This window comes from Hyla sarda, chromosome 3 (genome assembly GCF_029499605.1).
Source record: "Hyla sarda isolate aHylSar1 chromosome 3, aHylSar1.hap1, whole genome shotgun sequence".
In the NCBI taxonomy this organism is placed as follows: domain Eukaryota; kingdom Metazoa; phylum Chordata; class Amphibia; order Anura; family Hylidae; genus Hyla; species Hyla sarda.
The window spans coordinates 170748151-170859731 of record NC_079191.1 but is presented as its reverse complement, the minus strand read 5'-3'; the positions used below and the strand labels follow the sequence as shown (position 1 = coordinate 170859731).

General features: G+C 42.8%; 3 protein-coding genes across 10 annotated transcripts; all 3 read left to right on the top strand.

The window, feature by feature from the left end:
* The first annotated feature begins 202 nt into the window (after positions 1–202).
* Positions 203–42903, top strand: LOC130360673 (programmed cell death protein 1-like). 7 transcript variants are annotated; one of them, XR_008890755.1, is made up of 7 exons: positions 205–322; positions 26248–26780; positions 30660–30989; positions 35217–35384; positions 35609–35757; positions 41722–41756; positions 42714–42817. XR_008890755.1 is itself a non-coding variant. In XM_056563222.1 (7 exons), the coding sequence occupies exons 3-7, from the start codon at positions 26708–26710 to the stop codon at positions 42891–42893; spliced, it is 786 nt and encodes a 261-aa protein (XP_056419197.1). In that variant the 5' UTR covers positions 247–322; positions 21440–21530; positions 26248–26707; the 3' UTR covers positions 42894–42903. The 7 variants fall into 7 exon arrangements, 6 of the variants coding, with proteins under 6 accessions (XP_056419199.1, XP_056419198.1, XP_056419194.1 ...); XM_056563222.1 differs by lacking the exon at positions 35609–35757 and adding an exon at positions 21440–21530 and having other exon boundaries at positions 247–322; positions 42714–42903; XM_056563221.1 differs by lacking the exons at positions 205–322; positions 35609–35757 and adding exons at positions 21183–21298; positions 21440–21530 and having other exon boundaries at positions 42714–42903.
* Positions 42904–42967: 64 nt separating this feature from the next.
* On the top strand, positions 42968–61544 carry LOC130361871 (receptor-transporting protein 3-like). 2 transcript variants are annotated; one of them, XM_056565481.1, is made up of 3 exons: positions 42968–43102; positions 55285–55483; positions 58985–61544. In XM_056565481.1, the coding sequence occupies exons 2-3, from the start codon at positions 55344–55346 to the stop codon at positions 59544–59546; spliced, it is 702 nt and encodes a 233-aa protein (XP_056421456.1). In that variant the 5' UTR covers positions 42968–43102; positions 55285–55343; the 3' UTR covers positions 59547–61544. The 2 variants fall into 2 exon arrangements, with proteins under 2 accessions (XP_056421456.1, XP_056421457.1); XM_056565482.1 differs by lacking the exon at positions 42968–43102 and adding an exon at positions 51030–51082.
* A 21312-nt stretch (positions 61545–82856) lies between these two features.
* LOC130361005 (receptor-transporting protein 3-like) lies at positions 82857–87317 on the top strand. The gene is made up of 2 exons (XM_056563563.1): positions 82857–82996; positions 86807–87317. Exons 1-2 carry the CDS (start codon positions 82857–82859, stop codon positions 87315–87317), a joined length of 651 nt encoding a protein of 216 aa, XP_056419538.1.
* The last annotated feature ends 24264 nt before the right edge of the window (positions 87318–111581 follow it).

Sequence of the window (111581 nt, the reverse complement as noted above, 5' to 3'; positions counted from 1 at the left end):
ATACGACAAACATATTCTTGAATCCCAGGATCACTACATTTGGGTATTTTATGTTTGTCTGCTAAATGGACTTGTACAGATTTCTACATGATTTCCTAAAGCATGATCCTGTAATGCAATGATCTTAAACTGAGGCCCTCCAGACATTACAAAACTTCAACTTCCAGCATGCCCCGACAGCCGTTGGCTGCAGCCAACGGCTGTCCGAGCATGCTGGGAGTTGAAGTTTTGCAACGTCTGAAGGACCACGGATTGAGATCACTGCTGTAATGGATGCCACAAACTGGCATACATCATTTCTGTGCAGTGAAGACATCCATTGGTGAGTCCCATAAGGTTTACCCCCCAAAAGGCACTACAAAAACGAGGTGCAAAAAGAACCTAAACAGTATTATAAAGAGTACATGGTAGGTAGGAGAGGGCCCATACAGATTTTACATTGAGGCCTAGTAGCTTCAAGTTACACCATTGGTGGTATCATTTAATAGTATGCCACCCATAGAAATCTATGGAATCAGGCTGTACCTCTTCATACAGAGGTTTAATGAACGCTGAGATAGAAAAAAAAGTTAAGACATTTAATTGCATACCATTTTATGTCATACTGAGGCATTACACAGCTGCTATAGACTTTGTATGCTGCAGTACACGCAATATTTACATAGCAGAATGGGTATCCCCAAAGTGATAGCAAACCCAATCCACAGTATGCCTTAATGTCTACTAACGTGGTCTCTTTCTTCCTGGTCAGTGAGATAAAATGTAACATTCAGGATACAATACAGAGGTATGATATTATAACTATATAATAGAAAACTTGATTGAGGTAAAAACAATAAATACATCGGAATTTACTCATGCTTTTATCACTTTTATAATTGAGTGCTACTTTTACATAACTTAAAAATGGTGTTAATAGTAAGCTAATATTCAGAACCACAATACCACTGGTAAGTACTGCATTAGGCAGTGACCTACAAAGTATGAACTTTATGCAAATTAAAAAAGTATAACTGGTTTCTGAGAAGAAAAAATAGGTTGAAAACTCCAAGTTATGCTTTTATTTGCTAAAACAGCTAACCATATCCTGCTACATATATTGCACTGTTTCATAGTCTCAATCTAAAAATCTATGTGGATACTTTTTCCAATATATGTAATATATGATTAGTCATCCAGCAAAAGTACTATATAAATGCTCATATTTGCATAGAAAATCCAGACAATTGTCTCATCATTACGCTTTTAAATCTAATGTATCTCCTTATTTCAGGTTTAGATAAAAGAGAGCAGACCACCATATATTTCCTTGATGCAAGTTTTTGTTTTGCGTTGTGAATGGAAATATACAGTGTAATGGGGAGACTCAAAAAGTTAGTAAAGTCATAAAAGCACTACGGCAAGAAAAGGTCAACAATGATTAGTCAGGGGCACAGAAATATTAATGTGTGAAGACCTGACAAACAAAATACCATTTTTTCTAAAAGAAGAATAGACGAGACGGTCATACTATTAAGTGCCACAAAATAAACATGTTCCCTCTTGAAGTGGCCCAAACAGAGTTATTAGCTGCTACATTCGGGCCATTAAAGTGAATAGACCCACTGCTGTCCGCCCTGGTATATGTCAGCATCCCTTTCTTGACGGAATGCTAATGTATATCTATGACTTACTGCAATATTCCTGTGGGAACCCAGTATTAATAGCAATGGGTAATATTTATAGATCACAGGATTTTTTGCAGTAGCGATTTATTATTTAAAGGGGTTATCCACCATAAGGTGATTTTAGTACGCACCTGGCAGACAGTAATGGACATGCTTAGGAAGGATCTGCGCTTGTCTTGGGGCTAAATGTTGTGAGATTACCATAATACTGTGGCTAGCTTTTTGTGAACTGGTATTTCCTGTTTAATTTTTCTTTTTTTGACTACAAATCCCATAATTCCATTTTCCTCCCTCCCACACACCAGCCACCCCACCTATTGAAACATAAATGAGCTGCATCCATTCAAAAAAACTGTGGTTATCAATCAGGGTGCCTACAGCTGTTGCATTAGTTGCAGATTGATCTCTCACCCACCAAGCGATCGCTCCACCCATTGAAGCAGACAGGCTCCCTGTCATCAGCTGACTAGTGAGTCAGGTCTCGGCTGCATTGCAAGCTGGGAAAAATCTGAGACAACAGTAATTTTGTATTCTGTTAAAAATAAATATTGGGGTGAAAATCACATAAGAATTGTGAGAAAACACTCACATACAGGTACAGACACTATATTATGAACTACACGTACTTTACAGCCACTTTAGCATAGTCAAAAAATAAATAAATCCTGGAATACCCCTTTAACTGTAGTAAGTATATAAAGTATCTTACATAACTAATTCCACCCCTTATATTATATATGCATCTCACATAAGTAAGTACAACCCTCACATTTATTTTTGTAAATATTTTTTTTCATGTGACAACGCTAAAGAAATGACCCTCTGCTACAATGTAAAGTAATGAGTGCAGCCTGTATAACAGTGTTTAATGTTTTAATGTCCCCTCAAAATAACTCAACACACAGCCGCTAAACCTTGGCAACAAAAGTGATTACACCCCTAAGTGGAAATGCTAAAATTTGGCTCAGTTAGCCATTTTTCCTCCCCAGTGTCATGTGACTCATTAGCGTTACAAGGTTTCAGCAGTGAATGGGGAGCAGGTGCCTTAAATTTGGTATTATCGCTCTTACACTCTCTAAACTGGTCACTGGAAGTTCATCATGGAACCTCATAGCAAAGAAAAAAGTATTGTTGCTCTACATAAAGATGGCCTAGGCTATAAAAGATTGCAAAGACAATGAAACTAGGTGCAGCAACGTGGGCAAGACCATACTGCGATTTTACAGGACAGGTTCCACTCAGAATAGGCCTCGCCATATGAAGTGTGCTATGCGGGACTGAAAAATTGTAAAACAAAAAGTTAATAAATGTGAATTTACCCCTTTCCTAATAAAACTTTGAATCACCCCCTTTTTTAAATAAAATAATGTAGACAAAAATAAACATAAACATGTTGTATCTCCATGTGCGTAAATGTCCAAACTGTTAAAATGTAATGTTAGTTAAACCACATAGTCAATGGCGTAGATGTAAAAAAAAAAAATACCAAATTTCAAAATTGGGTATTTTTGGTCACTTCATAAATAAATAAAAAGCAATTAAATAGTCCTATCACAACAAAAATGGTACCTATATAAATTGGGTATAATTTTAATCGTATGGACCTACAGAATAAATATAATGTGTCATTTTTACCAAAAAGTGCACTGCGTAGAAAGTTGCAATTTTTTTTATTTTGCCGAACAAATCATTTTTTTTGTTTCACTTTAGATTTTGTCATTTCAAAAATGTTATACTATTTGTGTTATCTCTGCTTCTATCACTGAATTATGTTTACTGCTGCATCCTGAGGAACTGTGTTTGTGTGCCCTTATCTATATGTACTGTCCTGGATGTGTTCTGGTATCTATGAATTCTTAAATGTATTTTATGGTGAACTTAATTAAGGTATATTTTGTACACTTCCTTCTATATGGTTTTTTGTTGGTTACATATTGCAAATTATGCCAAATGTGGTAAAATGCACCATTTTTTACAGCAATTGTGGTCATTCAAGACGAAAACACTTGATAATTAGTTGCGGTACCTCTAGTTAACTGCAGCATGTGAACACAGCCATATGTCATTTAAAGTTAAACTAGACAATTATTACTGGTTAGTTAATGTTTCCAAGGAGGTTTGAGCCACTATTGTGATTGGATACCAATGTATTTCTATGTCGTCACAGCAATAAAACATCTGTACTAATTTAGATCAGAACAGAATGCTCAGAATGTCTGCTCTTCTTGCACAGGTCAAGGAAACCTTAATAACTTTTTATTGGACAAATGATGTGATGTATGTTTCATCTTTTTATCTAGACGTTGGTAATTCACTCCCTCAATCTTATCATCAGGCCACTGAGTGGGTGGACGAATGTTTAACATTCTTCCTGTTTTCCTTTGGTGCCTCATAATTCAAACCAGAGATGTTAGCATACATAAACCAATAGGTTTTCATTGATTTTAACAGTATGCACTTTGATTATTTAGTTCCATGATGTCCAAGTGTTTATTTATATTGTCAGATTCCAGAGAATAGGGTATCGTAGAGGCATGCATTACAGACAGCTAGAGATAACTATTAAAACAGATGCCTGACAGCAAAGTGAAGGCAAACTATTGTCTGTTTCCATCTTTAGTCCTAAATGGAGCAAATCACAAGGTTAAGCAGATATAATAAAAATATATACTCCATAGAGAAGGTGCTCCAGAGAATAGGGTATCGTAGAGGCATGCATTACAGACAGCTAGAGATAACTATTAAAACAGATGCCTGACAGCAAAGTGAAGGCAAACTATTGTCTGTTTCCATCTTTAGTCCTAAATGGAGCAAATCACAAGGTTAAGCAGATATAATAAAAATATATACTCCATAGAGAAGGTGCTAGCAGCATATTATGAGGTATAAATGCTACAAGTAAACACACAAACCTATGCCTGAATCTTGTCAGACATTTATCCCCTTCCTGACATTCATTGTATTTTTTCTTTCAGACATATTGAAAGCAGTGTGGAACTCTAGTACTTCAGCGTTTAAAACTTTAGGGGACACGTGTCTGTTCACGGGGGAGGGCCACCCACTGGATTTATAAGCTCAGTTTGAGCAGAAATGTAAATGAATAAATCACAAGTTATACTAGATCTTTTTTCTTTCTAAAACTGGATATTAGTCTTATCAGCTATTGTTCCTCTATAACATGTTCCACACAGATGGGCCTGAATAGCTCATCTTCCTCTGTAATATATTACACACTTCAGACAGTAATGTGACCGGTTTCCTTTAACGACACAGGACGTATATTTACGTCCTGCGCCGGCTCCCGCGATGTAACGTGGAGTCACACAGAGACCCCGCGTCATATCGCGGCGGTCCAGGCGGCCATCAATGGCCAGGACCTGTGGCTAATACAGGACATCACCAATCACGGTGATGCCCTGTATTAACCCTTCAGACGCGGCGATCAAAGTTGACCGCCGTGTCTGAAGTGAAAGTATCCCGGCAGCTCAGTTGGGCTGTTCAGGACCGCCATGATGAAATCGCGGCATCCAGAACAGCTTAAGGACATCGGGAGGCTTCCTCGGTGTCCGATCAGCGAATGACTGCTCGGTGCTCAGTGCCTGAGATCCAGGCAGGAGCAGTCAAGCGCCAATAACACTGCTCAATGTCATGTTAATACATGCCAGTGATCAATGTAAAAGATCAGTGTGTGGAGTGTTATAGCCCCCTATGGGAGTTATAACACTGTAAAAAAAAGTGAGAAAAAAAAGTGTTATTAAATGTGATTTAACCCCTTCCCTAATAAAAGTTTGAATCACCCCGCTTTTCCCATAAAAAAACCCAAAACTTTGTAAATAAAAATAAACATACGTGGTATTGCCACGTGCGTAAAATGTCCGAACTATAAAAATATATTGTTAATTAAACCGCACAGTCAATGGCGTCCACGTAAAAAAATTCCGAAGTCCAAAATAGTGTATTTTTGGTCACTTTGTATACCATTAAAAAATCTAATAAAAAGCGATCAAAAAGTCCGATCAAAACAATAATGATAGCGATAAAAACTTCAGATCACGGCGCAAAAAACCGCCCCGTACGCTGAAAAAAAATAAAGTTATAGGGGTCAGAAGGACATTTTTAACCGTATACATTTTCCTGCATGTAGTTATGATTTTATTCAGAAGTACGACAAAATCAAACCTAAATAAGTAGGGTATCATTTTAATCATATGGCCCTACAGAATAAAGATAAGGTGTCATTTTTACAGAAAAATGCACTGCGTAGAAACGGGGGCCCCCAAATTTATAAAATTCATTTTTTTCTTAAATTTTGTCGCACGATTATTTTATTTTCCGTTTCGCCGTGGATTTTTGGGTAAAATGACTGTCACTGCAAATTAGAATTGGTGGCTCAAAAAATAAGCCATAATATGGATTTTTAGGTGGAAAATTAAAAGAGTTATTATTTTTAAAAGGTAAGGAGAAAAAAGCGAAAATGCAAAAACTGAAAAACACTGAGTCCTTAAGGGGTTAAAGCGCATGTTACAACCTAAATTAACCCCTATAATGAGGCCCCATAAGCGTACACTTCTTACTGTGCTATTTCCTAACATACCTTTATTTTATATTGCGGTTACAAAAGCTCTTTCTAAGTCTTTTACCAGTGTCCGACACGCCTCTCACCCAGATTTCATCGGCCTTTGATTTACATACATCGGCCAACAGCAGTCCTGTGTATGCAGTCTACACATGTGCCAGTACTGTGGTTTGACCCCTGTCGGCCAGGTTTGGAGGCTGTTCCTGGTGTCTCGGCATCAGTCACTAGAGCAAGCTTTCTACTTCTAGTGACCGCTACAAGCGGTCTGGTTGACAGTGGTCAACACTTCACTGTGCATGCGCCAGAAGCCGCAGTAGAGGCATACATGCAGACTGCACACACAGGGCTGCTGCCAGCCGGGTAGCACCGAGTGTCAAAGGCCAGTAAATCTTGGAGAGAGCCGTGTCAGATTGGCGCAGAGCTGAACCTGCTGGCCCCACCTTCAGGACACTGATGCCACGGCCATCACAATATAAAATAAAGGTATGTTAATACAAAGCACAGTAAGGAGTAAAGGGGACATTTATCATTGGCTTTGGACCACTTTAATGTTCTAAATGTCTCTGCAATTGCATTTTTGGCACAATTTTCGGTAGAGCATCTTTTAAAGTTGTCCACTGTTTGGTGCACTGTACACCACTTTTTGCCGTGGAGCTGTATTTATTATTTGTGCAAAAAAATGTAGAATTTTTTATTTTTTTTGCCAAACCTACACCATCTAATAGGACATGTACAAAAGTGACAGATGCCAGAGCACAAAGCTTAAACCTATTTTTGCAGCTCACTGGTTTCTATAATTTAATCAAATTTTTCAAGTCCCATGTGTCTTATAAATTTTGAGCAACTGTGCAAACAATGCACCAAGCAAACGAGAAAAATGTTTACTACCTTACACCAACATTGATAAATGTTCCCCTATGTGCCTATGGGGCTACATTGCAGGGGTCAGTTTAGGTGACAGATGCTTTTTAAATATAATTTTGTTTGTAAAATAGAGTAACACAAGTTTAAAAAAAAAAAAAGACATGGCCACACTGCAAGTTGTTCTTTTGCTTCTCAATTACAAAAACTAACATTGTGTAGAAAGTATACATTTTGATCAACCTGTTGAAGCCTGGTTCTGGGCCATGTCTCCCCACAGACGGTTCCATGGCAACAAAGGCCACCACACAACCCCACAAGTGTGTGAACAGATCGCTAAGTTCCCCCTACTATTTGCCCCCTGCCAACAAACTAGGAGAAACTAGGAATAAACCTTTAAAGGGGTACTCCGCTCCCCAGCATCTTATCCCCTATTCAAAGGATAGGGGATAAGATGTCAGATCGCTGGGTTCCGCCGCTGGGGACCCCCGGGATCGCTGCTGCAGTGCCCCGCTATCATTACTGCACAGAGCAAACTCGCTCTGTGTGTAATGACCGGCGATACAGGGGCAAAAGTATTGTGACGCTACGGCCCGCCCCAGCAATACAAGTCTATTGGAGGGGGCATTGCGGCCATCACGAGGGGGCGGACCATGACGTCACGAGGGGGCAGAGCCATGATGTCACTATGCTCCGGCCCCTGTATCGCCAGTAATTACGCACAGAGCGAGTTTGCTCTGTACAGTAATGATAGCGGGGTGCTGCAGCGGAGATCCCGGGGGTCCCCAGCAGTGGGACCCCCACGATCTGACATCTTATCCCCTATCCTTTGGATAGGGGATAAGATTCTAGGGGCAGAGTACCCCTTTAAGTTTCTTGTGTAATAAAAATTAGTCAATGTACACTGCTCAAAAAAATGAAGGGAACACTAAGATAACAGATCCTAGATCTGAATTAATGAACTAATCGTATGAAATACTTTCGTATTTACATAGATGAATGTGTTGACAACAAAACCACACAAAAATTATCACTGGAAATCAAATTTATCAACCCATGGAGGTCTGGATAAGGAGTCACACTCAAAATCAAAGTGGAAAACCACATTACAGGCTGATCTAATCTAATGTCCTTAAGGGTGCATTCCCACAGGGCGTATACGCAGCATATTTGACGCTGTGCAAAATGTATGGCAGCAGCTGGAAATACACTGCGTATTCCTCGCTCTCTATACACACAGGGCTTTCCGGCGGCAGCCCTATGTGTGCAGTGAGTTTTGGAGGCGGAGCCGCGCATCACAGACATGCCGGCACACGGCCCCGCCTCCAAAACACACTACACGCATAGGGCTGCCGCCGGAAAGCCCTGTGTGTATAGAGAGCGAGGAATACGCAGCGTATTTCCTTCTGTTGCCATAAATTTTGCGCAGCGTCAACACCCTGTGGGAATGCACCCTTAAACAAGTCAAAATGAGGCTCAGTGGTGTGTGTGGCCTCCACGTGCCCGTATGACCTCCCTACAATGCCTGGGCATGCTCCAGATGGCGGGACAGTCTATGGTGCAACGTGGCGTTAGTGGATGGAGCAAGACATGATGTCCCAGATGTGCTCAATCAGTTTCAGGTCTGGGGAACGGGCGGGCCAGCCCATAGCATCAATGCCTTTCTCTTGCAAGAACTGCTGACACACTCCAGCCACATGAGGTCTAGCATTGTCTTGCATTAGGAGGAACCCAGGGCCAACCGCACCAGCATATGGTCTCACAAGGGGTCTGAGGATCACATCTCGGTAGCTAATGGCAGTCAGGCTACCTCTGGCAAGCACATGGAGGGCTGTGCGGACCCCCAAAGAAATGCCACCACACACCATTATTGACCCACGCCAAACTGGTCATGCTGGAGGATGTTGTAGGCAGCAGAAAATTCTCCATGGCATCTCCAGACTCTGTCACATGTGCTCAGTGTGGACCTGCTTTCATCTGTGAAGAGCACAGGGTGCCAGTGGCGAATTTGCATATCTTGGTGTTTTCTGGCAAGTGCCAAACGTCCTGCACGGTGTTGGGCTGTAAGCACTCCAATCCACACTCCATATGCATTTTAGGACACAGCAAAGTGTTCTGTAACCCTATAGAGGCTGTATGTAGGCTAGAAATAGCCTTTTTTAATATCGATTTGCCGCGAACAAATTCGGATCGAAACAAACTTTTCGGGAAAATTCGGTGAATCTGCCGAATCGAATTTTTGAAAAGTTCGCTCATCTCTAATATCAATGTGCTCTGAACCAAGGGTGTTGAGAAGGTAGTGGACAACGTGTTAGGTGTGGTGTGGTTTCCTCTGTTCTCTGTATGTACCCATGGTTTGTATTATTGTTTTGATATTCGCACATTGACTTGGAAAATTTCTTCTATTTATTTAGCACTTGGTACTTTATTGGTTACATCTGCATGGACACTTTCTATGTAGGATACTTTATGTATACTCAGGTATATATATTTACTTATGTGGATTATATTCTAATATCAATTATGATTATTTTTTCCTGGCTTAATATATTGAGTCAATGTGTGTATGTTAGGGTGATATTTTTATATGTATATAGGGATATGGAAGCCATCTTGAATTATGTGTTATGCTAAGCATTGCTTCAGATTAAGTTGAAAGATATTTCACCGGTTCTTATTATAAATTAGTTTCTGTCACAGGTTTTGGGGAATTTTCATCTGATTTGGAGAATCTGGCTGTCTGACCAGAAATTCCTCTTTTTGCTCTCAGTTTAAGGTCAAACCTCATATAGTGTGAAATAAACTGTTTCATCATAGATTGTTGGTAATTGCATCTTTTGTGTTGTGGTTGATAAACTGACGGATTAGATGAAGGGGGTTTTAAGAGTTTAGCATTTTTCTAACTATTCCAACTCTCTGCTTGTAAAAAATGGACATGTCAAATAAATGATATACTGATTCACATATATAATATGTCTACTTTATGTTGGCATCATAAAGTTGACATGTTTTTACTTTTTGAAGACATTAGAGGGCTTCAAAGTTTAGCAGGAATTGAAAAAAATGTTCATGAAAGTTTCAAAATCTGAATTTTGTACACCAACATGTCCTTGTAGCCCCATTTGTTTTATTTTTATAAGGGGTAAAAGAAGAAAAAGCCGCCCAAAATGTGTAACCTAATTTCTCCCGAGTAAGGAAATACCTCATATGTGAATGTAAAGTGCTCTGCAAGCGCATTACATGGCTCAGGACGAAAGGAGCCAAATTTGGCTTTTGGAGAGAGAATTTTGCTGAAATGGTTTTTGGGGGGCATGTCACATTTAAGAAGCCCCAATTGTGCAAGAACAGCAGAAAAAAACAAAAAAAAGGAATGTAACAAGGGGTATAGTGAGCCTTAACTCTCCACAGGTGTTTGATGAATTTCCCTTACAATTGGACATAAAAATTGAACATTTGATATTTTTCACTAAAATTCAGGTGTTTCCCTCAAATTTTTCATTTTCACAAGGGATAAGAGGAGAGAAGACCCCCGAAATTTATAACATAATTTCTTCTAAGTATGGAAATACCCCATATGTGGACGTAAACTGCTCTGCGGGTGCACAACATGGCTCATAAGAAAGGAGCGCCATTGGGCTTTTGGAAAGAAAATTTGGCTGGAATTGAAGTCAGGGGCCATGTGTGTTTACAAAGCCCCAATGGTGCCAGAACAGTGGACCCCCCCCCCACGTGACCCCATTTTGGAAATTACACCCCTCACGGAACGTAGCAAGGGGTGCAGTGGTCATTTAAACCCCACTGGCATTTGACAGATTTTTGGATCAGTGGGTTATGCAAATTAAAAATTTTATTTTTCATTTTCACTGACCACTGTTCCAAAAATCTGTCAGACACCTGTGGGGTGTAAATGCTCACTGCACCTCTTATTACATTCCTTGAGGAGTGTAGTTTCCAAAATTTGGGATGTTATTTTTGCGTTTATGTCAGAAAAGCTGCAACTGTCAGCCACCCCTGTGTAAACCTCCAGCTTACCATGCTTGGAGTTGTAGTTTTTTTCCACAGTTGGAGGCACACTGGTTAAAAAACACTTATTTAGGTAACATACTAACTCAGTGTTTCCCCACCAGTGTCCCTCCAGTGGTTGAAAAACTACAACTCCCAGCATGCTGTTTATCACTGCTTGCTGGTAGTTGTAGTTTGGCAACATCTGGAGGGGCACAGTTTGGAGACCACTGTGCAATGGTCTCCAAACTGTGCTTCTCCAGATGTTGCAAAACTATAACTCCCAGCATGTCCAGACTGTTCAGGCATGTTGCAGCGAGAAAGATACCATTGCCGTTAACAATGTAGATCAGTGGTGACACCTCAGAAACCTATCTCCCTGGATGTCCTAGGGAAGCTGCAAAAGCAGGCTGGCCCAAAAGTGAGAGACTCCTGGAAGTGAGTAGCCTCGAGGGAGCCGATAGTCTGTGGGGACAAGGTAATAAAAAATGCCTACCAGGTCTCTATTTAATGATGACACAAGTGACTTATGGGGTCACACATCGCTCAAAGACAATGATGATCAATTTGCTATAGCAGCAAGTACGTACTCCCAGGAACGTGATCTCGAATTACCCAAAGTGCAAGAAAAATTGCAAACGTGTTACACAAAAAAAACGTGCACAAAGGATGTGGTCTATCGCAAGCCCTTCTCCGACAGACCTTACCCTTCGCCTCCGGACCAAAAGGTACCTGCGAGGTTCCAGGTTCAATGTCCCTTTCCGACGAAGTTACTAAGGGACCTCAAATGCTCCTGGCATCCCCCTTGGCGTTAGCCAAGGTATCTGCCCACAGAGCCGTTAACGGTTTGTACCCTGCAAATGCAGGAGTACCCGGGGTTTTTTGCAGGGAGGTGCGGAACCTAATGGCCACCCACAGCCACCCTAGACTGCTAGGAGGGACACCCAGAAGGGCTACCGCATCCTAACAATCCTGTGGACATACAACACGCAAAAAGTATGTACTCCCAGGCATACATAGTCTGTGCTAGGAACAATGCAGTTTATACTGCCCCTATGCCTCGTAACCACACTCCTAGGACACTCTACCCGTTTCAGCGATTGCTAATAGACTATATTCAGTTATCTGGATCATGAACCTATGAATATGTCTTGGTGTGCATAGATCTCTTTTAAGGTTGACCTGAAGTCTAGGTATCCAATCTGGGAAGCATCGGTCAAAGCAACTGTAAGCAATCTTGTAAAGGATCAGGTATGTAGATATGGTGTACCTGAAACAATAGAAGGTGATAGAGGGTGAGCTCAGGGAGGACAGGAACCTCCCTCTTCACAGGTAAGGTCATGAAAGAAGTCATGCAGGCTTTAGGGATTGAGTGGTCTTTCCACATCACTTACTGCCCCTAGAACAGAGGGAGAATGGAATGTCTAAAGACTTTGAAGCTGAGAATTATAAGGCAATGAAAGAAACAAGCAAACCCTTGCCTAAATGTCAATAGTATAGCATCCTCCCCTCAGTGACCCTGTCTTTTTTCTGGGTGGAGTCCATTTTTATTGTATGTGTTATGTGTTCTAATAAAATTCTAGAATTTTTGCGGCTGTAGTTTCCATATAGTGTGGTATTTTTATAGGTTGTCATGAAATAAGAACACAAGTAAGACTAAACTATTAAGGGCACACAGAAATCGTAGTTCATATTCTGATAATGGAATTGCCATATGCAGTTCCAGTAAATGCGACATAGTCTTTGCATGGAAGATATTTCCTGCATTTTGTTTTCGCTTTCATAAACGGTTATTTAGCTTTTTAACCACTATAGAACAGTTTCCAGCTGCATTGATAAGGCAGCATGTGGAATATTACTTCTAGATTTGCATTTTCAGCTTTGTGGTGGTTTTTGTTTGTTCTGTGTTATATTTGGTTGATCTTACTGGGGAAGGGAAGTCATTGGTATTGTTCTTCCACCTCTCACTGACAGCAAATTACAAGCACTTTTCTTCCAGTGATGGAAACTGTCTTACGGTCTATAACATGTCTGTATTTTAACTTTAAGAGGGGCTATATGTAATATGAGCTTTGAGTCCTCTACACATCAGGTTAGACTTAGTGCAGGAAAAGTTGACTTTTATTCAACACTTTTTGACGAATACACTGTAGCAGGTAAAACAATCAAAATGCTTTTCATGAGTGCTCCTATTTATAGGCACATTGATTCATAGAAAGCACAAAAAGTCCCATACAAATCACAAATCAATGCTAAAGACCAGAGAAAACTAAAAACGAAAGAATAAGCGTATAACGATTAAGAATAAAGTTATAAGATTTTAATTTAATTAACACATATGCTCAAAAAAGACATCATAAAAAGAAAGATTCCAGCTGCCGAAAAAAATATTGCAAAAAATTAAAAGTCCAAAATGTATTCAGTCCATGTTAAAAACCAAAATCAAAACACCCTGTGTGGATAAAACCCCCACGCCGACGCGTTTCGGAAGATTAGACCTTAGTCATACCACTAATCAGTCCGAAACGTGTCGGCGTGGGGGTTATATCCACACAGGGTGTTTTGATTTTGGTTTTTAACATGGACTAAATACATTTTGGACTTTTAATTTTTTGCAATATTTTTTTCGGGAGCTGGAATCTTTCTTTTTATGGCTTCACACATACCGGGGTAACGGCTCGGCTTCATCCAGGCTTCCAGATCAATATCTACGAGTGCCTAAACAGTGATTACTACAAACAGTGAGCTGGCTATATCTTCTTCTTCTTGACTGCATTCAAAAAAGACATACATTTAAAAACATTTAAAAGAGATTGCATGGTAGCATAGCACTGGAGGAACCGACTAATAGGGGGCTACACACAGAATAGCAGCTGGTAGCTGAGGTAGCTATAATCAAAAGTGCATAGTATATACCAAATGGAAGCTATACTTCAAAGAATTATATATACATTGTCATAGTACAGTTAAAGTGCATGTACCATTGGTTGCTATCCTAAAGTGAGGATAAAGTAACACCATAAAAAGGAGTGTGCAAATGACACAATTAACAGAAGTATTCAAACAAGAAAGCACAATATAGTATGATTTACCACAGTGGGAGAGAATGGATGTGTGTGCCTCCACCACCCAAAGTGTCCCTCAGGGCTTCATCCGGGGTGTGGTCATTAGAAGCTCTGCCCTCACTAATAAATTATATAAGGACCAATGGCTGGCTGACCTGACAGTCATCTGACCAGAGGAGGCCTGTCCAGCTCACATCTTGCAATCAAACACCTGGTGCTGCCAAATATGGAGGCTACCCATTGGTGATTCATGGGATGACGTATATTGAGACCCGCCCCCCTGTTAGGTAAACAGAGCCCACTTACAAAGATTTACACATACAGTCATCAAAATATATTACATATGTAAAGTGCTCAAAACACAACTTCCTTAGTACCCACAAACCTGTCCATCGGCAAGCGCGATCGCCTAGTACAGCCAGAATGCCGCCATCCGGTCCGGAGTTGGACCTGCCCCCCGGTGAAGCGACACGGCAAGCGCGTCACAGGCAGGCGGTTGGGAGGCCAGTGCCCCACGCCGCACCGAGGACGATGTGAATGTCATCACGTACAGAGCAATGGGGGTGCCATAGCAACCCAGCAACGCCAAAGGAAGCCAGCGCTCCGGAGCTCCGTGCGGACGACGTGAACGTTATTACGCACAGAGCGCACAGAGATGCCATGGCAACCTCAGGATGCCATACACGGGAGCAGGACGCCACCCACCCAGCGGCGCTAAATGCTTTGATTCATAGGACATACCGCTGGTATTTGCCAGGATTTTAATACATACACATTTTGTTCTTTAAAAGAGTGATACAGATAGTACATTGGAAAATTTGAAAAAAAATCACCAAAAATTCTTTAAAAAATATGGTTAACATAATAAACTTGATTTAAACAATAAATCACTTTGTGATGACACGTTCCCTGTTGTGTGGCAAATATAAATTCCAAACTAACTCAGATTGTATTCCCTAACTACTCCTAACACCCCCTCCTGTTCTTAAAATGTTTTTCTGAGATTTAAAAAGCTCTGTATCATACCTTTCCCCTTGCTCACATTGCATGGGCTCCCAGCAGGAGAAAGTGGGCGTCACTTCTAGTGCACTGATTCCTAGCCTATATTAAGAAACTAAGCATGCAAGACTTCTGGCACTAGACACATTAGTTGGATATTCTGAGAGGAGTTAAAGGGGTAATCCGGTGGAAAACTATTTATTTTAAATCAACTGGTGCCAGAAAGTTTAACAGATTTGTAAATTACTTCTATTAAAACATCTTAACCCTTCCAGTACTTATCAGCTGCTGTATACTACAGAGAAAGTTATTTTCTTTTTGAATTTATTTTCTGTCTGTCCACAGTGCTCTCTGCTGACACCTCTGTCTATGTCAGAAACTGTCCAGAGCAGGAGCAAATCCCTATAGCAAACCTCTCCTGCTCTTGGCAGTTCCTGACATGGACAGAGGTGTCAGCAGAGAGCACTGTGGACAGACAGAAAGTAAATTCAAAGAGAAATGAACTTTATCTGTAGTATACAGCAGCTGATAAGTACTGGAAGGATTAAGATTTTTTAATAGAAGTAATTTACAAATCTGTATAACTTTCTGGAACCAGTTGATTTAAAATAAATTGTTTTCCACCTGAGTACCCCTTTAAAGGTCCACCAAAGGAAGCTATAATGAGCATTTTTAACAGTCTAAAGGGGCAGTTTATCAAAACTTGTGTAGGGAAAGATCAGTGCTGTTGCTATAGCAACCGATTAGAAGGCATTTTTTTCAGTTTCAGAGGCTTTTTAAAAATTAAAGAAGCAATCTGATTGGTTGCTATGGGCAACTGCACCACTATTGCCCTACACAGGTTTTGATAAATCTCCCCCTAAATATTTATGCCTGGCACAACTGCTTCAATAAGTTAATCAGACCCAAGACCCATGACTAAAAAAATAAGGTGCAGTTAGTGATCATAAAGTAAAAGGGACAGCAAAAGAAAGTCAAGCAAAAGTGTGGTTAAATCAAGCAAAAGAGAAATAAAGAACATTATGGGTAGAGATGAGCGAGCCAAACATGTAGAACCCGGTCTCGGTGAGAACTTTGGCTAATGTGAGGTTTGGCGAACATTAGAACTTTTTCAGGTTTGCTTCGCATGAGCCTGGTGATGATGCAATAGGTCAGTGATGGCGAACCTTTTTGAGCCCGAGTGCCCAAACTGTAATGCACGCCAACGCCAAGTGCCAGCACAGCAATTAAATCAGAATTAGACCCTCCCCAGTAGACAGGTAGTACCCCCAGATTACCCCCCCCCCAGTAGGCAGGTAGTACCCCCAGATTAGACCCCTCCAGTAGTCAGGTAGTACCCCCAGATTAGACCCCCCCCCAGTAGGCAGGTAGTACCCCCAGATTAACCCCCCTGCACAGCTACACTCGTCGGCCGCCCGCTGCATAATGACGCTTGGTCACGTCACACTCTCAGAATACCTGGGGCCTGCATCAGGACGTAGTGACGCCAGCCCTTGAATTCTGGGAGTGTGAAGTGAGGACATGTGTAGCTGTGCTGGCTCTTATTTTGGGGCTGAGCAATTACAGGTGAGCCAGCTAGTGTTAGTGTACAGGGCAGGAAGACGGCCCGGCCCACCAGGCAAATGCCCGGTGTGCCCAATGGCCAGTCCGGCCCTGGATGGGGGGGTGACTCCGTCATGGCACCCCCCTTGTGAGTGGCACCCGGGGCAGGCCCCCCCCGCCCCCCCCCTTGGTATGCCACTGTGGCCGCGTGCCCACAGAGGGGGCTCGGCGTGCCACAGGTTCACCATCACTGCAATAGGTGAAGGAATAAGGAACACATGGAGTTTTAGTGCCTTTTCAGCATAGGTGAGGAAGTAGGAACACTAGGATGATGTCAGGGTAGCTCAGAATACTTTGCAACTAGCAACGAGATCACATGATCACAGGTTAGCCAATTATTGTTTGCATACAGCTCCCAGGCCAATCAGGAGAAAATATAAAGGTGGGTCTAAGAGCCGTTTCACACCTATCAGTGCTTCCTCAGGGGCCTGGTGATCACCAGGGGCTGAGGAAGTGCCAATAGGCATGAAACGGCAGCCATCGTCCAGGTGAGATGTCCCTGCTGTTTGCTGCTCTGCACGCTGCACTTTGGGGATGCCGTTGTATGCACCAGGTCTTTGTATGCACAAGACACTTATGTGAATAAAGAAGTTGCATGAAGATCTACCTGGGTGAGTGCGATTCCTACTTTTTCTTCTATGGATACTATTTGATGGACTGTATTATTGAGACGCACCACTAGGATTCTTCCATTCCCCACATCACAGTGCATGTTTAGCCCAGTTAGGCTGGGTTCACACCACGTTTTGTTAAATACGGCTCCCGTATACGGCTGGGAGGAGAGGGCGGGGCTTAATCGCGGCGCCCGCACTTAAACCGTATTTAATGTATGTCTATGAGCCGACCGGAGTGAACTGCAGCCTCCGGTCGGCTGCTTTTTCGGCCGTATGCAGTTTCCCGACCGCAGGCAAAAACGTGGTCAACCACGTTTTTGCCTGCGGTCGGGAAACCGCATATGGCCGAAAACAAAGCCGACCGGAGGCTGCGGTTCACTCCAGTCGGCTCATAGACTGACAACACTCGGGGGCCCCCGGACCAAAAAAAAGGCAAGGGCCCCTGCTAGGCTCTGCAGCTCGTCAATCTTCTGCCACGCTCCTATTCCACCCAAATCCCACACACAATAAACTAAAATGTATATATGTAAGAAACACTTTAACGTAGGTAAATTTCCATGACCAATAATACTGGTATACAAGGAGTAAATATATACCACCACACAATAACTGGATAATACCGCCATACTGTACTGAATAAAACCACTATATACAGACCACTATACTATAAAGAATCTGTATACAATATAAGTGATTATATACAGGACCATATGGCGGTAGATATCAGCTGTATGCAGGATGTATATACCATATAAGTGATTATATACAGGACCATATGGCGGTAGATATCAGCTGTACACAGGATGTATATACCATATAAGTGATTATATACAGGACCATATGGCGGTAGATATCAGCTGTACACAGGATGTATATACCATATAAGTGATTACAGTTACATTTTGGGACTCACAATTACGTCTTTTCTGATCAGCGGCGTCCTCTTTCCTTTTCTTCTCCGTCCGGATAAGACCGCCATGTGGATCTCTTAACATCTGCAGGAAAAACATGTCAGACTCTGCATATATTCAGTGCCCACAAACTGTAATAATGCCCTCCTTGGTGTCCTGCACAGTAAAAAGGCAGGTAGGTAGGTAGCCCGGTAACCCCCTCTTTACCATACGTATATGCAGAGTTACACCCCCCTCTTTCCCATAGGTATATGCAGAGTTACACCCCCCCTCTCTTTCCCATAGGTATATGCAGAGCTACGCTACACCCCCCCCTCTTTCCCATAGGTATATGCAGAGTTACACCCCCCCTTTCCCATAGGTCTATGCAGAGCTAAACCCCCCACCCCCTCTTACCCATAGGTATATGCAGAGCTACACCCCCCCTCTTTCCCATAGGTATATCGGTTCATACCGAATACCAAATTTTTTTGGCTGCACGATATGAATTTTCCCCCATACCGCAATACCGGTTGGGCCCCTCCCCCATCGGGAATGTATTATCAGCCTAGCACAGCGCTGTCCCCACATCGGGGAACTAATCCTATGTTACCCGCCAGCACTGTTCTGCTCCCCCCCAATTAATGATCAGCCCAGCGGGGTACTACTCACATATGTCAAGCACTGCCCTCCTCCTCTTTGTTGGGGGCCACCGGGTGTTGGAACTCTATACTGTACGCCAGTGGTCTCCAACCTGCAGACCTCCAGATGCTGCAAAACTACAACTCCCAGCATGCCCGGACAGCTGGCGATGGAACTCTCTGTATGCTAGTGGCCAACGGCTGTCCGGGCATGCTGGGAGTTGTAGTTTTGCAACAGCTGGAGGTCCGCAGGTTTGAGACCACTGCTGTACGCTGTATACCTATGCCCGGGCTGCAAAAGATACAGAAAATAAACTTAACTCACCCACGTCGGCCGCACGCTGGGGACGGGAACGCCGGACAGCCGTCAGCCTATCACCGGCCAGAGCGATGCCCCGCCCTGGCCAGTGATAGGCTGAGCCCACTGTCATGTATGAAGCCGGCTTCTTACATGACAGTGGGCTCAGCCTATCACTGGCAGGGGCGGGGCATCGCTCTTGCCGGTGATAGGCTGACGGCTGTCCGGCGTTCCCGTCCCCAGCGTGCGGCCGACGTGGGTGAGTTAAGTTTATTTTCTGTATCTTTTGCAGCCCGGGCATAGGTATACAGCGTACAGCAGTGGTCTCAAACCTGCGGACCTCCAGCTGTTGCAAAACTACAACTCCCAGCCAACGGCTGTCCGGGCATGCTGGGAGTTGTAGTTTTGCAACAACTGGAGGTCCGCAGGTTGGTGACCACTGGCGTACAGTGAGTTCCATTGCCGGCAGCCCCCAACAAAGAGGAGGAGGGCAGTGCTTGACATATGTGAGTAGTGCCCCGCTGGTCTGATCATTAATTGGGGGGAGCAGAACAGTGCTGGCGGGTCACATGATTTTGGGGGGGGGGGGAAGCCCAACACCGCGCGCGGGTCACATGATAGGGGCGGGGGGGGGGGGGGGTCAGTACAGCGCTGGCGGGTCGCATGATTTGGGGGGGGGGAATACCGTTATATACCGTGGAACCGCCGTTAGTTAAAAAAAAATACAGTGATACACATATATGGTCATACCGCCCAGCCCTAGGCATATGCAGAGCACCCCCCCTTCCCTATAGGTATATGCAGAGCACCCCCCCTCCCCCTTCCCTATAGGTAAATGCAGAGCACCCCCTCCCTCTCCTCTCTAGGTAAGTGCAGAGCACCCCCTTCCCTATAGGTAAATGCAGAGCACCCCCCCTTCCCTATAGGTAAATGCAGAGCACCCCCCCTCTCCCCTATAGGTAAATGCAGAGCACCCCCCCTCTCCCCCCTTCCCTATAGGTAAATGCAGAGCACCCCCCCTCTCCCCCCCTTCCCTATAAGTAAATGCAGAGCACCCCCCTCTCCCCTATAGGTAAATGCAGAGCACCCCCCTCTCCCCTATAGGTAAATGCAGAGCACCCCCCCTCTCCCCCCCCTTCCCTATAGGTAAATGCAGAGCACCCCCCCCTCTCCCCCCTTCCCTGTAGGTAAATGCAGAGCACCGCCCTCCCCCCCCTTCCCTATAGGTAAATGCAGAACACCCCCCTCTCCCCTATAGGTAAATGCAGAGCACCCCCCCTCTCCCCCCCCTTCCCTATAGGTAAATGCAGAGCACCCCCCCTCTCCCCCCTTCCCTATAGGTAAATGCAGAGCACCTCCCCTCTCCCCCCCTTCCCTATAGGTAAATGCAGAGCACCCCCCCCTCTCCCCTATAGGTAAATTCAGAGCACCCCCCCTCCCTCTCCCCCCCTTCCCTATAGGTAAATGCAGAGCACCCCCCCTCTCCCCCCTTCCCTATAGGTAAATGCAGAGCACCCCCCCCCTCTCCCCTATAGGTAAATTCAGAGCACCCCCCTCCCTCTCCCCTATAGGTAAATGCAGAGCAAAAAAAAAAAAAAAGGATGCTCACCGGATTTCCCGCGCAGCGATCTCCACAGCTGCAGGGCCGCGTCTTCTCCCCTCCACCGTACAGGCGCCGGATGAGTGACGTCACCGGCGTCTGTACTGCGTGGGGGCGGAGGTCACGTCTCCTCTGTGTAAGCTGCAGATGCGGCTCACACAGAGGAGACACCTTCTCCTGTATGTGCGTGTATCGCGCATACAGGAGAAGGCACCGCTGTCTGCTGGGGATCTGGGACGAGTGTCCCGGACCTCAGCAGCGGCGGCGGCGGCGGGTCAGTCCGTCCCTGGCACCCCCCTTGAGAGTGGTACCCGGGGCGGCCCGCACCCCCCGCCCCCCCCTTGGTACACCACTGTAAGGCATAAGTGTCCTGCTCCAGTTCTCCATGCAATCCTTTTCCTGAGTTGCAGTGTGATGCCTGGGCCCAATGTGTCATACTGCTGCTCCACGAATAGCTGGCTGCAGTGATGTCCATCCCCAGAGGTACCGCAAGAGCGCTGGAGCTAAGTACAGGTTTATTTTTATATATACATATATATATATATGTTTTGCTAAAGTGTAAGTGTTAAATATCTTTTACACAAGCCATTGTTGACAAGCTTTTTTTTTTTTTTTTTACCATAGTTACTACAGCAGGTAATGACAATATATTATGAAGATGCTAAATTTGGTATTTGTTATGACTAGAAGTGAATAGGATCTGTTGGCTGATCAGGTATGACTCAATAAAACATACACACAATTCTCAATTCCTATTGAAAACTATAAGCTTTCAGTGTAGGAGGTTGAGTTGCATTCTTTTTGTTGGAAGTAATGAGTCAGCAGTTTCTTAATTCCACTAGATATGTTCACAAAGTGTCCGTAGGTATAAAGCCTCTTATCTGCATCTTTTTTTAACCTTACTATTAGCATAGCTGTCATGTGTTTTAAAATAAGTACATCATTATATTAAACTTACTGTGAAGGTGTTTGTCTTATTAAATTTGATATTAGTATACCGTATATAGGACAGAAACTTCAAATAAGCCTTCCTACTCAAAAAATAGGTTTGTAACTGGATTTTACAAAATAGGATGGAAAATTAATGAATCATCTCTTATTCTGTTTCCTATGTTTTCATGAAAGGTAAAGATTTTCGATACACTGTCTATTCATTTCAATCCACAGTAAAATTAAACTATTGAAAAAAGAAAAACATATGATAGATTGAGATATTTATGTGCACATTGTAATGCGTTGTTTAATACTTTTAACATATTAGGTTGAATTGGTCAGACTAGGCTGTGGGTCTGCTTTGGCCTACTGACGTGTCTAAATATGTATTAAAGGGGAATTCCACAGAAAAATTTTATTTCTCCTATATGCGCGGGGCTTCTGGAATAAAAATTATAAACTTTAATTTACCTTCTGCCAGATTTCTCCTTTAGGATTTAAATATTATGATATAGCTTAATGCAGTGGTTCTCAACCTTTTTGGTGACTGTACCCCCAAAGGCTGAAAGTATGTCTGCGGGTACCCCTGACGCAGAACTTACACGCGAGAGGTACCCGCGGACAAAAGGCGCGTGCTTACTTTTATATTAATGCGATACTTAATCCCCTTGTGACATTATTCTCCCCTCCATCTTAATCCCCTTGTGCTATTATTAGCACCTCCCTCTAATCCCCTTTTGCCATTATTCCCCCTCCATCTTAATCCCCTTGTGCTATTATTAGCACCTCCCTCTGATCCCCTTTTGCCATTATTCACCCTCCATCTTAATCCCCTTGTGCTATTATTAGCACCTCCCTCTGATCCCCTTGTGCCATTATTATCCCATATGGCAAAAGGGAATCAGAGGGAGGGGGGAATAATTGCATAAGGGGATCAGAGGGAGGGAGTAATTATGGCACAAGGGGATAAAGATAGAGGGGGTAGTGATAATGGCAAAAAGGGATTAGAGGGAGGGGGGAATAATAGCACAAGGGCATTAAGATAGAGTGGGTAGAGATAATGGCAAAAGGGGATCGAAGGGAGGGGGAATGATGGCACAAGGGGATAAAGATGGAGGAGGGGGGATAATCAATAACTCCCCCTCCATCTTAATCCCCCTGTGCCATATGTGCCCCCTCCCTTGATCCCCTTTTGCCATTATACCTCTCTCACCCTCCATCTTAATGCCCTTGTGCCGTTATTTATCTCCCCCCACCCATCCCCTCTCCAATCCCCTTGGGCTAATATATGTGTATCGTCATGGGCGTAAATGTTGGCACTGAAATGAAGTATTTCTCACAGAAATGGAGTGTATTGGAACTAAACCAAAAAAGGGAGGAAAAAAGGGAAATTGAACATAATGGGCCTCATTTACTAAGCTGAAACCGACCAGTTTTTGTCTAGTTATTTTGGCGCAGAGTGTCTGAGACATGTCTGCACCAGTTTGCGACAGTGTGCGTCTGAAAAATCCAACAAACCCGACATTGCACTGTAAAAGCCAAAAATGGGGCATGGTCTGTCACAAAGGGGCGTGGTTGGTCCGAAAAGGGGCGTGGTTTCACAACCCGACCAATTTACTATTGAATTCACAGAAAATCCTGTGGGTAAATGGCTGGAAATATCGATCTAGAAAAAGCGTGTCAGAAAATGTTCCTGACTTTTCCCAATAGTAAATAGAGAGGGATCCAGCAAGTCTGAAACAACTTTTCCTACTAGTAAAAACCCGAAACTCTTAGTAAATGAGGCCCAATGTCACACCAAACTCCAAAAATGGGCTGTACAAAATTATTGGCACCCTTCAAAATTGTGGATAAATAAGATTGTTTCAAGCATGTAATACTCCTTTAAACTCACCTGGGGCAAGTAACAGGTGTGGGCAATATAAAAATCACACCTGAAAGCAGATAAAAAGGAGAGAAGTTCACTTAGTCTTTGCATTGTGTGTCTGTGTGTGCCACACTAAGCATGGACAACATAAAGAGAAGAGAACTGTCTGAGGACTTGAGAACCAAAATTGTGGAAAAAAATCAACAATCTCAAGGTTACAAGTCTGTCTCCAGAGATCTAGATTTGCCTTTGTCCACAGTGCGCAACATTATCAAGAAGTTTGCAACCCATGGCACTGTAGCTAATCTCCCTGGGCATGGAAAGGATAGTCCGGATGGTGGATAAGCAGCCACAAGCAAGTTCCAAAGATATTCAAGCTGTCCTGCAGGCTCAGGGATTATCTCTGTCAGCGCAAACTATCCGTCGACATTTAAATGAAATGTAACGCTATGGCAGGAGACCAAGGAGGACCCCACTGCTGACACAGAGACATAAAAAAGCAAGACATTTTGCCAAAATGAACTTGAGTAAGCCAAAATCCTTCTGGGAAAACGTCTTGTGGACAGATGAGACCAAGGTAGAGCTTTTTGGTGGTAAAGCACATCATCCTACTGTTTACCAACAACAGAAAGAGGCATACATAGAAAAGAACACAGTACCTACAGTAAAATATAGTGGAGGTTCAATGATGTTTTGGGGTTGTTTTGCTGCCTCTAGCACTGGGTGCCTTGAATGTGTGCAAGGCATCATGAAATCTGAGGATTACCAACAGATTTTGGGTCACACAATACAGTCCAGTGACAGAAAGCTGGGTTTGTGTCCAAAATCTTGCATCTTCCAGCAGGACAATGACCCCAAACATACGTCATAAAGCACCCAGAAATGGATGGCAACAAAGGGCTGGAGAGTTCTGAAGTGGCCAGCAATGAGCCCAGATCTAAATCCCATTGAACACCTGTGGAGAGATCTTAAAATTGCTGTTAGGCGCCCTTCCAATAAGAGACACCTGGAGCATTTTGCACAGGAAGAGTGGTCCAACATTCCGGCTGAGAGGTGTAAGAAGCTTATTGATGGTTATAGGAAGCAACTGGTTTCAGTTATTCTTCCCTCCCTCCCATACACTTAGTTTTTACTTTTTTTTTTTTTTTACATTACCGCTACCAGAGTCCCATTCCCGGAGTCCCGTTCGGTAGCGCACAGAAGGGTGATGTCCTCCTGTGCTGTGCGGCACCTCCGCGTGACGTCAGGGGACGTCACACGTCTTTCCAGCAACCATGCGTTTCCTGCAATGCGCTGACAAATACCGGCCATGCATGGAGATGTAATGGAGAAAAATAGGTAAGGATTTCTAATAAATATAGCACTAGAGATTGGTGGGAAAGAGGGAGGTTAAACAGCGATTGTCCATCTTAAAGCTATTGTGTGTTATGTCCAGGACTGAGAGTCGTTGGATAAATTATGAAACCCTTGCATTAGACACAAAGAAAGCTTGTCCTACTACCAGTCTTATCCTTAATAGGTGAGCCCCTGAATATAGCTTTTCTAAGCCAGAGTTATTTCTAGGAGTTCTTTTTGTCTGGGCAAAAATATCTCAAAGTAGCTTGCCGGAACCTTCTTGGAAATCAGCACTTGGGGCACATGCCCCACCAACCTTTTCTTGATACATCCATATGTATATTCTCTTCATTACATGTCAGCTGCTTATACACTGTCACTTTTTTTTTTATGCTGATTTTGCCAATCCTCCTTAAAGTAAATGGGCACAGAAAACAACATTTTCTGCACTATTTCAGAACATCGACCAGTGAAGTCAATTGGAGCTGGGAACCAGTTTTTTTTCACAGCTTCTTTTGGAGGTTCTTTGGAGCTTTTTTTTTACACTCTGTAAACATATCCTTATACTGTGTGAGCATCCATATATTGAGTAAATATAGCTTTATACTGAGGGATTATAGCCATCTTATACCTTGTTGGTTTCACTCCTGGTCTTGGTAAAAAAATAGTGACCAAAACGAGCTCATATTAGGATGTGTGTGAACATAGCCTAATATATTTATATATATATATATATATATATATATATATATATATATATATATATATGAATTATTCAGTTTCTCACAATTGACAAGATTTTTGCTAGCTTGTGAATGAGAATGTTTACACCCACAAAGCTGAAAGTTTTACTTATGCGGATAAATCACAGCAAGCTATAAATGCTGTAAAGTCTGTACAGATGATTTTTAACCCTATGAACATGAATAAGAATGTTTTCATTTGCTGACAGCTGACAGTGATCTTGACAATGGTGAAGAATTGAAGTATATTAGGATGTTTCAAAACATTTATTATACAGTCATTATGCTAAATTTTAATTGAAAATGAAATCCCTCAACATCAGCCTGACAAACATTTCCAAAAGTCAAAGTGCTTCTATAGCAGTGTTCTAACTATTTTCTGGTGTAGATTAGTCAGAGTATGATACAATGTTTCTTCTTTTCCCCGCCTCCAGACAATTGTATAAAAGCAGACACAAGTAGAATACTCCTCCCTCGGTGAGCAAGAGCATTATAAAAGCAGGTGACATGCAGACATTCTGATGGTATCTCGTGCTTTTCTTTTCTTTGCATAGTTTTAGCAGACAAGGCCAGTATCCATGAATGAACATCTTAACCCAGAAGAAAAAAAATGGCATAACACCGCACAAATAACCAAAAATTGTTCAAGGACCCAGAGCTCAGATCAGTGCTGTAAGAGTTGAAGACCTGAAAGAAAGTTGGGACCTTTACTTGTAAACCATTTTTTGTTTGTGGACACTTTTTTTTAAGGAACAGTCTGAAGTCCATATTTCTTCTGTGTCAGGGAAAAGTGAATACAATCACAGCGCATGAGTCAAGGTCAACCACAAGCCACAAAGAGACCACCTATTCTGCACATCACAAGTTCTACTTCTACAACAGTTAACCATCATTATTGGAATGGACTTTTTTTATTTTTTGCCGACACTCTCAATAAGCTCTATACAGGTGCCACTTCAGTTTTAAGTTCAAGTAACCAAGAAAAAGAGAATCAAGACACCCCCGCTCTCTTCCATGAGAATGGTGCGTTTGAGTCTTATCATGCTTGGTATCTGTGTCAGCATTGATCTACGATATGCCACCCCTGGTAAGACTGTAACTTTATACTTTGTATTTTACTGATTACACAGAAATGCACCTCTATATATCTATAAGTATCTGCATATATCTATATTTATAGAGCTATGTATCCACAGGTCTTAACTACTTTTATGAAAAAACATTTATAATATCAGAAGGTCATGATTCAAATTTACTTTAAAAAACCTGCAATTGTTTAGATGTTCTCATATGAGAATACTGACATCTCTGACCCAAATCTGTGATGAGATAAGTGACTTTAAATAGAAAAGTATACAATTTATGAGTCACTGTTATGTGCATTGATGCTATATTTAAAACTTACGGTAGTTAACAAACTATATTATTATGATTGATTGAAGATGTTAGTAATAAAGTACTTTGCTTGTAAATACATATATTTTCATAAGCACAACTTGTACTTAAAACATTTGCACATATACTTCATGGTTTTATACAATGCAATATTATGCTCAAGGGCCAATTATAGGTGATTTTGGCAGTGGACATGAGTTAGCATTATCAATCTGACTGGTCAGCAGCTATGCAACCCTACACCCAGCACCCTTGCTATCATAGCCATTCCTACAGTAGCTCTATTGTGGGATCTTATTAGACAAGTTAACTTATGCTTTGTTAAAGTGCAACTGTCATGAACTTGGGGCTATATTTGACACACCTATCCCTTGTATGTCAGCGCTGGGACCGATGTGTGATTGACAAACAGGTCCTAGCGCATGCGCATCTTAGCTTATCCCCCATGTGCGCCGCAGCGTGTTATCCTGGCAAGCGCTCGCTCCTGCTGCCTGTCTCCTCAGCACGCTCTCTGCCTCTAGCACTGCGCAGGCGCACGGAGGAGGCAGATGCCGGGAGCAAGCGCTTGTCAGGATAACACGCTGCGGCATGTATGGGGATAAGCTAAGATGCGCATGTGCTGGGACCTGTGTGTCAATCACACAGCAGTCCCAGCGCTGATGTATAGGGGATTTGCATGCCGTCGGTGGGGCATAGCGAACCTTGCGCCATGCCTATCCGAATGTGTGCGGCTGCTATCAAAAATGTTTTTTTGGGTGATAAATGCAGAGAGAACTAAGGTAAAAACACTACTGTAGACACAATCTGCACACAGTAAAAAGGCTGTGTGTAGGTTATATAGCCCCAAGTTCATGACCGTTGCACTTTAACCTGTGTCCTTCTTTGGGCCACCTTTGGTAGGTATTGATCACTGAACACTGGGAATACCCCACAAGATTTGCTGTGTTATAAATGCTTTCATAGAATCCTCTAGCCATTCATGATTTCCCTTCTCAGAGGAGCGCAGATGGTTACTGACAGGCGTCATTGTCATGAGATACACAATGTTATTACCAGGTTATTATGTTATGGCAGATTGTCCGCCTTGACACTTGACATAATATACCATATTGTAAAGAACAATACCATGCCATATTATACTATGGCTTACAACAATTAATATACCTTATTTCTTACCACAACTTATATTTTACATCATCATTTTACACTATACCTTACATATTGTAGTATATATTAGCATTTTATTTTATTCTATACCATGTCAAGTACCTATGTTACCTATTTGTGTTCAAAGGCACGTGGAAAGCTATAGAATTAAGAGATATGATGGATACAGTTACATTTCCACCATACCAGATATACAGATCTAGTTTGGCAGCTTTACATACACAGACTAATGTGTGTACCCTTATGAATACACATAAAATAACAATAAATATGTTTATAATTAATTAACACTTTTACCATCACTGTGTAAATAAACGATCTTTTTCACTTAAAACCTTGTATATAAGCATTATAAGAACAAAATATAAGTATATAAACAAAATAGAAATATGTATTTAAAACATTAATCTCAGAATAAAACAAGAAATCATTTAGAATCTAGAAACATGCTTATGTAGCTGTTGATAGATGGACCTGGTATATATATATATATATATATAAATAATATATTTACAATGCACATATATAAAATCTATTATCTTGCTAAAGCTTCACAAAAGCCTAATTTTATTTGTGATGCTCAGTTATGAATGGAAGATGACACTTTTTAGCATCCTGCTATGCGTTTCCTGTTGCTTCTGGGAAATGCTGTAGCCATTTGTATAAAGGGACCAGCGTAGTAATACACAGTAACCTAGAATAGTATATCCATACATTTTTGTACCATTGCTTTAGACACCTGTAGTGGCCAATAACAAGATGCTTGACGTATTGTTTCCAATATTGTTACATGATATGCTGTTTTTCCTGCCAGGATGTATCATGGATCACAATTACAGCTAGTTATAGTGTTTTATGCCATCACACAGATGAGAAGAGAACGCATAGGCAGAACTTATGAAAATAAGGAATTGTTGTAATTTGCATTTATTAATTCAGTTAATTCTGGCCTGTAGACCAGACAGATAGAAACAGTTGAACCTTAAGTTGAACCTTAAGAAAAAACACTAAAACATAACTTTTGAAAGTTAAATTTTTGTGGTCTTTTTTTTCTCTTTTTGATGATGTTTCTCTGTCATTTTAGGCATTAGGTCGTCTTTAGAGACTGGCTTCAGTTACTTATATAGTTATTTAGTTCATTATTAACAATGGTAATATGTTCTGTGTACATCCGGCCATTGCAATAATTTGCACTTATGCGGTTCCGTTATAATGTTTAACCAGTTTAAGGGGAGTAAACATAAAAAAAAGGGGGGGGGGGGGGTTCAGAATTCTGGCCCTCTAGTGTTTGTAAGATGCTTGCATGCACATAAAAAGCCTGATTTGAGGAAAATTACAAGGAAAAAACAAAGATGGAAAATTGGACACAAAAATCTTCTTTTACGTTTGAAGAAATATGTATAAATGTGTGGATACCATTGACAAAAGGTCAAAACTAAATATATTGTTACTTAACCTTTCTTATACTATTTTGGATATTTACAATATATTACGTGCTGGAAATTACCATCAACTAAGGAGCTTTCAGTAGTAATAATAATGTGAGCATGAAACATGGGTTATTTTCTAGGCAAAAAGTTTAATAGTACACAATACCACGTAATAGTGCAATTATGTCTTATGAAAACAAAGAATTATAAAGAATATTTGGCTTGCCTTTCATTACTGAAAAATATAAAAGACAACAACAAAAAATTAAAAACTGAAAAAAGGAAAATAAATGGTATAGATTTTGAAGGTTGCCTGGAATAAAGTGGGTTTCTATCAGTACAGATCAATTTTCTTTACAAAGCTTTTACAGCGCTGATACTATGGAATTCTCTGCCAGTGTATGTTGTTATGATGAATAAGAATTTAAATAATTTTAAAAAAGCAAAAAATGTTAAATATATTTCACGTTATATGTAATAGATTACGGAGATACAGGTGTTTTTTTTAATGATTTCCAGCTTTGGAGCCAGGAGTCATTTTCCCCTTGAGTTGAGAGTTCTGTCTCATGAGGTTTTTACTTTACTCTGGATCAGCATTGTGGGGATATAGGTTAAATACACATATTGCTTTTTCTACACATCACGGTGTTATGGAAACTGTTTTAGAGATTGTTAAGAAATATTCATAATGTCTTTCCGAAACAATTCTTTAAACCAATCCTGATCCATTTATAAATGCAAACTATACTGCCGCATACTGAGTCCTCAATGAGCAGAAGGAGATGATTTATCATAGATCATATACAAAATGTGTTAGATATAGATCAAAGTGTGGATGGTTGTGATATTACCTAATTTTGTTACTGTAAAGGTTTTGTGTATTTTGGTCTTTATTTCTGATAATACAATTTGTGCTATAAACCTTTGCCTTTCTTATATTAAATTTACAAATAATTTTATGTCTTTGGTTTCAGCAGGTGCAAAAAATTTGTTTGTCCATTCTCCCCCAAGGCTCAGTGTACAAACTGGAGCTAATGCGACATTCACTTGCAACATTTCAGCTCTGAACTACAATCCAGATGACTTTAATTGGTATAAAACAGGGGACACATCTACAAAAATTGCAGACCTAAAGAGTCAAACCAATAAACTGCTTATCACTATAAACTGGGATCGGCGTGAAGCTGTATTGCACATATCCAATGTTACATTTAATGACAGTGGAAAATATTATTGCAGTCACCTGAACTTATCTGGGAATGAGCAGATAATTGTCAGTAACACGTCAGAGCTCTTTGTGAACAGTAAGTATCTCATTTACAAAAGTTTACTTGTCTTATATTTTTTGTTTGGTGTTTTTGAACTGTCAAAAATGTTTTATTCGTTTGATAGTTGTATCTTGTACCTGGAAACTCTATCAAGGATCCTGTCCATTCCCTTACTCTATTTTTCCCTTTCCCTTTCCATTAAAGCCCCTACTACATATATTTTCCTTCTTGTCTTGACCTGTCTTAATACATAATTGTGCCAAACAATAAGAACAATATAAGCACACATGGCAACTGTTCTTTGTAGTGTGTACAGTTCTGTGAATATACAGCCACAGCCTGGATTGGAGATAACTCAAGCCTTAGTCTTTTAACCCTGTAGATGCTGTGGTGAATAGTCACTGCAGAATCTAAGTGGTTATATAGAGGGAAGGTGCTCTCACCGCCACCCCCATTGGAACCCCCAGGCCTGCCATGGTTGTATATTTATTAGGCCCTGCCTGATAAGTAACAATGACAGCCATCATCATTTTTGCATGTTGCCATGGGATACCTCCTGTAGGCAGAATCTTCACCCACCAGACACATTTTTTTTTATGAAAAGAGGAGTGGATGAAAGGAAGGTAGAGACAAGGAAATAAGGTCAGGTCTGCATTGTTATTTAGAGGTAGACATTGATTTCCATCCAGCCTAACAAAATATTAAGTTTGTCATGATAAAACACCTTTAACACCTTAAGGACGAACGGCATACCTGTACACCCTTGCCCTGCTCCCCACTTCATAGCGGGGTGGTCCTGATGGCCGCCAGGACCCGTGGCTAATATCGGACATCATCGATCCTGGTGGTATTAACCCCTTAGATGCCACTATCAAAGTTGATTGCGGTGTCTAGAAAAAAACAAAAAGCAGTCCTGGCAGCTCAGCAAAAACCATGGTGTCCTGATCAGCTTAGAGGATGGGGGAGACGGCCCTTACTGGCCTACTCACTGCCCGATCCTTGCTAGGATGCTCCAGGAGGCCTCAGCACCCTGGAGCAATCGAGCACCGATAACACTGATCTATGCTATGCTTTGGCATAGCACTGAACAGTGTATGCAATCCAAGGATTGCATGTAATAGTCCTTTTTAGGGACTATAAAATGCTGTAAAAAAAAGTCCAAAGTTGTGTATTTTTGGTCACTTTGTATACCCTAAAAAAATGTATAAAAAGCGATCAAGAAGTCCCATCAAAACGGTACTAATTAAAACTACAGATCATGGCGCTAAAAATGAGCCCTCACACATTCCCGTATACAGAAAAATAACAAAGTTATAGAGGTCAGAAGAGGACATTTTTAACCCCTTAAGGACTCAGTCCATTAAGGCCAATAACATTTTTAGCATTTTCATTTTTTTTCTCCTCGCCTTCTAAAAATCATAACTCTTTTATATTTTTATCCACAGATGAGTACGAGGGCTTTTTTCTTGCTTGATCACTTTTTTCTTGCGTGACCTTTGTAATGACCACTCATTTTACCATAAAATGTATGGCGCAGCCAAAAAAATACTATTTGTGTGGGGGAATTGAAAAGAAAACAGCAATTTTGCAAATTGCAATTTATAGTAAAACATGTGTTCTTTATTCTGTAGGTCAATACGATTAAAATGATACCCATGATTACATACTGTTCTATTATTGTACCACTTTAAAAAAAAATCTCAAACTTTTTAAACAAATTAGTACGTTTAAAAGCCCTCTATTTTGACTACCTATAATTTTTTCATTTTTCTGTATAAGCAGCAATATGAGGGCTCATTTTTTGCGCCGTGATCTGTACTTTTTATTGATACCACATTTGCATATCTAAAAATTTTAATACATTTTTTATAATTTTTTTTTAATATTATGTGACAAAATAGCAGCAATTTGGGACTTTTTTTTTAAACACTTTTTATGTCCCCATTAGTGATGAGCGGCATTGCCCATATTCTAATTCGCAATATTTTGCGAATATATAGATGAATATTTGTCCTATATTCGCAAATTTTGCATATTCGTTATATTCGTATATGCGAATATTCGCATATTTGCATAAGTGAATATTTGCATATTTGCGTATTCGACAAAGAAAACAGTGAGGGGGTGGGCAACTTTAGTATTGGTTGCTAGGGATGTTGATGATAACCTCTGACAAGTGTATTTGCATCATTCTAATTGTCCCACAAGTGAAAAGAAGGAATATGCAAATATTCACATATGCGAATATGTGCATATGCGGGAAAAAAGTGAATATTCGTAATTTCAAATATATACAGAATATATTCGCAATATTTGTGAATTCGCGAATTTGCGATATTCGCGATAAAGTTACGAAATGCAAATATTCATGCCCAACACTAGTCCCCATAGGAGACTATTTATAGTATACAATGTAGAAATGTCAGCTGGCACTGCTTCCTTCCCGCATACACCCCTCACCTTAATCTTCCTCTGCCCAACGTAGTCGTAAAGGCACAGTCACCTGCTGGCGCTTGAGAAACTGGTGGTGCACAGACTGTACAAAGTTCAAGTGTCCATATGTCGCAAAACAGTGAAGTAGAAAAAGACGGCAGCTCACCATGGAATTCAACGCAATTCCATGGTGAGCTGCCGTCTTTTTCTACTTCACTGTTTTGCGACATAGAGACTATTTATAGCAATCACTTGATTACTAGTACTGTTCAGTGCTATGCATAGGGCATAGCACTGATCAGTGTTATCGGCAACCTTCTGCTCTGGTCTGCTTGATCTCAGACCAGAGCAGAAGACCCCTTGAGACGGACGGAGGCAGGTGAGGGGATCTTTGTCCACCATTATGGATGATCGGATCCCCACGGCAGCGCTGCGGGTGATCCGATCATCCATTCTTCTGACAGCACTGCCACAGATGCTGTGATCTTTATTGATCCTGACATCTGATGGGTTAATGGCAGACATAAGTGCGATCACTTATGTCCCCCATTTCCATCGGGTCCATGACCGCCAGGTCCCTGGGATCTGTGGAGCATGACGCGAGCATGATGGACATAAATGTACATCCTGGGCGTTAAGTGCCACTGCACCAGGACGTACATTTATGTCCTGTGTCGTTAAGTTGTTAAACATACTAAATTTGGTTCAAAAAGTTAAGTTAAACAAAATCAAACCTATATAACATTAATTGTATCTACCTACAGAATAAAGATAAGGTGTCATTTTTACTTAAAAGTGCACTGCGTAGAAACGGAAGCCCCCAAAATTTACAAAATGGCGTTTTATTTTTTTTTCAATTTTACCCCACAAATATATTTTTTCAGATTTTTTTGTAGATTTTGTGGTGTATTGATTGATTGTATTAAAAAGTACAATTGTTGGCACAAAAAACAAGCCCTCATATGGGTCTGTAGGTGGAAAATTTAAAGGATTATACTTTTTAGAAGGTGATGAGGAAAAAACGAAAGGGTTTAGGGATTCACTACATTCACTTGCATGTATTTTTGTAATGCACATTCAAGCAACCTTACTGCCTCTCAGAGGTTTCGGTAACTCAACTGTGAGGACTTTTGCAATTGCAGATACCTCTCCGGGGGTAGAGATTATGGGGGAGATTTATTAAAACCTGTGTAGAGGAAACGTGGTGCAATTGCCATTGCAACCAATCAGATTGCTTCATTTTTTTCATAGGCATTTTTCAAAGGAAAAAAATCTATCTGGTGGCTATGGATAACTGCACCACTTTTCTTCTGCAAAGGTATTGATAAATGTCCCCATATGATGCTATTGTTCTTAATATCAATGGTGGTTCCATAGCTTATTGACTTGTCTGTTTGATATTTTAGAAGGGTCAGATTTATTTCATTTTGGTTACGTATATTTGTAAAAACTTTTATGTACAAGCCGATAACATCTCAGCTATCAAAGTTATTGTATATACAGGATATTGCTATTTAATGCATTTCGTCAAAGCGTTTTTATAAAAAAAAAAAAAAAATAGGGTCAAAACTGAACTAATATTTAGTGTATTCTAATGAAGTGTTGTTTTTACGACGTTTCCCAGTATTTTTTCAATATTCACTCTGAAAGGGTCTGACTTACTTGTTGGTTTATTAGCTGTTGGCTCCACTAAGCCTTTTCCTGATGCTCTCAATGTCTAAGACAATCCCTACAATGGATTCTGATAACTGAATTTTGACTATTTTTGTATAGTAACATAGATTTATTTCTTATCAAATTGTGATATAAGTATATGTATTCTTCCTACAGGTTCTAAAAGCATCCCAATTGCAGTACCCAATGATAATAATAACAGCAGACCTACTGAGAGTAGCCTACAACCACTAAACATGTTTATCATATCTACCTCTGTCATTCTGGTGCTTCTCTTGTTTCTAGCAATTGGTTCAGCCAAGATTTTTATTTGGTACAAACAAAGTAAGTATTAGAATATCTTCTATCCATTTAATAAAATATAAAGTTGATATGAGTGGCTTGTGAAGTGACATAATTCCCAGGTGATTTGTTGAGTGCTGAGTTGTTGTTTTTACGTCCAATATTCTCCGTTAACTTCATAGTATATCTTTACAGAGCTAATAGAGAACTCCAAATCTCCTGCTTCCCTACACAGCCATAATTCACTTTATAACATTTGGCTTTAGATCTAAGTAAGGAATATGCAAAGCAGCTCATCACACCACCTTCTCAGGTAGCATGCTCCAGTTCTGGCTCTGGTTGCAAAGTCTAAGAAACTCAGAAACACCGGAAGCGGTGCTCGTCCCTAAGGAGAATACTTGCCCCTTTGATCTAAGTAAGGACAGATTTATTATTCAGCTTGAGATGTAAATCAAGGTACAAGGTCATAGGCTTCCCTAGTGGTGGCTGCAGGCTTCCAGAAGGTTATCGTTGACTGTATTGCTTAGTGGGGGATTCGGCACACTGTACAAGAAAAATTTAAAATTAAGTCAGTGCCTGAAGTGTATGGTGGCCTCCCGACTCTCTAGTGACAGCTGATGTTTAAAATTTTTACTGTCGAACCCTATTGCTTTGGGAGAGATAAACCATCGCCAGAGCTGTCTGGCTTCTGCTTATCCTACCCCCATATAGGAAACATGAATGTTTAAATGTGCCAAACATTCATGTGTATGGGGAGGTCAGGGGAGCTGAACAAAGATCTGACCGTTATTGAAAGAGTATAGCCAGATTTATAATAGAGTTTTTGTTTGTTTGTTTTAAAGTGAGCTACATAGCTTTTATTTTTATTAAGTTATCAAGAAAGTAATCTTTACCAAAAATAGGCCATTTTTATTTAACCTCTTTTCTTACCCATGACAGTTATACAGACAGTTATGTTGCACCTGATTGGTCTATCAGGTTCCGGACTGACTGCTCTGCAATGCAATCATGGGGAGCAAAACAAAACTCATGGAAACCCAAGGCATTTTCTAGGCGTCCGTGGCTGCTGCGACAGATCGACTGGTACACTCAGGCTGTACTAGTAGATCTCTGATTAATTAGATCAATGCCATATGTATGCATTGGTCTATATAACCAATTTCTTATATAAGTCGAGTAAAAAATGTATATACTGAAGTTAAAAAAAATTAAAATCCTAATAATGAAAATTCAGATCAATCCCCTTTACCCATTATTCAAATAAAAACATCCAAACTGAAAAAAATACGTATTTAGCATAACCACATTTATATTGTCCGTACTATTCAAATCGAATGTTATTGATGCCACACTGTGAATGTCATAAATGAAAATCAAATACCAGAAATGGAATATAAAGCAATCAAAAAGTTATATCAACACCAAGATGGTGTCTATAAAAAGTACAGTTCACAACGCAAAAAGAAGGTCTCTGACAGTTCTGTAGACAAAAAGAATTTAATGTTATTTTTTCAAGTAGCATACAAAAGTATACTATGCACAAACTAGAAACAGCTGCACGCGACACTTCCCACGTCTGATATGTTTTGATGTAGAGCTATAGAGACTCTACACTTACTGCTCGGGGTTCCGGGACCCGTGGTTCTACTCTTTTCAGATAAAGATTAACATGTACTTAGGAAAAACAAAAGACGAGTGCACTCACCGGATTCGGCCAACCTTCTGCTTGCTTTATTTATAAAAGTGCAAACAACAGCTTACAAAGACCAGTGTATCTCCCCGTGCGCACAGTGCAGAGCAGAGTTCGCAGGGACGTCTCACCTGGGGTCCCAGGTGAAACATCTCTGCGAACTCTACTCTGTGCACAGGAAGATACACTGGTCTTTGTAAGCTGTTATTTATACTTTTTTAAATAAAACAAGCAGAAGGTTGGACGAATCCGGTGAGTGCACTCATCTTTTTTTTTTCCTAAATACATATAAAAGTGTACAATTATGATATGATCGCAATCATACTTACTCATAGAATAAAGTTAGCATGTCAGTTTTGCCATACAGTAAACTGAGAAAAAAATTCCCCAACAAAATTGTGCCATTGCATATTTCTTTTTTTGCAATAATACAGTATATGGTACAATAATGGGTGACAATAAAAAGTACAACCTGACAACCTGTTCTTTCAGAAAACGGCCTACATATGGCTCCAAAGATGGAAACATCAAAATGTTATGTGTCATAGAGGATGAGGAAGTGAAAAAATATTAGAAAAAATAAATTCTATCAAAAATATCAACATATCACAGTGCAGCTTTAATTTTTCCACAAAATGAATGTACTGTAGATTTTCCGTCAAGATATGTGGTGGAAAATCCACTGAGGAAAACGTGAAGCTGCAAAGTAGGGGAGGTTTTAACAATGTCTACACAATATACAAATGTAATCTAATTTTTCATGCATAAATTGACCTGTGGTGAGGATTTTTACATCTGCAGTGGTCACATTTGACAATATATAAATGGCAAGTACAATGGATACCAGAGAAAAGTTGCTATGGGAGCTCAGGGCGAAGACCAGTGGATGGATTTTTTAATGTTGTTTTCTACGGTTTAAAATCTGCTTTAAATTTCACACCAATTTTAGCATGTTTCAGAGCCAATTTTATGGTGGATTTCTCTGTATATTATTAGTCAGATTTTCTGGAGACTTATTAAATCTAATCTTTGGAAACAAATGAAAGTTGAGCTCTGATTGGTTGCCTTGGACAACAAAGCCAGTTTTGGTTTATCAAACCCAATATTTTTTTCCAATATTTTTATTTTAACTATTTTTATTTTAACTAATTAATCAGATATAACCAAATGTAACAATAAGAAATTTGTGTAAGTAGGGGAAAAATTATTGTTAACAAGCACTATAAGTCTGAGAGCAACTTACCAAATGTGGTTAAAAGCAAGAAAAAAATCTATTCTTATGTCTATGGTCAAAGTGTATCTGTCATTTCTAAAGATTTAAAAAAACATGCACGTTTTTGTTATATTAACCCTTTACTGTGGTGACAAGGTAATTTTAGTGCTCTCATTACTGTTATTAACCTCTTAAGGACCCATGACGTATGCATACGTCATCACACCCTGGGTCTTAAGGACATAGACGTCATGGTCTTTTCCTGGTCTCCGCCGCTCACCCGGCGGAGATCGGAAGCGGATCCCTGCTGAAATCCTTCAGCAGGGATCCAGGGCATACGCCGAGGGGGGCCATGTAGGGCCAAATCGCAAGGGAAATCGCCCCTGCGATCTGCGGCGATACCGGGCTGATCGGGTCTCTGGGACCCGACCGCCCGGTAATTTTGCATGATCCCGGCTGTCACAGACAGCCAGGACCATGCTGAAGTATAGGAGCGAGGTGGCAAGCCTGCCACCTCCTCCGATCCCCTGCGATCCGTCGGTTAACTAACCGACCAATCGCAGGGGGGTGGGGCGGTTACTTCCTCCCGTCCTGCCCGGCCCCTGGAAGTCCGGAGAGGACGGGAGGAAGACTGGAGGACGTGGCGGGGGACGGGGGAGTGCTGGGGCCCGACCCCGGTACTTACCTCGTCCCTGAAGACCCGGATCCCGGCGAGGAAGATGGCGGCGGCGGCGACAGGTGAGTGGATCTTCAGCCACGGTCGGGCCCTTTACAGCAATGCACGTCGCCGTAAAGCGACATGCATTGCTGTATTGGGACCCTATATACTACAACTCTATGTACAGAACCATAGGGGCTTCCTAAATGCGACATGCCCCCCGAGCAAAATTTGCTCTCAAAAAGCCAAATATGACTCCTTCTCTTCTGAGCATTGTAGTTCGTCCGTAGTGCGCTTCAGGTCAACTTATGGGGTACCTCCATACTCAGAAGAGATGGGGTTACAAATTTTGGGGGGTATTTTCTGCTATTAACCCTTGCAAAAATGTGAAATTTGGGGGGGGAAACACACATTTTAGTGAAATTTTTTATTTTTTTTTACGTATGCAAAAGTCGTGAAACCCCTGTGGGGTATTAAGGCTCACTTTATTCCTTGTTATGTTCCTCAAGGGGTCTAGTTTCCAAAATGGTATGGCATGTGGGTATTTTTTGCTGTCCTGGCACCATAGGGGCTTCCTAAATGCGACATGCCCCCGAGCAAAATTTGCTCTCAAAAAGCCAAATATGACTCCTTCTCTTCTGAGCATTGTAGTTCGCCCAAAGTGCAGTTCAGGTCAATTTATGGGGTACCTCCATACTCAGAAGAGATGGGGTTACAAATTTTGGGGGGTATTTTCTGCTATTAACCCTTGCAAAAATGTGAAATTTGGGGGGAAAATTTTTTTACATATGCAAAAGTCGTGAAACACCTGTGAGGTACTAAGGCTCCCTTTATTCCTTGTTACGTTCCTCAAGGGGTATAGTTTCCAAAATGGTATGCCATGTGTTTTTTTTTTTCCTGTTCTGGCACCATAGGGGCTTCCTAAATGCAACATGCCCCCCAAAAACCATTTCAGAAAAACGTACGCTCCAAAATCCCCTTGTCGCTCCTTCGCTTCTGAGCCCTCTACTGTGCCCGCCAAACACTTTACATAGACATATGAGGTATGTCCTTACTCGAGAGCAATTGGGCTACAAATATAAGTATACATTTTCTCCTTTTACCCCTTGTAAAAATTCAAAAATTGAGTCTACAAGAACATGTGAGTGTAAAAAATGAAGATTGGGAATTTTCTCCTTCACTTTGCTGCTATTCCTGTGAAACACCTAAAGGGTTAAAATGCTGACTGAATGTCATTTTGAATACTTTGGGGGGTGCAGTTTTTATAATGGGGTAATTTGTGGGGTATTTCTAAGATGAAGACCCTTCAAATCCACTTCAAACCTGAACTGGTCCCTGAAAAAGTGTGATTTTGGAAATTTTGTGAAAAATTGGAAAATTGCTGCTGAACTTTGAAGCCCTCTGGTGTCTTCCAAAAGTAAAATCCCATTAATTTTATGATGCAAATATAAAGTAGACATATTGTATATGTGAATAAAAAAAATAATATTTGGAATATCCATTTTCATTACAGCAGAGAGCTTCAAAGTTAGAAAAATGCAAAGTTTTCAAATTTTTCATCAAATTTGGGGATTTTTCACCAAGAAAGGATGCAAGTTACCAAAAATTTTTACCACCAAGTTAAAGTAGAATATCTCATGAAAAAACTGTCTCGGAATCAGAATGATAACTAAAAGCATTCCAGAGTTATTAATGTTTAAAGTGACAGTGGTCAGATGTGCGAAAAATGGCCGGGTCCTAAGGTGTAAAATGGCTAGGTCCTTAAGGGGTTAAAGGGGTACTCTGGCACTAGACACCTTATCCCCTATCCACAGGAGAGGGAATAAGATGTCTGATCGCGGGGGTCCCGTCACTGGGGACCCCTGCAATCTACCCTGCAGCACCCACTTGTCATCAGCCTCACCGAGCGAAGATAGGGCTGGAGTACCCCCTTAAACCCCAAAGAGTCCCCTCCATGGGGCTCAGCTATTTTTCATTCTAAGCATTTCAGGGGCTGGTACCAGAGTTGGGCTCTTTTTCACTAGTACATACACAAAGATTTCATATCCTTTACTTCTTTGACCAATCAGAGGACATCTCTACATACTCATCTATGCTATCCCATGATATAGTGCTGGTGAAAGTGCACTTAACTGAACAGGCTGGCATTGTGCTGGTGGAAAGAGGGTTATTGATGCACTGTCTACATACACAAGCAACAAGTGCCCAGAACATTATCATTTGTGCAATCAGTTGGATGGCCCTGTCTGCGCTATGTCCGAGCTGTGGAACAGACTTTTTAAACAAACAATGATCTACTAGATCCTTGATTGTTTAGTGCACACATTGGCCTGTCTAAAAGGGTCTTGACCTGATAGATCATATCAATAATTGCAGAGAACTTATAAATGCATAAAGTTCTTACTAATAAAGGTATTGCATAGCTAATATTTCTAATGAAAGGGTAGTCCTTTGATACAACAAGATATTTTCTTAGATGTTGTACTTTTAGAAAAGGCCACATTTCTGTATTTGACATATTTATTTATTTATGTTTTTAATTAATTTCATTATCATAAATGTTATAATCATAATATGTTTGTTTTAAATTATAATGGTTTTATTTATATACTGTCAACACATTCCGCAGCACTTTACAAAGCTTGTCATCATCACTCACTTTCCCCAACAGGGTATATTTTGGAGTGTGGGAGGGCAAACCGAGGCTGCACATGCCAACAAATAATGCACTTGTCAGATATTTATGTAAAATATTATTTGATCTTTTTGTTTTCTTCTTGTTTTTTTTATTTTTTTTTTATTTTTTTTTACATTTTAGGAAATAATATTCCAGAGCCTCAGCAACAGCACCTGGTGAGTAGTATCCATATTTCTCATATCGTATTTTATTTTGTGTTTTAGGGTACGTTAATAGGTAACAAAATCAGCTGCACAAAATATGCATCAAAAATATGCTTCATATCCTGTATGTGTGAATGTACCCTTAATGGGAATAAATATTTCCCGCTGAAACCTTGTAAAAAAAGATAAAATATAACACCTGATGACAGTCTGAAAAAGCTGCACAGGTACACCATGAATACCTAAATAGTATATTTTTAAAAACTGTTTTTTGGCATTGCACATTTCATGATTGTCTTAAATGATTTCCCAGATAAATCAAGGTAAAATAAAGAAAGATTATTTGCACTTGATTTTTAGAACCTAAACTATCCTGTGCATATTGTGCAAAAAAATTTCATCTTAAAAATTCCACCTAATAACAAAGATACATTTGATTTTAGATTGCCCCACAATATTCTTGTCTGTTGGCTTAGGCTGGTATGAAAAAAAAGAAAGAAGTACTCATCAGCCCTGATCTCCCGCCATGTCTGACAACAACAACACTTATCACCTAACCATAGAATAGATGATGAAAGTTCAATGAGTGGGGTGTCTGACCACTGGGACTTCTTCTGATCCCAAGAACAGGGATTCCTTGTCGGCCATGTTGAATCGAGTGGTGGTAAGACGTATGCTGGACCTGATGAAGCTAACCGAGTACAGTGCTCTACTATTTTTGTCAGGAACAGAGTTGAAAAGGGCAGCATGTCTGACCACCACTTCATTCAGCAAGGGAAGCATGGGACCACAGTTTTTATGATCACTGGGTGTTTTAGCAGTAAGGACCTGCAAACAGGTGATAAGAGTTGGTAAAAAAAAAACTTTACTACAAGAATAAGATATTTATTGGGGGAATGTACTTGCACACTTTGTAGCCCACTTGTAACCTCCATTCTGTTAAATAAACCTTTCTTGTTGTAATAATAGGGAAAACTCCCGCAGGATCACTCAGTTTACACTGTAGACTATGGGATCTTAGAATTTGGAGCCAGTCAGCCCTACAGAAAGTCACAAGACCTGAGTCAACTGGACCAAGTGGAATATGCAACAATCATGTTTCCACAACAGACCCCATCATTGGGAGAGAAAAGGGGAAAATCACTATGACTTGGAAAAAATTGACTGATAAAAATCCAATTTTGAATGTATACTAAGGAACATTGGCTGTTTTGGCAGTAGTGCCTATCTCTGTCATGTTGAAGACAACTATTCTGTTCCACCTAACTGAAAACTGATAGAATTACTACTTTTCTATAACATAGTGATTCATTCTATGTGACATTTACCATGCCATGCACCTAATAACCAGGAACAAGGTAAAGCAAATATTGATCTTATGGAATAAGATGTAATGCCAAAAATGGAATATGATGCACTGGGATTGATGTAAATAATGTTTTTTGTGTATATAAAAGGTGCTAGTGTGCATCTAAAACAGCGAAGAGATTTACTAAAACTATCCAGTAAACATTTTCATATGATTTCTGTATATTTATTAAACTATTTGTAGAATTTTAAATAAACATTTTTTAAATATAAATATTCTTTCTTGTCCTTCAGTGGCTCAGCCAGAGCCCTCATTTGAGCCCAATCGAATATCTCTGGAGAGAGATGGCCACCGTCGGTCCCGATCCAATTTGACAATGCTTTAGAGGATCTGTAGAGAGGGATAGCAGAAAATCCTCAAGTCCAGGTGTGCAGACCCTGTGGCATCTTAGGGTATGTTCACACTATGGAATCTCCGTGCTGAGTTCCAATCAGGGTTCATGCTCGGGGATGCCGCTGCACTAATCTAGCAATGGTTTGAACGGGTCTTCCGCTGATTTATTCACACCACGCTGTGGAATTTTAGCGAGCTGCAGAAATTCACGTGCTGACAGAATTAACATGTTCATTCCTACCTGTCTGTGACAGGTTAGTGTGGGTGACACTGATAACAGATTTCCTTTAAGGCCCACTTTGTGCACCTCAAAATAATATCACATAGTAATATGGCCCATTGTGTCCCTACAGTACTATTTCTTCATTTGTGCCCCCACACTGTAATTAGACCTCTATTTAGTTCTCCATACTATAGTTAGCACCTATTGTGCCTCCAAACAAAAGTTAGCCACCTTTGCTGTGGAATATGGCACCCTCCACACCATAGTTAGCCTATGTGTGCCCCCACACAGTAGTTAGCCCTCCTGTAGCCATTAATAAAATAACTTCCCCAGTAATAATGCCCCCTTGTAGTAAATAAAGTTGTCTTTTTCTCCAGTAATAAAATACCAGTAGCCATTAAAAATGTCCCTTTCGACCAGTAATAATGCCCCACTGTAGCCATTAATACCCCTACCTCAAGTAATAATGGGGGAGAGTTATCATAACCTCTGCAGAGGAAAAATTGACCAGTTGCCCATAGCAACCAATCAGATTGCTTCTTTCATTTATAAAGAGGCCTCTGAAAAAATAAACAATATGATTTGTTGTTATGGGCAACTGTTTTACTGTTCCTCTGGACAGGTTTTGATGAACCCCCCTCCCCCAATGTATCTGTGTAGCCCATGTCTCTCTATTGTGCCCCCAGACACAAGTTAGCCCCCGTAGCCATTTTTAAGGTCCTCTTTGTGCTAACAAAAATAAACTCCAGTGGAAAGCAGCAGTGTCTAGATCCAATTGACAGGCCATGGGCCCCATAGCAGTTGCCCTTCTGGTCCAATGCAACAGAAGATTTTTTTTTTTTTTGTATAGTAGCACGAATGGTAGAAAAAGGTAAAGCTGTCTGTGATAGAAGGGTGTCAGAGTGTATGCCAGCTTGCTGTATAAAGTGCTGCCTAGACAGAGACTGGTCAGATACCTATACTAATTCCTCTCCAGCAAAAGCCCCTAGAATGGGCACATAGGCATCAGAACTGGACCATGGAGCAAAAGAACATGGTGGCCTGGTCTGATGAATCACATTTTCTGTTACATCATGGAATGGCTGGACAACCGAGTACATGTGTTGCCTACTTGGGGAAGACACTAGGATATGCTATGAGAAGAGGAAAAGCCAGCTGAGTTAGTATAACGCTCTGAGAAATGTTGGGAGACCTTGGGTCCTGGAATTTATGTGGATGTTACTTTGACTTATACCGCCTGCTTTCATATTGTTCCAGACCAAGTACACCCCTTCATGACAACAGTATTCCCTAATGGCAGTAGATTATTTCAACAACATAACATGTATATTCCGAACATATATCGTCTTGTAGTACTTATACTCCTGTTTTAGGCCTTTTTTTAAAACAATATTCAAAGTGTAGATTACAAATGTCTTTGTGTATTATTCACAACTGAATGTCCATGTTAAGCTTGTATAACAATTTAACATACGGTATTTTTAAATGGCACCATTATAATCAACAATAGAGTACACAGTTAACCACAGTTCATTAAACAGTACCCACTCGATGCATGTAACGTCCTATGATATCTACATCCCGCATATAGTGGAAACATTGAGTAGGGGAAACGGCAGCCTCTCACGTTTGTCGTATATATTACAGGAAAGTGAAAATCAGTAATTTGCTGACATGCTTTAAAATTTCACTGAACATTCATAATAGGAACACTAGTAGTAGATTTAGGTGTTGAGGTTTTGAGTAACTTTTTGATTATTGAATATTTTCCATTTTTCGTTTTTCCGAATAATTTAACAAACATATTTATTGGCTGTTTTGTCTGGACATTAAAAGAACATGGAGTTTTCTGGTCTTTGCTGTATGTTTTATATAAAATGTCCCATATAGGGCTACATTTATTATGTGACCTTTACATCTATGAGTATCAGATGGGGTCAGGAAGAACACTGGAAATAAGTTATTAATATTATATCTTTTATAATATCATGTCCAAAATTGCCACATTTTTCATAGAAAAACACAAGAAGGACAGCTTTTTCGTGCTTATAATTCATTATTTGTTCTGGATTGCTTTCTTATATTTTTCCTTTTTTTTTAAATGAACTGGTGCCAGAAAGTTAAACAGATTTGCATATTACTTCTATTAAAAAATCTTAATCCTTCCAGTACTTTTTAGCAGCTGTATACTACAGAGGAAATTCTTTACTTTTTGAATTTCTTTTTTGTGTTGACCACAGTGCTCTCTGCTGACACCTTTGTCCGTGTCAGGAACTGTCCAGAGCAGCATAGGTTTGCTATAGGGATTTTCTCCTGCTCTGGACAGTTCTTGATACGGGCATCAGGTGTCAGCAGAGAGCACTGTGGACAACATAAATTTTTTTTTTTTTAATAAAGATTTTCCTCTGTAGCAAACAGCTGCTAAAAGTACTGAATTTTTTTTTAATAGAAGTAATTTACAAATCTGTTTAACTTTCTGGCACCAGTTCTGGCACCCTTTAGTTGTGGAGTATTCCAGAAGTAAAAATTTAATATTTTTATAATAGATAGGCAACCCAGTATCTTAAAGGGGTACTCCCACCCTAGACATCTTATTCCCTATCCAAAGGATAGGGGATAAGATGTCTGATCTCGGGGTCCCGGCTGTCACGCCCCCTCCAATAGACTTGCATTGAGGGGATGGGCGTGACGTCACACGGGGGCGGAGTCCTGATGTCACAGACTTCCGTTCCCATAGTCGCGACTAAGACCCTCCAGCTCTTCCGCACAAAAAACAGGTGGGTGCCGCATGCAATACTGCGGGGGTCCCCAGCGGCGGGATAGGGGATAAGATGTCTAGGGTGGGAGTATCCCTTTAAGTAAAAAAAAAACGCCCCCTCCCATTGACTTGCATTGAGGGGGCGGGGCGTGACATCATAAGGGGGGCGGGGGCTCTGAGGTCACAAGCTCCTGGCGCCGCTCCAGCGTTTGGAACAGTTTGTTCCAAACGCTGAGCAGCAAAGTACCCCTTTAATTTTATAGCCATTACAATTAATATGTGGTAACATTAATATGTGTGCACAGTTTTGACCATTATGTTCACCTGAACTGATATTCCACTCTCTTATGTGCAATGGGGTTTCTGAACTCACTGGCAAATGTTAGAGGAAAGAAGAACAAAGCATGTACAACATGTCCAATCTATTGTTCTCACAGTAAATATGCCATTGACAGAAGTGTCTGGCAGTAGCATGTATGCATATGGGGGATCAGGAGGAATAGCTCTCAGCTAAATGAATGTTTGTAAAGGTGTATATCTCCAACGTCTTAGATGTACAGTTCATATATTGCTGCTCTGGAGAAGCAGCCACACAGCAATAGAATTAAAAGGTTATATTATCTCCTGCATCTGCCAGAGGATTATTACAACTAGTTTTAAGTTCATGGGAAACAGTACAGTATAACTCTATATGCTGTGAGCTCCCTCTAGTGGCTGTATAAAGAATAGCTATAGATTTGAAATTTTGTAACAGAGAAGAGGATTTCAACCAGTCTAAAGGCATCATAATAATACCATTAACCCCATTCATATCCTTGCCTTGACCGAGAGTTAACTTGAAGCCCCTGGGACTCAATGCATGCCCAAGGATCACAATAGAATGCAACCTATAAATATAGACACATACCATAAGGACATGATAGTAAAGAAAAAAGGTTTAAACAAATTAGTAGTATATTATATTAAACAAATATCTAAGTGATATCATCAAAATCACACAGTGCCCTGACATCTTTACAAAAAGAGCAAGGGCAGACAAACCACCAATGCCGCACTCTAGCTGAGTTCAAAGGAACCAAGCGTCATATATGAGCCTTGTGACGTCGTGGCCACAGCCCCTCAATGCAAGTCTATGGGAGGGGGCCTGACGGCCGTACCACCCCCTCCCATAGACTTGCATTGAGGGGGCATGGCTGTGATGTCACTAGCCTCTACCCCCCTTTGCCAGTCATTCGGCAGGGAGCGAAGTTCACTCCATGCACCGGATGTCTGGGGTGCAACAGCCGAGATTGCGGGGGTTCCAAGCGGTGGCACCCCCGCGATCAGACATCTTATGCCCAATCCTTTGGATGGGGATATGATGTCTAGGGTTGGAGTACCCCTTTAAGGGCTAGTCCATGTTTCTCCCCCTCTTAATATAGGTAATTTCTACCCTCCTCTATATGGGCAGTTTCCCCCCCTTTCTCCCCGCATCTATATAGGCATACCCTCCTCCCTTCACTCTATGTATATAGGCAGACCCTTCCCTTCCTCTTATACTCACCACTCATCTTGCTTCTTCTTTCTCGCTGGGTGTAAGCATTGGCCTCCTGTATCTGAGGCCTTCAAGAACACGCGGTAGGTGAAGTCTCTGGCTCTGTAAAGCGTTGAGCTCATTTGCAGTTCATAAGTGCCTTGTCCACTCTGTCTATTATGCGAGCTGCATGACTGTACAGGTCGCACAGCCCAAAGGCCGGTCCTGTGTATCAAAGCAGAGCAGCATCCCTCCTCATATTCTGCCCCCATGTGTTATAGTACACAACATGTTCCACCACACCACATATAATACAACTCTTCTACAAATAGGAGCACAAAATAGCAGGAGAATATAAAGTATCATCCCATTTCCCCATTTCTCGCATCCTCTCCACTATATGGAGCTGCCAGAAAATAAAGATGTGGGATTTTGTCTGCAGTGGAGCCTGGAAGTAAAGAGGACTGTAAGCTAAAGGAGCAAGGAGAGAAGTGGTTGGAAAGAGGAGGAGGGCTCCCCCTATCTTTGTCTGTGACATGGTCATTGGGGAAACTGGGGCCTCATGGAGACCCCCAGATCACTAATACAACACCTTATCAGGGGCACTAGGTACGCCTCTGATCAGTGCAGGCTGAGGGTCTCTGGCCCATCTAAACCATCTGTACAGAATTACACAGAAATACATAACATGAAGAATATCCCCGACTTGTATTGCAAAGAGCTACTGAATAGGTTGGCGCTTTATAAACAGAGATTATTATTATGATACGAAACGATACAGTATCGGTATATAGGTTCTTACATGAGCTGAAGTTTCTAGAAGAAAAATCGCTAGAAGATCCGCAGATCTGATAGAAGAGTTAGCCCAGTAATAAATAAGGTTCCTCATTGTGTTACATTGGGATGAGCAAGAGTTAGATTCCAGCTGAACAAATCTGTAATATTCTTAAATGTCTCTTGACAAGGATGTCAATCTGAACAAATAGAGCTGCAGTGTAGTATGGGGTGAGAAGAGCAGTAGAGGTTTTTTTTTTTTTTTTTTTGAGCAGCTGATGATACAATATGTATTATATGGGATTTTAAATGATACACAGCCAATCTCTGTTTCAAAAAAATATATAAAAATAAAATAAAATAATGTAACCTTACTGTGCTTACCTTATACTGTGCTGACAATTGTGTTTCCAATAATAAATGAGTGCAAAGTTGAACCTTTTATCATCACATGACCTTTGAAACACAATTATCAGTTTGCACCAGCAAACTGTGCAATACAGGGAAAAAATTCTGTCACATATTTTACTTGCCCTTGGATTCAGTGAACATGTCAGCCAAATTGGTGCCTCTCAGTAAATCCAACGCATCTGAGGCTACCCATGCACCGTCAAAATCTAAGCCATTGCAGGCTGCCTCTGTGCCCCCAAATAGTGCAGACTGCCTCTATGCCCCCATATAGTGCAGGCTACAGTACCTCTGTGCCTCCATTTAGTGCAGGCTGCCTCTGTGCCCCCAAATAGTGCAGACTGCCTCTATGCCCCCATATAGTATAGTCACTGGGTGTAACTGTAATCACTGGTATCTACGACTATATTGGCACTGTATGATGGGTGCACATTTTTAAGTTAACCCAATGCTGCATTTCTGTGCAGGAACATCCCCCCTCCAGTAGGCAGGCAGTCCCTCGTTTTTTCTCTGATTTAGACCACCATGAAGACTTTTTACAGTTATGCCAGACAGACATCTTAGATGCTGCACTTTTTCAGCACATTCCCCATCTTCTCCCCACCTACAGTTCCCCAAATAATGCTTCCCATGGTGCCCTGCATATTATTAGTAAGTGTGTAAGAAGGTTGGGGGAGAGGTAGGTGAAGTGGGTGGGTTCACAGTAGGTAAATTGTCCCCTCCATGAGGTAGGTGCCTCTTGTAGGTAACCTGCCCATCAGGTAGATGTCCCCAATAGGCATAAAATCCACCTCATTAGGTAGATGGTCCCAATAGGTATAAAATCCCCCCCCCCCCTATTAGGTAGTTGCCTCTAGTAACAAGTTAATTTTCTCCATCAGACAGATCCCCTTTTAATGTAGTAACATTTTCTCTGGATAACCCCTTTATGATAGACAGACAGTGATTGAAATAAAGATAATAAATTGGGGAAAGCTATCAATGTTAAAGAAACACTCCATTTTTTTCTTTTCTTTTTCCCATATAATGCATAATCACCATCACTAGACCTACAACGCCAATCTATTCCAGCACAATTGCATTCATCTGTTTCATTGCTTTAACTGGATTATGTGATCACCAGCCTGACCCACAGAAAGTCACAGTCTTAAATATGTCAGAGAAAGTGGTTTGTCCTGGGTCCTGCAGGATGACATCATCACCTATCAAATCACTCCTAGAATCTCACAGACCCCTCCGCTTCCAGCTCCATCTGTATACTGCTGCTGCTAGTTCCCTGGGTTTAGGATATAAAGCAGTTATACACCTCCCCTGTGGCTGTTTAGGATGCTGGCTGCTGGAGTACACCCAGGTCATTAGAAAACCAGGTGCAATGATGAAAGTTCCACTCCTATTTCTGCAAAGCCAGAGGATTCATAGGAAACAATTTTAGTGATAAAATAGGGATCAATATGGTTGAAATCCTATGTGTCATGTTGAGCAGGGAACAGTGAAGCCCTAACTCACCCACAGCCACTGTCCCTACCTATTGCCTATCTGCCCTAAGTGATGGATCTACAACCACAATGACATGCCCCCCTGCTAAGTGCTTGGGCAGCTTTGTCAAAATAATAAAATACAAAAACAGTAGTAGTCGGCAAACAGCTGGAGGCACACAAACTAACAGAGATACAATAAGACACACACAGTCAAATCAATGTCAGTCTAGCCAAGGTCAGTACCAGGAAATAGCGGAGTATAGGAACACAGGAGAGTAGTCAAGAAGCCGAGCAAAAGCTCAAAACCTGAAGTCAGAAACACTAAGATTGCTGGTTACTAAACAAAGCTTTTCACTGACAAGGACTAGAAGCACACTGCAGGTTTAACTAGCCAGCTACACAGGTGCAAAACATTTTTTTTTTTTTAAAGGTTAGCTCTGCTCGAAAAGGATTTCCAAGTACAAAGCAAATGTTTTGGATAGGTAATGTCGACATTAACATTTCACGTGTAAAATTTATGTGGGTTTCTGGTAAGTGTACTTCCCAAATATTTTGTACAGTAGTGACATTTAAGTGGTAGGTCATTGGACCAAGAAAGTAGGAAACAGAACATTAAAGAGAAACGGACAACTTGTTCACATGCACTTAACCCAATGTACTGGTTTATAGTGCACTCCCCCTCCCATAGACTTGCATTGAGGGGCGGGGTGTGACATCATGAGGGGGTGGGGCTATGACATCACAAGCTCCCCCTTTTACTCCTTTACAGAGTACCCCTTTAAGTAAACAGTCAAAACAGAAGTTATCTAGGGTTAGGACACATATGGATGCATATGCATTCAAAGTACATCCTCAAGTCCTTGGCGAGCTGCGAATCTCAAGCATGTTGAGATGTTTTTGCCCGGAATACCCCTTTAATGTATGCTACAAGCCATGATTTTTGGGAAATGATTTTAATACCTTGTATGTGTTTGTCAGTACATATAAGGAACCATAAAGGGTCAAGTTGCACAATAAATAGAAAGAAGACAAGGGACAACCCTGTTGTGCTCCACAGTGAAGATATATAGGGGTTTGTTGAAATTGAAAATGGCTAAAATAGTTTGTGAGTCAATTTGCATTAGTTATAAAAAAATACATTATAGGGGAGATTTATCAAAACATGTGCAGAGGAAAACTTGCCCAGTTGCCCATTGCAACCAATCAGCTTGCTTCTTTCATTTTTAGGAAGGCCTGTGAAAAATGAAAGAAGCAATCTGATTAGTTGCTTTGGCCAACTGGACAACTTTTCTTCTGCCCAGGTTTTGATAAATCTCCCCCTATATACCCACATTAAAAGCTATATAAGGACATATGTTTACAACAAGTGCTACTAAGTAATTGGTGCAAGTGAAAACTTCCCACGCCATCCATATTGTATTCATCGATATATGGTAATAATGTCCTTCTCCTACCACCAGGTATGTGTACATACATGTTAGGCTAAGTTCACACCACGATTTGTGCCTCTGAGGCACAGATATGTTGGGAAACTGTTAAAATAACATGCTGACATATCTGTGCTTGGGTAATTGAAGTAATAGGGTCCGTGCACAGATACGTCAGCATGCTATATTGATAGTTGCCAGAGGTATCCTTGCTTCGGAGGCACAAATCATGGTGTGAACCTAGCCTTAGTCATTATTTAATTATAGGATGCATATATGTATACAAGCACCTACTTAACAATTGACTTACCCATGAAAAAGTCATACTATTGCTACCTACATTGTAGGTGATCATTTTTATAGACTTACACTTTATCTTTGTTGACTCTGCTATCATAGTTTCCGATGTGCACTTTATGTACATTTATGTACTCTTTTTTAATATAATTTATTCACTATTATATTATTTGTGGATTAGGTGCAATAGGGTGCTCTGTCAATGATAGAGATGTGTACTACCTTTAGTAGTTGGAATCCTAGGCTAGGAAGTATTGTAACTGCTTGTGTGTGGATCCAGGAAAGTTATATCTCTGTTTATTCAGGTTAACCTAGTTAATTGGGTTTAGTGCAGATAAACAAAGTGTCAGATTCACTTTAAAGGGAGTTTTTAACTGCTGACAGCCACATGAAGGTATTAGGGAGAGAGATGGAATCATTTCATGACAGCAGCCACAACAAGTGTCAAAGAGACAGGCTCTTCTTCCATGCATGAAGCTCCCATAATAAAAAGCTTCCATGGCTTCTCCCTTATAGCTTTCTTCTTATTGGACACTACAATTGTCAATCCTACTTGAGAGGAGGGGCTCTTAAGAAAAGAAGCTCTTAAAGGACATCTGCAGCAAAAGACAACTTATCCTCTATCCACAAGATAGGGGATAAGTGTCTGATTGCGGGGGTCTGACCGCTGGGACCCCCCGTGATCTCCTGCTAAAATCGTTATCCTCACCATCCCCGGGGACATTTTTGTCCCCAGGGATGGTGAAGATATTAAGTTATAAAGCCCCCCCCCCCCCCGGCCGCCCTGCAAGTAGTCCCCTGGGCGGGGACTTATACTTACCAGCACCCGTCGCTCCGGCAGTTGTCCTGTCCCCTTGTCTTGATTGATGGCTCATGCAATCGCTCTGCTCTGTCTGCTTATGGAGTAGAGTGATGACACAAGCCGTCAATCAAGCCGACGGGGCAGGACCATGGCCAGAGCAATGCGGAGCAGCGGCTGCTGGTAAGCATAAGTCCCCGCCTAGGGGACTACTTGTGGGGCGGCCGGGGGGGGGGGGGGGACTTTATAACTTAAAGGGGTTATCCAGAAATAAAAAAAAACAGAGATAATTACTTTAAAAAAACGCTCCTTGTCTGTCCCTGAGTTGGGTGTGCTATTACAACTTGGCTCCATTCACTTTAATGGAACTGAGCTGCAGAACCACACCCAACCAGGAGACAGACAGAGTGTTTTTTTAGGCCAGCAATGAGTAAAATCTCCAATTTATTGGGGAACTTCTAAAAGTCACATGCAAGTGACTACCAGGATAAGAACAGCAAACTTTCAAGGAGAATGCAGTGTTTCGTGTCCAGCAACACATAGAACACATAGATCTATTTTTAGTGGAGTTCACAGGTGTGTCGAAATGGGGGGGGGGGGGGGGGGGGCGGCGGTTAGCTTAACTCAAACTTAACCCATACCTCACCACTAATGAAAATCCTCAAAGCTGCAGACTTTTAACAAGTATAATGTTGTTACAGCAATAGAAAAATGTTAGTTTACCTTGGTGGAGAAACAAAAAAATATCTACACATGTTAGCCATAAAAATAAATTCTAAATACCGCATATACTCGAGTATAAGCCGAGTTTTTCAGCACCATTTTTCGTGCTGAAAACGTCCCCCTCGGCTTATACTCGAGTGATGGCAAAAAAAATTGCAGGCATACCAGTAGGGGTGGCAAGGGGATGGGCCGGGCCATCCATCGTCGCCCATCTATGCTGCAGGGACCGTCCAACTTCCAGTGGGGAGGGTGAGCCGCTCCGGGCCGTCCATCTTGACCAGGAGGTCCCCTTCTCCGATCCAGGGCCAGCCCACAGCGGAGAAGAGGGCCTCTCGGTCAAGATGGATGGCCAGGACCGGCTCACCCTCCCCACTAGAAGTCGGACGGTCCCTGCAGCGACATTGGATGGCTGCTAGGGAATGACTGACAGAGCTGCAACTGGGGAGGTTAGTAGAGAACAAGAGAGGGGGGTCTGGATGATGACAGGGGGGTATGAGGGGGATCTGGATAATGATATGGGGGGCTAGGGGGATCTGTATGATGGGGGATGAGGGGGGTCTGGATGATGACAGGAGGGATGAAGGGGGGTCTGGATGATGACAGTGGGAGTCGGGATGAAGACAGAGGAGGGCGGGATGATGACCAGGGGTGGGGGGGATGAGGATGGGGGTGATGATGTATTTCCCACCCTAGGCTTATACTCGAGTCAATAGGTTTTCCTGGGTTTTTGGGGTGAAATTAGGGGCCTCAGCTTATATTCGGAACGGTTAATACTTAGTTAATACTAAGATTAAATGTTTAAAAATATATAAACACTATTAAATTCTATCACAAAAAAACGCTAAAATCTGCATCAAGGCATAGGGAGATCACAATCGTGTATACACATTAGATGTGCTGAAAAATAATGCAAAAAGTATTAAAAAAATATGTGGATTACATAGAACCATGCCAATTGTCCATTGCTAGTAGGGCTAGAGAAAACATTACACAAACAGTATATGTTACTTAAATGACATGTATCACATAGAGAAACATCAGTAATATAATATAAAGTCTGATCTGAGATTTAAACCATTTGGTTGAGAGAACTGCAACAAATAAATCCAAAAAAAATCTTCTCTGTTGCAGAGAATTCTCAGCCAGCGTATCTTCCTGTCTCTCTTTGTCAGAGAATATAATTTTACTGAAAGAGTAGTAGATGCCTTAAACAAACTTGCAGCAGATGTGGTTGGTAAATGTACAGTAAAGGATTGTAAGCCTGTCTGGGATAAATGTATATACATCCTTCTGTAGTATTCGAGTCCTTCGGATTTTGTTAGTATGTAAGTTCTGCTAAGAGAATAAGTATTTCGACTGCCAATGAGCATTGTATCAGTAACTTCAGCTCCTCCTCCTAACACATTTACTTGCAGTTTCATTTCTCTGCTTTTTATAGAAGTTCGAGAAGTAAGGCACGGCATCAGTACACTGACATAGGCTGAGACACAACTGAAAATGGAGAAAAATATATGGAAAAACACATTTGAGAATGAACTAACGGACTGTGGAATTGATAGTGTGTGGAGCTTTTGTGTGGAAGATAACCTCCGAGCACAGCCACCCTACCTGCAGTACTCACAACGCACCTTTGCAAGGTAACCTCTTTGTTTTGAACTATACTTTTGGGATATTATTTGGTAAATATTATTGGAAATACTCATATTCCTTCATTAACCTTCAATGGGAACCACTTAGCTTGAACATAGCATTTTGATCAGTATTATTTGACTGCTTTGCACATTGTTCTTTTGCATTCTGAGGTCAGAAATTGCTTGTCAAATTTCCTGTTTTTTCAATGTCTCACACATTTTCCCCAAATCGTGCAGCCCTATTTGTAATATAACAACATAAGGAGCTCCATATCACATGTAAATTCAACAGTGTAGTACAGAAAGTGTAAGGAAATGGGGCCAAAGGGTCTCTGTACATAGGTGCAATAGATCTCTGAGCTATACAATTTTTACATAATCATTAGTTCTGCTAAAATGTAAAGACGACATGGTTTAAAATTCTATAAAATTAGTATAAATACAAAAGAACACATTACTAATAAAGGCACATAAATTAAATAGGGAGGCCCAAGGTTGTACCCTATCCAATCTCCTCCTTAGCAGTTTGTATAGAATTGTAACAGTGCATGAGCAGCAATATTTGTATACAGTAGTTACAGCAACAGTAACAAAGATTTGAAATTCTGGGGCAGAAGTCGTTTATGGTTTTAAAGGGGTACTCCACTGGCCAGTGTTTGGAACATTTAGTCGGGGTCAGCCATGCCCCCCTCGTGATGCCATGCCCCCTCCCATAGACTTGCATTGAGGGGGCATAGTGTGACATCACAAGGGGGCATGGCCGACCCCCGCAGCGCACACATAGCATTCGGAACTAAATGTTCCGAACGCTGGCCAGTGGAGTACCCCTTTAAGTAGTTAACCTTTTTATGGGCAGCATGTTCAGTGGTTGCCTTGCAGTACTGGTGTCCTGCATTTAAATCCACCAAAAGACAATATCAGACTGGAAAGAGTCATAGATACAATCATCTTAGTCTACTAGCTAGTTAGATAGCAGCAGCCTTTCTACATATTTTCCCTGGAAGGGAAGGTTAGCAACAGGTCTTTAGCTACTTATAGCATCTGAGTCCATGGAGCAATTCTTTAGCAGGGATTTAAAAACTACATAGAATATTTCATTGACTGCAGGAATAAGCAGGTAAGAACATGCCAATAGGAATTACATTGGTCCTGCTTTCATGGTTACAAGAATAAAATAGGGCATGTGCACGTGGGCATAAAATGCATTTTTATGTGGAAAAAACAACGACACCGTTTTTAAAACTGCATGTTTTTCCACATCTAACACTGAAATCAAAGGTAGATGGTTCTCATGTTAAAGGGGTACTCCACCCCTAGACATCTTATCCCCTTATCCTTAGGGTGCATTCACACCACGTTCTGTACATACGGGTGCCGGATCTGGCGGGGGGAGGGGCAAACCAGGTGCTCCCGTACACCGGCCGGATCAACCCGTGACTCCATTTACTTTAATGACCCGACAGGAGTCAAACGGTGACTCCGGTCGGCTCAGTTTTGACCCGTATGCGGTTTTGGACTGGACCTAAAACCATAGTAAACTACGGTTTTAGGTCCGGTCAGGAAACCGCATACGGGTCAAAACTGGTCAAAACTGAGCCGATTGTATGCTACAATCAAATCGATTGTATGCTACAACCCGGCTCTGCTGCTTGAACACCTGTATTGCTGCTTGCAGCTACCGTATTTTTCGCCCTATAGGACGCTCCGGCATATAAGACGCACCCAATTTAAAATGAGGAAAATCTAGAATACAATGTAAAGTATAGGTCACAGTGGTCTTCAAACAGCGGACCTCCAGATGTTGCAAAACTACAACTCCCAGATGAACTTAGACATTTCACCCAAATAAAAGATAGCAGTATAAAATAGTAGTTATAATCATTCACAATTTGGCATATATATCGAGGGCTATCTCCTGTACTATGTTTGTTATAGCTTCTTAATTTGCATAATCAATATGGCCACTGCAAGCCCATAAGCCCCTGTATTAAAATGCCTGTAATATACACTGCTATTTACAAAATTGTGTGGGCTCAATAGTAAAGCGCCATATTGTGCTCAGTCTTTTTGCAAATGTTTATTTCAAGTTATTTGTCCATATGATATCATATGTTATAGCTACATAGTGTGCTGACGAATGGTAAGGAAGAGGTTAAGACTCTCAGTGTTTCTCTGGTCATATCAGGTGCTGTCAGTTATTTTATGACTTTACTTCTCTGACCTCTAACCTATTCATGAAACTATGTGCAGTTGGAGATGTCTACAGTGAGATACTAAGTCAGACTTGTTTATGGTAAGACAGATAATCACGATTGTCAGCCATATTGGATTGCTCAATATTCAACATACACAGTTTTCACTGAAATTGTTCATCAGAAAACGAGAAAATTAGCACACATGTCCACAATCACATTCTTTACCATAAAGGGTCAAATCGATTGTATGCTACAACCCGGCTCTGCTGCTTGAACACCTGTATTGCTGCTTGCAGCTACCGTATTTTTTGCCCTATAGGACGCTCCGGCATATAAGACGCACCCAATTTAAAATGAGGAAAATCTAGAATACAATGTAAAGTATAGGTCACAGTGATCTTCAACCAGCGGACCTCCAGATGTTGCAAAACTACAACTCCTAGCATGCCCGGACAGCCGTTGGCTGTCCGGGCATGCCAGGAGTTGTAGTTTTGCAACATCTGGAGGTCCGCAGGTTGAAGACCACTGGTATAGGAGGTAATACGTGTCCCCGCCGCTCCGGACCCGTCACCGATGCCCTGGATGTCGCCCTCCATCGCTGTCGCCGCGTCCCCGCCGCTCTGGAACGTCTCTGTTGCCCGGTATCCTCGCTCTCTGTGGCCGCCATCATGTCGCTACGCACGCCGTCCCGTCATCCAATAGGAGCGGCGTGCGTAGCGACATGATGGCGGCGACAGAGAGCGAGGATACCGGGCAGCAGAGACGTACCGGAGCGGCGGGGACGCGGTGACAGCGATGGAGGGCGACATCCAGGGCATCGGTGACGGGTCCGGAGTGGCGGGGGCACGTATTACCTCCTATACCAGTGGTCTTCAACCTGCGGACCTCCAGATGTTGCGACGACGTGATGACGATGGAGAGCGAAGGCCATGCAGGAGATCCCGGCACGGAGCAGACACCGAGGAGGCAGGTAAGGTCCCTCTCGGTGCAGCCGGGTTAGTTTCACTTTCGCTTCAGAAGCGGCGGTCAGCTTTGATCACCGCGTCTGAAGGGTTAATACAGGGCATCACCGCGATCGCTGTCCCGGCAGTTTTGGGGAAGAAAAAGTGTGTCTTATACGGCGAAAAATACGGTATATCTCTATGTTGTTTTAGATAAATCAGGCCAAATAGCAGAAACTTTGTTCATAAAGTAATGGGGAGATATTTCATAGAGCTGTTGTGATGGTGAAATTGTAGACTTTGGGCAGAAATTAGTAAATGGTTTTGTACCATTATAACATATATTTAAGTATAGTTATTTCTTTCTTCAGGTTCCAATGCTCATTCTGTTCACGACAGTGGAACTCTGCACAAGTACATATCCTGGTTTTAATAAACTGGAACAAAATTAATAGATGTGGCAATGTGAAAATGAGGATCTTCAAGCAAAGCTGTAGACGGTGTAATCATTCTACTTTAGAAAATCCTGAAATCACCAAAGAGAACATCAGACGAGTTATCGGCAATGTGGTCGGCAAGATCCAAAGCATGGTCTATGGATACACTACAAGTCCAACATTAGAGCCTGTGGTGTACAGCGACGATGTAGATGGTCCTCATGAGAGGCAGCATTGTGAGGCTTGTAAGATGAACGTGTGTCCATGGAATACACAGTATGGTGAGAAAGCAAAAGTAATCAAGTTCCAGTCAACAAATGTCCACCCAGAGGCAAGTTCAAGAACTCAAGAACAGTATAAAAAAACCTCCTGGGCAACAAACACTCCTACATACACTCAGACTACAGCAGCTTATAACGAAGAAAATAATGTAATACTTTGTCTCATATTTGTACTAGTAATAATTTTTTTGCTATTAATGAGTATGTCAAAATAGTAGACAGAAATGTGTCATCTACACCACTGTACAGAATATATTGTAGAAAAAAAAAAATCAAGCAATGAACTCATAGAAATAGATTAGTTGGAAAAATTAGAAACAGAAAAACAGTTTACCAATAAAAAAGTAATCTTAAATAATCTTATCTATTGCCTCATGCATATCATAAATCAGTGGGTATGTGGCCTGCAAAATGTCTGCACAGAAGCTGCAAACCATACACAGGTTAATCAATGCAAAAAAATAAATATATATATATATATATATATTTAAATAGTAAAACATAACTAAAACTATGTAATTTTAGTAATGCTGCAAGCATATTGACCCACAGAGTGAAGTTAACATGTCATTTATTACACACAAAAAACTCCAAAACAAGACCCAGAAAACAATGGTGTAATCCCTTTTATATGAATTTACCCCAATTTAACTTTTTCAATGCATTGAATGGTACCCTGTATATATAATTTAAAAAACAAAAATATTAACCTCTTGAGGACAAAGGGCATACATGTACGCCCTTGTCCCACTCCTATCCTATGACGTGCGCTCAGGAGCTGAGCGTGGGTCATAGCAGGGTGGTCCTGACAGCTATCTGTTGCCAGGACCTGTGGCTAATGCCGCACATCACCGATGCCCCATGATGCCCCGGCATTAATCCCTAAGATGTCGCGATCAAAGCTGAGAGGACAGTGGGAGGGCCCTTACCTGCCTCCTTGCAGTACGATCAATGATCTGATGCTCCAGTCAGCCATGGCAGACTGGGGGAGCAGAGCACCGCTAACACTGATCAATGCTATGCTATGGCATATCATTGAACAGTGTATGCAATCTGAAGATTGCATGTAATAGTCCCCTATGGGGACTATAGAATTGTGTAAACAAAAGTTAATAAAATGTATTTAACCCTTCCCTAATAAAAGTTTGAATCACTCCCCTTTTCTTTTTTAAAAGAAGTAAAACAATCAAACCTATTAAGATTGGGTATCATTTTAATCGTATGGACCTACAAAATAAATATAAGGTGTCATTTTTACCGAAAAGGGCACTGCGCGGAATTGAAAGCCCCCAAAATTACAAAATTGTGTTTTTTTTTTTTTCAATTTTGCCCCAAAAATATCTTAGAAGGGGAGGAGGAAAAAATGAAAGTGCAAAACTGAAAAATGGCCCGGTCCTCAAAGAGTTAAGGGGGGACTGACTAAGACCTTTACTCAATCAAGATGTAAAGTACATCTTTATTAAGTTTTCAATATTAGATTTATAGCAGCATTATAAACCTCTGTTTTTTTTGTTTCTCTCTCACCTTCTAAGGCTGCTTTCACACTATAAAAATACTTCCGTTATGAACGCCCGTTATAAAAAGCCTGGAAATCAGCAGTTATACAGCCGATACAAAATCACTAACGGCCGTTAGAAAATCCCATTATAGTCTATGGGATTTTTCTAATTGCCGTTTTAACCGTTATCGCCCATTATTAATAACGGCCGTTATTTTGTGACGGGCGAATGGGTGGAAGAAATAGTGCATGCATTTACTGAACAATCGTGTACCATATATGTCTGGCAGTAATTAATAATTATGTACAATGCAATGTCATTTTATTTCCCGGTTATCAATGCAAAATTATTACAGGGCAATGTTGCTACTTTGTGCCAAGCATGAGTTGGACCCATACCCTTTGTAGCAGTACACTATCTATGTAGTCCATGCTCAAGTTAGTTTCATGTGTGGTTTTCTTTTCTTGCTGCCTATAGAGGTGTGAATAATTACTTAATTGTTTAAATACTGTAGATATTCCCACTGGGTTTTCTGATTGCCTTGTGGATTTTAAACCAATGATGTAATGGATCATGTGACTCTATAATCATGTATATTAGTAGTGTGGTTTGTAATGTTCGTCAGTCTACGATAAAGCACCGGCAGGTGTGAAACGTGTCAGACAAGCCTTTCTGTATGTGACTTTGGTCTCAAGACTTCAATAAAGCAAGCTCTGTTTTATCCATACGCCTGAAGTGCCGAACATTTCCTTTTATACGCTAACCCTGAGAAAGCCGAGGGCGGGACCAGCGGGTCCGTAGCACAGGTGAATTGGAAATCAGCAACAGTGGTGAGCGGATATAGCACATGCACAATATAACTTTTTGCACAAAGATTAGTATGCTTTAAATTGTCCTCTTCTGACCCCTATAACACTTATTTTCCATATACGGGGCTGTATGAGGGCTCATTTTTTGCGTTGTGATCTGTAGGTTTTTTCAGTACCATTTTTGTTTAGATGGGACATTTTAATTGCTTTTTATAATTTTTCTGATATACAAAGTGACCAAATATACTCAATTCTGGACTTCTGGTGATTTTTGGGTGTGATTCAAACTTTTATAAAGGAAAGGGGGTTATTTACATTTATTAACTTTGTTTTTAACATTTTGTTTACTGTTTTTTAGTCCCCATAGGGGAATATTACATGCAGTCTTGTGATTGCATTTACTGAACAATCGTGTACCATAGCACAGCATTGATCAGTGTAATCGGCGCTCCATTAGTGCAGGCTGCCATGGTATCCAGCGAGGTAAGGGACCTCCACACATCCTTTCAGCTAGTCGGGACCCTGCGATTTTGTTGCAGTAGTCCTGATCAGGTCCCTGAGCTAGCCAGCAACTAAATTTCCTGCATTAAAGTGATGCGTCTAAAGTGTTTCCACATGTCTAAGCAGCCAGGATATTTGCTAATACTCATGCAGAAGGTTTGCTGTAAAAGGCTTGCTTGTAGGAAGAACCTAAAAAACTAAATGTTTCTAGGTTAAAAAAAAACATGTCCAAAAATGTATTTTATCAAATGCCTTCTCTGCATCAAGGGGAAAAAGTAGAGAAGGCATTTGATGCACTTCAGTCCATTTCATAATGTTCTATATCCTGCATCTACATTGAATAGTGAGAATGGCTTAAAATCTGTAAAATTAGTTGGATCCTCGCCTGGTTTCAGCAATTTGGTAAAAAATTATTTGGTTGCACACCCATCAGGGCCAGGAAAGTTCAGGGAGCAAAAGGACAAAGTTAAGGAATTCATTAGCCACGTGTTCCGGCTGCTAAACTGAGCTCCTGAGCTGGCTTCTTAGACTTGTCGCACCAGCATTGGTGAACCTATGGCACACATGCCAGAGGTGGCATGGAGGGGAAACTCTGATGGCACATGGGTTCATGGATTGCTGCCACTAGGGTTGTCTGTATCCCTGTTCTCTTTAAAATGTAGCTTTACTCCCCTGTCCTTAACATGACATCCTAAGGAGCAGCATACACATCACTCTGCCTCCTCCACTGTGCCTCTGCTCCTTGCATGAGTGCAGAGTAACACCCTCGTAAAAAAAAAAAAAATTCACAGGGCACCCCTACCGAATAATATTCAACACGCGACAAAAAAATTACAGTGCTGCTATATGCAGGACTCACAACAGGTTATGTCTTCTCTGATTGGAGTAATTGACTTTTCTTTTTCTTCTCCATTTGGCTCAGACCGCCATGATGGTTTCTTCCAGTCACAACTCTTCACCACAGAACCTTAAAAAAAAAAAAAAATAAATAAATAAAAACATATTATGCTCCGTACTTTTCCAACATCATCCTATCTTTTTTCCCACAAATACCTTCAGTCTCACACACACACACTGCCTCCATCAGCCTCACACACACAGTGCCTCCATCAGCCTCACACACACAGTGCCTCCATCAGCCTCACACACTGCCTCCATCAGCCTCACACACACAGTGCCTCCATCAGCCTCACACACACAGTGCCTCCATCAGCCTCACACACACAGTGCCTCCATCAGCCTCACACACTGCCTCCATCAGCCTCACACACACAGTGCCTCCATCAGCCTCACACACACAGTGCCTCCATCAGCCTCACACACTGCCTCCATCAGCCTCACACACACAGTGCCTCCATCAGCCTCACACACACAGTGCCTCCATCAGCCTCACACACTGCCTCCATCAGCCTCACACACACAGTGCCTCCATCAGCCTCACACACACAGTGCCTCCATCAGCCTCACACACACAGTGCCTCCATCAGCCTCACACACACACAGTGCCTCCATCAGCCTCACACACTGCCTCCATCAGTCTCACACACACAGTGCCTCCATCAGCCTCACACACACAGTGCCTCCATCAGCCTCACACACACAGTGCCTCCATCAGCCTCACACACACAGTGCCTCCATCAGCCTCACACACACAGTGCCTCCATCAGCCTCACACACAGTGCCTCCATCAGCCTCACACACACACAGTGCCTCCGTCAGCCTCACACACTGCCTCCATCAGCCTCACACACACACAGTGCCTCCAACAGCCTTTCACACACAGTGCCTCCATTAGCCTCACACACTGCCTCCATCAGCCTCACACACACAGTGCCTCTATCAGCCTCATACACACAGTGCCTCCATCAGCCTCACACGCACAAATACCTCCAGTCTCACACACATAGTGCCTCCAGCAGCCTCACACAAACACAATGCCTCCAGTCTCACACACACACAGACACAATGCCTCCAGCAGCCTCAAAAACACAGTGCCTCTATCAGTCTCACACACACAGTGCCTCCATCAGCCTCACACACACAGTGCCTCCATCAGCCTCACACACTGCCTCCATCAGCCTCACACACACACACAGTGCCTCCATCAGCCTCACACACACACAGTGCCTCCATCAGCCTCACACACACAGTGCCTCCATCAGCCTCACACACTGCCTCCATCAGCCTCACACACACAGTGCCTCTATCAGCCTCACACACACAGTGCCTCTATCAGCCTCACACACACAGTGACTCCATCAGCCTCACACACACAAATACCTCCAGTCTCACACACATAATGCCTCCTGCAGCCTGAAACACACAGTGCCTCTTTCAGCCTCACACACTGCCTCCATCAGCCTCACACACTGCCTCCATCAGCCTCACACACTGCCTCCATCAGCCTCACACACTGCCTCCATCAGCCTCACACACTGCCTCCATCAGCCTCACACACTGCCTCCATCAGCCTCACACACACACACACACACACACAGTGCCTCCATCAGCCTCACACACTGCCTCCAGCAGCCTTATACACACAAATACCTCCAGTCTCACACACATAGTGCCTCCAGCAGCCTCACACAAACACAATGCTTCCAGTCTCACACATGCACACAATGCATCCAGCAGCCTCACACATGCATACAATGCCTCCAGCAGCCTCACACATGCACACAATGCCCCCAGCAGCCTCACAGATGCCACCAATGCCCCCAGCAGCCTCATACATGCACACAATGCCCCCAGCAGCCTCACAGATGCCAACAATGCCTCCAGCAGCCTCACACATGCACACAATGCCTCCAGCAGCCTCACACATGCACACAATGCCCCCAGCAGCCTCACAGATGACAACAATGCCCCCAGCAGCCTCACACATGGATACAGTGACTCCAGCAGCCTCACACATGCACACAATGCCTCCAGCAGCCTCACACATGCACACAATGCCCCCAGCAGCCTCACAGATGACAACAATGCCCCCAGCAGCCTCACACATGGATACAGTGACTCCAGCAGCCTCACACATGCACACAATGCCCTCAGCAGCCTCACACATGCACACAATTCCCCCAGCAGCCTCACACATGCACACAATGCCCCCAGAAGCCTCACACATGCACACAGTGCTCCCAGCAGCCTCACACACACACACACACACACACACAATGCCCTCAGAAGCCTCACACATGCAAACAATGCCCCCAGAAGCCTCTCACTTGCACACAGTGCTCCCAGCAGCCTCACACACACACACACACACAATGCCCCCAGAAGCCTCACACTTGCACACAATGCTCCCTGAAGCCTCACACATGCACACAATCCTCCCAGCAACCTCACACACACAATGCCCGCAGAAGCCTCACACATGCAAACAATGCCCCCAGCAGCCTCACACACACACACACACACACAATGTCCTCAGAAGCCTCACACATGCACACAATGTCCTCAGAAGCCTCACACATGCACACAATGCCCCACACATGCAAACAATGCCCCCAGAAGCCTCACACATGCACACAGTGCCCCCAGAAGCCTCACACACACAGTGCCTCCAGCAGCCTCACACATGCACACAATGTACCCAGCAGCCTCTCTCTCACACACACAAACAATGCCTCCAGCAGCTTCACACACACACACACACACACACAATGCCCCCAGCAGCCACACACACACACACACACACACACACACACACACACACACAGTGCCTCCAGCAGCCACACACACACACATACAGTGCCTCCAGCAGCCACACACACACACACACACTGCCTCCAGCAGCCTCAAACACACAGACACACACACAGTGCTTTCAGCAGCCTCACACATGCACACAATGCCCCCAGCAGACTCACACACGCCCACCCAGTGCCTCTAGCAGCCTCACCCATGCACACAGTGTGCCCAGCAGCCTCATACATGCACACAGTGCCTCCAGCAGCCTCATACATGCACACAGTGCCTCCAGCAGCATCACACACAATACCCCTCATCCCTGCGAATGCCTCCAACCTCTCTCCCCACCCACACACAATATTTCCAGTTCCCTTCTCACCTCCAGCAGCCTCAAACACACACACACACATACACAGTGCCTTCAGCAGCCTCACACATGCACACAGTGCCCCCAGCAGCCTCACACATGCAAAAAATGCCCCCAGCAGCCTCACACATGCACACAGTGCCTCCAGCAGCCTCACACACGCACACAGTGCCTCCAGCAGCCTCACACATGCACACAGTGCCTCCAGCAGCCTCAAACACAGACTCACACAGTGCTTTCAGCAGCCTCACACATGCACACAATGCCCCCAGAAGCCTCACACACACAGTGCCTCCAGCAGCCTCACACAGGCACACAATGTACCCAGCAGCCTCTCTCTCTCTCACACACACACACACACACACACACAATGCCTCCAGCAGCTTCACACACACACAATGCCCCCAGCAGCCACACACACACACAGTGCCTCCAGCAGCCTCACACACACACACACACACACACACACAGACACTGCCTCCAGCAGCCTCAAACACACACACACACGCACACACAGTGCTTTCAGCAGCCTCACACATGCACACAATGCCCCCAGCAGACTCACACACGCCCACACAGTGCCTCTAGCAGCCTCACCCATGCACACAGTGTGCCCAGCAGCCTCACACACAATACCTCCAGCATCCCCACGAATGCCTCCAACCTCTCCCCACCCACACACAATATTTCCAGTCCCCTTCTCACCTCCAGCAGCCTCAAACACACACACACACACACACACACACACACACACACAGTGCCTTCAGCAGCCTCACACATGCACACAATGCCCCCAGCAGACACACACACACACAATGCCCCCTGAAGCCTCACACATGCACACAATGCCCCCTGAAGCCTCACACATGTACACAATGCCCCCAGAAGCCTCACACACACAGTGCCTCCAGCAGCCTCACACATGCACACAATGTACCCAGCAGCCTCTCTCTCACACACACACAAACAATGCCTCCAGCAGCTTCACACACACACACACACACACACACACACACAATGCCCCCAGAAGCCACACACACACACACACAATGCCCTCAGAAGCCTCACACTTGCACACAGTGCTCCCAGCAGCCTCACACACACACAATGCCCTCAGAAGCCTCACACATGCAAACAATGCCCCCAGAAGCCTCACACTTGCACACAATGCTCCCTGAAGCCTCACACATGCACACAATCCTCCCAGCAACCTCACACACACAATGCCCTCAGAAGCCTCACACATGCAAACAATGCCCCCAGCAGCCTCACACACACACACACACACACACACACACAATGTCCTCAGAAGCCTCACACATGCACACAATGCCCCCAGAAGCCTCACACATGCACACAATGCCCCCAGAAGCCTCACACATACAAACAATGCCCCCAGAAGCCTCACACATGCACACAGTGCCCCCAGAAGCCTCACACATGCACACAGTGCCCCCTGAAGCCTCACACACACAGTGCCTCCAGCAGCCTCACACATGCACACAATGTACCCAGCAGCCTCTCTCTCACACACACAATGCCTCCAGCAGCTTCACACACACACACACATACACACACACACAATGCCCCCAGAAGCCACACACACACACACACACACACAATGCCCCCAGAAGCCACACACACACACACACACACAATGCCCTCAGAAGCCTCACACATGCAAACAATGCCCCCAGAAGCCTCACACTTGCACACAGTGCTCCCAGCAGCCTCACACACACACAATGCCCTCAGAAGCCTCACACATGCAAACAATGCCCCCAGAAGCCTCACACTTGCACACAATGCTCCCTGAAGCCTCACACATGCACACAATCCTCCCAGCAACCTCACACACACAATGCCCGCAGAAGCCTCACACATGCAAGCAATGCCCCCAGCAGCCTCACACACACACACACACACAATGTCCTCAGAAGCCTCACACATGCACACAATGTCCTCAGAAGCCTCACACATGCACACAATGCCCCCAGAAGCCTCACACATGCACACAATGCCCCCAGAAGCCTCACACATGCACACAGTGCCCCCAGAAGCCTCACACACACAGTGCCTCCAGCAGCCTCACACATGCACACAATGTACCCAGCAGCCTCTCTCTCACACACACAAACAATGCCTCCAGCAGCTTCACACACACACACACACACACACACAATGCCCCCAGCAGCCACACACACACACATACAGTGCCTCCAGCAGCCACACACACACACATACAGTGCCTCCAGCAGCCCCACACACACACACACACTGCCTCCAGCAGCCTCAAACACACAGACACACACACAGTGCTTTCAGCAGCCTCACACATGCACACAATGCCCCCAGCAGACTCACACACGCCCACCCAGTGCCTCTAGCAGCCTCACACATGCACACAGTGTGCCCAGCAGCCTCATACATGCACACAGTGCCTCCAGCAGCCTCATACATGCACACAGTGCCTCCAGCAGCATCACACACAATACCTCCAGCATCCCTGCGAATGCCTCCAACCTCTCTCCCCACCCACACACAATATTTCCAGTTCCCTTCTCACCTCCAGCAGCCTCAAACACACACACACACATACACACACACACACACAGTGCCTTCAGCAGCCTCACACATGCACACAGTGCCCCCAGCAGCCTCACACATGCAAAAAATGCCCCCAGCAGCCTCACACATGCACACAGTGCCTCCAGCAGCCTCACACATGAACACAGTGCTTCCAGCAGCCTCACACATGCACACAGTGCCTCCAGCAGCCTCAAACACAGACTCACACAGTGCTTTCAGCAGCCTCACACATGCACACAATGCCCCCAGAAGCCTCACACACACAGTGCCTCCAGCAGCCTCACACAGGCACACAATGTACCCAGCAGCCTCACACATGCACACAATGTACCCAGCAGCCTCTCTCTCTCTCTCTCACACACACACACACACACACACACACACACACAAACAATGCCTCCAGCAGCTTCACACACACACAATGCCCCCAGCAGCCACACACACACACAGTGCCTCCAGCAGCCTCACACACACACAGACACTGCCTCCAGCAGCCTCAAACACACACACACACACACACACACACACAGTGCTTTCAGCAGCCTCACACATGCACACAATGCCCCCAGCAGACCCACACACGCCCACACAGTGCCTCTAGCAGCCTGACCCATGCACACAGTGTGCCCAGCAGCCTCACACACAATACCTCCAGCATCCCCACGAATGCCTCCAACCTCTCCCCACCCACACACAATATTTCCAGTCCCCTTCTCACCTCCAGCAGCCTCACACACACACACACACACAATGCCCCCTGAAGCCTCACACATGCACACAATGCCCCCTGAAGCCTCACACATGCACACAATGCCCCCAGAAGCCTCACACACAGTGTCTCCAGCAGCCTCACACATGCACACAATGTACCCAGCAGCCTCTCTCACACACACACAAACAATGCCTCCAGCAGCTTCACACACACACACACACACACACACACACACACACAATGCCCCCAGCAGCCACACACACACACAGTGCCTCCAGCAGCCTCACACACACACACACTGCCTCCAGCAGCCTCAAACACACACACACACACTGCCTCCAGCAGCCTCAAACACACAGGCATACACACAGACACACACAATGCTTTCAGCAGCCTCACACATGCACACAGCAGTCTCTCTCACACACACACACACACAATGCCTCCAGCAGCTTCACACACACACACACACACACACACAATGCCCCCAGCAGCCACACACAGTGCCTCCAGCAGCCTCAAACACACAGACACACACAGTGCTTTCAGCAGCCTCACACATGCACACAATGCCTCTAGCAGCCTCACCCATGCACACAGTGTGCCCAGCAGCCTCATACACGCACACAGTGCCTCCAGCAGCCTCACACACAATACCTCCAGCATCCCCACGAATGCATCCAACCTCTCTCCCCACCCACCCACAATATTTCCAGTCTCCTTCTCACCTCCAGCAGCCTCAAACACACACACACACACAGTGCCTTCAGCAGGCTCACACTTGCACACAATGCCCCCAGCAGCCTCACACACACACACACACACACACACACACAGAGCCTCCAGCAGCCTCACACATGCAAAAAATGCCCCCAGCAGCCTCACACATGCACACAGTGCTTCCAGCAGCCTCACACATGCACACAGTGCTTCCAGCAGCCTCACACATGCACACAATGTACCCAGCAGCCTCTCTCTCTCACACACACACAAACAATGCCTCCAGCAGCTTCACACACACACACACAATGCCCCCAGCAGCCTCAAACACACACACACACACACACACACAGTGCTTTCAGCAGCCGCACACAATGCCGCCAGCAGACTCACACACGCCCACACAGTGCCTCTAGCAGCCTCACCCATGCACACAGTGCCTCCAGCAGCCTCACACACAATACCTCCGGCATCCCCACGAATGCCTCCAACCTCTCTCCCCACACACACACACACACACACACACACACACTATTTCCAGTCCCCTTCTCACCTCCAGCAGCCTCAAACACACACGACTGGATGGGATTTTAGATACATCCCTTCCTCTCTAACCCACTCTTAACCACGTAACAACCCCTTCTCCCAATAGAAAAGACACTGACACCTGCTGTGGGAAAATTGGGCCGTGTGGCCCATTTATTTAACAAACCAATAAATAACATTTGAATATTTACATAAAAACATAACCAAACTGGAGGGCACTCCCCTCCCCCAACCGGATTTGTGCAACACGCTTCTTACCCCTGGCCGCGAGCCCCTGGCCCAGGGGCACCCCGGTAACCTTCTGCACAATCCCTCGAACTCCTGAGGCCCAGAACCACCACCAGGAGGCCCAATTGAACCATCTCCAACATTTATCTTTCAAACTACTAACTCCCCCGGGACCCTTTCACATGCCTCCCCCTTATCAGAATCCCACCCCCCAAGCGTTTAAAAGAGGGCGGGCGGGACCTTCTTCTCGCTTCTACACGCCGACTGGTGAGTACCCTCCCCCCCCTGGGGCACCCCCCTATATACACTCCTCCCCCTCCCCTCCAGATGACCTCTCTTTCACCCCAATCTCGAGCCACCTGCTACTGTCCCTTAAAGGAGCAGCAGCCATTTAACCCTTTAACCCCCATTCCCTTGAAATATACCTCTAACCACATTAACCCTTACTAACATCTGGGAGGGCCACTAAAACCCCCGTCAAGGCGCCACTACGCCAGGGGTTCCCCCGCTCCGTTTGCTCCCACACACACAGTGCCTTCAGCAGCCTCACTCATGCACACAATGCCCCCAGCAGCCACACACACACACACACACACACACAGAGCCTCCGGCAGCCTCACACATGCACACAGTGCCCCCAGCAGCCTCACACATGCAAAAAAATGCCCCCAGCAGCCTCACACATGCAAAAAAATGCCCCCAGCAGCCTCACACATGCACACAGTGCCTCCAGCAGCCTCATACATGAACACAGTGCTTCCAGCAGCCTCACACATGCACACAGTGCCTCGAGCAGCCTCACACAGCCACACACACACACACACACAGTGCCTCCAGCAGCCTCAAACACACACACACACACACAGCAGCCTCACACATGCACACAATGCCCCCAGCAGACTCACACACGCCCACACAGTGCCTCTAGCAGCCTCACCCATGCACTCGGTGTGCCCAGCAGCCTCATACATGCACACAGTGCCTCCAGCAGCCTCACATACAATACCTCCGGCATCCCCACGAATGCCTCCAACCTCTCTCCCCACCCACACACAATATTTCCAGTCCCCTCCTCACCTCCAGCAGCCTCAAACACACACACACACACAGTGCCTTCAGCAGCCTCACACATGCACACAATGCCCCCAGCAGCCTCACACACACACACACACACACACACACACACACAGCCAGCCTCCGGCAGCCTCACACATGCACACAGTGCCCCCAGCAGCCTCACACATGCAAAAAAATGCCCCCAGCAGCCTCACACATGCAAAAAATGCCCCCAGCAGCCTCACACATGCACACAGTGCCTCCAGCAGCCTCATACATGAACACAGTGCTTCCAGCAGCCTCACACATGCACACAGTGCCTCGAGCAGCCTCACACACGCACACAGTGCCTCCAGCAGCCTCACACACGCACACAGTGCCTCCAGCAGCCTCACACACAATACCTCCAGCACTCCCGCAAATGCCTCCAACCTCTCTCCCCACCCACACACAATATTTCCAGCCCCTTCTCCCCTCCAGCAGCCTCAAACACACACACAGTGCCTTCAGCAGCCTCACACATGCACACAGTGCCTCCAGCAGCCTCACACACAATACCTCCACCACCCCCACAAATGCCTCCAACCTCTCTCCCCACCCACACACAATATTTCCAGCCCCCTTCTCACCTCCAGCAGCCTCAAACACACACACAGTGCATTCAGCAGCCTCACACATGCACACAATGCCCCCAGCAGCCTCACACACACAAACACAGTGCCTCCAGCAGGCTCACATATGCACACAGTGCCCCCAGCAGCCTCACACATGCGCATGTGGTAGGCCTCTGGGGTAGTGGTAATGTAGTCAGGGTTTTGCTTTAGTATATCAGGGGTTAAGGTTAACCCTATTGTTCGTGACGCCAGGCTGAGGGCTAATATGCTGAGGTAATTCTCCGGCCTATCGCCGCCCTTCCCAGTAACGATAGGTGCATGCGAATAATGACTGAAGGTCCACAAGGTAGTTGAACTTGAACTTGGATAAACTTTACTTAAAATGCTTTCGGTACATCCAATGAACAGCAACAGTCTCATTCAAACAGTCTCTATACACTTCAGTGACTGACAGTTGTTGCGGACCTTGGCTTTGGATATAAGTCTCTGAATTCAGGGTTAATTGCGATGATCCGTCCGGATTTAGGGGATAGATAAGGTCCACTGATCTTGCAGAGTGCTTAGGGATTGATACACTCACGGTTTTGTAATGATCAGCCGTCGCCGCAAGGCTCGGGCCTAACTCACTGATGACAGCAGCGCAGATCCTTCCCTGTCGACAGCCCAGGAACAAGAGAGCGAGCAATGGCCGCCGCGCCCTTATATGGGCAGGGGCGGGGCCGTTTTGATTGGTCCGAATAACTGTCACTCACCGTTACAAGGAGCGATGGGTGCAATACGTCATAGGGACCTCCAAAGGTCCTTAAGCAAAAACCATAGAGTTCACCTGATCACGTGACCGCAGGTCCTGCTACGCTCCGTACAGGTAATTAACCAATTATATACATTTTTACAATTATATTTATATAAATCCTGAATAAACTGTTAAATTACTAATATCAAGATGAGAGGTGACAAGGGGCGGACTAGATAAGAAGGACCCCGACGTCCTAGGGACTCTGGCTATGGGGACCTATATACAGGTACCGTATAGGATGCGGTACCGGGATACCACAAACCCCCTTACTTAAGATAAGTCGACCTCGACGCCTGTCCCGTAGGGCAGAGGAACTAGGACTAGACCAGGGTGATACTTATAAATTGCTATACATCCTAAGTAAACATTGAACACATTTACATTCTCTGATACCCTTACTAGTATCTGAACTAGACGATAGAAATCTTTCTAGACATTCGTGCTATCTAGACATCAATACTATCTAGACATTAACAAAGCTATCTAACCTTTAGATTCTAGCTTTTTAGACATTTTATTAAACTTACTATACAATCAGGCAGCTATCCGATATCTAGTTATTAGCTCCTAAGACATTTTTATTAGCTCTCTACACATTTTAAGAGGCTAACTAAACAATAGTACAGCTCTATATACCTATAGCGTCAAGATGACTAGACATTTTTATTATCTCACACATTTTATTCGCCAACAATGAGTTACCTGTTAGTACACGAATGTTATACTGGCCAGCCGGAAGCTAGGTCACAGTAAGGTTGGCTACTAGGGTCTATCGGCTACACGCTACTTACCCCTAGAGCACTTCACATAACCTACCTAAGTTACTTTAATAATTATGTGTCTAATTCTATATTCACAAGAGCACATACTGGCCAGGCAGAGCATCTCACACACGTAATACAGAGAAAAGAAGTATGAGTGTACCTAACAGTGGCAGGAATTGGGTATCAATATGCTAAAATTCCTAAGTGTTACTTGAATGTGAGGAATATTTTGTTTTTGTGTATATACCGAAGACTGAAGTAGTACATTTAAGTCAGTAATTTAGAGTACTATGTGTGCAAGTACTATTTTAAGGACAATCTTCCCTATTATTTTTGTTGAGACAGGTGCTAGCGATTGGCGACAGCAATAATACTACCCTTGGAGGAGTCGGGGTGTCACCAATTTAGCTACTACTAAACACCTTTAGCATTCCTTACATTTGTATGTACAAGAATCATTTATGTTTTTAGTGTTGCGTGTACACGTGCAGCACACCGACATTTTCTGTGTACAGCACTAACTCACTTTTTATATACATAGACATTAGACTATCTTTCTATGTACAACCTATTTTTAATGTACACAGACACGAGGATACCTTCCTGTGTACAAGAACCATATACATATTTACTACACCATTTACACAATTATCAACACTCCAACATGGTTCAGGCGCATTCACCTGATAAGTGCAACATTTAGCATAAGAGTTCTTATGAAGCTGCTTGTATATACATAAAACAGTCCTGTAAGGATCAGCAATCCACCTACACTAAGAGTTCATGCAAGGGAAAGGTAAACATGGCCTTAACCACAACTCAGCCAGGTACAGTCCTTAACCCCTTAATGACGCAGGACGTACTCAAACGGCCCCTTTTCCGAGTCGTTAAGGACTCACAACGTTTGAGTACATCCTGTCAAATCCCGGCCCCCCGCCACTAGCTGGAGGGGAGCCGGTTCCCGATGCCTGCTGAAATCGTTCAGCAGGCATCGCGGCATATCGCCCAGAGGGGTCATGATGACCCCCCCATGTTGGCGATGGCCGCAGATCGCTGGACAATACAGTCCAGCGATCTGCGGCAGATTCCGGGTCAATCGGGTCTCCAGTGACCCGGTGACCCGGAATTACAGGCTGTTCGGGGCCATCTCTGACGGCCCCGAACAGCCATAGCCAGCAGGGGTGAGGTGGCACTGGTGCCACCTCACGATCGCCCTGATTCGTCGGCCGAACAATCAGGGCGCCTGCTGCGGGTGTCACTCCCGCTACCCGCTCCGCCCCTCTTCCGGAGGACGTGAGCGGGTGCGGGAAGAAGACCCCGGGATCTTGGGACCCCGATCCCTGGCGTCAGTGTTGGGATGGGGGCCCCAGGAGCAGCTTCGGCGGCAGCGGCGGGACTGACCTTTGCCCGGAGCAGCAGCAGCAGGAGGTGAGTGACAGCCTCCTGCTGTTGCTTAGCAACAGCTCCCAGCATGCAAAAAGGGCATGCTGGGAGCTGTAGTTATGCAACAGCAGGAGGCAGACCACCACAACTCCCAGCATGCCCATAAGGGCATGCTGGGACTTATAGTTTTGCAACAGCTGGAGGCACATTTTTTCTATGGAAAAGTGTACCTTCAGCTGTTGTATAACTACAACTCCCAGCTTGCACAAACAGCTAAAGTTCATGCTGGGAGTTGTAGTGGTGCATCTGCTGGTTGCATAACTACAACTCCCAGCATGCCCGTTGGCTGTCGGTGACTGCTGAGAGTTGTAGTTTTGCAACAGCTGAAGGCACACTGAGTTAAGTAGCAAACCAGTGTGTCTCCAGCTGTTGCATAACTACAATCCCTAGCATCCCCAGCCAAAGTAGTATGCCTCCAGCTGTTGCATAACTACAAGACCCAGCATGCCCTTCCGCTGTCCGTGCATGCTGGGGGTTGTAGCTTTTGCAACAGCTGAAGGCACACTGGTTGCAAAACACTGGCCCTCATTTACTTAGAAAATCGGGTTGTAAGTCTATCTTGCTTTCTTACCCGACTGCATTTTTCCCCTGGTATTTATTATTATGTTTCATCCTGTTTGTCGCACTGCGTTTTGTAGGTTTTGGTTTCCAACTCCTCTGAGTTGTCGGGAAAAAATCCACAACAATTCAACAAATTCGGGTGTGAAACCTTTATAAATACGTGGGAAAGCTCAGAAATGTCGGGTTACGCCCCTTTTTCGGGTTTGGGAGAATCCACATCGGGTCCGTCGGGAAAAAATGTTGCATCGTGTCGCAGACTGGCGCAGAATAGTAAATGAGGGCCACTGAGTTTGTTACCAAACTCGGAGTTTCACAACCAGTGTGCCTCCAGCTGTTGCAAAACTACAACTCCCAGCATGCACTGATAGACCGTACATGCTGGGAGTTGTAGTTTTGCAACAGCTGGATGTCCCCCCCCAATGTGAATGTACAGGGTACACTCACATGGGCGGAGGTTTACAGTAAGTATCCGGCTGCAAGTTTGAGCTGCGGCAAATTTTCTGCCGCAGCTCAAACTGCCAGCGAGAAACTACTGTGAACCCCCGCCCGTGCGACTGTACCCTAAAAACATTACACTACACTAACAAAAAATAAAATAAAAAGTAAAAAAACACTACATATACACATACCCCTACACAGCCCCCCTCCCCAATAAAAATGAAAAACGTCTGGTACCCCACGGTTTCCAAAACGGAGCCTCCAGCTGTTGCAAAACAACTACTCCCAGTATTACCAGGCAGCCACTGACTGTCCAGGCATGCTGGGAGTTTTACAACAGCTGGAGGCACCCTGTTTACAATCACTGGCGTAGAATACCCCTATGTCCACCCCTATGCAAGTCCCTAATTTAGGCCTCAAATGCGCATGGCGCTCTCACTTTGGAGCCCTGTCGTATTTCAAGGCAACAGTTTAGGGTCACATATGGGGAATCGCAGTACTCGGGAGAAATTGCATTACAAATTTGGGGGGGGGGGGGGGGTATTTTCTGCTTTTACCCTTTTTAAAAATGTAAAATTTTTGGGAAAAGAAGCATTTTAGGTTAAAAAATATATATATTTTTTACATATGCAAAAGTCGTGAAACACCTGTGGGGTATTAAGGTTCACATTACCCCTTGTTACGTTCCCCGAGGGGTCTAGTTTCCAAAATGGTATGCCATGTGTTTTTTTTTTTTTTTGCTGTTCTGGCACCATAGGGGCTTCCTAAATGCGGCATGCCCCCAGAGCAAAATTTGCTTTCAAAAAGCCAAATGTGACTCCTTCTCTTCTGAGACCTGTAGTGCGCCAGCAGAGCACTTTTCACCCCCATATGGGGTGTTTTCTGAATCGGGAGAAATTGGGCTTCAAATTTTGGGGGGTATTTTCTGCTATTACCCTTTTTAAAAATGTAAAACTTTTGGGAAACCAAGCATTTTAGGGAAAAACATTTTTTTTTTAATATGCAAAAGTCGTGAATCACCTGTGGGGTATTAAGGTTCACTTTACCCCTTGTTATGTTCCCTGAGGGGTCTAGTTTCCAAAATGGTATGCCATGTGTTTGTTTTTTTTGCTGTTCTGGCACCATAGGGGCTTCCTAAAGGTGACATTCCCCCCAAAAACCATTTGTCGCTCCTTCCCTTCTGAGACCTCTACTGCGCCCGCCGAACAATTAACATAGACATATGAGGTATGTGCTTACTCGAGAAAAATTGGGCTTCAAATATAAGTACAAATTTTCTCCTTTTTACCCCTTGCAAAAATTGAAAAATTGGGTCTACAAGAACATGCGAGTGTAAAAAATTAAGATTGTGAATTTTCTGCTTCACTTTGCTGCTATTCCTGTGAAACACCTAAAGGGTTAAAACACTGATTGAATGTCATTTTGAATACTTTGGGGGGTGCAGTTTTTATAATGGGGTCATTTATGGGGTATTTCTAATATGAAGACCCTTCAAATCCACTTCAAACCTGAACTGGTCCCTGAAAAAAAGCGAGTTTCAAAATTTTGTGAAAAATTGGAAAATTGCTGCTGAACTTTGAAGCCCTCTGGTGTCTTCCAAAAGTAAAAACTCGTCAATTTTACGATGCAAACATAAAGTAGACATAATGTATATGTGAACCAGAATTTTTTTTATTTTGAATATCCATGTTCCTTACATGCAGATAGCTTCAAAGTTCGAAAAATGCTAAATTTTCAATTTTTTCATCAAATTTGGGGATTTTTCACTAAGAAAGGATGCAAGTTACCACAAAAATTTACCACTATGTTAAAGTAGAATATGTCACAAATCAAACAATCTCGGAATCAGAATAATAAGTAAAGCATTCCAGAGTTATTAATGTTTAAAGTGACAGTGGTCAGATTTGCAAAAAAGGGCTTCGTCCTAGAGGTAAAAATGGGCTGCGTCCTTAACCTGTTAAGGACCCAGGGCGTACCTGTACGCCCTGAGTCCGCTCCCGATCTATAACGCGGGGCCACGGCCCCCGTGGCTAATAGCACGCGGCATTGATCGCGCTGCCGCACGCTATTAACCCTTTAGACACGGTGTTCAAAGTTGAACGCCGCTTCCAAAATGAAAGTGAAACCATGCCGGTTAGCATTCAGTCAAGCGGCAGAATCATCGATCACTGGTTTCTTATGAGAAACCAGTGATCAATGTAAAAGATCAGTGTGTGCAGTGTTATAGGTCCCTATGGGAGCTATAACACTGCAAAAAAAGTGAATAAAGATCATTTAACCCCTCCCCTATTAAAAGTTTGAATCACCCCCCTTTTCCCATAAAAAAAAAAACTGTGTAAATAAAAATAAAAATAAACATATGTGGTATCGCCGCGTGCGGAAATGTCCGAATTATAAAAATATATGATTAATTAAACCACACGGTCAATGGCGTGCGCTCAAAAAAATTCCAAATTTCAAAATAGTGCATTTTTGGTCACATTTTATATCATGAAAAATTAAATAAAAAGCGATCAATAAGTCCTATCAATCCTATGGTACCGCTAAAAACTTCAGATCACGGCGCAAAAAATGAGCCCTCATACCGCCCCATACGCGGAAAAATAAAAAAGTTATAGGGGTCAGAAAATGACAATTTTAAACGTATACATTTTCCTGCATGTAATTTTGATTTTTTCCAGAAGTACGACAAAATCAAACCTACATAAGTAGGGTATCATTTTAACCGTATGGACCTACAAAATAAAGAGAATGTGTCATTTTTACCGAAAAATGTACTGTGCAGAAACGGAAGCCCCCAAAAGTTACAAAATGGCGTTTTTTTTTTCAATTTTGTCTCACATAGATTTTTTTTCAGTTTCGCCGTAGATTTTTGGGTAAAATGACTGACGTCATGACAAATTAGAATTGGTGGCGCAAAAAATAAGCCATCATATGGATTTTTAGGTGAAAGATTGAAAGAGTTAGGATTTTTTAAAGGTAAGGAGGAAAAAACGAAAATGCAAAAAACGGAAAACCCCCAGGTCGTTAAGGGGTTAAAGGGGTACTCTGGTGGAAAACATTTTTCTTTTTCTTTTTTTTTTTATCAACTGGTTCCAGAAAGTTAAACAGACTTGTAAATTACTTCTATTTAAAAATCTTAATCCTTCCAGTACTTATCAGCTGCTGTATACTACAGAGGAAGCTGTGTAGTTATTTCCAGTCTGACCACAGTGCTCTCTGCTGCCACCTCTGTCCGTGTCAGGAACTGTCCAGAGCAGGAGCAAATCCCCATAGCAAACCTATCGTGCTCTATACAATTCCTGACATGGAGCAGCTGACAAGTACTGGAAGGATTAAGATTTTTAACTAGAAGTAATTCACAAATCTGTTTAACTTTCTGGCACCAGCTGATTTTAATTTTTTTTCCCCCACTGGAGTACCCCTTTAAGTCTGCTGCAGCTCAGCTGTCAACAATAGACAGCTTAGGCAGTGCTGTACCTCCCCACTCTACCCTGCCAATAATAAAATACAAAGTTTCCAACTATCCTGGGAAAGGGCCAAAGTCAGGGGAAAATTTTGGCAGGGTTTGGGCATATCCTGTCATTTTGTGGGCATTTTTATACATAATGAGGGTCATTCTGGCTTGACCTATTGATGGGGCTTAAATCTCCCAGGATTACGTTTTCAACTATGGAAATGTCCTTAGAAACCATTCGCTAAGAAGCTTTCCAATATAAGGGTTCACTTCTGGGCAAAGTGTCAGAAGTTTTATTTTACTCAATTTGCATGGGTCTCGCTACAGTCACACTAGGATAGGAAACTTAAAGGGGTATTCCAGGAATTTTTTTTAATTAGACTATGCTACAGGGGCTGTAAAGTTAGTGTAGTTCATAATATAGTGTCTGTACCTGTGTGTGACGCTTTTCTCACAATTCTTCTGTGATTTTAACCCCAATATTTATTTTTAGCAGCATACAAAATGACTGTTGTCTCATATTTTTCCCAGGTTGCATCGCAGCCGAGACCTGACTCACTAGTCAGCTGATGACAGGGAGCCTGTCTGCTTCAATGGGTGGTGCGATCCCTTGGTGGGAGAGAGATCAATCTGCAACTAATGCAACAGCTGTAGGCACCCTATTTGAAAACCACCGGTCTTTTGAATGGATGCAGCTCATTTATGTTTCAATGGGTGGGGTGGCTGATGTGTGGGAGGGAGGAAAATGGAATTATGGGATTTGTAGTCAAAAAAAGAAAACTGAAACAGGAAATACCAGTTCACAAAAAGCTAGCCACAGTGTTATGGTAATCTCACAACATAGCCATTTAGCCCCAAGACATGTGTAGATCCTTCCTAAGCATGTCCATTACTGTCTGGCAGGTACATACTAAAATCACCTTATGGTGGATAACCCCTTTAATAAGGATGGGAATGTTCAAAGTTCATAACGATTTATTAGGCACAACCAGCAACGCATTTCCTGCCCGTAGCGGGCACTTCATCAGGCAAAGATGCACATTTGCCTGATGAAGTGCCCGCTACGGACAGGAAACGCCTTGCTGGCTGTGCCTAATAAATCGTTATGATAAGAACTTTGAACATTCCCATCCTTTCTCTACACTGTTTCTGCGCCTGTTGAAGATCCATTTTTATCATTTTCTGGCCGACATTGGACCGGTGAGCGAGGACCTGATCGGAAGATTGAGGCTGCTGACAGATCACCTTTGACTTATACGCTACATGTTGTTGTGCCCAGAGCTCAACGCTACTTGGTAAGTGTGATTTTTATTGCTACTGCCATATACAATACAGTATCACAGTTGGGGCGTGTGTGCCTTTTCTTCCTTTTTGTCTCTGCAACCCCTTTAATAAGGAAGAAATGAAATAGTGCCCTCTCTGACCTTCTCTGATACCCGTCAGTATAAATGGCCAGGAAAATAAGACTGTTCAGAGCAATGTTTCCCAACCAGTGTGTCTTCAGCTGCTACAAAACAACACCACCCATTATACCTGGGAGTTGTAGTTTTGCAACAGCTGGAGGCATCCTGGATGAAAGTCACTGGTTCAGAGTGTAACATTGGGGAAATCATACCTTTACTTGATCAGAGAGGCCCAAACAATCCTGATATCAGGGGGTGAAGTCATTCCAGCCACCATCACTAACTCACTGTTTACATACTGCAGATTATTCCTCTATAGTCTTATGACCCTGTTTCAATGCACAAATATAGGCAGCAACAGAAGAGGCATTTTATGGGTCATCATAAAGGACAACCAAAGCAGAGAGGTAAAGCTTTTACGTTTTGTAGCATCCCGAGGTCAAAGACTGATGGCCTAAGACTGAGGGACCCCCTCAAAGATATCATCATGTTGCTGAGTGCCCCCACATAGAGAATGAAAGAAGCATTGACCACACATGCATGGTGAACTTCTTTCATGGGACATTTCTTCTCCTTTGTCGTGATTGTCGAGGATCCCAGTCAAAAGACCCTCTTTGATGGTCTTGTTATCCCAGACCCTATGTATATGTAATAACTTTAAATCGTGAAATAGCTCCTACATTTTGAGATTCTATTCCAATGGAAATGTATTTTACAAAGTGTTATCCAGTCAAGGGGTAACAATTTGTAATATACAGTGGTGTTAATACATAGACAAACACGTCCCTTATTCATAATAGTCAGTACTTGTTGTGCTGGACTATGTTGAAGGGGTACTCAGCTGCCCCAGCGTTCGGAACATTTACTTCCGAACGCTGGGTGCGGGCTGTGGGGGGCCCTTCCCATAGACTTACACTGAGGGAGTGTGGCCGTTACATCACAATGGGCGTGGCCGTGACGTTTCGACCGCTGCAGCCCACATCCAGCGTTAGGAACTAAATGTTCCGAACGCTGGGGCAATGGTTTAAGCATTAGCATTAAGCATTACTGAACAAGTGACAGATCTGTTTTAATACAATCTGTTCATGAAGTCTCTCTGACACTTTTCTTATATGTTTTCCCCAACATTGTGTCGGCAGTGAAGTTACTATTTAACAGAAACGGGCTAGATTATTAGTGCTGGCACTTTTATCTTAACTAGTAGCAGGACGATGATTTATATGAATGTGTTAAGTTTCATATCTTCAGAATAACAGACACGTCACTATTGGCTATAGAGCAGAGTCCGCCTAGCATACAGTTATTCTCACCATTAAATGTTGGAAGATGGATGAAGACACTTGGAAAGAAGCTTTTGAGAATGAGATAGAGAACAGAGATATCCTACATTCCTGGAGTTTGGATATTGAAGAAAGGTTTGAGAAGCATCAAGGCTGGTTGCAATACACTTTGTGCTCATTTGCCAGGTAAGATTACAAAATATACAAAACTTTTCTCTCTGCACCACACTGAACAATAATACTATGGGCACATTAAACACGGCACAGCATACAGGGGTATCTCCACCTTATGGAGTCATAAGGACATAGGATATCTGATCTGTGGGAACCCCTACCAATCCTGTAGATAGAGGAGCTGCCACGCTGCTCTAGCTTTAGGGGAACATGTGGTGCATCAGTTTTGCCTAGAATATTTGTTATGACCACACACAATTTTCACATGCACTTGATTAATAGTTGTTAGATTTATTTATTGGGTTCTTGACAAGATATTTTATGTAACAGAATTTCTTTTCCTACCATTTTCAAAGAAATGAAAAAATAAACATAGCCCATTTGAATTATGATGTACATATAGCTCAGGGTGGTTGGGTTAAAGGGGTACGCCGCTGCTCAGCATTTGGAACAAACTGTTCGAACACTGGAGCTGGTGCCGGGAGCTCGTGATGGCATAGCCCTGCCCCCTCGTGAACTCACGCCCCGCACCCTCAATGCAACTCTATGGGAGGGGGCATGACAGCCGTCACGCCCCCTCCCATAGACTTGCATTGAGGGGGTGGGCCGTGATGTCACGAGGGGGCGGGGCTATGCCATCACGAGCTTCCAGCGTTCGAAACAGTTTTTTTCCAAAAGCTGAGCAGCAGAGTACCCTTTTAAGGTCAGGGATTTTGTAAACAGGTATGCTGATCCAGTGCTACAGCCCATGGTGTTTTGGGTATTCCCAACCACTCAGCTATATAGGAAACTACAGCCAGTCATATTCACTTACATGGAGCTGGGCTGAAGTTCCCTCTGTACAGTGGGTGCCCTGACTTGGAAGGTCTATAAGGGGGAGCAAAGCTGAATTACTGCTGAGGCCCCTTCATCCTCAAGAATGGTGAAGACCCCATAGGTTGGTCTTTCACCAAACAACATGCCATTACTTTATAAATGGATATACCCCTTGTTATCAGTACAACAGTATCTCTCAACCCCTGTGCAGAATGCAACACAATAAGTAATGGGGTGCACACCTTGGTGTTGAATCGGGTTTGGGCCAGTTTCACAAGGCAGTATTTGGCTCAATATTTTGTATCAGTATTTGTAAACAATGAGTGGGTCCAAAATACAGAAAAAAGGTGCAAATCTTTACATAATCTTTTTTTTCTAATTTTGGCTTAAAAATACTAATGCAAAATGTATTTTTTATTTTATCTACAGGGCCATATGAGGGCTTTTCTTTTGCAGAAGCAATTGTACTTTGCAATTACACCTTTCATTTTACCATATAATATACTGCGAAACTGAAAATAAATATTTTTGGGATAAAAAAATGCAATTTAGCAAATTTTTGGAGGTTTTGTTTTTACACAGTATACTTTACAGTGTTTATTATATGGTTTAGGACACTTACAATGGTACCCAATTTATATAGCTTTTGTTTTATTTTACTGATTATTAAATTTTTTTACTTGAATTAAACATTTCTTAATTTATTTCCCTTTATATATATGTGGTGGACTCTTTCTAGTGGCAGTTACCACAAAATGCATTGATTTTATGTCAGCAGGAGTGCAGAGGTCGCAGCCCAATGGCCCCTCTGCCACATAAGAAGACACCAGTTTTATAAGTGCCACATGGTAGACAGGGGTTCAATATTAAGAGAATATCCTGGTCGTATGGCACAATCCACCAGGCAGAGAATGATAGAAAATAAATGAATACGGTCATTCTGATGAATACAAATGTGTTACTTTCCATCTACAGGGCTGTCTTAGGGCTGTTGTTGCAATACAAAACACATCCCTTGTACATAATAGAATCAGTACACGTGCTGAAACTATGTTAAAGGGTACTCCGCTGCCCCAGCATTTGGAACATTTAGTTCTGACGCTGGGTGCAGGCTGCGGGGGTCGTGATGTCACCGCCACGCCCCCTCCCATAGACTTGCACTGAGGGGGCGTGGCTGAGACGTCACAACTAGAGATGAGCGAATTTACAGTAAATTCGACTCGTCACGAACTTCTCGGCTCGGCAGTTGATGATTTATCCTGCATAAATTAGTTCAGCTTCCAGGTGCTCCGGTGGGCTGGAAAAGGTGGACACAGTCCTAGGAAAGAGTCTCCTAGGACTGTATCCACCTTTTCCAGCCCACGGGAGCACCTGAAAGCTGAACTAATTTAAGCAGGATAAGTCATCAACTGCCGAGCCGAGAAGTTTGTGACGAATCGAATTTACTGTAAGTTCGCTCATCTCTAGTCACAACCCCCGCAGCCCACACCCAGCATCTCTGATTTGTAGTTTTTATTGGTACCATTTTGGTGTAAATTAAAGAAAATTTGGATTGCTTATTATTTATGTTTTTCTGATATATTATGTGACCTAAAATTTGCAGTTCCGATGTTTAGTATTTTTTTTCCCATTTACAATGTTGCAGGATCAATAACATTATATTTTAAATGTTCAAACACTACTGCATGTGACAATACCAATTATATTTATTTTTCCTTTTGTTTACATTTTGTTATTTAAAAAAATAGAAAAAAGGGGTTGATTTCAATTTTTTTTAGGGGAGGTGCCTTTTTTATATAAAAACAAAACAAAACATATTTTCTTTAAACTTTTGAAGTCCCTCACGGGTTCTTTTATAGGCAATCACTGGATTGCTTATAATGATATGAATTTGGTATTAATTTGCTTACTATGAAGAGAGCTTAGCTCCTGAGTCAACTTCATAGTCAATTAGAACGCAACCACCATACAAGACTGCCATGTTTGTTAAGGGACTAAATATGTTTAAGGCAGACAACCGGCATGAAGTACCCTCATAAAGCTTTACATCACTTGCATCCCTTTACACATCCCTTTACGCAGCCAGCTCAGTGGGAGCTCAGTGCAAATGGCTTTATGCAGCAACTGTTGAACATAAATGGGGGGGGGGGGGGGGGGTAAGTAAAAAGGTATCTTACATGAAAACCGTCGAGGGACCCTACAAATTTAATGTGACTTCCCATTCCATTCAATAAATTAAATGACTCTACCAAAATAGTAGCACATTTCTGACAAACCTGACAGCTAAACTGAAGGTGGCATGGCCTCAGGAATAAAAAAAAAAAAAAAAGAATTTACGTACTAACATATTCACATTTCTTAATTTATTTCCCTTTATATATATTTGGTGGACTCTTTCTAGTGGCAGTTACCACAAAATGCATTGATTCTATGTCAGCAGGAGTGCAGAGGTCGCAGCCCAATGGCCCCTCTGCCACATGAGAAGACACCAATTTTATAAGTGCCACATGGTAGACAGGGGTTCAATATTAAGAGAATATCCTGGTCGTATGGCACAATCCACCAGGCAGAGAATGATCGTATTTTATTTTTAGACCAAACACAACCTGAGAAGGTGAGCATATCCCTAACAGGGAAATCTCCCTTTACCTAGTACCATATCAGGATAGGATGCCCTTTAAGGAGCTCTGTTTTTTAATTGTTATTTATAGAGATGTACATGGTAAGCGGGGTCCCGGTTGCAGATTATGACTGAAGTTAAAGATTTAGGCTTGTAGCAAAATGATACCACACACCAGAGCACAAAGGTTGTGGTACATATATGCCAGGCAAGCCTATACACACTTACACATCAGCGCTCGTAGAGCACTATATATTATGCAGGTTCCTTAGCTCTTTCCAACCTAATGGAGGATTGTTTTGTAGACTTTGCAGGTGATGTAAAGATCAAATGGTTGGATGACCCAAAAAATCTATTACACATGTGTGTTTAAACTCTTATTTTAGGTTCTGTTGCCAACTATGTGATCGACGATGGGCTTCTTCAAAAGTACACATATTATTCCAGATAAAACTATGGAGAACAACAGGACAGGTCAAGATGCACATCTTCAAGCAAAAGTGCAAATTATGTAATGCTGGGTATTATGAGATTCCTATGTTCATACCTGAGAACATAGAAATTGCTATGAGCATGCTTGTTAACAGGATATGTGAAAAATTCTACAACATGCCTAAAGAAAATATGCTATCTAAGAGCTTCATCAAAGATGGACGACAAGATGGTCCACATGATAGCAGCAATTGTGAGGGGTGTGCACAAGGTATATGCAATAGAAACCTTAACCGAAATCAAGGCTTCCCTCAGAGCTTCCCTCGACTGGCTTTTCATGGAATTGAGCGACAAAGAGAAGAATCACACAGAACACAAAGATTTCAGAATAATAGATACAGTGATCGATATGACCAAGGTAGTTCAGATTCATTATCAAACTGTAACTGCTGTGTTATTCTGTAAGGTTAGCTTTTTTCCAAAGACAATAGCACTCCATTTCATGTGTTGTGTCTGGTTTTGTAACTTAGTCCTCTTCCTTTTAGTTGAGCTGACCTGCAATACTAGATACAACCATGAAGTAGAGTGCTTCTGGGGAAAAAAAAGGAGAACTCCATTTCTAGACAACCCCTCTACTCTGCCACTAGACATCTTATCCCTATCCAAAGGAGGGGGTAGTCCAGCCGCTGTCTGGCGTCACGCCAAGCACCCTCATGATGTCACACTACCCCCTCTCCATTTATGTCTAGGGGGGAACATGACGGCTGTGGGACCCCTGCGATCAGACATCTTATCCGCTATCCTTTGGATAGGGGCGGAGTATTACCTTTAAGTAACAATGTGAAAGTTGAAGGGAAATAAGGAATTTTGATATCAATGCAAATTATTCATTGATTTATTTTTAATAAGTACATGATTTTATCCTAAGATTTGGAATTCATTGATTGGAAAATAACAATAAGAGATATGTATGACACAATAAATATATATATGAGATAGAGGTCATTGTGGTATTCAAATAATTTTTACTATATGAATCTGGTATACAATGACCATTCTTTTCTTGCAATTTTACTCCATTTGCTGTTACCTAACGTTGATTTGTGTGCTTTTAACATATTAAATGGATACAGAATATGCTGCACTGAATAAATGTTTGTATCATGCTTAAGACTGGATTCACACATGGCATTTTGCTATACTCTTTGTGACGTTTTCATTTGTACTTTACAAAAAGGCTCCATGAATGCCTATACTGTCCTTGAGTACTGGCAGTGTGCCCGTGAGCATTGACATATTACTGATCAACGTCTGATTACCGGTGACCACAGGGCAGGCGGCGTGTGACGTCACGCCTCCGCCCCCCTGTGACGTCAAGCTCCGTCCCTCAACGCAAGCCTATGGGAGGGAGCGTGCAAGATCACGGGGGTCCCCAGCGGATAGGGGATAAGATGTCTAAGCGCCAGATTACCCCTTTAAAGTCAGGAGTAAATATATGCGACCTCCAAACCATCACAAATATATACCCAATAATACAACCAGAAAGTGACCATACTATTGTTAGTGAATAAGTTTATAGCTCTCTTGACCTGTCTTTTTTTATGATCAAATACTTGTATTTCCATTTAATAACATTTCTGAAAGATCTTTTCTTAGAACACTTCTTTGCTATTTCCCTGGAAATGTATGAATAAATTGACATCTGGCTGTTACCATTTTCCTTGTCAAAGTGCTGTTTCCATAAACCTTTTGGTCATGTGCAATCATCACTGACAATGTCGGACTTTTTAGGGTCACATTTTCTAAATAAAATGCCTATTTACAAATTAACCCCCTAATAACCACTAATACATATTTTTTTCTGGCTGCCATTAGGGGAATTATTCTAGCTCTCCGCATTTTCACTGCTGGGCTTGTGTAGCTTTCTTGTGCAGAGATCGCGGGAGCTTGTACATCATTATGATAGCTAGGCTCTTGCTATATCTGCCAGGAGCAGATAAACCTCCGCTTTGAGTAGTTTAAGCATTCACATGCAGCAGTAAAATCATGGGAGAAATGTGGGGGTCTTTACTACATAGGGGCAGTGTTGGAAACCTTGATTTGCCTGTCCTCCTTTGATAGAGGCCTGTCTGTTTTCTTTTTACATTGCTTTCATGTGCACAATTAGGCTAGAATTCCACAGAGGTTTTTGCACTGCATTTTTTTGTAGGCTTAAAAACGCCAGAAAAACTGTCAGAAAAACTGCCACTGTTTTTCCCTGCGTTTTTTCTTGCATTTTTACATTTGGATGGAATTTGCCTTTTTTTGGCCCCTTTGGCATTTTTTTCAAAACTTTTTGGGTACCAAAAACAAAAAAGATGCAGTAGGGATGGAAAAAAATGTATTTAACAAAATTTTAATTTTTTTATAGCGAAATTTTAATACATTTTTAATAAAGTGTGTGTGTGTGTTTAATTTTTTCTCTCTATTTTTTACAGACTGTTCCATGATGGGAGTAGTAGTACCTTTACTAATAGACAGATCACCCCGGGTGTCACTCCTAACACCAGATGCGATCATCCATAATATAGCAGAGATACGGAGTGGCTCTGTACAGTGCTCGTAACTCTGCACTATACTCCGGCCGACCAGTGATATGAATAAAAATTCATATCACTCATTCATATTTTCCGCCCCGAGTGGGGATTGGCCAAATGGTTGCAGCCAATCCCCGCTCTCAGAGGGAAATATGAATGAGTGATTTTCTATTCATATCACTGGCTGGAGTATAGTGCAGAGATGCGGAGCACAGGAGAAAGCCGCTCCGTATCTCTGCAATAAATAGGACGATCGCAGCGGTTGTCATGAGTGACACCCGCTGTGATCTTTCCTTAACTGCAAGTACTACTACTCCCAACATGGAACACACTCTGCTCCATGCTGGAAGCTGTAGTACCTGCATTAATAGACAGATTTCAGTGAGTGTAACTTATGACACCTGTTGCGATCTGTCTATTAATGCAGGTACTACAGCTCCCAGCATGGAGCAGAGTGTGCTCCATGTTAGGAGTGGTAGTACCTGCAGTTCAGGAAAGATCACAGTGGATGTAACTCTTGACACCCACTGTGATCCTCCTGTATAATGTATAGATGCGGGCGGCCACTCTTCTATGGTCCCCTGCACTGACGTATATATATATACACACCTACTCATATTTCCCATAGTGAGTTGGGATCGGCTGGAACCATCTGACCAATCACAGCTCTCTGCGGGAAACATGAATAGGTGTGTGTGTGTATATATATATAATATGGCAGTGCAGGGGACCATAGAAGAGCGACCGGGCGCATCTATAAATTGTACAGAAGGATCGCAACGGACCCTGAGCGATCTGTCAATGAGTACAGGTACTACTACTCCCATCATGTAACATAGTGCTCAATGCTGGGAGTAGTAGTACTACCTAAAAAAATTAAAAAAAATTAATTGAAGAACACACGCTACATTTTTTATATTGTCGGCTACATTTTTATTGCCCTGCCCGCCCACATAAATTGATCTCTGTTTAAAAATTATTAAAAATGTTGTTATAAAAAAAGATACATTTTGTTAAATACAATTTTTTCCATCACTACTGTATCTTTTTTATAATTTTTTTTTAATGGTACCCTACGAAATTTTATTAAAAAAGGTATCTCCATCACTTTTTTGGATCGCTAAAGTCCAAAAAAGAATAAAAACCGCCAGCAAAAATGCCAAAGTTAAAACCAACATGACGGTTTTCTTGGCGTTTTTGCTCTCCCATAGACTTCTATGGTAGGAAAATGCCACGATTTCTGTGCAAAAAACGCCAAACTAGGTTTTGTAGGGCGTTTTGGAAAACCAGCCTCTGAGCCCAAAATAGCTGAAAAACGCCAAAAGGATTAAAAAAACGCCAAACTGAAAAACGCCAAGTGGATCTGGCATTTTGCTATTTACTTGAAGCTAACATCTGGATGCAGTGTGGCAAAATGGGTGGTTTTTTTACAGCATTTTTGCTTGAAAATCCTCAGTGGAATTCCAGTCTTAGGGTACGTTCCCACATGGCGTATTTACTGCGTATTTGCTGTTGCGTATTTTATTTTCCCTGTTGAAGTCAACGGGTAGGAAAATACGCAGCACCAAATACGCAGCAAATACGCAGCAAAATACGCCACGTGGGAATGCACCCTTAATGTACTAATCAGGCGTAGAGAAGTGCACACTCTCTAACGACTCTGTGGTATGTAACCAGAACAGATTCATAGGATAAGTCTATGGGGCTGTCCTGATCTCATAAACACATAGTGGGTCTGCGTGATTCACTCGATGGTCGTTCTTGTATACAATCAGGATGTCCCTATGACATGTCAAAAGTTTTTTTATTGACAAGTACACTTTAATGGTCTATTGACATGTACAGTATTCTGTGCAGATTTGACGCACAGGATTTTCTGCTGCAGATTTCAGTGTAAACTGAACATAGCTGGAAATCCTGCGCATCAAATCTGTGCAGAATACTGTACATGTGAATAGACCCTAAAAAGGCTTATGGTGGAAAAATAAAGGAAAAAAGACACACTCACCTATCTATGACTCCCCACCAATGCCATTCCTACCCTCTCTTGCCCTGTGTGCTCACCGTGGATTATGCAATAAAACGGCTTATTGGATCAATACTACTGGGTGAGTGCATTACTTTTATTCCCTTTTCTTTGTAATACACCATTCCAATTGTCCCTACTGCTCAGCACTTCATCACCTTAACACAAAGGAAATTCACGCTCAGCCAATCACTGACCATAGTGCTAACCCGAAACAAAAGCAGGAAGTACTGCTCAGGCGGGATTAAACACTGTTGGGAAATATGCAGCAGGGGGCAAAGCAGTTAAATCACATTTATGGCAACTGAAGCCTTTACCCAAATTTTTTGTTGGGCTGGACAATTGAATACTGTTCCTAGAAGTCCCTACACTAGTAAAATGTTCACAAATCCTAAAAAATGTATTTTCCCCCATTATTCTGCACTCAATAATACCCCATAATATAAAAACATAATTTTAGAAATGTTTGAAAATGTATAAAATTTTCATGGAGATAAGTATTCAGACCCTTTACTATGATACTTGAAGTTTAGTTCTGGGGTCTCCCATTTCCCTTGATCATCTCTGAGATGTTTTCTCCACCTTGATTGGAGTCACCTGTGGTAAAGTCAGTGATTGGTCAGTTGATTGGTCAGTTGATTGGCCAGGATATGGGAAGACACAATCCTGTCTATATAAGGTCTCACAGCTGACAATGTGTTTTAGAGCAAGAACTAAAAGGAAATGAACTGATGAGTTCAGAGACTGGATTGTGTGGAGGCACAGATCTGTAGCACAGTGGCCTCCATAATTCTTAAATGGAACAACCAGGACCCTTCGTAGAGCTGTCTTCCCAATGAAACTAAGTAATGGGGGTGGGGGCCGGGGTTGGGCCTTGGTAAAAGATATGAAGATATGACCAAGAACCCAATGGTCTCTCTGGCTAAGCACCAAAGATCCTGTGTGCAGATAGTAGAAACTTCCAGAAGGTCAAACATCACTGCTGCACTCCACAAATATGAGTTTTATGGCAGATTCGCCAAAAAGACGCCTTTCCTAAGTAAAAGAAAAAAAAAAAAAAAGACATGAAAGCCTGCCTGGAGTTTGCAAAATTTTCTAAAGGACCCTCAGACCATCATAAACAAGATTTTCTGGTTTGATAAAATTAAGGTTGAACTTTTTGGCCTCTTCTAAAAATTTCTTCTAGACATTCTAAGTGATATGTCTGGAGGAAACCAGTCACTGCTCATCATCACTTTCCCAATATGGAATAAATGTAAAGAATTATTGCCTCTACATAACCACAGATAAATAGGCCTATCGGAAATTATATTATGACAGTATAAAAGATAGGTGCCTTAAAACTTACCTTTTAATGAATTATAAAGTAAAAAAATGATATCACCAATAATGAAGTGCATAATAGTACTATCACCTAAATAAAGCAACAACTCAGCTGCTCCCTGATTCTATCTACAGGCGGTATGTTATATCAATTAAACCAAATAATTGTACACATGCCCCTATTTGCCAATCCAACGTGTTTCTGTCTGGTCGGAGTATAATGTAGACCAGACTTCATCAGGGGTATAAATAAGCATGAATAATGTAGATGTACAATAAACAATAATCTAGATTCCAAGAAAAACAGCAGCGTATGGCCACAATAGGAAAAATGAGTCAAAAATTATACAAGCACACAGTATGTGGTAACCCGTAGCAACCTAATTACAGAGACCAAAACAATGCCTCACATATAATGGAAAGATGAGACTGTTGATTGCGGGCTCCAAAAACCTTAATATATATATATATATATATATATATATATATATATATATATATAAAAGAATGTGGATGTTGCCAATAGCAACCAACTTAAACTAATTATATAAAACACTGCAATTAGCGGAATGCTCTGCCTCTGCAGGCATACAAACCGCCACAGGGTTAATACCCTGATAAGTACGACAGTGCCTGATGTATGGGGGTACAAATACTATACAGACAAGTGACTCTTCCTATATCCTTCACTGCGGTATTAGTCCAGAACAGTGATAGAGATAGGGCCAAAGAAAAACGCTGCTGTGTGAAACTAGGTGCCAAACAAACGCCTGCAGTGGCAGGGGAGCCCGTCCGGTGTCGGTCCTATCTCTATCGCTGTTCTGGACTAATACCGCAGTGAAGGATATAGGAAGAGTCACTTGTCTGTATAGTATTTGTACCCCCATACATCAGTCACTGTCCTACTTATCAGGGTATTAACCCTGTGGGGGTTTGTATGCCTGCAGAGGCAGAGCATTCCGCTAATTTCAGTGTTTTATATTATTAGTTTAAGTTGGTTGCTATTGGCAACAGCCACATTCTTATATATATATATATATATATATATATATATATATATATATATATATAAAGGTTTTTGGAGCCCGCAATCAGTCTCATCTTTCCATTATATGTGAGGCTTTGTTTTGGTCTCTATAATTAGGTTGCTACGGGTTACCACATACTGTGTGCTTGTATAATTTTTGACTCATTTTTCCTATTTAGGTGATAGTACTATTATGCACTTCATTATTGGTGATATAATTTTTTAACTTTATAATTCATTAAAAGCTAAGTTTTAAGGCACCTATCTCTTATACTGTCACTTTCCCAATACCAACCCTACAGTGAAGCATGGTGGTGGCCGCATCATGCTGTGAGGGTGTTTTTTAGCTGCTGGGACAGAAAGACTGTTCAGGGTGAGGGAAGCTAAATGGAGCAAAGTACAGACCTATTTTCTAATGAGAACCTGATCCAGAGTGCTCTGGAACTCAGACTGGGTCAAAGGTTCACATTCCAACAAGACAATGACTCTAAGCACACAATCAAGACAACGCAGGAGTGGATTATGGTCCATTCTTGGAATGTCCTTAAGTGGCCCAGCCAGTAAGTGAAGGTAGGACTAGCACTCCTTTGTGCTCACTCTTGTCATGTCTACCAGACTCCTGTATGAAAACGGGGGTTGTTACACAGCAGCCTGTAGTGATTAAATGAAAAGAATGCATAATAAGTCAGTGCAGCCAAGTGCTTACATCAAACACGCCCCTTCCTAAGAAGTGGATGTTAGAATGAGTGATCAGCAGAACTGAGGGGGAATCATTCAGTTTATGCCTGGTCATGGCTTAAAAAGCACACTCATTTTTGTGCAAATCTTTTTTGCAAAAAATGTACTACTTTTCAGTACTTTTACGCTGCTCATATCACTTAAAAAAGCATAGGCAGCAGCTAGAGTGGCAGATTAAGTAAGAGACATGTGCCAACAACAACTGCGGGAGTTTACTGAAGACCTGCGTGTAAAACTCCAGTCTTAGGAAATCCCCCCCATTCTTTAAAGAGTACCTCCAGAATTGCTATGCCATGCAGTCAGCACAGTTAAGCGTGGAAAGAGGTAGGTGGTTAGGTTGCTTAGGCAATTGTTTAATGCCTAGTGAGTTCCGCGCTCCTCCAGTGTGCCGATATCGGTAATTTGTCCTCCGACAATGGTCTTCTTCCACATTCTGGGGCCCGACAGGTCACACTTTGCTGAGCTTACCACCAGCTGCAACTATATGCTGAGTGGAGTGGCAGTGTGATGTAACAGGACTGTACTCGGCCTTCTTCCTGATGCCCATGCCCATTACATCACACTGCAGCTAAACTTAGGCGGGACATTGCTGCGGCCGATGATAAGCACAGTGCAGTGTGATGTTTCGGGCCCCAGAATGCAAGAGAAGACCAGGGACGGAGGACAGGAGACTGATATTTGCGCACCAAGGGAATGACGGAGGATAAGTTAAAGGGGTACTCCCCGCTAAGACATCTTATACCCTATCTAAAGCATGGGGATAAGATGCCTGATCGCGGGGGTCCCGCCGCTGGGGACCCCTGTGATCTTTCACACAGCACCCCAATACCATCAGCCCCCGGAGCATATTCGCTCCGAGTCTGATGACTGCCGATCACGGGTTGGAGTATTGTGACGTCACGGCTCTGCCCCCATGTGACGTCAAACTCCGCCCCTCAATGCAAGTCTATGGGAGGGGGCAGTCCTCAGACTCGGAGTGAACATGCTCCAGAGGCTGATGATAACGGGGTGCTGCGTGAAAGATCATGGAGTTCCCCAGCGGCGGGACCCCCGCGGTCAGGTATCTTATCCCCTATCTGCAATTCCAAGATGCGTGGTTAAGAACTTTCAAATATAATGAAACAGATCAACTGACAGGATGTTAGGCAAGGCTGAAGGCATAAGAGGCCTAATCAAGGATTATGAGGTCCTTTTGGCCTACAGTTCCTCACACATTCTGTCTTCACAGTTTACCTCACAACTGCACTGGGCTAGGACTGATAAAACATTACCTCAAAGTATATACCGGAATTACCAACAAATTAAGTCACAGAAAACCCCTATGGTCTTTCTTATTCAAATGAATGTGGCTGAACAGAAATAGCAATACATGGCTTTGTACGAAATTTGGAATGAAAGTGTGGTGTCCCGGTACCGTATTGCATACCGTACCTTGTATGGTGGTCCCCAAACTCAGAGTCACTACATTCAGGTAGGGTCCCCCAGGTGGGACAGCCCCTAGTCGCCTCCTTCTCTAAGTCTATGATGTTTGAATATATATATTTAGTATAATGCATGGTAGAGTACTTACCTTGTTAGCGTTGCAGGACCTTTGGTCACGTGACTATGTTAACTCCTCTTTGGTATGTTGGAGGTCCTTTGGAGGTCCTTGGGTTACATATTACCCATAGCCCTTTGTAAAGGTGATTGACAGAAGTATTGGACCAATTAGCTCTAGTCCAGCCCCTGCCCATAAAAGGGAGCTGTAGCCAATTATCGCTCTCTTGGGTTGCTGCTCTCGTAGATGCCGGACTAGCAGGACGGATCTGCGCAACTTTCAAAGATAAGCTAGGCCAGAAAACCTGCCGGCCTCAGCTAAACTAAACCGTGAGTCCTAAACTAAATCCCTGCTAAAGCTAGTGTGACTACTGGACCGAAAATAAATCCCCTAAATCCAGTGGAACAGCGCATATCGGTCTACGGACTCTAAAACGCTTAAGGTCCCAATCACTAAGAGACTTTGCATGTATAGAGACTGTTCCGGTTATGAACTTTGCATAAAATCTTCAGTAAAGTTCCGACTGTTTTCAGCAAATTCTCCGGTTGTGGACATTCAATTTTTCTACACCTCCCTATCGCTCTTGGGAAGGATGGCGGTAAGACAAGCATTACAGAGGAGCCCTCACCCTGGTGTCACAAATAGAAAGGGTTAACGAGACACCCTTTAGTCACCGCACAGCTACACCCCATATACCCTACTCCCCCAGGCTATCATAAAAGCAAATAATTTTTATTATCCTGGACAAGTATAAGTTTATATTCACAAATATAATATAGTATACAATACTACACACAAACTAATAAAAATATGTCAGACATTTAAAAACATAAATCAAAAACAATAAAAGTGTCTAGCTGAGCTAACATTGTTTTTAGTTTATTAGCTTTTAGGTTTCAATTCTTCAGTGAAACATAATACTGAGGAAAGGTTGTAAACCGGTCATTACCTAGGAGTGGCTGTTTACCTTACCACAGCTACCACATGCCTTGTGGATTTAGAGCATAATAGTTTCATAACATATTTGATTACTGCTGTTATTGGTTGATATGAGCAACTGAGACCATCTTTCTTTTAGACAGTTTCATAATCCTGCCCATATGCATTTCGAGTCCAGGATCAAATAGGGGGGCACACCTGAGACCCGAGTGGACCTCCAACCCAGGTGATGTCTGTTTACAACTGCAGGGGTAAATCCAATAGGTTCTACACTGGTGCTACACCATACGTTCTTGCAGTGCAGTCACATCCAATAACATCTTCTATGACTGAAGTTTTTCACTGTCTCCTTTCTTCCCTATAACATGATGAAGACTTGTTCCAGCTGCGGCTTTACAGAATTTTCCATCCAAACACCTTTGGATCCTTAGGGTCTATTCACATGGCAGAATTTCCGCATCAAATTAAAGGGGTACTCCAGTGGAAAACTTTTTTTTTTTTAATAAACTGGTGCCAGAAAGTTAAACAGATTTGTAAATTACTTCTATAAAAAAATCTTAATCCTTCCAGTACTTATTAGCTGCTGAATACTGCAGAAGAAATTCTTTTCTTGTTGGAACACAGTGCTCTTTGCTGACATCAGAAATACAGTGCTCTCTGCTGACATCTCTGTCCATTTTAGGAAATGTCCAGAGCAGCATATGTTTGCTGTGGGGATTTTCTCCTACTCTGGACAGTTCTTAAAATGGACAGAGATGTCAGCAGAGAGCACTGTGCTCGTGATGTCAGAAAAGAGCACTGTGTTCCAAAAAAAAAAAAAGGTTTTCTCCGGAGAACCCCTTTAACCAGATAACGACCATGGACTTCTATGCACGTCCAATGGCCATTAACGGGGTATGACGCAAGCTCCTGACTAGAGCCCGCGTCATACCGGCCGGCCCCCAGCTAATTCCTGTCGCCACAGCTGGCTATTAACCCTTTAGATCGCCACTGTCAAAGTTGACAGTGGCGTCTAAAGGTGCCTGTATCCCGTCCCTGGTGGTCCAGTGGGGTGGATCGCCCCCCTGCAGCGCAATCGCGCGTGGGGGTTGGGGGGGGATCCACTGCTGGGGTAGCCTGAGGGCACTCCTCTGCTTCCATGCCGGCTCCGATGCTCAGAATGATAAAGGACTAAAAGTGTAAAAAAAAAAAAATTAAAAAAGTTTAAAAACACATACATTAAGCCCTTCCTTATTAAAAGTTTAAATCACCCCCCTTTTCCCAAATTCCATATAAAAAATATATAAACATAATAAAAATAAATATAGGTACAGGTGGGAATGAAGAAGACGGAAACTCACTTGTGTCCACGGCTTCTTTTCTTAGCTGATACAGGTGCAAGTCAATCAGGTACAAACAGTTAGAGCGGCGTTTCGCCTTACATGCTTCTTCCTTCTCAAGTGAGCTGGAAGAAGCGTGTAACGCGAAACGTCGCTCTAACTGTTTGTACCTGTTTGACCTGCACCCGTATCAGCTAATAAAAGAAGCCGTGGACACAAGTGAGTTGCTGCCCGCTTCATTCCCTCCTGTACCTATATCAGCTTCCTGTATCTGTCTGGGACGGAACACCACTTTTGCGGTATTGCTGTACAGTTGCTGTAGCAGCGCGTTTTCTCCGAGGGGTATTGCTAAGTGTCGGCCGATACCAGCGGCAGTGCTAGCCACTACTCTTTTACACATAATAAAAATAAACTATCGCAGCTAAAAATTATTGCCACGTGCGTAAATGTCCAAACTATAAAAATATATCGTAAAATTAAACCGCACGGTCAATGGCGTATGTGCAAAAAAAATTCCAACGTTCAAAATAGCGTATTTTTGGTCACTTTTCATACCATAAAAAGAGGAATAAAAAGCGATCAAAAAGTCTGATCAAATCAAAAATGGTACCGATTAAAACTTCAGATCACATCGCAAAAAATTTGCCCTCATACTACCCCGTACGCGAAAAAATTAAAAAGTGATAGGGGTCAGAAGAGGAAAATTTTAAATGTATTACCGTATTTTTCATCATATAAGACGCTCCGGCATATAAGACGCACCTAATTTTATAGGATAAAAATCTAGAAAATAAAGATTCTGAACCAAATACAATGTAAAGTATAGGAAAGAGATCTTCAACCTGCGGACCTTCAGATGTTGCAAAACTTCAACTCCCAGTATCCCAGGACATTCGTCACAGCTCATCACCGCTACCCTGGATGTCGCACTCCATCGCTGTTGCCTCGTCCCCGGGGTTTCCCCGTCGCTCCGGAAGGTCTCTGCGGCCCGGTATCCTCGCTCTCCTTCGCCACCATGACGTCGCTACGCACGCCGTTTCTATTGGATGATGTGACGGCCATGCAGGGGATCCCGGCACAGAGCAGACACCGAGGAGGCAGGAAAGGTCCCTCCCGGTGTCCTGTAAGCTGTTCGGGACGCAGCGATTTAACCGCGGTGGTCCCGAACAGCCCGACTGAAAAACCGGGTTAGTGTTATTTTCACTTCAGACGCAGTGGTCATCTTTGATCGCCACGTCTGAAGAGTTAATACAGGGCATCACCGCGATCGGTGATGTCCTGTATTAGCTGCGGGTCCCGGCCGTTGATGGCCGCAGGGACCGCCGCAATATATATTCGCCTTATAAGACGCACTAACTTTTCCCCCCCAGTTTTGGGGAAGAAAAAGTGCGTCTTATACGGCGAACAATACGTTGATTTTAGTGCATGTAGTTATGATCTTTTCAAAAAGTATGACAAAATCAAACCTATATAAGTAGGGTATCATTTTAATCGTATGGACCTACAGAATACAGATAATATATACACAAAAAGAAAATCGAGTTCAAACAACTCCTTAATTAAAATCATGATTTTATTAGTACAAATTTTAAAAAGCAATGTGAACAGACGCCAATAATTAAAATTGGGATTAGGTTAGGTTCCAGTACAAAAAAAAGAATAAAGATAAAGTGTAATTTTTACCAAAAAATGTACGGCATAGAAAATTTACACATTTTTTTTTTCTTCTATTTTGTCGCACAATGATTTATTTTTCCGTTTTGCTGTAGATTTTCGGGTAAAATGACTGATGTCATTACAAAGTAGAATTAGTGGCGCAAAAAATAAGCCCTCATATGGATTTTTAGGTGCAAAATTGAAAGGGTTATGACCTTTAAAAGGTAAGGAGGAAAAAACGAAAATGCAAAAACAGAAAAAACCCTGGTGCCAACAGTGATACCCAACCAATATAGTTTATTTTTAAATGTTTTACTACGTTTTATGTTTTTTACTGTCAAAATTCTTTAATAAAAAAAAACAATTGTACATAAAAAAAATTGTCGCCTTATTTTGAACACTAACTTTTTTATATTTTTTTTGCTTAACATAGTTGTGTCAAGGTTTGTTTTTTGAAGGATGAGCAGTAGTTTTTATTACCATTTTTGTAGTACTTGCCACTTACTGATCACCTTTATTCCACTTTTTTGAGGCAAGATGATCAAAATCAAAAATGTTGCCATTATCTTTTTTCCTATTGTGCTGTTACACAGTGATCACACACATTACATACTGTACATGCATCATACACACACACACACACTGTACACATTACATACTGTACATGCACCATACACACACATACTGTACACATTATATACTGTACATGCATCATACACACACACACACACTGTACACATTACATATTGTACATGCACCATACACACACACATACTGTACACATTACATACTGTACATGTATCATACACACACACACACACACACACACACTGTACACATTACATACTGTACAAGCATCATACACACACACTGTACACATTACATACTATACATGCTTCATACACACACAACATACTGTACACATTACATACTGTACATGCTTCATACACACACAGATAGAATAGATCAGTGTTTCCCAACCAGGATGCCCACAGAGGTTGCAAAACTATAACTCCCAGCATGCCCAGACAGCCTTTGGCTGTCTGGGCATGCTGGGAGTTGAAGTTTTGCAACAACTGGAGGCACCCTGGTTGGGAAACACTGGTATAGATACACACATTCACTTTACATATAGTCATCCACAGTAGTAACACACACACACACAGGCACAGTACATAGACATACACATATGTACACACATATATATCCACACACACATGCTTATACACACATATATATATATATATATATATATCCACACACACAGCTTATACACAAATACATGCAGGGACACCTACGTTAGTCAGGCCCCATGTTGAACAGCCTCTGCGGTCTCCTTTCCTCACAGCTCTCTCCTCCCCCCTCCCCCTCCTCCTGCTGAGACACTGAAGGCTGAGAGAAGAGTCCGGACTAATGGAAGATACCAAGTGCAGCGGGGGTGGGGGGAGCGTGATTGTGGTGAGGTGAGAAGAACTCCAAAGCTGCAAATTAGTTTATTTTAAAAACATGTCAGACATTCGGGGGCCCTCTTGTTTGGGTGCCTGGGGCTCGGAGCACAAACTCCAAGAGCAGGATTGTTAATCGCTACAGGACGGACAAGCACTGGCTGTGCTCGGGGGCCCCCAGCCAGCTCGGGGCCCCAAGCAATTGCTTGGTTTACCTGTCCTGTAGCGACGGGCCTGTCTGTGACTTATGTACCATGAATTTTTCTATGGGTAGGTATTTGCTGCCTCCTTCTGGACTATTTTGGTAATGCTCTTGTTCCTCCTGTGAGCATGAATCATCATTTCCTTTGTATGTAAACTCCTCCCCTGCTCTTCCTGTACTTCCTGTGTCATGGCTGCCTGCATTTGCCTCATGTAACAGGGACTCTTGTATTCCACATGATAAGCTAAGGAAAGCATCATCTTTTGACCGCATACTACTGAAATCCATTCATTCTGCTGTATTCCTGTTGTGTGATGTTCAGAATAAACCAGCTTTTGGATGAAACCAGTATTGGTGAGTTCAGCTATCTGAGGAGGATTGTCTGCAGTGACCGTATCTGCTTATACAGGCCAGGCACAGAGGTCTCAAGGGTTAGATCACTATCACAACAATCCGAGTCAGAATAGTCAAAAGATGCATAGAATTCCTGCAGCTGCTGTGTATATGTGAGAGCATAATTTATAATCCAGCTCAGTCCCATCCCCCATCTTGTGAAGCACATGGTGGATGAAGCTCACTGCACTTCATATGATCTGTTCTTACTGCATTCTAACTGCACATCATGTGAACATTGAAGCTGTTTCTCTACACTGAACTGTGTTACCTGTCTAAGCTGCAGTCTAAGCTGCTGTGTGGTTTCTTAAAGAGACAGTACCACTTTTTGCAAAACAATATAAAATGTCTAGCCAAGGCTCGGAACACTCTTTTATGGCAGAAACAATACAGATACATCATGCCTCTGAACCAGAAGGTGCACAGGGAACAGATCCAGCAGATATTACAGAACAAAGTGTAAAAGCCAAACGTATAATAAAACCGACACAGAAACTCAGAGAAAACTATGAAGCCAGTAGAGATGAGTTCTCGAGGAATCTGTCAGACCTCTGGGACGGAACCTCACACTGCATGTCAGATTTGGCAAATTTTACTGATCAACCGTCTGAATTAAGAGACTCTGTAAATCGCCTATGTGCCGCATATGAACGCTGTTGTCTGTAAAATACTCAGCCTTCTTGCAGGACTCTAATATAGAGGATTCTTCAGCAGAACTGACCAGGACCAATGCACTAAACCAACAAAGGGATCTTGAAGTGCAAAATGCTAAGCTTAAGGCTATGTTCACACTGAGGAATTCGCGAGGAATTCACGCTTAAAAAAATTAAGTAAAGTGAAAAATCTTTCCGCGTGAAATTCACGCGGAAAGCACGCTTACATTACGCAAGAGGATACTGGAGGGGAGGAAGAAGAGGAGTGGAAAAATCTGTGTGAGGGCCTAATCGGCCATTTTCTGTTATCACCAGTCAATACACCTGTTGTGAGCTCCCTATATAAAAGCTGCAAAATGTCCCAAAAAAAAAAGTCGTCCAAGAGAATGCAAGTGGATCTTGATGTCCTGATTACTGAGGTAAAGTGTTAACTATTTTATCAGACTTGTTCTCTGTAGTAGTTTAGTCAAACATGGTGGGATTTGTACTTTAGCTTAGCTGTGGCCCTGGGTGGGAAAATAGAGGTGCCCCTGGGTTGTAACTGACCTATACTATATACTACGTTATGTTCCTCCAGCATGGGGGTCATAGTTTAGCAACAGCTGGATATGCCCATGTGTGGGAAACACTGGCCTACACTATATACTACAATATGTTCCTCCAGCATGGGGGGTTGTAGTTTAGCAACAGCTGGAGGTGCACATGTGTGGGAAACACTGACCTATACTATATACTACGTTATGTTCCTCCAGAATGGGGGTTGTAGTTTAGCAACAGCTGGAGGTGCGCATGTGAGGGCTTGATGGAAGTAATAGTTTGTATCTTAGCTCCTGAATATCATTTTGATATGTAAAATATGAATTTCAATTATTTTTTTTTATTAACAGGTTCAGTTAAGACCACTGTTGTGGGACAGATCAGACCCAAACCACAGCAACAGAATGCTGATCCAAAATGCTTAGGAATCCATAGCTAACGCTATGTATGATAACTTCCGAGAAATGACTGAACATTCAAGAGAAGAAATTTGTAAGTACTGTATATCTATTTATTAATATATATATATATATATATATATATATATGTGTGTGTGTATATATATATATATATATATATATATATATATATATAAAATATAGTGAGTGTATGTAATTTTATGTAAAGTTATTTAATTTAGTTTACCCTTTATAATCTGACAATAAAAGAACTACTTACCAGATGGAAGTCCACCAGGGACTACTACATCAAAATGTCGAATAAACAGGAGACTAGTGGATCATCCCCGGCAAAGCGGGCTAAAATTCCTTATGAGGAACAACTGACTTTCCTGCAACCAAGCAGACAGCTTCGTAGGTAAGTTTTTAAATATTTCCTTAATTGAAATGCCATTAATGTTTTTTCTTTTATTAAACACTATTTTTTTATTTCGTTTTTTTATTAGAACAAGTGGAAATTACCAGGCGGAAACACCAGCTGAAGAAGCCATGAATGTCCTCCAAGAGGATATCACGCCACGTACATCTGGAACAACTACTCCAGTTCCGGAAACTTCCACAGAGAGTGATGGAAGGGAGAGGAATCCTCAAGATCCGGATCCCTCCCAGGCTCCTACCACGCAGGAGACTCCCGGTCCCTCCCAAGCTACTACCTCCCAGGATACTAACCTCCCTTCCTCACAGTCTACCCAACATTGTCCCCGTCGTACCCTCCAGATAAGAGATAAACAGTTGGAAGTAGAAGAACAAGTTTTATCTCTTATCCGCAGGGTCGACAGGAACGACGACTGTGATTATTTCTCATACACAGTGGCCACACACTGCCGTAAAATTCCAAATAATGTTAATCGGCAAGATTTTATGTCATATTGTTTTGCTGCAGCAACAGTGTTTGCCTCTGTGGAACCTCTGCCTCCAGTAGAGGGTTTAATTAAAAACCTAAAAATTAAAGTTGTACAGCGTTCCCTCTCACCACATGGAGTTCATGTGTCCACGCAAACAAAGCCACACCATTTCCCAACCCATACCACACGTCCCTTTCCCCAAACAAGTTATTATCCTCCACAGTATGTTCCTCCAACCAACCAAGCTATGCAAGCTCCTATGGACCCTCAATTTGAGTCCCAACCATTTTACCAGTCTATTTAGATTGAGTTTACATTGGGGGGGGGGGGGAGTTGTTTGGGGGGGGGGAGTTGTTTTGGGGGTGGGGGAGGGGTTTGTTGTGGGGAGGGGGGTTTATTTGTGTTCATGTAATAAATATTTTTTCCTATGGAAATTATTTGTGTTTTGATTTTTATTGCACTATTGTCAAGACATGATTATAGTTTAGGAAATGCTGGAGCCACCCCTTTTATGGAACACTGGTGTCACTAACTAACCTATTTGTACTCCAAACTTAGTTCATCACACACAATAAAAAAATTCAAATGAAAAGAATTGTCACATAATTTGAGAACAAAAGTTTTATTAACAAACAATAATTTGTAATAAAATAACTAATCGTGTGCAAAAGGTAGCACAGAACATGATTTTGCAGAGGAAAGGAGATGACCACACAGGAAGGTAGATGACTTGCTTGAAGGTATCCCATGAGGTGAGGACATCTATGGAGACCGTTGACAAACTGCTTCAGGTCCTTAGCCATCAATTACAGAAAACGTGTGATGATCACCAAGGCTGATTAAACTTGCCAAGGCACTGCACCTTCGGGGGTCATGAAATAGTCAGCGAAGGTTTCTCTCACAAGTACAGCATGGTTGGATGGACAACCTGAGCCCCAGTTGATGGGCTCATCATTCAAAGCCTCGTGTGTGTCCACTTCTATGTCCGGGCTATCATAGTCACGGACATAGTTGTGGAGGACACACGCGGCTTTGATGACTGCATCAACTGTGGCCTCATCCAACTGCATTGCACAGGTGAAGATCCTCAACTTACTACTCCACTTACCACTTACATCCCAAAGGTGCACTCAACGAAGCGTCGTGCCCGGCTCAGCCTTGCGTTGAAAACTCTCTTTCGGGCATTCAGTCCCCTCTGTGGGTATGGCCTCAGCAGGTTAGTCATCAGAGGAAAAGCCTCATCCGATACCATGACGAAGGGGACTGGATGCGTGGTACCCGGAAGAGGTTTTGGTGGAGGTAGAGTCACCTGATCTTGCAAAACTTGCCGCCCAAATTCAGATGTCCTCAGCACCCGTGAGTCCTCAGTACTACCATAGGCGCCGACGTCGATGGCAGCTACCGCCATCAGGACCACAGAAAAGTACTTCTTGTAATTGAAGTACTGGGATCCTGATCCCGGTGGCTTCTGCACTCGTACATGCTTCCCGTCGACGGAGCCTATGCAGTTTGGGAATTGTGCTACAGACTGAAAGCCTGCTGCTGCCTGTAGCCACGTCTCCTGGGTTGGACTGGGCATTGAAATGGGCTGCAATTGTTGCCAGATCACGTGGCATGTTGACTTCACAATTCCAGAGATGGTTGATTTACCAACCCGGAATTGGAGGTGCAACGATGCAAAACTCTACCCTGTTGCAAGAAATCTGAAAGAGAAAAAAATAAAATTAGTACAGTATCCATAAAAACATGGTAAAAAAATGATAATTACAGTGTTCCCTCAACATACGACTGGTAATTTGATCCAAATGAAGGATCGTTGGTTGAAACCATCGTATGTTGAGGGATACGTGCAATGCAAAGTATAGCACAGGGGTCTCCAACGTGCAGACCCCCAGATGTTGAATAAACTACAACTCACAGCATGCCCTGACAAACAACTAATGGCTGTTCGGGCATGCTGGGAGTTGTAGTTCTGCAACATCTGGAGGGTCACAGGTTGAACAACAACCTCTGGGAGGCCATCGCATGTTGAAATTATCGTATGTCGGGGCCATCGCAGGTCGGGGGTTCACTGTACAGCGTACACCAAAAGTCAAAATGAAAGGCTGTCGCAACAGTACATTTTATATGGTGCGACATGCTGGGATTTGTAGTTTTGGGTCAGCTGCAGAAGTGTAGGTTACATCTGGGCATGCAGAGTGTTGCATGTACCAAAAATATTTGAAACAACCTATGGCTTTGCATCTGTCCCCAAACTACAACCCCATGCAAAAAACATTATCCCCTTTTTGGAATATAATATACAATCATTTGAAATAGAAAAAAAAAATAAAATAAAAAACTTACCGCAACGTGATCATCAAACGTTCTCTGGGACTGATGGCTTGACTCATTCTTGTATCCTGAAGCTGGAGGTGAGGATCAAGAATGTCCAGCAATTTGTCAAAGGCCTCCATAGGCATCCTCACAAACTTTAAGAACTTTTCGGGATACCTATAAGTGCATTAAAATAAAGGACTTATGATTTCATTTACAATAATAAAAAAAGACTAGTGGGGTGTGTAAATTCATAGAAACGTACCTTCTAAGCTCATCATATAGTTTTCCGATGTGGCCACGGGAATCTCTGAGTGTGTTGATAGGGTGCACCCAGTATCTTCTGCGCCTTCTCTGAGTCTAAATACAAAACATTTGAAATATTTTTTAAAATCATTTGAAACATATAACAAAAATATAAAGGTCGGCATATTAATTAAAAATGCAAAACTTGCTTACCATACGTTGCCGGCGACAACGGATGACATTCACCATGATGGTCAATAATAGTCGCAGTTCGGGGGGGTGAAGTCTGATGCGACGTTCCTCCATGCTGCTTGGTTGGGACATTACAGGGAGATGGAAGCACAAGCTTTGTCTGTAATGTGTGCTGATACACAAAATGGCTGCTGAGTCAAAAATGGGTGGAGAAATGGGTGTTGAATGGGTGTAATTTTTTATCCAGGGTCTGGATTTGAAAAAAATTCTGTGCGAATTCCGCTCAAATTACGCGCGAAAATGTTGTCGGGCGGAAAAACATATTTCTATTGATTTCTATGGGATTCTGCTAGCGGATTCCGCTTCAAGAATGAAAATGCTCTATCTTCATGCGGAGATGAATTCCGCCGCGGAATTCCACGAGCGGAATTTCTGCAGTGTGAATGGAAAAGCGGAAAATTCATTAAAGTCAATGCCAGATGACATGTTCAATGTGTGGAAGCGGAAAATTCAGGCGGAATTACTCGAGTAAATTCCGCGCGAATTACTCTGTGTGAATAGGGCCTATGGTAGAACTCCGCATTGCTCATCTGCTGGAGACCAGATCTCACAGATCCACCTCAACCAAGCGCACTGCACCTTCTTCTAGATCCTCTCGCTCCAGAAATTCAACATTAAGTGATAAGCTTATTGAGGCCCGCGCTGATGCTGAAGCAAAGAAGGCGCAAAGCTCTTTTATCAGAAAGCAAGCAGAGGAAGAAGCACAAATAAAGATTCTGCAAATGGAAGGTGAGAAGCAGCTTCCCTGGCAAGGCTAAAAGTCCTCGAACAAGCGATGGAACAAAGCACTAATCTGGACTGTCTTATCCCAGCAGAACTGAAAGCTCCAGTTGAATGCACCAGTGAATATATACTAAATCATAACATTTGCAAAGATACAGAGTCATCTCCTGTACCTCTTACAAACAACACTGTTCTGACTCTCAACACGGAGACCTCTCAACACAATATGCCTGAGCCTCTTCAAGTCTACAATACAGGTACATCTATGCAGCCAACCACATCTTCTCCTGCAAACAACAATGTGACTTTCGGTGACAAGCTGCATCTGAAGCCACCGCCAGCACAAGCCTTAGAGACTAAACCAAAGTTAAATGCTCATGCAACATCATTCTACCCTGGTGAACCTCACCCTACATCACCAGAGAACTTTCACAACCAAGGGGTTCCACAAGTTACTTTGGTACCAAAGAGTGAGAAATCAGATTTGAATGACTTTGTCAGATACATGGTACGCCGTGAGCTCATTAACACAAGCCTCTCAAGGTTTGACGATTGTGCAGAGAGCTACAGGGCCAGGAGAGCAACATTCAAGCCTGCTATTGCTGATCTCAACCTTACTGCTAAGGAAGAACTTGATTTGATCATAAAATGGTTGGTACCAGAATCTTCCGATCGTGTTAAAAGACTAAGAACAGTACATGTTGATCACCCAGATGCAGGTCTTTCTGCTGCATGGGCAAGACTTGAGCAAACTTATGGTAGCTCTGAAGCCATAGAAAGCGCTCTATTCAAGAGACTGCAAAACTTTCCAAAAATAGCAAACAAAGACCATTGCAAGCTGCAAGATCTAAGCGACCTCCTCATGGAGTTAGAGTTGGCAAAGAGAGATCCAAGTCTACCTGGACTAAGCTTCCTGGACACTGCTCATGGTGTCAACCCAGTGGTGTCTAAACTGCCGTACAGCCTACAAGAGAAATGGACACAACAGGGATCAAAGTATAAAAAAGACTATAATGTATCTTTTCCTCCATTATCATACTTTTGCAGGTTCATTAGTGATCAAGCTTGGATGAGAAATGACCCCAGCTTCAGTGAACCCAACATGTCTGCTTCATCCTCACCATCATCAAGGTATGATAACACAGCACCTAAACTTAGAGACTTTAATAAAGCAATATCTGTCAAGAGGACAGACATCTCACTTCATCTAGTGATGAGTGCGTGGTTGACAAAGATAAAGACCCTAATCGCCAGTATCCTATTCACAAGAAGCCTCACCCTCTTAACAAATGTCATGGACTTAGTGCAAACACTCTACAAGAGCGCAGGGAGATTCTCCAGAAACTTGGAATATGCTTCAAGTGCTGTGCTTCTTATAGCCATCTTGCTAAAGACTGTAAAGCCCTCATCAAGTGCACAGAATGCAGCAGCGACAAACATGTTACAGCTATGCATCCTACTCCACTTCCGGACAAGTTGCAGCAGCCACCTACCTCCTCACCTGCCTCAAGTCATGGCGGGGAGCAACAAAGTCATGCTCCAGCCAAGGATAATGTTCTCTCTTCATGCACAGGAGTCTGTGGAGAGGGCTTGGATCACAAATGCTGCGCCAAGGTATGCCTAGTCAAGATATACCCAAAGGACCATCCTGAGAAAGCTACTAAGATGTTTGCCATAATAGATGAACAGAGCAATAGATCCCTGGTTAAGCCTAAATTCTTTGAGATCTTTGGCATAGAGGGTCATCCCACACCGTATACTCTTAGAACCTGTTCTGGTCGTGTAGAGGCCTTTGGCAGAAGAGTGGATGGGTTCATGGTTTCTCACATCAAAGCAGGGTATACCCCTACCAACATTAGTTGAGTGTGACCAGATACCAGACGAAAGGCAAGAGATTCCCACTCCAGAAGCCGCATATCACCACCCTCACTTAAGCCACCTTGTTGATGAGATTCCTGCAATGGACATGAATGCTGAAATTTTGGTCCTCCTAGGAAGAGACATCCTCAGAGTACATAAAGTACGTGACCAGTGTGATGGACCTGACGACGCCCCTTATGCACAAAGACTTGACCTAGGCTGGGTAATAGTGGGCGATGTATGCTTAGACAGGAAGCGTACGTCATCTGAGATCCGCTCCTTCAAAACTTACATATTGGGGAATGGACGTGCCTCCCACTTCACTCGATGCCCTCGCCATTTTGAAGTAAAGGAAAAGCCTCTTGACATCATCCAAGTACGGCATGCTACTTCTGTCCTTTCTTATGACAGCCTAGGTGCTGCAGTGTTTAGTACTACAAGTGATGACAACAAATTAGCCTTGTCCATTGAGGACAAAGAATTCATAAAAATAATGGACAAATAATTCTTCCAGGATGAGTCTAACAGCTGGGTTGCACCATTACCTTTTCAAACAGCAAGAGCCAGACTCCCTACCAATCGTGAACAGGCTCTATCCAGATTGAATTCACTTCAACGAACGCTAAAGAACAGACCTGAAATGAAGGATCATTTCATTGCTTTCATGAAAAGGATGTTCGACAATGATCATGCCACAGGGTTTAAAGACCTTAATCTTGGAATGGACATGCCACCTGAACAGAGAAGTCTGGGCCTACGGTGGGACTTGTCAAAGGATACCTTTGGCTTTCAAGTCAGCTCTACAGACAAGCCTTTTACCAAGCGTGGTGTTCTGTCAGTAGTAAATAGTCTATATGATCCAATGGGATTTGTTGCTCCCATTACCATACAAGGCAAATCCTTGCTTAGGCAATTCTCAGAGACTATTAAAGATTGGGATGCTCCACTGCCGTCAGACAAGCTTCCTAAGTGGGAGTCCTGGTAACAGTCTCTCAGTCTCTACGTGCCTTAGATGGAATCCGTATACCACGCTGCTACACTTCAGCTTCCCTTACTACAAGTCAGAGAAAAGAACTTCACATCTTCTCAGATGCATCAACTGAGGCTATAGCAGCTGTTGCCTACCTCAAGGTAAGAGACTCTTCTAATCAAGTCCACATAGGGTTTCTGTTTGGGAAAGCTAAGCCTAAGCCAGAGCACACAATCCCAAGGCTTGAACTTTGTGGGACTGTTCTAGCTGTAGAAATTGCAGATTTCATACTACGTGAGCTGGACATTGTGATAGACGACATCAAATTCTACACAGACAGCAAAGTTGTTCTGGGTTACATATACAACCAGACTAAACGTTTCTATGTGTATGTCAGCAACCGTGTTGAAAGAATCAGGAAATCATCTAAACCTGAACAATGGCGTTATGTCCCATCTGAAATGAATCCTGCAGATCATGCCACCAGGCCAGTGTCTGCAAGTGCTTTTGCTAATTCTTCTTGGATAACAGGTCCTGAATTCCTGCTGGATCAGCCAGAAGAAACCACAGCTGATGTCTTCAGTATCATAGAACCTGACAAAGATCCAGACATTCGTCCAGAAGTGAAAACCCTTGTCACTCAAACTAAACAAAGACTCATCTTGGATTGTCAGCGATTTGAACGATT

Bases quoted from the DNA above. Each gene is read 5' to 3' on its own strand.
- LOC130361005 (XM_056563563.1), top strand. From the start codon at position 82,857: ATGGATGAAGACACTTGGAAAGAAGCTTTTGAGAATGAGATAGAGAAC. The intron at 82,997-86,806 runs GTAAGATTACAA...CTCTTATTTTAG, and splicing joins ACTTTGTGCTCATTTGCCAG to GTTCTGTTGCCAACTATGTG.
- LOC130360673 (XM_056563219.1), top strand. From the start codon at position 26,708: ATGAGAATGGTGCGTTTGAGTCTTATCATGCTTGGTATCTGTGTCAGC. The intron at 35,385-41,721 runs GTAAGTATTAGA...TTTACATTTTAG, and splicing joins TTTTATTTGGTACAAACAAA to GAAATAATATTCCAGAGCCT. The intron at 41,757-42,713 runs GTGAGTAGTATC...TTGTAATAATAG, and splicing joins AGCCTCAGCAACAGCACCTG to GGAAAACTCCCGCAGGATCA.
- LOC130361871 (XM_056565481.1), top strand. From the start codon at position 55,344: ATGGAGAAAAATATATGGAAAAACACATTTGAGAATGAACTAACGGAC. The intron at 55,484-58,984 runs GTAACCTCTTTG...TTCTTTCTTCAG, and splicing joins TCACAACGCACCTTTGCAAG to GTTCCAATGCTCATTCTGTT.